General features: G+C 45.7%; 1 protein-coding gene across 1 annotated transcript; it reads right to left on the bottom strand.

Moving 5' to 3' along the window:
- Window positions 1-24,170: 24,170 nt before the first annotated feature.
- Tgm3 (transglutaminase 3) lies at window positions 24,171-67,159 on the bottom strand. Its single transcript, XM_047540700.1, has 13 exons — window positions 67,086-67,159; window positions 54,299-54,472; window positions 53,698-53,940; window positions 53,037-53,155; window positions 51,718-51,846; window positions 47,989-48,166; window positions 47,749-47,884; window positions 39,036-39,139; window positions 36,811-37,056; window positions 32,731-33,039; window positions 29,306-29,463; window positions 25,313-25,446; window positions 24,171-24,888 (listed from the first exon to the last, which is right to left on the bottom strand). Exons 1-13 carry the CDS (start codon window positions 67,090-67,092, stop codon window positions 24,741-24,743), a joined length of 2,085 nt encoding a protein of 694 aa, XP_047396656.1. The 5' UTR covers window positions 67,093-67,159; the 3' UTR covers window positions 24,171-24,740.
- Window positions 67,160-114,588: the final 47,429 nt, after the last annotated feature.

Raw genomic sequence — 114,588 nt, 5'->3', positions numbered from 1 at the left:
TATTCCAGTGTGTGTGTGTGTGTGTGTGTGTGTGTGTGTGTGTATCACAGTTTCTTTATCCATTCATCAACTAAAGGACATCTAGGTTGGTTCCACAGTCCAGCTATTGTGAATTGAGCAGCTATGAACATTGATGTGGCTGTATCTCTGTAGTATGCTAATTTTAAGCCCTTTGGGTATAGACTGAGGAGTGGGATAGCTGGATCAAATGGTGGGTCCATTCCAAGTTTTCTAAGGAATCTCCACACTGCTTTCCAGAGTGGCTGCACTAATTTGCAACCCCACCAGCAATGTATGAGTGTACCTTTCTCCCCACATCCTCGCCAACACCTATTGTTGCTTGTATTCTTGATAATCGCCATTCTAATTGGGGTGAGATAGAATCTTAGTGTAGTTTTGATGGTGAACATTTTTTCATATGTTTGATTGCTTGTAGATCTTCTTCTGTGAAGAGTCCATATCCGTAGCCCATTTGTTGATTGGGTTATTTGTATTCTTGGTGTAGAGTTTTTTGAGTTCTTTATATATTCTGGAAATTAGTGCTCTATCTGAAGTATGAGTGGCAAAGATATTCTCCCACTCTGTAGGCTCTCTCTTCGCATTGCTGATAGTTTCCTTTGCTGAGAGAAAGCTATTTAAGAGAATATTATTAATCATCAAGTAGCTTAAAAAGAAAAACCAGGGGGAATGAGAACTATAAGATAATTAGAAGGTCAATCCACGAGGTTCAATATTTGAGCAATTGGAGGAGAAATAGAAGGAAGGAGAGACAGAGATAAAATGAACTGCGAGAGAGTGAGATAGCAGAGAGGGGAAAAATTATCAATAAAATATTTTAAGAAAAAGTTCAGAACCAAAGGATTGGATTTTTCTGATTTTCCTTTTTTTCTTTTTTGAGCCAGTGTCTCTCTCCATGTTGTTCAGGCCAGCCTTGAACTCCTGGGCTGAAACCATCCTCCCACCTCAGCCTCCAGAGTAGCTGAGACTACAGGTGCATACCACCTCTAGTCCCAGCTACAGGTGGGACTGATTTGCCAAGTTAAAAGGACTCACTGAATGCCAAGGGGTAATGATGAAAATAGTAGTTTATAATTTCACCAAGTCTTGTGAAATTATAAACTATTAGAGACAAAGAGACGATCCTATAAACGTCCAGAGGAAAACGAACCACACATAAAAGACAGGGAATCCAAGGGACTTCAGTTTTCCCAACAATAATATAGAATGCAGAAAATTTGGAACAGAAAATAATTTCCATTTTAGGATTCCATACCCTGTCAAATTATAAGGCAAATGTAAAGATGAAGACATTTTTAAACATGAGAAGAGTGAGCCAGGTAAGAAGACACATGTGGTAGAGATCCAGCATAGAAGATCTGCAGATTTCAGGGTGATCCTAAAGGAAAACTCCAGAATATCATCTGGCAATTGAGCCCAAAGACCAACCAGTTCAGGGTAGAGTAGATGAGAAGACTTTAAGAGAAACTTCTTTAGGCTGTTAAATCTGATAGAACAGCTGGTGTTTCTAGACATCTTGATAGTCTATTTTTTTTTTTTTTTTTTTTTTTTGGGTGCTGGGGATCAAACCCAGGGCCTTGTGCTTACAAGGCAGGCACTCTACCGACTGAGCTATCTCCCCAGCCCCTGGATAGTGTATTTTAACAACTGGCCAGGGTTTAGTGTTGAAATAGTTTTAAGGATATAGAAAATTAAGCAAATAGAGTCTAGACTTTGAATCATTAACTCCAGGGAAACCAAAATGTTGTTCAGGAAAGGAAAAATAAACACAATTTAACTCCACAGATCAACTGTGTGTTTACAAAGTCATAAAGATGTAAGGACTACGGCCAGGTAGTGGTGCATGTCTGTAATCCCAGAGGCTTGGGAGGCTGAGGTAGGAGGATTGCAAGTTCAAGGACAGCCTTGGCAACTTAGTGAGACCTTGTCTCAAATTTAAAAATTAATTAATTAAAGTGAGGGAGGGAGGGAGGAGACTGGGGGATTGGGGATCCAGCTCAGGGGTAAAGTGCTCCTGGATTCAATCCCTAGTTCCCTCCCCACCATCAGAGTAAGAACCGATTAGTTATTTAACTGAAATTAGGACACAGGCACAGGCATCCTGGAGGATGGAAGATGACGAGGCGGGACTTGGGTATGATGGTGGTGGGAATGTGAGAGGGCTCACCTGCACTTACTGTCCTGGGAAGTCACTGGATAGTTGTCACCATATTTCAGATAAAGCACGAAGCAGCAATTACATTCTTCAGAGCATTCTATTTAGAGATATGTACGTCAATTTAAAAGCAATGAGGCAAAACACAGTGTATTTGTCTTGTCATTTCGTGTAACACATTCCCACAAATTTAGCAGCTGAAATATCAACCATGAAGAAAAATGATGGTTTCTCGAAAGTTAAAATTCAGAATCACCATGTCACTTTGAGAGTCCACTTCTAGGTTTATACTCAAGAGAATTTAAAAAAGGGACTCCCACAAACACACGCACAAACACGTTCATGGGTAACATTATTTACAACAGATAAGAGGTGGAAGCAACCCAAATGCCCTTCAGCAGATGAGTGAATAAGAAAATCGTGGGCTGTAAGACATTGGAATATTATTCAGCCATAAGAGGAATGAAATACTGACATATGTCACAACACAGATAAATCTTGAAAACATTATGCTAAGTTAAAGAAACCAGACAAAAAGTCATATGCTATGTGATTCCTTGTATATGAAATAGCCTCAATAGTTAGAACCGTAGAGAATGAAAGTTAATGGTTACCAAGGGCTGGGAGAGGAACTGGGGAGTAACTGCTTAATGGGCTTTGGGGTTTCCATCTGGGGTGATCAAAATGTTTTAAAACTACATAGAGGTAATGGTTGCAAAACACCGTGCTGTGGTAAATGCCATTGAATTGTTCACTTTAAAGTGGTTAATTTTATGTTACATGAATTTCGCCTCAATAAAAAAAACTGTATAATCTAATTGTACAGTATCGTTCTGGGTTAGTGAGTGTAGCCTTCCATTAACCTGACTAATGGCAGAGTTATAATCTGATTTTTTCTTCTTTCTCTTCATCTCTTTTTCCTCCTCTTTTTTTTTTTTTTTTTTTTGTTAATTTTGACTCTTCCACTCCTTTCAACTGAATTCCATTCCCCAAAATGGAGTAGTATACTTCCTGTTAAGAAGGTTTTAACACTGGAGGGAGGAATGTGACTATTATCTTTTGAAAATGTTCTGGTCCTGTTTAGCTTGAGACATCAACTCAATATGATAAGTCTGTATTCTCCAGCATGAGAGGGAATATCCAGAAATTACAAAGATCAGTGAGCTGGAGTTGGGGTGACTGATGTTTTTCATGCCAACCTGGTAGAAAGTTTGTATATGTGAAATGACATTCTGTTTCTGAAAACAAAACACCCTGTTCATTTACTATTTCATATTTTCTGAGGTTCAGGCTCAATTTAGTGGGATCCCCTGCTGAGGGCCTCAGAGTGCAGACCTGGATGTTGACTAGGGCTGCTCTCAGCTCAGGTATGGGATCCTATTCCCAAATCACTCAGATTGTTGGTAGAACCTGGAGTTGTAGGACCGAGGTCCTAGTTTTCTTGCTACCTGGCAGCTAGAGACTGTTCTCAGCTCCTAGAAACGATCCACAGTTGGCCCCAGGAGGCAGTTTATAGCATGGATGTTCTCTTTCTTCCAGGCCAAATGGAAATCTCTCTGGTTTCTTCTTCTATGATCATGCAAAGAAATCCTTTGCTTTCAAAGAGCTCATCTGATGATATCTGACCTGAAGAATCTCCTTTGGCCATATCACATAACACAATCTAGGGATGGATATCATGCAGTTTCTATCCACACTCAAAGAACAAGGGAATTTATAAAGGCTAGGATCACTGGTGGTTGGGTTGGTTAAGTTTCTCCAGAGAAACAGAAATGACTTGTTATTTACTTATTTATTTATTGGAAGGAATTGACTTTGGTGCTTATGGAGACAGAAAAGTCCTGGGATCTGCAGGCTGAGTCAGCAAGCTAGAGACCCAGGAGAGCCAAAAGTTTAGTTCCGCTCCAGGTTCAAAGGCTTCCTATCAGAAGAGCCAATGGTGTAGTTCCAGTCCCAAAGCTGGAAGGCTCCAGACACAGGAGGAGTTGATGCATCAGTTTAAACCCAAAGGCAGGAAAAAATCAATGTCCCAGCTCAAAGGTAGTCAGGCAGGAGGAATTCCCTTTTATTTGGAGGAGGGTTAGCCTTTTTGTCCTATGCAAGCCTTCAGCAGATTGCATGAGGCCTATCCACATTAGGAAGGCCAATCTGCTTTGCTCAGTCTACCAATTTACATGTTAAACACTTTCAAAACTACCCGCGGAGAAGCACTCATAGTAATTTGTTTAAGCAAATACCTGATTCACCCTGTTGCCCAGGTAAGTTGACACATAAAATTAACCATCATAGAGGTTGTATTAAAATTCTTCCTACAAAGGGTAAGAAGTTGGTACTGCAGAGAGGGCAACTGGAGAAAGGCAGAGGGTGACTGATGTTTTTCATGTAAACTTTGCAGATATTTAACTTGTCCTTAGACCTGGGCCAGGCACCATGACCCTTTCACCACAGGGTGAAAAGTCTGTGGGGCCAAGAGGCCATGAACATTTAGAGCCTATGGCTCCATTTTCTATCTAGATATGTCTGCTGACACTGAAGGCTCTGGTCAACAGCTCAGATCCTCTGTTTGAATCCTGAACAGGTCTCTTACCTGGGTCAGTCCTCTTGTTGGTGGATGGGTCACTGTAGTGCATACCTCCAGACATGAGGAATGTACCAGTGCTAGCTAGCTATTTGTGATGGGTAAAGACAGCACATGAACAGGTTGTCTGAGGTGTCTTTTTATTTATTTTTATTTCTTTTATGTTCAACACAAACAATTTTTTTCAAATGTTTTTGATTCATGGTTGGTTGAATCTGCAGATGCCAACCATTTTACATACACCGCTGGTAGAAATGTAAAATGGTACAGCCATTTTGGAAAACAGCATGGCAATTCATCAAAAGCTTAAACATGGAGTTACTGTTTTAGTTAACTTTTCCATCACTGTGACCAAAATATGTGACAGGAAGAATTTAGAGGAGGAAAAATTTATTTTACTCATGGTTTCAGAGTTTCAGTCCATAGTCAACTGACTCCATAGCTCTGGGGCCAAGGTGAACAGAACATTATGGTGGAAGGGCATGGCAGAGGAAATTAGCTCAGGGTAAGACAGCCAGATTGCAGAGCCTGAGGTGTCTTTATAAAGGTAAACTTTTAATTTTAAGACTATTACACATTCACATTCAGTTGTTAAGTCATTAATACAGAGAAATTTCAGGTAATTTTTATTCAGTTTTCTCCAATGGTAACATATTTAAAATTTTTTTTTTTAAATTGTGGATGGATCTTTATTTAATTTATTTATTTATATGTGGTACTGAGTATGGAACCCAGGGCATCATACATGCCAGGCAAGTGCTCTACTACGGAGCCACAACCCCAGCCCCACAATGGTAACGTCTTATAAAAAACTGTACAGTACAATATCAAAACAAGGATCTTAACATTGGCACAGCCTATCAAACTTAATCAAATTTCCCCAGTTTTAACTCATTAATGTGCGTATGTGCATATTTAATTCCATGCAAATTGTATCATATGTAGTTTTGCGAATCCACCACCCCAGTCAATACACAAAACAATTCCCTCACTAGAAGACTCTTTTGTGTTGTTCTTTTACAGCCATAACAATTTCCTTCCTCCATTTCTAGCCACTAGTAACCACTAAACTTCTCCATTTCTATAACTTTTCGCATTTCAAGAATGTTATATAAATAGTAATATTTAGGAGGTAATCTTTTGGGATGGGCTTTTTGTTTTCTATGGAGCAGACTTTTTCTATGAGATCCTTCTAAGTGTTGCCTGTATTGAGAGTGTCTTAGTCCATTCTGCCACTGTAACTAAGTATCTGAGATAACAAAAATTTATTTCTCAAGGTTTTGGAGGCTGGGGAGTCCAGGAACAAGGTATCAGTAGGACTGGTGTCTGGTGAGTTCTGTTTTCTATTTCCAAGATGGCACCTTGTTGCTGCATCCTCTAGAGGGGACAAATGGTTGTGCCTCCACCTGGAAGAAGGGATGGAAGGGCGAGACAGTGCTTCTTCAATCTCAAGCTCCTTTATAAGTGCCCTAACCTCATCCATGAGACCAAGGCTCTCGTGACTTAATCATCTCGATACTCCTGCAGTGGGGACTGAATTTCAACACGTGAATTCTGAGGGGCATTCATACTGTGGCAAATAGTTTGTTCAGTAGCAAATAGAAGCTATCTCTGAATCAAAGTCCTAATGACCTTTTAGGCAAATACTATAGAATATCTATCTTAAAGATGTTTAAGAACTGAGGGTAAATGTGGAGAAAGTCTAGAAAATATATGAACCAAAGGAAATATCAAAGAGATGAAAAACAAGGAGATGCTGACAAGAAACTCTGGAGAAGTATAAGAACTGAAATAAAAACATTTTTTTTAAGAGGGATTAAAAGGCAGATGTGAACACACAAAAGAAAGAATTAGCAAGCTTTAAGACAATGGAGATTACCAAATATGAGAAATAGAAAAAAAAAAGATTGATGAAAGTGAACACAGCCTAAGAGACCTGTGAAACACCATCTAACTGACCAATATACGCATCGTGGGAGTCTCAGAAAGAGAAGAAAGAGAAAAGGGGAAAGGGAATATTCACAAGACTAATAGTTGAAAACTTCTCAAATTGATGAAAGACATAAGTATCACATCCAAGAAACTTAATGAACTTCAGGTAGGAGTTCAAAGAGATCTATATCATGATACATTATCATCAAACTGTCAGAAGTCAAAGACAGAATCTTGAAAACAGCAAGAGACCACAACTCAGCTTCTATAGGGGTTCTTTATAACATTGCCAGCATATTTCTCATCAAAAACTTTGGAGGCTAGAGAGCAGCAGGTTGACATATTCTAAGTGCTAAAAGGAAAAGAAAACTGTAAACCAAGAATCCTCTATCCAGCAAAACTCTCTTTCAAAAGTAAGCAAGAAATTAGCACATTTCCAGATAAATGAAACCAAGGAGGTTCATTGTCACTAGAACCTACCTTAGGTGAAATGAAATCATACTAGGTAGTAATTCAAAGCTCTATTAAGTAATACAGATCTCAGTGGGGGGCGGGGGTGGAGCACACCTGTAATCCCAGTGGCTCAGGAGGCCGAAGCAGGAGGATGGTGAGTTCAAAGCTGGCCTCACCAACAGTGAGGCACTAAGCAACTCAGTGAGAACGTCTCTAAATAAAATACAAAACAGGGCTGGGGAGGTGACTCAGCAGTTGAGTGCCCCTAAGTTCAAACACCGGTACCAAAAAAAAAAAAAAAAAAAAAAATACAGATCTCTGTAAAGGTAAATACATAGACAATTATAAAAGCTAGTGTTATGATAAAAATGGTCTGTAGATTTTTAAATTTTCTACATAATTTAAATAAAAAACAACTTTTGGACAAAGTTAGCATAACTGTAGTTTGTAACCGTATATTTTGTTTTCTATATATTTTAAGAGACTAATGCACTGAAAAGCACTATTAGCTTTTGTTTCGAACACAATGCATAAAGATGCAATTTTGCGACATCAACAGCTGAAAAGGCAGAGCTAGAACTGTAATGGGGCATAGTTTTTGTATGTCATTGAAATTAAGGTGGCACAAATTTAAATTGGAGTGTTGTAGCTTTGGGATGTTAAATGTAATCTCCATGGTAACCACAAAGAAAGCAGCTACAGATTGATTTCATTTATATGAGGTACCTCGAGAAGTCAAATTCAGAGAGACAGAAAGTAGAATGGGGGTCACCAGGGACTGGGGGAGGGGTGATGGGGAGCTATTGTTGAATGAACGTAGCGTTTCAATTTTGCAAGATGAAAAGAGTCTGGAGACGGTTGGTGGTGATGGGTGCACAATAATAGGAAAGTATTTAATACCACTGAACTGTGCATTTAAAAATGGTTAAAACGGTAAATTTTATGCTGCATGGTATTTTATCACAATAAAAAAGCTGGAAAGAAATTTTTTTTTTAAATTTATATTTTGGAGAAGGCGAAAATGTTCTTCATCTTAATTCGGGTGATAATGACATGAGTATAAACAATGATCAAAACTCAACCAAATGAGTCCTTTTTTTTCTTTTTTATTAGGGTAATTGCATCTCAACAATAATATAGAAAACATTAGAATTTTAAGTAGAAATTCCATGCATGTATGATTTTGTCAAAATGAACCCAACTATTATGTATAACTACAATGCTCTAATGAAAACTTTTCAGTAGAGACAGAATCAGTAGTTTTCAGAAAAAGAGGAAAAATCATGAAGATGGTTCACAATGGACAGAAATTGGGGACTCACAGATGGACATCAGTTGCCTTCTCTCTGATATTTCATGTAACTTGGCTTGAGAAGAAGCCATTGCTGGCGACAAGTCAGCTCACAGTTACAACCCCTTGTCAGTGTGTTCAGCACATAACAACTTACAAAAAGTACTCAAATATGCCCTTCCATATGATTTTGCTCAAAGAGGCTGAAAAGTATGTACAATTATTTCCAATTGTTGATAGGGAAACTGAGGCTCAGAAATGGGGAATTTTGGCCAAGGACCTCATCTGGGACTTGTCTCTGCGCCATTCCCACTCTGCCCCAGTCTCCTCCATTACTGTGCCCCTTCTCCCCCCTGGGACCACACATGAGGTCTCTGCTCAGCCTTTGGAGTTCCTGGCGGAACTGGTGTCTCAGCCTGAGTTTTGCAGGCGGCACGCTTCAGTAGGAGAGCAAGCTCATGCCAATATTGGAGACCTGCCCTCAGGAACAGCCCAAATGGATATGGCAACTGTAGGTGGTGACTACATAAAAGCAAATAACCATCTTGTTGCCCTTAAACAAACCACATGGCATATGATGTCCCTGATGCTGGGTGGGTCTGGAACAAAACTTCCCATTGAGCTGGGCCATGTGCTGGGGGAGTGGCCCCCCTCCAATAGGTGCTGAGAGGATATCAGAAGTGCTCAGCAGGTACGACGTGGTGGGGGGTCTCCAGGACCCCATGATTTTCCTTCTCTCACTTTCATCTACACAGTTACATATACATAAAACAACAAACTGGATGTGTCTGAAGTTAAAAGTTCCTTCGATCAATTACCACTGAAATCCCAGTCTTCAGAAGCCACCATGTGAGAGTTTTAAAATAGTGATTCTTAAACCCTTTTTCTGCTCTAAAAATTGACCTTGGGTGATCTCATCTATGCCCATGACTTTGAATGTCACTTACAGTTTGATGTCTTTCCAATCTCTTATCTTCTGAGTTCCAGAAACCAATAACCAACATCTACTGGAAACTATACCAGGATAGCCTCAGGTTCCAAAACACATGTCTCCAATCTGCTCGATGGTATCAGAATCCCACCCCTGAACCCCCCTGGAAGCCTGGGATTCTCCTCTAAGCCCCTGCCCTCACCAGCATCCAGTTCCCAGCACCCGTTTGTCTTGTTAGAACATTACCTGAGGAATTCTAAATATTGTATGAACTCAACCATATTGAACTTTTCCTTTTGGCTATACTGAGTCCAGATGGCTTTTTGGATATGAAGCAAAAAGGCTAAGGCTATTGAGAGCTTGAGCTTGAGTGAAGAGAGCTTAGGGCAGGGGTTGTCACACACATTCCACGGAGAAGCCTATCAGGGGTCTTGGCAGACGTGTTAGGAGCAGAGATCTGGAGTGTCTTGGTTGAGTTTCCCTGGAAGCAAACCTTAAGAAAATAATGGTGCAAATAGATGATTTGGGAGGCGATCCAAGGAAGCGGAAATGAGGGAGCATCAAGGGTAACAGAAGGAAGGAAACACTTGTCAATACAGTGTATGTTAAAGAGTTGATTACTATGGGTAGCTGGGGCTTAGTCCCACCAGGGAGTCTCTGAAGAACTGTATGGAATACATCCCAGAACTATTCTTCCAAAAGACCAAAAGGCCTCCGGGCTGATACCAGTCTCCACAGCCTGTGGATCATCCCCAGGGGTGTTGACTTCTCAAATGCACCTTCACATGACCGAGCCACCTTCCGATGCTCTTCTGAAAGCCAAGCAGAGATGCCACGGCACGCACTGCATATGGGATCCTGCAGTGGTGCACGGGGCGAGTCATGATGTCTACTTGCAAAGGGGAGGTGGAGTGAGCCCAGCCCCTGGTCCCCACACTCACCAAATCATGCTACTTCCCTGATTACTTTATGCCCATTAAAGTCCCATTGGTTGTTTGATTTGAAGAAGGCATTTTGCAGCTGGAGTCACTTGAGAAACACTTCTCTGTACGGTCTGATTTCAGCACTAATGAATAGGTTCGCTGTGCGCCTATTACTCTGTAACGCATACGTGAGTATGTGCGTAGGGAGGTGCCTCTCTGTATGTATGTATGTATGTGTATGTATGTTTGCTGTCTGTGTGTGTACGCGCCAATTGGGGTATTAAAATCTCATTTAACTCACACTGGATCTCTGCTAAAATGCAAGCGTCCCTGCTGAGAGGACCCTCTTTGAGTTGCTATTTGCATTTAATGTAATTACTGACAAGATGGGATTTCCATCTGCCATTTTGCTTTTTTTTTTCCTTTAATCTTTTTTTCTCTATTTCTTCATCACTGACTTTTAGTGTACAATATTTTCTTGTATTTTATTTCCTTCGCTCTCATTTTAAAGTTATTTTCTTGGTGGTTGCTTAAAGAACATTGGAGTTTGGATGAACGCTAACTTACTCTCCATCGCATCCACAAACCGCTCTGACCCTCTTCTCTTGCCCCTCTTCTGCGTAATTGTCACCATACAGATTGCATCTTTATACATTGTCACACACATTCCACAGAGGAGCCTGTCAGGTGTCTTGGCAGACGTGTTAGGAGCAGAGATCTGGAGTGTCTTGGTTGAGTTTCCCTGGAAGCAAACCTTAAGAAAATAATGGTGCAAATAGATGATTTGGGAGGCGATTCAAGGAAGCAGAAATGAGGGAGCATTAAGAGTAACAGAAGGAAGGAAAAACATGTCATAAAAACAGTGAAAAACATAGTGAGTTGGTCAACCGGGTTTTGTAATTACTGCTTTATGCTCTTGTTTTACAAAATTATTTAAAAAGTTCCTGAGTGGGCCTGGGAGTGGAGCTCAATGGTAGAGTGCTTGCCCAGCCTGAGGGAGGCCCTGAATTCCATGCCCAGCACACCACACACACACATTTTTAAAACTTGTGGCAAACTCTAAATAAGATAAAACTTAGGATCTTAACCACTTTTAAACATGTAGTTCAGAGGCATGAAGTACATGCACATCCTTCACTGCCATCTAGAACTCTTTTCATTTTATAAACTGAAACTCCACTCATTTAACAATAACTCACCTCCCAACCCCTGGCAGGCACCGCTGTCCTTTCTGTCTCAATGAAGGAGTAACTCAGGTAAGTGGGATCCTCCCATATTTGACCTTTTGTGATTGGCATGTTTCACTTAGCATGGTGTCCTCAAATTTAATTCATGTTGTAGCATGGGTCGGAATTTCTTCTGTATTAAGACTGAATAATATTCCAGTGTGAGTGTGTGTTTGTGTGTATGCATGGTGTGTATCACATCTTGTTTTACCCATCACTTGGGTATATACCTAGAAGTAGAATTGTTGGATTATATGGTAGTCCTGCATCTAATTAAAAAAACCTGTTTAACAAAACATCATAGTGTTTTCCATAAAGGCTGCACTATCTTACATTCTCAGTAACACAAAGATTTTGCATTCCCACTAACACAAGGATTCCAGTTTCTCTTTATTCTTGTCAACACCAGTTATATTCTGCCTTAAAAAAATAAGTAGTATTTGCTTTACAAAGTGTACAGAAATGGCATTTACGTTTCTCTGATGCTTCCTTGGAGTCATAGAATTTAGGGACTTTTTTAAAAAATAAAAGAAAAATGAAACAACAACAACAAAAAATTAGTACTCAGCCCCGTGCGGTGGCGCAAGCCTGTAAACCCCTGGCTCGGGAGGCTGAGGCAGGAGGATCACGAGTTCAAAGCTAGCCTCAGCAAAAGTGAAGTGCTAAGCAACTCAGTGAGACCCTGTCTCTAAATCAAATGCAAAATAGGGCTGGGGATAGGGCTCAGTGGTCGAGCACCCCTGAGTTCAATCCCCGGTACAAACAAACAAAATTACTCATGCTAATGGGTGTGAGGTAGCATGTCACTGTGATTTTTATTTTGTATTTTCTTAATGATATCGAGCACCCTTTCATGGACTTGATGACCATCGCTTCTCTTTGTTGGAGAAAGATCTATGCAAGTTCTGTGTCCATTTCACATTTTGGGGCTGCTTTTGGTTTTTGAATTTTAAGGTTTCTCTCTATGTTCTGGGTATCTGTTCCTTATCAGATATGTGCTTTATAAATGTGTCCTCCCATTCTGCGGGTTGTCTTTTTACTCTGTTGATAGTGTCACAAAAGTTGTTAAGTCCAACTTGTCTATTTTTCTTTTGTTGCTTGTTGCTTGTGTCATATTTAAAGAAATCATTACCAATTCAAAAACATGAAACTTTCCTCCTGTTTTCTTCTAAGAATTTTATTGCTTTAGCTCTTACATTGAGGTCTTTGATCCATTTTCCATTTGTTTTTATATATAGCATTAGTTAAGGATTCAAGTTCAGTTTTTAGCATGTGGATGGTCAGCCATCCCAGCACCAATAGTTGAAAAGATTGTCCTTTTCCTCATTGAATGATTTAGGCACCTCTGTCAAAAATCGCTTGACTATAAATGTCTGCACATTCTTATTTATGGGCTTTCTACTTTATTCCATGGGTTCACCTGTCTGTCTTTATTGCTAGTACCACACTGTTTCGGTTCCTATAACTTTTTTGTAAGTTTCAAAAAAATCAAACAGGAGAATGTATGACACAGCCTTCTAAGTCCTCAGGAAGATGTCAGATCTTCAATGTGGACGTTTAACTCCCAAGATCTTATGTGTTTTGCCATGTTCTTGTTTGACCAAACTGGTATCACCAACCCAGGCAACCACTGATATTAAACGGTCACTACTGATTGTTTTGACAAACACCCTGGGGAAAGGGTTTTTCCTGCAGAGAAAGTTCCAGGTGAGATCAGATAAGGACAAACATTCCGTGAATGGAATTTTTCCAGAGAGATTCAAGATAGATCAAATAGTAACAATGCTTTGAGGTGGATTTTATTTTTTTCCTTTCTTTCTTTCTTTTCTTTTTAATTTTGGTATTGGGTAGCTTCAAACCTAGTCTTCCCTTCTGGTGGCTACCGACTGCTGCTTTTACAGATGCAGGGACCCTGAGGTGTCTGGTTTCTAAAGTTACCACAGAGAAAGGGAAGGGAGAGGGAAACTGGTTAAGTCATAAAGCCACAAATCCTAGTGCTTTTATTGAGATTCAGCAAGTTTCCATTAATAAGTGTTCATCAGATCATTGTTAATTTAGTTAATTTCAAGAGTTCAGTTTTTCTGTGTTGTCATTGCTTTTTGTCCTGAATTTCCACCTCTGCAACATTCATTTTTATGTGTGCGTATATATTTTATTATGGAAAATTTTGTACAAATATGTACGAAAATATGGATAATAAGATAAGTCAGTCCCAGGTACCCATGAAGCCAGGTTCAACAGGTATTAACCATGGCAGCCTTGGTTTCATTTTGATCTATCCTGTTTCATGAGAGAGGAGAGTCTGAGGCAAAGACATAGGGATACCTTACCAAGGAGGGCTTTCTGGAGGTGAGCCATGAAGTCAGAACCACGCATCTGGGTGAAGAAGGAGGAAGAATTTATCCATTGCGCTCCATCTTTGACGAGAAGATCACCAGCAGACCATTCAGTGATCTGGACTTCTAGTTGCATACATGTGGAAACTGAACTTGGGTCCTTAGCATCAGAAGGAAAGTCCTGGACAAGGACTGAGTCCAAAACACAGGGGAGAGGCTCTCAGGTGCCGGAGCCAGTTCCTGCAACTGTGACTGGGACAAATGACAGGTGAGGCCAGGAGAGTTTCGAGGGCCTGATACACATCACCTCCTACCCCAATACCCCGTACAATACCTTGTACCCTCTCATGCTGGACTAGTACGTGTATTTTTTTTTTTTTTTTTAATTATTGTGCTGTACTGGGCATTGAACCCAGGACCTCACAAATGCTAGGTAAGCACTCTACTACTGAGCTACACTCCAGATCAGGGCATGCATTTTTAACAAGCTTCCCAGGTGTTTTTTCCTATGCCCCTCAAGACAGGTTCTTGCTAAGTTACTGACAGTCTTTATAAGTTGCCAAGGCTGGCCTTGAACTTATGATTCTCCTGACTCAGGTTCTCAAAAGCCCTGATCCCTGCTTTTTTTTTTTTTTTTTTTTTTTTTTTTTTTTGTGCCGGGGATTGAACCCAGAGGCACTTAACCATGAGCCACATCCCCAGCCCTTTTTAAGTTTTATTTTGAGACAGGGTCTTGCTAAATTGCTCAGGACTTCACTAAGTTGCTGAGGCAGGTTTTGAACTCACGATCCCCTTGCCACGTCACTAGGGTTACAGGCATGCACCACCACACCCGACTTCCCAGCTGTTTTTAATGCATTCTTAGGGTGTTGGTTCTCCTTGATAGCAGACTGAAATCACAGGTTTCGTCTTGACATCAGCTAGTTGTTAAATTCTGTGGGCTGGTTCTAGTCTAGGTCTCCCTCTGCTGGTCGTGAATAAGATTGCAGCAGGCTGTCCCCAATCCTCAGCAGTCTTAACACTCAGGCCACAGCTATCTGCACCTGTCCTTGTGACGTCAAAGAAAAGGAGGCCTCTTCTCTGCTCTAGGCAAACCCTCAGAATCCTGATATGATTCCTAGCCGAGGCATCTCCCTGGTGCCACGGATCCAGGCCTGTTTAGACCACTTCTGACCAAAGGTGAACTCAAACCTTACTTTGTTCACATATCTTTCCAATTACGTCCAGACAAAATGAATTGCGTCCTTGCTGGTTCTCTCTCTTGCTGTGAGGCTTGGGTGGGAATCATGCTGACTAAAGTGCTGTTTTTTCTAATGCCTGGCTCTGGTTGTAATAATTAAATCTGAACTGGACTGAGCACTTCCTCTCTGTCAGGCTCAATATCATTGATTCAGTCATTGTCACAATTCCCTGAAGTGGGCACCATTATTATCTGCATTGTACAAGTGAGGAAACTGAGGTACAGTTTAAGTAATTGGCCTAAAGTTATTCAGCCAGTTGACAGGCAGAGTCCCTTGGTCCAGGTAGTCTGGTGCAATAAATATTATTATGTATATTGTTACTGTGCTCAGGCACTGTTAGCTACTTGATGTTGATGATCATATTAAGTTTTGCAGATGAGAAACAGGAACTCAGAGAGGGAAAATAAGAAAATGGAGCCAGGTTGAGTCTGTTGGTCCCATGCTCCCCTAAGCCAGGGGACCTCTGTTGGTAGAATTTACCAAGTATGCTCCATGGACTGCCTGCATCAGGTTCCTCTGGATGCTGTTAAAAGCACATCCTTATGATTCTGAGCCAGCAAATTCAGTGATGGGTTGTGAGAATCCCCATTTTACTAAGCTTCTCCTGTCAATCCTGATTCACACAAATGTTTGAGAAATCTCACTGACCTGCTCCCACTCATTAGAGCACATCCCATCAGTCACTTTAGATAAAAATGACTTGAGCACAGGGCTCCTTCACTCTATTAACAGTTAAAATGCTTTCCATGCACAGGCTCTCTGACAATGGTGGATTAACATCCTGAAGCTCTGTGTTATTTATTCAGTAAAATGTCCAGAATTAGCCAGCCTCAAGACTGTGAAGCAGCTCAGCAGGATCACAGAGGATTTTGTTCTTTCAATCCCTCTACTCCACTACCCTGGATTGCTGATGGCTCTTTGTACTGTGGCTGCATTGGCACAAGATGGCTGCTGTGGATCCGAGCATCTTGCCCAAATCACTGCTTCCCCAGATTTTGTTGCAGCAAGGGCATAGTTGCATGACATAGGCTCAGCCAAACTGATATTCTCACTGGGAAAAGAAAGAGAGGACATTGGGAACTCCATTGTAGGGGACAATGGTAATGGTTTCAGTGGCCACAATGGGTTCTTATGCCAGGTTATTCTTAGGTCAAGCAATGAGGTCCTCACCTGATAGGTTTGTGATATATTTTTGACTGTTATGCTGGCTGTGTGTCTACCAGGGCCTTGTACACACCAGGCCAATGCTCTCCCACTGAGCTACATCTGTAGTCCTCCTGTTTTCTAAGTTGGATTCTCTAATTTTTTCAGCTAGTCTGTGAAATATTTCAGAATCTTTACAATATTTTCTTCTCTCCTTGAATCGGCCAGAGTTAACTTCTATTGCTTACAGACAGTTCTGCCATGCTTGGTTCCAGGTCTTAGCTGCAACACAAGTCCATGGAGGGTCTTGCCTGGCCCGTGGGGAATGCTGCTTATCATTCCCAAGGACAAAACCTGTCTTTCCTTCATTATTTTTATCACAATCTGTCTGAATTTTTGCTCCTGGCTGGTTCCCCACCAGGATATGGGTTCCACAAGGCCACAGACCACTGACACACAGAAGCTGTGTTGATTGAAGAGGTAGAGGGATGCATGCTTATTTTGAGTCTAGTTGACCTGGGAGTCGCCAGATGGGCTGACGAGTCCCTTGTCACAGGTCACATTCCTCCCTGCGGAGTGACCTGGAGACCTCAGTTCTGCTCCTCCATGATGACCAGGCCTCTTGTTGGCTACGAGAGGGCATCGTGAAGAGAAAACCCTGTTTCTAAGCAGCGACACAAGGATTGTCTCTGCCCTGGGTGGGGAAAGTGCGTCCTCAGCCAACAGACACCAGCCAAGCACAACAGGGAACCATAATAAAATTATATTTAGAATAAAGGTTATAATTGGCTTTAATATCTCCTTAGACATTGACAACCCTGGAAATAATAGGGGAGACAGTCGTGACACTGGGGAATTATCCACCAGCCTAAAGCACGCTGGGGCTTATTCCAGTTGTTGTTGCTGCACACCAAACTCCCCCAAAACTTAGAGGTGAAAAATATTCGTGTATATTCCCAAGGGTGGGAGGTTTGAACGAGGCACTGTGGGGATGACTGGCCTCTGTTCCACAATGTCTGGGGCCTCAGCTTGAAGACTCAAGGGCTGGGGCTAACTCGACATCTAGACCCGCAGTTACCTGGAGGCTTATTTATTCCCACGGTTGGCGGCTGGAACCTCAGCTGGGCAGATGGCTGGCACACCTGAATAAGCCGCTTCGTGTGTCTGGGCTTCCTCAAGCGTGGTGGCTAGTTTCTAAGGATCAGTGGAGGGAGACGGAACCACTGAATGTTCAGGCTAAAAGATGGGGCTGTCAGCTGCGCACCTCTTCCTTGATCTCCCGCACCCAATCCCTTGGCATGACTCACGGGCTCTGCCTCCACTTCTGAGCCCACCCATGGCTTCCAGCCTGGTCCATGCCACCATCATGCCTCTGTTACCTGGACGGTTACGGTAGCCTTCTCCATGGATTCCCTGCAGCACCCAACAAGAGCCAGATCCTGTCACTTCTTTGCTCCACACCTTTCCAGGCTTCCCATCACGTTCACAGTAGAAGCCAAGGTCCTCACCATGGCGTACGAGGCCCTGCTGGAACTCTCTTTGCCTCCTGCCTTCTCTGTCCTCCCCTCTGGCTGCCCTCACCCTCGCTCCTGCACTCCGGGAGCGTGGCTTCCTTCACCTTCCACATACACGCCAGGCCTTCTCCCACCTCAGGGCTCTGCCATTCGCTCCTTTAGATCCACGTGTGAGTTCCCCTCAGTGTTCACGGTAGGCGTGGACTATACATGACCCGTCAGAGGGCCTCTCCTGTCCAGTCCCTCCTCACACATACTCCCATTCTGGCCTTTACTCCCCAGTGTACTAATCATTACTTGGATTTTTATTTTGTATTTATGTGATTATTCACTGCGTCTTCTAATTCCTCAGCTCTGCCCCTCGGACAGGCCTCCCAATCCTCCTGACTCAGACTTCCAGAAAGCACATCATTTCTGATGAGTCTCTATGACTTAGTCACAGGAGGGGCTCAATAATCATTTGTGCGTCAATGAAATCTCCGTCATAGAATTTAATGGCCTGGTGACCCTAGGAGTTCCTATCTCGCAGGATAAAAAGCATTAGATTGCCAATGTCACTTAAAAAAAAATACTCAAATCTTTCTGTAGAGTTATGCTCCCAAACCCCACAGGCATTTCATAATTAAATAGAACTGAAACATTGGCAGTCAGATAATTTTACATGTGTCTGAATTTTTTCCATGAACCAGCAGGGGGTGTTCCACTCTCATCCCTAAGGGCTCAAAAATATTGGAAAAGGCACATTCCACATTAGCAACAAGTGTGTCCTAAGTGGGGGAAGGAGGAAATGTCTGATATTTTTGAATTCCTTTGTGTGCTCATATATTTAAGGAATTTTTATGTTGTGAATGTATTTGTGTAAAACGTTTTAATGGGTCTGCTTATATTTAAAGATTTTTTTTTATTATAAAGAAAGCTAATTTACTAAGAAGTGGCTATAAATTTGAAGTATTCAGGCTTGAACTAATAAGAAGCAATGTAAGAAGTAAAATAGAAGTAATATTACTTTAAATAATAAATAGAAGTAAATATATGAATAAGTAATATTTAACTTTGTTCTAAATCAAACCCCCTTGATTCCCTGTCCTCTGAGGCATGGTAAACATGAAGGTTTAGTTGGTGAAAACCAGAGACACAGGTCATCTGAGGGGTGTCCGGGTTGATAGAACTGCTGCACTAACACTCCACTCTCATTGCAGTTCTGTAAGTACAGGTGAAGCCTCGTGTCATGTTGAACTTATCACATCATGTCACCAAACACACCATGCTGCTATAGTTTGGATCTTAAGTGTCCCCTAGAGGTCCATTTTTGGGTGGTGGTCAAACCTTAAAGAGGTGGGGCCTAGCGGGAGGCCTTTAGGTCATTGGGGGTGTGCCCTTGAAGGGAGTGGTGAGATCACAGCTCCTCCTCATTCTTTCTTTTGAGTTCTGGCCATGAATTGAGTGATTTTGCTCCACCATTTGATCCCACCATGATGTGCTGCCTCGCCAAAAACAATGGGGAATTAATCATGGACTGAAACCTCCAAAAGTGTGAGCCAGAACAAACTTTTCTCTTTATAAGCTAATCATCTCAGGTATTTTGTTACTGTAGCTGAAAACTGACCAACCATTATGAAATGCCTGTAGGATTTGGAGCATAACTCTACAAAAAGATTTGAGTATTTTATTTGTAATGTGATGTCACTACATTACTTTAAAAATTGCTGTAGTTGATCATAAAAGGAAAGGTTCATATAAGAGCAAAGAATGGAGAGAACTTGTTCTAAACCACTGTTTCCCCCTTGATACCTGGGCATAATAACGTTCACCTTTGGAGGTTGCTGGCAGGACAAATGATGTACTGTCAGGGGAACCCCTGGTACTGGGCATGCTCCAGATTGAATGTAGTTCTTTGAGGCTGACTTTCCAAGGAGATTGTGATCAAGGTTGGGAGGGAGGGTGGCCCAGAGCCAGAAGAGGAAGTCAAAGAGACTGCTTCTGGGAAGAGAAGCATAGGAATGAAAGAGCCAATAACTTAGCAGTTACAGGAAAGGAGACTTGGAGGAGTCATCCAAGAATGCTTCTGCAGGGTTGAGCACCACAACAGAGACACACTTCCTTGAGATTCTGCATCATTTACCTCCTTGCCTCTTTGTAACCTTGTCATGGCATTTATCATGGGAAGGTAGAACTGCATAACAAACAGATCAGGCCCTAGAATCAGACCACCCGGGAATGAATCCCAGTTCTGCCACTAACTAACCTCACTTACCTGTGACCTCAGTAACTTCCTAAGTCTCTGCTCCCTCATCTGTAAATGGGACTAATACTAGTACTATCCTTAAAGGATTGTCGGAAGGATTAAATAAATATCTATCAAAGCCTTAGAACAGAGACCAAAAAAGTGTACGCTCTCAATGAATGTTAGATATGACAATTCTTTCATTCTAAGCAGTCGCTTCATTCATTATTTAATTCATTCATTTATTCATCTACAATGTCACTCATTTAACTCCTGAACATAAATGGGCGCTTAATTTACACCAGATACTGTCTTGATGTGGAGGTCGTGGGGCTAAAAAAAGAGATGGTTCTTGTACAAGACAAGTACGTGGTCTAGGAGAGGGGAGAAAAGACACAGTCAGTTGACTTTATGTCAAAATGTTCTAGAAAGACATGCGCACAGGGAAGGAGAGATCAGAGAAAGGAGGGACCATGAGTGTTTGGGATGTGGGGTGCAGTCAGGTGGAGAGATATAGGAAAATGTTCCAGAAGAGGGACACTTTAGAGTTGGGTGCTGGAGAGTAAATAAATGTGGAGGTGGAAAATAATAATATTTAATGCTCTTTTTCTGCATAACAAACCACATGAAAATGTGATATGCCAAGCGGATCTGTGGTTGGCTACTTGGGTTGGCTCAGTTTTCTGCTGGTCTTCATTTCAAATTCAGTCATTTGGTAGATGCGGGGGGTATTCTGGGTATCTATTCCTTCTTGAAGCAGTTTTCTAGTTGTGTCTTTCAAGGAATTTATTTCATCTAATTTATGCAAATTTATTTGTATAAAATTGTTTGTAGTATCCCTTTATTATTCTTCAAATAACTTTTTTTTCTGATGTTGGTAATTTGTATCTTTATTTTCTCCCTGATCAGTCTGGCTAGAGATGGAAGGAGGAAGCTGCATTTGTTGATTGCATTCTTTGTTTCTAATATAGGTTACAGGTTCTCTTCGGCTTAGGATGGGGTTTGTCCTGGTAAGTCTCTCTCAACACAAGCCATCGCTTTCCCCAGATGTGTGGAGTCACTTAACTGCAAATTTGCACCAGCCTTGGGTGTCCTGGTCACAGTATTAAATCCTGTGTCACAAAAAGAATGGCCTAGTTGGGTGCATTGGCACCTGCCTGTAATCCCAGCAGCATAGGAGGATTGCAAGTTCAAGGCCAGCCTCGGGAAAGACACTAATTAAAAAAAAAATTTTTTTTTAGGAAAGGGGTTCAGGGGTGTGACTCAGTGGTAAAGTGCCTCTGGGTTCAATTCCAAATGGCCCAAGTCACTAAAAGTCTTCCTTGTTCTGCCCCCTGGTCAAGGCCCTCAAGTCCATTCCCACAGTACTGCCCTGGTCTTGCTGTCTTAGGTGGGCTAATTTCCACAGCTCCATAGTCCCTTCATTCCCTTATCAGGACTGATGCATCCCTAGCTGAGTTATGCTATAATTGAATATTTATTGGTCTGGAAACCCAGAGAAAGGGTAGGAACTGATCTCGAGTGGGGCTCCTATTTTCTTGCAGAGGAAAGCCTTCTCCAGTGTCTTCCTACACGGCAGGATACTAATAGGAGGGGCATCATCTGTCTCTATGGACTTCGAGGGTCCAGTGGCATCTGGAGAACCCAAATCTCTGAGGTCTCCACCCAGATTACCCATTCGACATCCCCTGGAATGATATGGAAAGATGTGCTCTCCTCTAAATCACTGTTTTCTTACGCCACTCCTGGTACCAACTATTAGCTGGTCCTCCAGAAAATAGAATGGAGCTGCAGTTATGAAGTTAAGAGATTTGTTGAGTGTGTGATAAAGACTTTGAAAGATAATAGTGGGAGAAATGAGGGATGTGCAAAGGAGAGCTTCCCTCTGCAACCGAGATCTGTCAGTCTCAGTCAACCCAATGGGGAGCCCTAGAGCAAAAATCACCCCCTAGAGGAATCCAGTGATGGGTAGGATCCAGCAGGTCCTGTTTCCCCTACTGGTTTAGTCATTGCCTGGAGCTACCCAGCAAGAGCATGGCCTATGTTCAAAAGCTGAGATGAAGCCTGAAGGTGCTAACAGCTGAAGCTGTCAGCTAATTGCCTTCCTTGCAGATGAACAAGGTATTTCTCAAAGGGACAAAGGAGTGACATGCATCCATGGTTGACACAGAATAGATCAGGTGTTTTCACATAGTGGTCTTGGGATAGTGTCCCAAGAGGGCGGGAACAGAAGTACACAAAACTTCTCAAGGCACTGACCTTGGGAATTCACACGATCTCTCTCCTGCCAGGTTAAAACTTGGCTGAAGCAGGTCAATCACCCAGGCTCAGTTCCAATTCAAGGGGTGGGAAAAATTATTATGGCTAGTAATTAGAGTAGCCTCAGGAAAGGCTGGCTGGTGAGGATGATGCTTGAGGGAAGGAATGGAAATTTCTGGGGTTTCTTTCTGTCAGCATCCAGAGCCAAGGTCTGTCCATTTTATGCAAATGCTCCTTGTTGGGGTCTGGGGGGGCAGAGCCTCTAAGAGGATCGGAGTGCCCCTACCCACAAGCCAAGGCAAAGGGCAGACCCCAAGAGTCCTCAGAGAGGGAGAGGAAGTTGGAAAGAGGAGACCCAGCACACCACGCTCTGCAGCTGGGGTCCTGCCGTGCGGCACAGACTTAGAGTGCGCAGTCACCTGAGTGGGGGACCTGGTGGGAGTTCCTGGGAGACATGGAGGCCAAATGTGGACACAGGTTCTGCTGCTGGCTTCCCGCAGCAGATTTCAGGAACTGCTTGAGGGGCAGGCAGAGGACAGAGCAGCAGAGGGCAGTCCACTGGCCTATTGCTTGGTGGGGCAAGAGGGGATGAGCTTCCCAGGGCCAAGGGACCTCATGAAGGGGAACTGGGCAGCCATCATGAAAGCACTACTGGGAACTTTCATGGGACGTAGTGGTGGCTGGGTGTACTTTCAGGGCCACTACTGAGAGGGCCATCACAGGACCCACATCAGGAAACATGTCACATAGAAAGACTGCATGGAACACCGCCTGACAGAGGGCTATGTAGCCTGTGACATCAGTGCCATGAAAGCAGACCTTTGCCACTTCTGAGTCCCTTTACCCCTGCTCTGACCCTGAAGGATCCGGTAACAGGAGGGAAGGAAGAGATCAGTTCAACCGTGCCTCCTTCACAAGCCTGGGGCAGACCTGAGCTGAGCAGGGGTGAGAAGCTTTGGGCTGATGTGGCGTCGGTGTTTCTGCTTAGCCTGGATTGATGCCTTCAGTTTGGAGAGTAAAGCAGAATTGCCAGAAAGAGATTAGTCAGTGCAAGGAACAGAAAAGCTATGGAATCTGCTAGGGGTTGTTTTAAGGGGCAAAGATGGAGGAATGTGTGCAGGCAGAGAAGGTTCTGGTCAGCAGCACGGAGTGGCCAGCTAAAGTGGCGCCTCTCTCCTGTTGCGAGAAGAGGGCGAGGCACCCAGAAGGTGCTGTGGTCTGAATATGACTTAGAGAATTCCTCCATGGCTCATATGCTGGAGGCTTGGTTCCCAGTGTGGCCATGTTAAGAGGTAGAAGGACTTTTAAGAGGGAGGGAGATACTGGGAGGTCACCAGGTCACTGAGAGGCACTGGAAGGGATTAGGTAGTTCTCCTGGAACCGCAAGTTAATTTTCACGAGAACAAGCTGTTTTAACGGAGCAAGACAGTCGCTCCCATTCTCCGACTTTTTATCTTTCCCTCTTACACATACTCCTGCCATCTGCCATGAAGGTCTCACCAGACCTGGTACCATGCAGTGTAGACTTTCAACCTCTAAAATGGTGAGTCAAATACTTCTCTTTTCTTTGGACAGTATCCGGCCTTGGGCGTTTTGTTACAGCAACAGAAAATGGGCTAATACATCAGGAAAGAACCCAGTGTGAGCACAGGCTGGGCCACCACCAGCAGCCCGTCCTGCCAAAGGGTTCCAGCAAAGACTTTGAAGTCCTTTCTCACTCTGACACATGTAGAAAGAGTTTGCCCAGCACACAGAGAGTGCTTGGAGCCTACTGTGACAAGGAGCTCTCTTCTAAGGCAACCTCATCTGTTTTCAGACTTCATGTTAGAAATCTTTCCATATATTGGCTTGAAATGTCTTTCTATTTTTGCACCTGGAGCCACACAGAACAACTCCGCTTCCTAGGGCATTGGAACACAGAGGACAAGTCCTCCCCAAGTTCCTCCCTTCTCCAGAAGGACTTGACCCCGGACAGCCCCGCTGTCTCCTCCACCACCTCAGGTGAAACAGCAGTCTGCTAGAGCTGGTGCCCGGTCATTGCACTTATTTAACATTTATTTTGCGTGTAAGGATGTGATGCCGCAGCAGATAACTAAGCATTCCCTGCCCTCCATGGTGACCCCAGGGAGAGCAGGTGTATCCCATGTGCAGGCTGGGGATCAGCAAACAGTCCAGACTGGCTTCTCCCCGTATCCGTTTGGAGAGTCCCTGGGTCAGTGCTCTGTCCTGTAGCACTGATGGGCATGAAGGATGAGCAGGATTATGGGGCTCACAGCAGGAAGCTGCAGGGGGCAGCGGTCAGGAATGTGCAAAAGTGATTAAGTCACAGACCAGGGTGGACCCTGCCCTGGCCTGGGGGTGAGGGGGATGGGAGTATGTGCTGGAAGTCCGTGTCCGGCAGCCTCAGAGGATGGAGTGGGCTTCCCAGGCTGGACAACACGGGCAGGGGTCTCACTCTGCAGGTGAGCTTCCCTGCTCCGTGGTACCCAAGTTTGTATAGGGGCCGCCAGGGCCCTTCACTCAGCCACATCGATGGACAGCATGGCCTTGATGGCGGGGAACTTGTTGCAGGAGAAGTCAGCCAGCAGCTGCTTGGTGCCACTTCGGGTGGGCAGGATCTCAAAACGGACCCGGGACCGCTCCTTGGGACGCAGAGCTGGCACGCTGGTGGGGAAGGGTACAGATCAGTGTTGATGTGGGACTCGCAGACCTTGGGCTGGATGGGCCTTTTGTGGCCCCAACCCTGACTCTAGTGGGGGCCAGCACTTCTTCAGCTCCCTCCAGCTGCTCCTCTGGGTCACCTGGTCCCTCTAGCCCTGTGATGCCTAACGGCAAAGGCAGGGGAGGATTCATGGCCCCGTAATCAGGTTGGGCTCTAAGGACGAGCTCTGGTGACGGGGACGTCCCAGGAATTCAGGACTGGTGAGCCCCCAACCTAATGCGAATTCAGACTCTCAAATTTCAAGAGCCTCCCCTCCAAAGAGTGAAGAACTCAAGGCAGAGGGAGCGCTGTCTGTCCTGCCCAGGGCAGGCCCTTCCGTCCCTCTCCTGCCATCCCCCACACTGGCCGCTCGGGCCTGGGACTCACTCGATCTTGAGGTTGCCCCGCAGCAGGCCGCTGCCCTCCACCATCAGCACACAGTCCTTGACCGGCTCATCCAGGGGGTTGGAGAAGAGCATCTGCACGTTCACAGGCTTGCGCACATGGGCCTGGTCCAGCACCTGCCGAGGAGAGGGGCTGCTGAGTCCAGATGCTGATTGCCCGGCCTCTACTGGCCACCTGGTGAGGGCAGGGCAGGATGAGGTGGTGACAGGTGGGGAAGATGTCCCTGAGGACATCCTGAAGAGGGGAGGGTCATTTATTCAGCTCTCCTACGTGCCCGATCAGCCATCGCCATCAACCCCATGCTATGGAGGGGAAACCTAGGCTCAGAGAGAGAGTGGGGGTCTCTTGCAGCAGCCGAGAGCAGGATGACTTCTCTGCTGGGTTCAGAAACCCTGGTTCCAGATCACCAGGGAAAAGCAGCCCCTGCTTCCCAGGGCAGCCCAGTCCCACTGACAGCTGTTGGGGTTAGGAAATTTTCGTGCTGAATTTAATAACATTAATTTTCTTGAGCTTCCCACTAACTGGGTTTGTTTTTTTCCCTTGAATCCTGAACCTCCCCTCCAAGGAGGCGCCACAGGCCCCTGAGGCTGCGCAGACTCAGGCCCACAGCCAGAGCCCTTCGTTCCTTGTCACAGGTGGTAGGTCCCCCACCTTCATCCAGGTCTCTTCACTGAGGACAACCCAGGCCGAGTTCCTTCCAAACTTCTGAAGTCCAGAAGGTTCCTTGTGTCACGTTGTGGTCTGAGTAGGGCTCCTACCCAGTCTTCACCAGTCAAGGTGAAGAAAGCGGAGCCAGGGCTTGGGGTCAGAAAAGTGACCTGGACTATTTATTCACTCCAAAAGACGAAGCTGTTGTCCTTCTGCAAGGAGCCAGCCGGCACTCTGGGCAGACATATCTGGTAGAGACAATTATCCCTCCCCTCCTAGAAGAGACCAAATGAGGTCACAGCCGGGAGGAAAGTGTTTTGGAACTAGGAATCAAAATCGTGTGGCTGGTGGATTTCTTTTCTTCTACTTTTAGGGATCACAGGAGGTTGCTGTGTTTGCTAGTTTGGTTTTCGTTTTATCATTAGTCCTCACGGCAACCAGTTCCATAGTGACAAAGCTTTCAGATGGATTCAATAGCTTGGGAAATCCACACACTAGGAACAGTAGGGCCCTGCTGGTTCCAAAGCCTTTGCTCTTTTTGACAGGCCCTGCAATACTGACCAATAATTTGTGCATAATTGAAGCGGTTTTGAGACCATGATAGGCACTGTAATTTCTCCTGTGGAACTCATTTAAGTGTATGATATAATTTGAAGAGTGAAGCACTATTTTAAGCTGCAAGGATATAACAAAGCCACATAAATAATGTCATGTATTTCTCAATGATCTTTGAGATTTCTGTGTATTTGTTTCTTTTTCTTTATTGCTACTTATCATCTTCTGCTACTAACCCTGATCTGCAAATGCACCGGGAGGAGAGCACGAGGGCCACAGGTCAGCGATTTGGAGGACATCAACCTCTGGAACAGTGTTTCCACTTTCTGATTCCACAACCTAAGGTCCTCAATGCTAATTGCCAATCAGTGCCAGATGAGATCATGGGAATTTATTCCCAAATTATTATCTTTTCATGCAAATCACCTTGGTGAGTTTAAAAACCTGTGCCCTGCTCTGAGTGAGAGGTATGCATTGATTTGTTCAATCAAGTCAAGAAAGTCTCCTTTCTCCAGAGGCTTAGAGGAGAGAACGTGCCTGCAAGAAGGAAACTGAGGTGCATTTCATAAAGATGGAATGTGAAGGTTGAGGATGGTACCCTTCTGGCCTGTGCGTGTTCTGATTTCCTTTCTAAAGATATTATGGTGTCTTTAAAGATAAAGTAGCCTTGATATGGAAATCCAAAAGATGTAGGGCTAAAGTGTTGAATAAAAGATAACGCTATAAGGAGGTCTGAGGATATTGGATAGAGGAAGATAATGGGAAAAAATAGCTTCATTTCAACACTGATCATTTTAAGGCAAAATGATTCCATAACTGAACTGGCTGCTAGCCAGCGTCAATTCCTAGCCTGGGGCATTGGAACGGACACTTGGCCATCCGTTGTGTCAACAGAGATGGGGAGAGTCTCTTGGCAAAGCCTTGTGAAGCAAGAGGGCTGTACTGCACAGGGGACAAGCAGGGACTTAGAGTGCCAGCTGTCCCCTGCCTCCCCCGGGGAGGGAAGAACGCCAGCCCAGACCAACAGCTCTGTCCGGTTGTGACCCCAGAAGGGCGCTCTTTGTGTTTTACAAATATTGATTATTTCCTAAGATACTGTGTCTGGGACACAGTGACCAGTCCAGAACGCAGGGAGCACCTGCCTTCTTGGGTTTACAGTCAGGGAGGGGACCAAATCATTGTACCAATAAACAGAGATTTCAGCTGGGACAAATGCAGTGAAGGGAGAAGACAGAGACTGAGCGTGTATAACTGGGGTCAGGCTTGATTTGTGGGGGTGCTCAGGAAAGGCTTCCCAGGGGAAATGGCATCCTGAAAGAGAAATATCTTATCATTCCTTTGAGAGAGTTGGGACAACTGAGACTGTTAAGGGACTTTCTCAGTTTTAGTGTTGATAGATCCTGGGACCCAGATATAAGCCCAGGTCCATTTGTTTGCTCAACCTGAGGTCAGAAATAACTGCTCCCTCTGATGTCCCCACACGGGTTATCCAGGCTCTGGTTCTCGAGCCCCTGACCACTTCCCATTCTGAAGCACAGTCTAGACTAATCAGCGCTGTGAAAGGGTGAATTGTAGCCGGTTGCACAGAACGGAACCTGCACCAGTCTGGGCACGCTGGGCTCTTTGCCCTCTGAGGTCAGGAAGCCTTGTTGTAGCTGGGGTGTGACTTGGGGGCGGGGCCAGGGAAGCCACAATTACTCTGTTCCTGTAGCAGCCAGAACTTGGGAAGCCAGCAGTGATTGGACAGAAAAGGCAATGGCTGTCTGGCCAGCGGGGCAGATGTAGCTGCTGCAGACAGGGAAGGTCTGACCCGTGGGCTCTTGAATGGACCCCATCGTCTCTGCCCAGCCATCTGCCTGTCCTTGCTAGCCAATTCCCCCTCAGACTGCGCTGCCTGGCTCCACACTGGACTGGGTAGGATAGGACCTGGGGGCTAGAGAGCGAGGGACAGGCTTAGAGTCCACACAGAGGCTCCTTGTTGGTGCTGAAGAAGGGACAGAGTGGCAGCTGGGGCCTCCTGCAGATCCACAAGTCCCTCGTGGCTGGGCTCCTAGGAGGGAGTCTGGGAGCAGAGTCTGCAGACAAAAGCAAGCTCTGAAAGCAGAGGAGAAGTCCTGGGTCTCAGCCACTTTGGAGATGCTGCTGCTGTGACCAATGCCTTGGGAAGCACACCGGCTCGGTATAGGGGCCTGAGGTCCAGCCCTGGCTCTGGCAGTCACCGGCTGTTTCCCTTTCTCTGGGCCTTGCTTTACCCAGGTGTGAAGGATAGGGTATAAGAACCTGAGATTAGGCTTTTAGGAGTCCATGATTCCACAACCCTGGGTTCCAGAGAATGGAGAGATACGGGTGAGTCAAGTCCACTAGTTACCTGATCCATGGGCAGTGACTGAGCTGCAGCCATGGAAGGTCACGTAGCTTACCCTGGACCCCTGCCTGTGCCCAGCATGTGCCTGTGCCTCTGTGATTCCTGAGCCCAGCATGGCCCAGAGTACAGCACCTGCTCAGTAGGGGGTGAACAGGTTGAAGAGAGTCCTACTCAACCCTGCCTTAGCTGATGTCCCCATTGGGTCTAGAGTGGGAACCAAAGAAACAGCCAGCAAATGTGCCTGTTCATCTCTCCAGACAGGAAGCAAACACTCTGGCCTGAGCGGGGACCTGGGCTGATGCAATGGGCAGAGACCAGGACCAAGCCCAGCCTGGTTCCCTGCTCCTTGTGTAGAGCTGCAGGTGACGGTGGGGATGGGGGCCGAGGCGCCACCCCCCTCTCCTTACCTCCAGGGTCAGGGTGGGGTTGTCCAGGATGACGTCCCGTTCCACCACCACTTCGGCCTCATCGGTCACCTTGCATATGGCTGTGGTCCGGATCATGTTGTCTGACTTGAGGTACTTATCATACTGAGCGTACGAAATCTTCACAGGATGCTGCACTTCTGGAAGGAGAAGCCGGGGGAATGGGCAGAGGGTGAGGACAGATCCTGGTGTCAAGCTGGGGCAAGCAGGTAGGAGAGCCCTCCCTGGGCCAGGCCCTGTGCAGTTGGGATGCAGGGCCCAGGGAGGGACCAGAACTAGTTAACTGGGCAGACCCTGGAAAGGATGGGCTTCCCCCTTCCTATCCTGCAAAATGTTGAAGGGCAAGTTTCCTACTAAGAGGCAGGAGAAGAATAGGAAGGTTAAGTGATTGCCTAATGGCAGTAACAATAACGATGACAACCCAATAATAACTGGGAAGGGAAGCCTGGGTATCAGCTAAATAAGGGCTTAGAGCCTTCCTAGTCATCTAATGACCCGGATTCTATTGCAACAGCATCCCAGCAACCTCCCCTCTTCTGGACTCTCCTCCTTTGAAATCATCCACATGTCAGTGGACAAAGCTTTGAAAGACTACATTTTTCCAAATCATGTTGCTCCTCTTCCATGTCACAATACAAATCTTCCGTGGCTTCTCACGGCCTTAGGGATGGAGCCCAGACCCTCAGCTGGCCCTGCATTGTCTCTGCCCAGCTCACCTCTCTCTCTTTTTTTTTTTTTATTTTTTGGAGGTGCTGGGGATTGAACCCAGGGCCTGGTGCTTGCAAGGCAAGCACTCTGCCAACTGAGCTATCTCCCCAGCCCTTACCTCTCTCTTAAAGAACCCTCCACGTTTCTCATCATTCCTTACACAGAACAGGCACATTTGCATGCTGCCTCTTACATATCCCCCAAATGGAACTGCATCCCCTGGCCTGTCTCCATGTGTCTAACTCCTCTCCAGGGTTCAGAGCATCTGTATGGTGACACTGCAGTCCACCTGCCCCTGCTCTGCTGGCCCTGGACAGTATTCTCCCTCATTCAGTTGTGCTGCTTTTGATGCTGAAAGTATTTGCCATCACTGTCCATCACTTTTCCATCACAGAATGGAAAAGACAGTCCCTTGCATCAGCTGCTCCAATCCTTGCAGTGGCTGAATCCTCTTGATCCAAACCTGAGGCTCAGAGAGGGCAAGAGACTTACCTAGGATCACACAGCAAGCACAGGACAGCATCAAGACTCCAGGACCACAGCACCTGCCTCCCCCACCCACCACTCTCTCATTTCAGTCCACTGTCTCTCGCAAAAGGATGGTTTTAAACCCAGTTCTCTTATGTGGATTATTATTGGTCTCCAGAAATAGCTCTTCCAGGTCCGGGGGTGTAGCTCAGTGGTAGAGTGCTTGCCTATCATGTGTGAGGCCCTGGGTTGGGTTCCTAGTACCACAGATACCACACACATACAAAAACAAAACAAAATGCTCTTCCTTTGAGTTTCAAAGGTAAATAATATCACCTGTATGTATATGTAGAAAGTACCAATTAAAAATAAACAAATTAGCAAAAGAAAGATAAATAGAGTAGAGGGAGGAGAATAGGGAGAAGAAGAAGAGGAGGGAAAGAGGGACAAACAGGATTGAAATAGAATCTGTGCATGTATGATTTTTGTCAAAATGAACCCAACTACTAAGTATAACTATAATGCTCTAATTTAAAAAAAAAGAAGTAAACATTGATGTAACTGCATCACTATAGTATGCTGATTTTAAGTCCTTTGGATATAAACCAAGGAGTGGGATAGCTGGGTCAAATGGTGGTTCCATTCTAAGTTTTCTGAGGAATCTCCACACTGCTTTCCAGAGTGGTTGCACCAATTTGCAGTCCCACCAACAATGTTTGAGTGTACCTTTTGTTTACAGCAGTTCAACTCACAATGGCTAAACTATGGAACCAACCTAGGTGCCCTTCAACAGGTGAATGGAGGAAGTAAACGTGGTACACATACACAATGCCTTAAGAAGCATGAAATTATGGCATTTGTCAGCAAATGCTAGAGCTGGAGACTATCATGCTAAGTGAAATAAGCCAATCCCAAAAAACCAAGGGCCAAATATTTTCTCTGCTATGCAGTTGCTAATTCACAGTGGGGGTGGGGTGCTAGAGAATAGAGGTACTCTGGATTAGGCAGAGGGGTGTGAAGGGAGGGGGTATGGGGGGCGGGAAGGACGGTAGGATGAATCAGACATTATTACCCTGTGTGCATATATGACTACCCGACTGGTATAATTCCACATCATGTACAACCAGAAGAATGAGAAGTTATACTCCATTTATGTATGATGTGTCCAAATGCATTCTACTGTCATGTCTAACGAATTGAAACAATTTTAAAAACATTTTTTAAAAAAGAAATAATAGCCATGCAGTTGTTTTTGATATTGAGAACATTTCTACCAAAATTCTGCCAGAAGAGGCTGCTGAGGGATGCTGCCTCCTGACAGGTGAAGCACATCTCAATTTCTCCACAGACATAATTCTTTCATGAAGGGCTATATAATTAATCAGTTTCCATTATGTGAAGCAAATAGCTACCCCACCCTTGCTAATCTGCTTTGTAAGTCCAAACTTTTCATCACAGCTGGAAGGATTTTGCCAGTGTGGGCACACCTGCATTCTGATCCCACAGAGCCGGGCTTCCTCCGTTCCACCTGTTCCCTTCCCACCTGCACTGCCCTGGGGCAAGGAGTCACTATTCCTCCCAAATGCTCAAAGCTCCAAGAAAACCTGTCACTTCGTCAGGAATCAAGAACTCCACTCACACCCTGGCAGCTCTGGGGGGGTCCCGGGGTGGGGGGGGTTGGAGACCCTGTGGTGTATTACAGTCCATTGGGGCGAACCTGAAAAGTGACCCGCTGGGAGGTGAAGTGAGGTGGGAGCAGGGTGGCATGTGGGAACCGTGACAGAGCAGACAGGCTTTGGATTTAGCATCAGGAAACCAAGGACTAAGACCCTGGCATTGCCCCTTACGGGCTCTGATGCATTCTAAGCCTCACTTCTATCTCTGTAACATGGATACTGAACTCTACCCTCTTTTAGAAGACTGAACAAAGTGGTATATAAGGACGCTCTGCAGATTGTGCAGGGCGTGTATGCCCGTGCGTGGCTGTGAGCTGCCAAAGTCTCCTTCCCTTCCTCTTCCAGGGTGTAAGAGGATTTTGGTTGGCACCGTCATGACCTAATGCTGTTCACAGAGATGGCAACTTCCAAAGCACCCAGACCCAAGGCTTGTCCACAGTCGTCGCTCTGTCCCTAGTCAGCTGGCTCACCTGGAGCCTATCAGGAGCCCTCCTGTCTCCACAGACTGCTAACTACTTTGCAGTCCTGGACCCCACCCATCAGGGGACAAGTTACCTTCTTCGGGGTCCAGGGATATTGTGGCTGAGTCCTTCCACACCTCGTGTACTAGCGTGCCATTGTAGACGATGGTCCAGGCGGTCATGTTCACCGTCACCGTCTTTCTATCACTGGTCAGGTTTTTGAGCAGCAGGGCTAGGCTGACTTCTTGGCCTACTGCCAGTACGCCAGTGACCTTGAACCTCCCAGAGATGCTGGGTGCCAGTTCCTCTCCTGCCACATCCCCTGCAGATGTGGCGCCAAACGTTGCATTGGGTTTAAGTTTGCTCAAAGCCTTTTCGTGCACTTGTCTTTCCTCTTTGGAACCTGTGTGTTGGGAAAAGGCAGAAGCATCTCAGAGATGTGGCAGCAACTGGGAGGAAGGTCAGGGCCCTACCTGGAGGGGGGTCCTGGGACTAACACTGGCTCTTCTGCTGTGCCACCAGGATGGTCAGAGCAAGATCTCCATGCACAACATGAGGCTCCCGGACTAGCTGGTCTCTGGTCCTTTCTCCAATCAGGTCAATGCTGCCATGAAGCCATAGGGACAGATGGTCTGCTCCTGCCCCCAATTACTCTATGGCTTGATCATTCACTTGTGTCAAGTTAGATTTCATTTTTTTCTTCTGGTACTGGAAATTGAACCCAGGGTGACTTTACCACATCTTCAGTCCTTTCTGTTTTTAATTTTGAGACAGGGTCTTGCTAAATTGCCCAGGCTGGCCTTGAACTTGTGAATCTCCTGCCTTAGCACAGGTGTATACCACCACGCCTAGCTTCATTTTGTTTTTCTTAAATGAAAGGTAGTTTTTAAGAGACTTAAAGAGCAAGAAGGTCATTTTAACCTAAATAACAAAAACTGAACTAAAAAAGGTTAGGATGAATTCATAAGCAAAGAAACAAGGGTATGAGTTAGAGCTGAATTTGTTAAAAAAAAAAAAAAAGTCTAAACACTTCCCTGCACCCTGCTGCCTGTGTCTAAAGGCACTTTGGAAGTCAGAGAGTGACACTTGTGTCCGTGCCAGTCAACTAGAGCTTCCCATGGTATGGTTCAAGGTTATGACTAGTTTGAATTGTTGAGAGATTTCAGGTTTCAAAAATGCGAGGGCTGAATAAAAACTGGCTCTGACTCAGTTGAGGCTGCTGCCGAACGTGATGGCATAAGGAGCCCTCCGAGAGTCACGATCGTGTACCTGAGAAGAGCTCTGGAGGCACTAAGAGCTGAGAAAGCAACTGCTGGCCTCTGACTGAGCAGTTCATGTGAGGCTCCCTGCCTGGGCCTGAGGCAGGACCTACCACCAAGGAGAAGGTGCTCCCAGGAACATGGAAGAATGACCATATTGACATCTGCCAGCCACCTGATGGACCCATGCTCCCCCGACTAACCTGTGCCATTGTTAAGGCACCAGACGACTTAGGATAAGCACTTTACAACTTGGTGCACTATTTCCCTTAAGTTATAGGCAGAGGCTTCAGAAGCTGAGCATCCAAGAACATTAGGTTAGAGAGGTGACTGGTCCAGGCCACCCTGGGGACTAGAAGCAGAGTGGGAAGGGACCAGCCCCAGGAGTCTGGAACCCTGGTCTGAGGTTCTTCCCACACACCCATTGAAAGGAGGCAGCCAGATTACCCGAGCCGAGAGCTCCTGGTGGGTTGGGTTCCTTTGGGTGCCCTTCCATTCTCTAGTTGAGCTGTAGGTCCACGCCCAGGGCTGCCGGCGGCACAGGGATCTGAGCCTTCTATGCCTGGGACCTCCAAGCAGGTGTGTTTGCACAACGAGGTTCAGCACTTAGGTGCCTATATAGGTCACCTGCTGGGCTTACTCAAGACTAAACTTCCTGCTGCTGTTTTCTCCCTGTGGTATTGCTGTTGCGTAAATGCTTAGCAACCCATTTTATGAGCTTTTCCTCCCTGGTTCCCTCAGAGACAAGCTGGTATCATTAGGTAAGAAGAGCTGGGAAACACCAGGCAGGGTGATCTGTCTTGCTGTCACGGGGACGCTGAGGACCCCCTACTTAGCCTCTCTCCATTGCTTAGGGGGTTTGGCTGGGACAGAGCCCCAGAGGAGCAGGATCAAGGTGCAAGAATAGGACACTCACAGGCTCACATATGCAGGTAAGCAGCACCTGCAAAATGGTCACCTTGGGAAGTCATTATGCCAGGGAGGTTATGCTACTTATTAAGTCCTCCATATATGACAGGCACGCCTGTGGCACGCTGCGCCCATTCGTATATTTAAATCCAAATGAAGACAGGTATTACTATTTCTATGTTTCTGGTGAGGAAACAAGGAATCAGAGATCATAAGAAATCTGCTTGAGGCTGCACAGTTCTAAGTGGTAGAACTGGAGTTTGCTTTCTGTCCTGGGTCATGTGTTCCCTGCTCGTATACTTGTTTCTGCATCGGGACATTGTTGAAAAATAATTTGTCTTACATCTGCCCCCTGTCTGCAGTGTTCGCTGTTGCTCCCCCAGGACCCAGCCTGGAGCAGGCACTCAGGAAGGGCTTGGGAAAGCTGTCAGAATAAAAATGGAGTTGCTGGTGTCAACCCTAACCAAAAAAAAAAAAAAAAAAATTAATGAAGCGGGAAGTTTCCAAGAAAGAGTTCTCGCACTTGATTGCCTGAGAGCTATGAACACAAAAGACGCTGCCCTGAATCACGAGCTTACACAGAGGCCACCGCAGCCATACACAAAAATTACCCTCTACAAGGACATCTTCCCGGCAACTGTTCAACCTTGAACTGATTCACTCTGGTTATTAATCATTCTGCTCAAAGATTATTGCCTCAAAATATCTGAGGTAATCTTCGTTTTTTGCCTTAAAAAACGTCTCCTCATCTCGCTCCCTTTGCATACACCCAGAGTTCATCATGGCACGTGTATTCCCATGGCAGTGGGAATAAATAAATAGAATCGATTTTTGGAGAACATTGGCTCTGATTATTTATTTATTTATTTATTTTTAGATTGACAGGCTCAATGCATACTGATAGAAGGTGCATCTGACCTCAACCCTGGGGAACAGTCTGCAGAGATACTTGGGGGCCAAATGGAGGCTGTCAATCTCATTCCCCTAGAGGTATGTCACAAAAGTGTCCACAAATATCAGCACTCAGAGGAGTCAGACCTGTGGCATTGGGTCAGGCCCTGCCTCCAGTACTCAGCTCTGCTCTTGGGTAAACTTTGTACAACACCAAGAACCAGAAGTTGCTTAAAGATTTAGGGCTTCTTTTACCATGGGCACCTTTGCAAGAGTTCTTCTCTTGACCCCTTGGGATCAGCCGCAAGGAGCAATGAATCAACTATTTCCAAACAGTTTAGAAAGAGCGAATTGTTTGAACCCATCACGGAGTGACCATGGCCTGCTGGAACAAGTGCTAAATGCCTCTGGGCTTTTTCTAAAAATGAACTTCACCTTCAAAGGCAGAGCTTTTGCCATCATCGAGAACCAACTACCTTGCTGCTGGTTCCAAAGCAAAATTTCCAAGCGACAGATGTAATTAGAGTCAGGCGGCTTCGTAACACCTGGCCTTCCAAGGCCACCCCAGTGACCAGTGCTGGCATGGATGTTGCAGGTTTCAGGGACTCAGAGCATTTGCATTGCCATGTGATCATGCCTCACTGGGCTTCTTGGGGAGCCTCTTAAAGATCATGGCCCTGGGTCTGTGTCTCTAGGTTTCTTTGTCCCTTTCTTTGTTCAGATGACTTTTTCTGCCTGTGTTTCTTGGAAGCTAGGGGAGCAGGACAGAAAAATCTTTCCCTCAATCTTGGGGATCTTCATGGGTGACATGTCCCCCCACTGTGATATTGTCATAGTGCTTCCCAGCTGTGCACCGAGACAGAGCCACAGCTGGAGCTGAGCTGGGTGGACAGCTCTGGGTGCCCTGAAGCAAACTTCCACCGGCACTGCAGCTACTCCTGACCTTCCTGTCCCCACTGTCAGGGCAGTTGGGCATTCGAGACCCGGGAGCCATCCTACCATTCAGGCGGAAGTAGCTGAGAGTGGTGGGGGATGAGGCCTTTCCTTCTCTCCGCCTGGAAACTTTCCACCCACCCTGGAGCCTCTCCTGGTACCCGCCGTCAGTCTCCTCTTACCTTCTGGGTACTTGTACTTGTCCGTGACGTCCATGCGAGAGTTGCTGCCTACCGCCTTGGTGCTGATGTACTTGCCGATGGAACGAGTGTCCAAGGAATTCTGCTTCTGGCTGCCGTTGGCAGTATCATAGATCCAGGTGATGCGGTCAGCATTAACCTCCGCGAAGATGAAGGTCATGTCGAAATTCAGGTCCACGTCCCCCTCTCGGATGGCGTTGACCGAAGCTGGGCCACACTGGAACACTCCTGGTGGCCAGGATGGGAGGCTGGGTGCATCGAGGCTAAGGCCAGGCCCATCTGCCACAGCCTTCCAGGGCCTGCTTCTCCGAGGGCCTTTGGCCCCCTCGCCAACCCCCTACCTCGGCCCGGCCAAGCTCCTTCAGCAGGGACTGTCTGCCCTACGCATCTGGAGGCAGCCGGCACCCTCCCGTTGCTATCTTTCGGCAACGGCACCCTTACCTAACACCGGCTTCATCCTGCCTCCCTTGGGTGCCTGATCTGAACTGGCCCCATGCTGTTGGTGTTTCCTGAAAAGGACAGTCGTCCTTGTCTTGTGCTCATGGCAACTGCCTCTTTTCTTCCTCTACAAATCATTCTGACCCACAAGGTCATGCCCTCCTATTCCTGGAAGACTCCCCCAATACCCAGCCCACAGGATCTCTTGCTTCTCTGAGCTCTCACCCCCTGACCTTCACCTCCTCCGGCACTTGGCCTAGGTCGCTTAGGTGGATGTCAGATAGATGGTAGGTAGAGATAGCGGTATATAGATCTACAGAGAGTTTCACTCAGGAAGTGCCCAGCTGGAAGAGAGCAAGGTATAGCAGCATAGACAGAAGAGTGATATTCCATTTGTGTTTATAAAACAAATAAACAAAAAGATACACAATTTTTATAAGCTTGAAACAGTGATGCAACTTTTTTTTTTTTTTTTTTTTTTTTTTTTTTTCCCCAACCGTGAGCCCTTGAAAGAAATAGACTTGCTCTCTTGGAACATGCGTGATATTGAAACAAAAATTTCATGGGACAATACTTAGTCTTATTAGGTCCAATGTACCCTGATATTTTCTTTTCCATTCCATTTTGTTTTCATTTCTTGAAATGGTGGTCACAACCCATTAACTTGTTTTTATAACCACTAATGGGTTACAATAAAAAGTTTAAAATAAACAGTGGGCTAGGAAATATCTAGAAGGTTACACCCCAACCCCAAACTCTAGCAACATACGTTGCTTCTTGTAGGGGGATAGGAGTAATGGGGTGGGGATAGGACTTAATTTTCAGTATCTGTCCTTTTAGAACTGTTTGAATTTTTTCAAACAATGTTCACGTATTACGTCATCAATCTTTTTAAGTTTTTATTTGCAATTTTTTAGGTATGGGGAATTGAACCCAGGGGTGCTTAACCACTGAGCCACATCCCCAGTCCTTCTTTATATTTTATTTAGAGATAGGGCCTTGCTGAGTTGCTTAGTGCCTCACTAATTTGCTGAGGCTGGCTTTGAACTCTTGATCCTCCTGCCTCAGCCTCCTGAGCTACTGGAATCAGACGTGTGCTACCATGCCTGGCTTAAATCTTGTTTTTGTTTTTTTTTTTAATATTTGAGATAAACAACTCTAAAAGAAGGTACTAGAGAAAACAAGCTCTAGAGAAAAGAAGAGGAAAAGGAAAGACCCCAGGAGAGTCTGGGACCCCAGCCCTGATGGGAGAGAAGAGGGAGAGAGGTCAGGAGTAGGAGGAGTTCAGGCCTGGAACAGAGATGAGGTCACCCGCCAGAGGAACGGCCCTGCTTGGTAGAGGACACCCAGGAAGGAGAGGGAACTGCTGCTGGTCATAATCCTGGAGGTCTGGTGTGCAGCACAGAATGTGGACTAAATCCCGAGGACCAGAGGGAGCCATGAGGTTTCTGTGCTGGGAAAGACAGGCTGCTGGAAAACCATTATTGGCAGGGAACAATTTCTTTTCTTTGTCACCTGGCATGTGCTGGGACCTCTCCAGTGGCAGAAGCAGCCAGAGTGGCTGCAGAGAAGGCACCACTGAAGTAGCAGCTTGAGTCATACCAGATTAGGTGGGAGAAACTATTTTTAAAATAGTTTTAAAAATCACGCTGGGCACTGCAGAGAGGGAGAGGGTTTTTGGGTTACTACTTGTGTCTCCGTCCTACTGTACATAATGGGAAGGCTCACGACTTGGAGCTAAAACCAAAGCAGGACCAGCAGAAGGTTACCTTGGCTCCTCTCCTGAGGGGTAGCGTCCAACACCTGCCATCCACTGTATGAGGGGCCCAGGTCATTCCGCACAAACCAGCCTTCGTTCCAGACATGGAAATTCCTGCAGACAGAACCAGAGACTGCACAGCCTGCCAAAGGCCACACAGCAGGCAAGTGGCACAACACCACATCCTGGTCTGATAGCACAGTGCCCTGTTCCTCATTGGGTGAGTTAACTCTGGGCCCCACTATTGCACTAAGCATTGGTGAGCACTGTCCCATGGAATTCTCATGGGTTGCGAAATGGGTACTATTTCTAGATTCATTTCATCAAGGGGGAAACTGAGGCTCGGAGACATTAAGCAGTTAGCAATGATGGACTCAAAGTCTGGACCCAGGTATGCCTAATTTTCAAAGCCAAAGCCTTGCCCACCATGGTCCACTGCCTTTCTGGGGAGCAGAATGAATAGAAGGCAACTGGCCAGAGTTCCAGCAGGCATGCCCCATGCCTTTCTGTCTGCCTGCATCCTGTTGGGGACATTTCTGCAGCTGGTGTGAACTGAAAGTACATGGAGTTTCAACAGGAGTGACAGATCCTGCCAAGTGCCACGCCACCTCTCTTGGCTGGGGCCTGAATGGAAGCTCGACATAGATCTGCCCTAGAGTGCTCTTCACCAGCAACGTCACTTTGTGTCTTGTTCTCCCCTTACCAGACACAATTAGACAGAGTTTATCTTGTCCTGTCCTTGGAGTCTGACCTCTTCTCCTATACCCACTTCCACCAAGCTACAGCCATATTGGCTGTACAAATAAACCTGTAGCTCTGCTTTGTGTTTGGAGGATAAACTTATAACACATGGGCCCTTTTGAATGCAGAAATAAATAAAAAGAAAAAAGAAAAAAAGAAAGAAAAAAACAATTACCTGAGAGTGAACAAAGTAGGAAGGGGAGTCAGAACTTGGAGGAAGCATTCAGCATGGAATGAGCTGTACTTGATGTGACTTTGCCCCAAGGAGGGGCTATGGTCAGGGAAAAGTGAAGGACAGTAAAAACTCAAATAAATAAGCCGTATCTTTCTGACCTGAGGAGCCAGGAAGTAGACCCTGAGTCAACCAGGGAAGTTGGAGAGTGAGGGGGAATGTTCTGAAAAGAGTCAGGGAAAAGGAACCCCAAATTTGTCTATAAACTCTACCCAAACTTCTGAGGGACCCCTGGACCACACATGTATGAGACACACAATCCAACTAAAGATAAAGGAAAGAATTGAGACTGGAGCTACTCCAACCATGGGTGAGAGGATTTGCAGTGCATCTACCCACAGTGGATTGCTCAAACAAAATAACAGAATACAGACACATTCTGTACAATCTAAAATTACTCAACATGCAAAGAATCAGAAAAATGTGACTTATTCTCAAAAGGAAACACAATCAACAGCAATGAACTGTAAAATTATGGAGATGTTGGAATTGTCATACAAAGACTTTAAAGCAGTTGCAATCACTATGTTCAATGAAATAAAGGTAAATATGCACATAATTAATGAAAAGACAGAAACTTGTTGGCAGAGAAATAGAAAATATTTAAAAAGAACCAAATGGAACTTTTTTAACTGGAAAAAGATCAACATCTGAAATTAAACCATTCAATGGTTTGACTTATTAGCACAATAGAGATGACAGAGGAAAGGATGAATACACTTGAAGATAGATCAGTAGAAATTACCCAGTCTGAAGACAAGGGAGAAAAAAGGTTGGAAAAAAAATTAATAAAGTAGAGAAGATGGTTGCAACCCACATGCTAGATTGAGATTTACTGCATTAATATTACAAAGTACTTACAAAGAGAGAAAAAAGACACAAAAGAAAAACATGTCCATCAAGGGCAATGAGCAGGCAAATTTCATAAGAGATACAAATGGTCAATGAACATGTGATAATGGTCTTAACCTCACTACTATTAAAAGAAAATTAAAATGCAGAGAGAAACCATTACAATGACACATAGGTTACATCTATTAGACTAGCAAAGATTAAAGCACAGGACGACACTCTCATTGTTGTCTCATTTCCAGGTGGGAAAACAAGCTCTGTCATGCACCACAGGTGGGAGTCTAAGTGGGTATGACCTTTGCGGAGGGCAATTTGGCAACCAGTATAAAAACCTTTAAAAATCTACATACCCACAGAGCCAGTATTTCCACCTCTAGGAATTTCTCCCACAGAAAAATTCACGTGAGTGCACAGAGATGTCCACAAAAAGATGTTCACAGTGGTATTGTTTGTAGTAGCAAAAATGTTGGAGGAAGAGTTCATGGACAAGGGAATGTCAGGTACATTGTCGCACAGTCGTAGGGCAGAATACCATGCAGCTATGGAGGACAGTGAGTACCCTATGGATAGATGCAATTGGTTTCTGCCAATTAAAAGCCAAAAATGAACGAGCAAAATCAATCTGGTACTGACTGATATTTAAAATACATCATGAGGTAAGAAAATCAAGTCACAAAATCATGTTTGTGTGTGTCTGTATGTGTGTGTGATGAATCCCTTTGAATTAAAAAAAATGCATAAAAAAATTGGAAAAAAGTCCACAAATTCTATTGTCTTGGTCAGGATTAAAAGTTTGGTATATACCTTGCATACATGGTAAAATATGAAATAAGTTTTATATTGTTTCTGCAATGCTTCCATTTTGTATGTTGAAAATTACTCATTACTTTTGTGACTAGAAAATAAATGAATATTTTAAAGTTTTATATATATTACCTAAATGATAATAGCTAACATAGTAGTAACATGGAAAGTTGTGTTCTTAGTTATAGTAGTTTCCTTCCTTCTTTCTTTCTCTCCTTCTCTGTCTCCCACCCCACTTCCCTCTCTTTCTTCCTATGCTGGGAATTGAACCCAGGGCCCTATGCATGCTAAGCTTGGACTCTGCCTTTGAGTTTCACTCCCTGACTATATTAACTCATTTAATCCTTATAGCATCCTAAAAGATTTGACAATTCTGCACACTGTGTTGCAGAGAAGTGAAGTAATGTTTGAGGTCTCATGGTAAATTTTGTATAAAAAATTATACACAAAAAGCAAACATATAATAGATTATGTTGCATTTGACATCATCTTATTTTAGAAGATTAGTTGATGACAGGGGGAAATGCTTATAATTAAATATTCAGCCAAGAACACATGATTAAAACTGTGAAGTGGTTGGTTTCCGGGTGTGGGGAAGGATGTAGCTATTCGATGTTCTATCTTGCTTTCACATCTTGCATAATGTATAATCCCAATTCTATAAATAGCAACAACACATAGAGAAAAGTTTGGATAGAAAACTATCGAATGTTAGAAATATGTGAACAACGGAATCATCATGATTTTTACTTTTATATACATTTTGAAATTTCCTACAATTGTGAAAAAAAAAAGTCATCATAACACCCACAAAATGTCTTTTTGAATGGATCTTTAAGATGGGTTAGAATTCACCAAAAGAAGACAGAGGGAGTGTGGGAAGATGATCTTAGGTGGGCACAGGGACAAGGGAGGGAAGAGAGGGTGGTAAGAACACCACGTTCCATACCACGTTCATGTTGTTCCTGGCAGAGAAACCCAGGGGAGGGGTGGGTTGGTTAAAAAAAAAAAAAGTTAAGTATAGTAGCTGCGTTTTAGTACTTCTTTGCAGAGCAGGTAACAAATACATCCTGGTTTCTCCCTCACGCAGAAACCACCACACTAATCCCACAAATAGGGGATGCATGCCATTCAGATGCCCCTAGGCACCATCTCGAAAATTCCAGTTTGAGCTTCTGGTTGTAACCATACTTTCTCCCACCACCCACTTACGCTCCTGTTTCTGTCTGTCTTCCAGGTTTCGGCATAGGAGCTCAGGAAAAGGGCAGACTGTTGGCACTAGAACTATCTGAGGTGTTTATTAAAAGATGTCAATTCCTGTCCTTCCTGTCTCTTCCCACACAAATTAACCTTTATTTATTTGTTTGTTTGTTTGTTTTTGGTACTGGGTATTGAACCCAGGGATGCTCTACCATTGAGCTATATCCCCAGCCCTTTTTAATTTTTTAATTTTGAAACAGGGTTCACTAAGTTGCCCAGGCTGGCCTCAAACTTTCAATCCTCCTGTCTCAGCCTCCTACAGATGATAGGCATGCAACACCACCCCTGGCTCCACCCAAATTAATTCTAATGTAATCTCGGACTTTTATAAACCACTACTACAGAGAAAGCACCTGAGATAAGCTTACTTGAGAATTCACAGGCTTAGGAGACTCTTCCTGAAAAGTGATCCCAGTGCCCAACCCCTTCTGTAGATAAACTCCAACCGCAGTTCAGATACTGCCTCTGCCAAGCCATCTTTCCCAACAAGCTGAGAGAATGCCCGTGGGACCTCTCTGCCGTCTCTGAATCTCGCACATAATTCAAGAATTTTATTTCTTCTGCTCCATAATAGCCAATCATTTTACGCGACTCTACTGCAGTCCCTGCTACAAGAAGAGCCCCTCTCGGTGCCCAGTGTCTGGTCAAGGATGTCCTGAGTCACGCTTGCTGAATTCAATTGTCCTGGGGACAAGGCTACTCTTGGTTCCCTCCCTGTGGGTCTCAGTGGCTCCGTGCTAATGGGCGTGGGTGTCCAGAGGCAGAGCTGTGTGCAGAGAGACTGCACAGGAGCCAGGGGCTCTGCTGCGTGCCTGCATACAGCTCCCCTTCAGAATTGCTGCCCAACCCCATTTGCCTCCATCCCCAGAGCTCCACACACAGGTCTACAATACATTCAGGTCTGTGCTGCAGAAATTGGGAGAGGGAGTCTAACAAATTAAGGAAACAAGCCAGAAACATCAAGCTAACCTTGGCCCAACTGTTCTGAATCATTTGGTGACTGCTCAGTGACTGAGAGGGCTCCAGAGACCTCCTTCACAGTGGCCCGGCAGGGAACTGGATCACAAAAGCATCCTTAATTAAGCTCTCCCTAAACTGCCCCGACTCTGAATAAATTGGCATGAGCAGAAGGGCTTAGAAAAATATGTTCCCCACTGGATGCTGTGAATGTGATTTTTAAAAAGACCTGGAAGAAATCACAGAGGATTACTGATCTAGCCTTTCCTTTTATGGGGTTGGGGAGGGGGACTGAGATGTGGAAAAGAACCCCCTGCAGATACCAAAATGTGCAACCTCAAATCCCATATGTAAAATGGTGTAGTGTCTGCATAAAACCTACACACATCCTCCGTATGCTTTAAATCATCCCTAGATGACTTATAATACCTAATACAATGTAAATGCTATGCAAATAGTTGTTATACTAGTTGTTTAGGGAGTAATGACAACAAATGTATGTATTCAGTCAGTACAGATGCAATTGTCACAGGTATAACTATATTCTCCACCCACAGTTGGTTGAATCTGTGGAAGTGACACCTGCAGGGACACAGGGCTGACCATACTTCTCTCTGTGCCTTTGTTTTTTCCTCTTTAAAATGAGACGGTCCTCTCTCAGGTCCCTTCCAGTCCTAATGTTCTTTGACTTGGTAGAGTCCTGTTTAAAGACACTTGGGTTCTACCCCTAGTTTGGTCACTAATTCACAAAGTGACTCTGGGCGAGTCATTTTTCTTCATGGAGACTCTGGGACATATTTAGTCTTGCAAAGAAGTAGCTTTTGCTGCTTGAAGTGAATCCAAAAAACCAGTTTCTCCTCTGGAATGGGTTGGGTAGCACCCAACCTAACCAGAGCTCTTACTGGTGTTCAGCCAAATTCTTTTGGAAAAATCTCAAGATAAGAGCTGTCAGAGTTCTCAAACGTCAGTCATGAATAGTAACAACACTCATCTCTGGTGGTTTTCTTTTCTTTTTTTTTTTTTTGTAGTAGAGATTGAACCCAGGGGCACTTAAACCGCTGAGCTACATGCCTAGCACTTTTCAAAAGCTTTTTTTTTTTTTTTCTAATTTTAAATTTTGAGACAGGGTTTTGCTAAGTTGCTTAGGGTCTGGCTAAGGTGTTGAGACTGGCCTCCAACTTGCAACCTTCCTGTCTTCATCTCCCAGGTTGCTGCAATTCTAATCACGTGTCACTATGCCTGATTCTCTGGTGCTCTATAGTTTACAAATCTGCCTGGGTTCAAATCATCTCCACCACCTTCGGATATCTGCCGTTGGGTAAATTCTTCAACCTTGGTGCCTCAGTTCCCTCCACTGTAAGATGGGGCTGGCAATAACAGGCGCTCCTCGTCATTTGTGAAGATGAATGTAAGCACTTAGAACCGTTCCTGCACACAGCCGCGGCTCAGCAAGCCATTAGCTGCTGCTGTTATCATTACTAAGCATTTTCTGATGCTTAGCCTCACTGACCCTCACGTTCTGTTTCTGGGCAAAATTCTAAAGCTTCCAACATTTACAGCTTACAAAGATTCAGACCAAAGGTTTTCTGTCCAAACCCTGGCTGGTCTTATAATAATAGGTTAGTAATTACACTCCAGGCAGAAAAGGACTCGTGCTCCAGCTCTCTCCTGGGTGGATTTAATGTACAAAGGGTAGCAAACTCCCTTGGGAGAGGTAGCCCTCCTAGCCAAAGTGGGGCAGTCTGGCTGCAGAGAGTAAAAACAGTCAAGTTTGCAAAAGACTTAAATGACAGTTGACTTCACTGGCGGGAGAAACTTGGGACCAGAAAGATGAAGTGGTTTGCACAAACCACCACAGCAAGCTGGTAGGAGGAGAGGAATAAGGGCTCAGGACTCCCTGTCTTCATACCGTCCAGGGTTACTGCCCCACCCATAGCTGGCAGGGGGTGGGGTGGGGCGTGACCATCAGCTCCACTGCTGAGAAGGGATCAGAAGTGGAGGTGGGAGAGGAAGGGGTGATGGGACCCTCCGGAATACTTGGGGCTCCTAGACCTGGAACCCTCCCAACAGAAATGACAGTGAGCCACCCAGGTATGTCTTCATCAACCTCTACTTGTCCCCAAAGGGATTATATTTGAATGAATTATTAAGCTGATGTGGGATAATCAAAAGTTCTAATTCCAAATTCAGCTTAAAAGCTCCACCTTCCCGCTTTCTGGAAGCCTCCCTCGAAGATTCCCTTTCCAGGTTCCCACAGTGCTTACTGTCTGAATCACTCACCTGGCTCGTCACACACCATGCCGATTGCTAAGTCACCTCTAGTAAGGGCTTCCCACCCCCTGTCTCCTAATAGTGCCATAAATGCTTTGCACAGAGAGACCCAGTCTTAAACATTCTGGTCTCCCTGCAGCTCCTAGTGTACAGGATCTCCGCGGAAAGGTTACAAACAGGGAACCTTCCCCCAGAAGATCAGGCACCTTGTTCCACCAACCATCTCTTATTATAGAGGAAGCTAAGGCTAGGAAGGCATTGTCTGGATGATCAGAACTGCCTACAGTGGGATTTCAGACACAGTGACAAAAGAAAAAGCCAGGGAGAAGGAATGATACTCATTTATGGGAGATCAGAAAAAAAAAAAAAAAAAAAAAAAAAAAAACAACCTTGCCACAGTAGTGATCCCATCAGAAAGAAAATCGTGTGCACTGATGGAGAAAGAAAATCCTAAAATAAGCTTTCTCTCCTGCACGAAACCTTGGAATCCACGTGACAACAGATGAATGACATAAACCTCACTTTCCCATCGAGGGGAGGGGATGCTAATGCTAGTCCAGTGGTTGGCACAAGGTTGATGTCTGTCTGTGTTAATGGCCTTTCCCACTAGTTTCTACTTGTCCTTTTGCTTTATTCCATCAGTTACATTTCAGAAAAGTTCGACCTTCGCATTCTGGGAATATATATATATATATAGACCACCTTAAAGTTTAACATCCGGGAATAGGCAGCATCTGCCATGAGGTTACCCAGACATGTATATGCTTGTGAGCAATTATGTGTGTGTTTCCTTTCAAATTCAGTAAAATGATAGATGATCGACATGTAAGTGTGAGTCTTTTTAAAGAGACACATAAATATCTGTGTATATATAGGTATAGACAACATTTTCAATGCCATCTGGTAATAACTTGGCATATAGTATAATCTTAAATAGTTGTAATAATACATATCTTTGTGTATATATACTGCTTTTTATATTTATAGATACATGCCTATACATTTTATGTGGGCATCTGTTATATAAATAGATGTATATACATATGTGTGTACATGGCAGAATTATGATTATGACTCTAAACACAAAATTTCGTATTTTCATCTGAAATTCAAAATGAACTTATAAACTTTTCAATCTGTCAACCAAGATATGTAACATGTATATATACGTTAAGAAATGTGTCAGTTTTCTTACTCTCTTTAAGAAAACCCTTCAGTCATATGGGTTACCTGAAATAAGATAGATTTATGTTTCCCCTTGGCAAATCAATAGCATCAACTTTACCTTCTAAAGTAGTATCGCGTCTAATGGAGCCTGTAAACTCAGGGCAGTTTCATAGGGTTCACGCTCACCTCCGTCCTTGGCATCGGGCCCTTCATCTGAGGGCAGCACAATGGAGCAGACCTCAGATTTTGCAGAGCCCGGAGAAGAGGGGCTTGAGGTCCTGTTGGGTATGCAGTCTGCATTGGAGCATTTCTGTCTTAGACCTGTACTGGCAGGTTGTTTCCCTCCAACTCCAGGGTGCAACTGGGTCCCAGGGGAAGGTGGGGGCAAGAAGCTACTAAAACTTGGTGCTTACGGTGCCGTGGCAGGTCAGATACTCACCATACACTATCACTACCTTTGTCCAGGGGGTTTCCCATGGGGTCGTAGTACACATCCACGCTGAGGTTTCGGTCTGTGTCATGAGCTGAGTTGAAGTTGGTGATCACCCGGGAGGGAATCCCCAAGGATCGCAGCACTGCAAGTCAGGGCTGGCATGAGGACTTGGCTTGTGTGGGGGGTACCCTGGCACACCCCATCGCTGCCCACTGACCCAGCAAAGGCACGTCACACTCAAGGTACCTGTGTTGAGGGCCCCTGCAAACACCCAGCACTGGCCAAATCGGACCGGCCTGAAGCCAGACTTTTTCCACTCCTTGAGGATCTCCACACTGCCGTTCCAGTTTCGTGGGTCCCGGCCACCTGTGTAACTGCCGCTCCAATTCCCAGCAATCACGCCGTTGTCATCGTTGCCATTGATCTGGGCAGAAAATTCCCACAAATGAATCAGCACCAGTCTTTTTCTACGAGAGTGACTTGCAGAATTCAGAGGACAAGGTGGGGGGATGAGGAAGAAAACCAGGGACCCTTGAGGCAACATTCCGTCTTTCATCTTGAAATGATGATAATTGTAACAATAATCCCTTAAGAGTAATGAGTGGTTTATGAGTTTGGAGGTGCTTTGCTTAATGGACCACGCTGGATTGCCCTTGATACCTACTTCAATCCTGTGCTGCAGCTGACATGGAAAATCAGAGACTCCACAGCCTGTCAGTGGCAAGACAGGGCCAGAAATGCAGCTTGCAGAGGACTCCTGGCAAAAAAGAACTCCCGAGCTACCACTGCTGCCTGTCAGGGGTCCATGACTTGAAATTCTTTTAGTTTAGTAGGGTTCTGCAACGATCATTCTAAGACTTAAACATCTAACTTCTTAGAAAGAATAAAAATGGAATGTTGCTTTTCATTCATTCATTTGTCCATTTTTTCATTCATTCATCTGACTGAAGGCGTGGTTCTGGTATAAGGAACCCAATCATATTGCAGAATAAGAGGAGCACAGGAGCTGGGGGTGTAGTTCAGTGACAGGTTGCTTGCCTCGCATGCGCAAGGCCCTGGATTCTAGTCCAGCACCCCAAAAACAAAACAAAACAAAACAAAACAAAAAAAAAAAAAAAAGAAAGAAAGAAAGGAAAAGAAGAGAGCACTGAATAAGGACCTCAGTTCTACTGTCTTCTAGAGACACTGTGGAAATACTTATGGGCGAAATGATGTCAACGATGTCCTGTCTGGGATTTATCAAATGATCTGTGGAGGAGGGGGCCAGACGTGATATGAGACCAGTCTTGAGTGGGTGGACAATTGCTGAACCTGGTGATGGGTACATAGGAACTTATTATGGTTCCTTTTGTGTAAATCTGAACTTTTCCATAACGAAAAGTTAAGAGAGGGCTGGGGATGTAGCTCAGAGGTAGAGGGCTTACTTAGCATGCATGAAGGCCGGGGTTGACCCACAGTGCACACACATGCATGTACACACACACACATACACACACACACACACAATTAAAACAGACAGAGAGGAGAAACCTAGGCTATGAGCACGGCTTTGCCACTGGTCAGCTTGGGGACCCTGGGCAAGTCACTCACCTCCCTGGGTCTTATGTCTTCACCTTCCAGTACAGAAAAGTGAGAAGCAAATGCTCTCTGAGCAAACTTCCAGTAGTGAAGTTTTGAGTCTAGAACTGTCATTAACCCCTACTCTACAATGAGAGGTGGGACCAGGACCCCCAAGGCTTGACTAGGCTTTGGGTTCCACTCCCTCTCTTTGGAACATCCCTAGTGGCAAGGCCTATGGGAGTGGATATTCTGGAAACAAGCAGATGCTGGCCCAGGACAGACTGGGCCCAACATTTCCTGGCCCTCAGACCAGGGGTGAGTTCTGCACCCCTTCCAGGAGGGCCTGGGCTATAATCAGAGGACCAGGCAAGGGAGGCCTCCTTGGAGAGGGAGGATGTGCAGCCTCTCTCCCTCTCCTCTGTCTGCAGCCACCAGTGTGGTAATCAGCAGGGTCATCTCTGGCTGAAAGCTGAGTGTTCAAAGCCCTTGCACAGACCATAATTAGCTCCTGGCCCAGCCCAACAGGGAGGTCTGGAGGGAGCATCAGGGAGGTGCAGCCGAGGAAATTGGCTCTGAGATAAAGAGGTTTGGCCCTTGGCTTAGTGAGTCAGCAGCTGCAGGGCCGGCTGGCCGCACCCTCTCTCTCCTGGTGCAGGAGCTCAGTTCCCCTGAATGGCCCTGAATTCCAGCTAGACTTGACCTCTGGCTCAGTTTAATGCCCCTCTTCCAGGCCACTTGATTTTCAAGATTCAGCCCCAATCTCACTTCCTCTCTGTACCATTTTCTGGCCGCTTAGGCCCTCACCAATCCCAGGGCCCCCAAGTTCTCCGGGCCTATTCCAGGCCTTTCCTGCAAGGCCTGGTTTCAGACTCAACTCTCAAAAATCTCACATATTTATCCTGCAGCTGGGAGGTCGTCAGAATTTCTATCCAAGTAACTAGTTTGTTAGTTTGGAGATGATCCATCTCAAAAGTAAAGAGACCAAGTCAGGCCTACCTCATGAACCAAAATAAAAAGCAGTTTGAGATACTTCTGGGTAATTGTTCAGCTGAATAAAGTTAAAATGAAAGAACTTGCTTTGACTTTTTAGCTTTTTAACTTGTAACTTTTAGGCTGGTTGATTCTCTGGTCACTCAAAATTTTTGTTGTTGTTGGTGGTGGTGCATTATGGTTATATATAATAATGGGATTCATCTTGACACTGGTCATTTTTTTTTTTTAACAGAGGCATGCTCTGAACACTGAGTGCAGAACCACAGATTCCTCCGGTATTTAGCTGTGCGTGCATGTATGTGTGCGCATGCATGTGTGCGGCAGGTCTCTCAGGCTGAGGTCGAAGTGACTGGAAAGAGGGCCGGGTGGGCAGCTGGAGGCCTTGTGGTTTGACTCACAGTTTATGCACTGCGAGCAAGACACATTAGCTCCTGGAGCTTCTTACCCCATCTAGATAATGAATGGGTGTCCCGACAGTCTAGTGCTTTCTGCTGTGGAGGAGCTGGATGACAGCAAAGGAGGTTAAAGCCTCAGGCTCACTAGCGGACGTGATGTGCCTCCCTACTCAGAGGCCCCACGATGGAGTAGATCCTGGCCTGGCATTCTGCCTCCCTCCTGTCCCATCCCTGGAAGATGCCCAAAGGAGAATTACCTTTGAAACAGACAGCACCCAAACTTCCTGATGCTGAGAATGCAAGGAAGCAGAACCTGCCTGTGCTCTAGCTAGCACAACCCAGCTAAATCTACACAGGTACATCACATGGCTTTGGTTTCTATGAATTGTAACCACTTTGGTAGGACCAGTGGAGGAACAGTATGGCTGCTTCTCCAGTTTGATCAAACTGCATAAAATTTATGTATTTATATATTTAAGATTTTTTTTCTACTAGGAATTGAAACCGGGGATGCTTAACCACTGAGCCACATCCCCAGCCCTTTTTAATATTTTTATTTAGAGACAGGATTTCATTAAGTTGCTTGGTGCCTTGCTAGGTTGCTGAGACTGGCTTTGAACTTGGGATCCTCCTGCCTTAGCCTCCTGAGCTCCTGGGATTACAGGTGTGTGCCACAGCACTGGGCTTATTATTATTATTTTAATCATTTGTCTATGATGTGGGCAGGTATCTGAATCTAGGCAGGTTCCTTGACTTAGCTGCAGGTAATGCCTCGTCTGAGAAAGGCCTCACTGTACAAGTGGGAAGGGCCTTGAAGCCAGCCAGATCTGTCTCTGCCTGCCCCTCACTCAACATGCCTCAAGTAGGACTTTGATTTCAGGATTTTCATTTTCTACCTTGGCAAAACGGGGGTGGTCATAGCTGCCAACTGTGTTTGGTGAACTATTAGACGGCATGTGTAGAGAGTATGTGCCTAACCCAGCGTTGGTGCTCAGTGTACAGTAATTATCTTTGTCCTTTTACTCACCATGGCACTCAGCACCCGGCCAACGTATTTAGGGTCGTTTCTGCGGGCCACATCAGTAGTAGGGTCACGGCGGAAGTTCAGACTCTTATCCAAGATGGAGAGGCCGATTCTCAGAATGTCTTCTTCAAACTATTCAGAATGGGACGATATATTACCATGCAAGAAATGACAAGTGGTACTGACTAATTATGGGAACAGGAACCTCAATGGTGAGACCACAGGATCTAGATGGGACCGTCCATTGAATTGAGAGCCCCTGGGGAACAGCTGCCGACTTCTCTATCTATATAACGAGCCATTGGGCCAAGCTCTTCTCCAAGTTTCCTTTTAGCTATGACTGTGATCTGGAGTATATTATTTAGACTCCTGGTAAACCAGTAATAAGGAGAAAAAATGTCACTCAAAATACATCTGAAGCCATTGTCACAAAATGAGGCTTATGTTAAGTAATTGCTTCACACTAGTTCTTCTGGCCTTAGATTTGTGCTTTTGCTTGTCCTTCTGCCTAGAAGGCTCTTCTCCAAGATATCTATCAGATTCCCTTGCCCACTTCAGGTTCCTGATGAAAAGCTCCTTCTCAAACCAGGCCACCTAAAAGAGCTTCCTTCCCATCCCTAGGTGCAACTCTGTGTCCTTACCCTTATTTTTCTTTTCTTCCTTCTAATGAAATTTGACACAGAAAACCAACATAGAAAAGATTTATTCCATTGACACCAATGGAGCCTGGGGTGGGCAGGGCAGGCACCTGTGTACCCCTCCGAGGTACCCAGGCACCCTGGCTCTGCCTCATTCTAATGCCTTTATTTATCTTCTGGGGGAGGGTGGGGAGGAAAAGTGGAAGGGCATTCCTAAACGTTTTCTAAAATGAGCAAACCTAGGAACTCTCTGAACTCAGAGGTAGATTAAGGTAACGCAGGACAAAGAGACCACAGCTGTAAAAGGGTAGGGCACCCAGTAAGGATGTTTCATCACATTTTAACACTGAATGAGTAATAACAGAAGCTATGTTACTGTCCCGATGGTCTCTCTGGGGCCTTATGCTTATCTGTGTATCAAGGCACCAGTGATACTTCTGTGCACTGAGTTACGTGTGTCTGTGGTGCCCACTAGCTTGTGACTCCTTTAAGCAGGAGACCTTCTCCATTTCCTGTGTCCTTAGTGAGCGGCTCAGGGTCTGGAGCATAGTAGATGGTCAATAAATATCTTCTGAATGAATGAATAAGGGCAGGCAAATGGACCGATGCAGGGCTGATCTGTGAGGCAAGCCACTGAGCTTGCTTAATTGGGACATTACCCTTAGTTTCCTGAGGACCATTTACCTGTCCAAAATTCCAGCCAACCATGCTAATTCGATTTGTGCTTCCTACATAGATGATGCCGGAATCTTCCTCAACATACTCTTGTCTCTCAGCTTGGTTACTCATAAAGACATCATCCCCTATTTGACAAAGAAAGCAGATACCAGAGACTAGAATTCCACAGAGGATCCAAGAGATCAGCCCTCCTCCCCCAACCTGCACCTAGGGAATGAAGTCTTGGGCTCTAAAGCCTCCCACTCTCTTTGTGGGAACTCGGGGCTAGAAAGAGAAGCTGGGCTGACCTGAGGGTCTGAAAATGAGACCCCAGGGATAACACGCTTCTTCCTTCAGGCAGAAAGCTATCGCCAAGCTTCAGAACTATACTGAGTCATTGCCCCTTATAATTAACCATGCTCTGCAGTGTATAAAAATTCATGTGATCCCCAGAGGAAATAGCAGGATGTTCACTTAATGGGGAAGGATTTAAGGATCAGAGAGATAGAGTTGACTGCTCAGACTCCCAAAGCTGGTTAAGTGGCAGAGCTTCTGACCTCTAGCTTCTCTGTTCTTTCCATAGCCCACAAACTTGCCCCAGTGAAACCTGAGCTTATGAAGGACATTCCCCCACCTCCTTTCCATATGCATGGCTTAGGTCAGGGCTGGTGGGTGGTTAGAGGCTTACCTTGCATCCAGGGGTTAAAGAGCAGTATGAACATTCCAAGCTTCTTGGAGGAGACACTGCCCTGGGAGGAGATCTGAATGTTCATGGTGTACCACCCTATGGGTGCATTGACGGGACTGGAGATGGCGATGGTCAGAGCATTGCCGTTGCTGGCCTTGAGCTGGGCATTCCAGCCCCCTCTACTGCTCCCACTGGAGACTGGAAAAGTAGCCTTCGTCCTGGCTGACTCTGACGGGGAGGGTCCTGTCAAAGAAGACAGAAGCTGAGAGAAACTAAAGACCGTAGCTCAGACCATGGAGACAGATCAGGTTCCAGTACAACTGCAAGGTCCCTTGGGGGGCATTCATCCCATGGAGTTCCATATGATAGTGCTGGAAGTAACTTGGGAGACTGTGCCAGTCACATCCCTCTCGATCTGAGGATGATAACTCTTAGACTCAGAGATGGGCAGTCACTTGCCCAAGGTCACACTGAACTGATGGCAGAGCTGGGTCACAGTCCAAAGCCCATTGATCCCAATATGGTGGCCATTCTCCTTGGGATGGGCAGACCCAAAATCTACTCGGTGTCTGTGGATATGGTGAGGGAAGTGAGTAGGTACCTGTGAAGACTGTGAAATCTAGACGTTCATCAGAGCCAAGACTTCGGTTGCAGGATATTGAGACCTCGAAGGGCTGGCCTCTCCGCAAGATGAGGTCTTGGCTGGAGAACTTTTCTGTATGATGCGCGCCCCGGTTGGCAGACATCTGCCAGTTGATGTTCTGGATTTCCAGAGCTGTGAGATAGAGAAGGAGAATCTGAGGTCTTGGGAGGCAGGGGCGGTGGAGTGGGGTAAGAGCAGACGATGCCACAGGGTGAGGCTAGTCAGAGCAGAGCCAAACTTCTAGAAGGAATCACATTAAAACTAAAAGACTTTGATCCTGCATAGCAAAAATCTCACAGTGTATTCCAGTTTGACCTTTCCAGACTCAGATATCCGAACTCACATGATCCCAGATCATAGAAAGGCCCTGATCTTGTAGACAATTGCAAGGAGAGGGTCTTTCACCTGCACCTAGTGACCTGTCACTCAGACCTCAAGGAATAGGCCAAACACTAAGGGACACTTTGCTAATCATCCAGAGGACCTGTGTCCCCAGAGCACCTCTGTTCTGTTTTAGTGTCTCTCAATGCTTTGTGGATGAGGCTCCAACAGAATTGGGGAGGAGGAAGCTTCTCTCTATTCTATGGGCGTGGCTTGTTGTCTTGTGTCCTTGCATCTCCCCCGACACCAACGACCTTTTCTTTAATGTCTGACAAACATTTACTGGGAGGCGGCCTGGGCTTCTAATGCTGCTAGCCATGACCCTGAGCAACATTTCTAGGCCTAGGGATTGGGAAGTTCCAGGCCCAGAGGAAACTTACAAATACTCACCCAGCTACATAGAGGACTGGATCAAAGACCAGTGAAATCCCTGGATGAGACCCTGAGGACACACATCTCAAAATATACCCCCCTCCAGTCCTTCTCATGTGACTGTGGAAGTGACAGAGCCAAACTGCATAGGGCTAATGAGAGACACTGTGATATATCAGGCATTTGGCTCCTGGAAACCTGTCGAGCAGTTCATTCCCTTGAGTGATGTGTGAGATGTTATGTCGCTCATTACTCTGCAACCCAAAGTGCTCTCTGTCTTCATGACGGGGCCACAACTCTGGTGGGAGTGTGACGCACACCCCAGGGTCGGATAGAATTCTTAATCTGTGTCTCTCTTGCCATCAGAGTGTGCCTTCTTGGTCTTTAAATCCTGATGCCCAGCACATTATTTAACTGCGGGAGGGTAACTGAATACATAAATGAAGGAAAAAATAAGTGAACTAACAAAGGAAAAAACTAACATCATAAAACACCCTTCATAACTAAAACTCAAAATTTGGCCCATCAAGAAAGGTGAATGTGGGGCATCCATTTATTAGACATATAAAATGCACCTGTTATTTGTAGGACACTGTTAGATCCTATGTTGGGAGTGGAAAAACGTGTGAGATGTAGTTTTAACTTTTAAAGAGCATCTGTAGTGGGTAAGACAAGCATAAGTGGTAAAAGATGATGGAGTGGGGAGAATCCAGTTCCCTTCCCATATGGAAGGTGCATAAGAGATGCAGGCAGGAGAGAATCACTTCCAGTTACAGGGATCAGAAAAAGTTTCATTGAAAATGCTGAAGTTTTTTTTTTTTTTTTTTCTTCGGGGCTGGGTGGTAGGGAATAGGAGTTGAATCCAGGGGCACTTGATCACAGGGTTACATTCCCAGCTCTTTTTTAATCTTCCATTTTGAGACAGGGTCTCACTAAACTGTTTAGGGCTAAGTAGCTGAGGCTGGCCTTGAACTTGTGAACCTCCTGCCCACTGTGCCTGGTGAAAATGCTGGATCTTAAAAGAAGACATATACATAGCCAATAAGTTATATGAAAAAAAAAGCCCAGCGTCATTAACCCTCAGGAAGATGCAAATCACAACCACAATGAAACCACACCTCACTCCAGAAAGAAGAGTATCATCAAAAAGACAAAAGGCAAGTGCTGGCCAGGAAATGGAGAAGAGGGAAGCCTTGCACATGGCTGGTGGGAATGTACACTACTTCAGCCAGCACAGAAGACAGAATGGAAGGTCCTCCAAAATTAAAATTAGAACTACACTGTGATCCAGCAATCCCACTTTGGGGTAAATATTCAAAGGAAACGAAATCAGCATGTTGAAGAGAATAAACACTGCATGGCGATGTTTATTGCCACACTCAGCACAAAGGCCGAGAGAGGGAATCAACCTAAGTGTCCATCAACTGATGAGTGGGTAAAAAAACTGTGGTACATCCACAAAATGGAATAGTATTCACCCACAGAAAAGGATGAAATCCTGCCCTTTGACCACATGGGTGGAACTAGACATCATTTGTGAGTCGATGGAAGCCAGGTACCAAAAGACAAGTACCACAGGGTCTCATTCATATGTGGAATATTAAAAAGTTAGTCTCATTGGGGAGAAAAAAGGGAAGGGAGTACTAAACTATAATTAGAGAACACTGAGAAGTTGTTGTTGTTTTTTTTTTTTTTTTGTGGTGCTGGGGATTGAACCCAGGGCCTTGTGCTTGCAAGGCAAGCACTCTACCAACTGAGCTATCTCCCCAGCCCACTGAGAAGTTCTTAACACAAAGAACCCTGAAATGGTAAACGTTTGGTGAGACAGACATATTTAACCTGATTTACACATTACCCAACGTCTGTTGCATTGAAACATCATCTGTATCCCATAAATATGTGTACTCCTTATTTATCCTTTAAAAATAAAAGGAGGAAGACAATGCTGAGTTGTGAAAGGAGATAATTTTGTCAGGTGTCGATAGAGCAGTCTGTATTCCAGAGGTTGGGGAGAGAGGCCCGCAGGCCTAGGGAGTGAGCTGGGTTACTAGGCTGGAACAGAGGTCCTGCACCGAGACGGGAGGAAGGGAGACGAGAGCAAGCAGGGGCCAGGCAGAAGATTCAGGGGGTCCTGCTGGAGGAGCTGTGGAATGGAGCAGGAGGTCTCTCTTCCTCTCTAGGATGATGAGTCAAGCAAACAGTGCTGCTGAGAGGGGCTCGAGGGATGATTTTATTTTACTTATTTTTTTGTGGTGCTGGGGATTGAACCTGGGGCCTTGTGCATGCTAGGTAAGTGATCCACCGCTGAGTCACATCCCCAGCCCTTAAAAAAGTGATCTTGTCACTAGCTCAGGCTATTTAAAATTCATTCATTCATACATCCCCTCATTCATTCATTAAACATTTTTGAATCAATGAATGGATGCCTTTTCGCACAAATTTAGGGAAACTAAAAGGTTCATGCAATCAGGTCCCCAACTTTTTAAACCTCTGTCTCCTACCAGCTTGCTCACTGCTCTCTGTTTATCCCAGATAAACAGTGGAGATCTAGTAGAGCTTTATTCTTTGTCTTATTTTAGAAAAAAGAAGGGCTCAATGGAATGCGTGGTTTCAGGCCACCTGAGTCCCCCTCCCGAATTCTTCGCCTACTTCCTAACCGTAGAGGAAACATACCTTCTCCAGGTGAAGCTTGTTTTGTTCTTCCAGACCACAAACTTTTTGGGCACAGAAAGTGTGTCCTCAGATGAAGCTTCGCCAAGCACAGGGTTAAGGTAAGAGCTGGAGGGACTCTACGTCTCCAGCTGGCACCTGCTTTCCCCCCCGACAGGCCCACACCCGCATTTACTCTGGTAAAGCTCATGCTTTCTTTGCTGGTCTACGTCAGTAGCAAAGGCCCCTCTTGTTCATCCCAGAGACCGTGACTTGTCCTATGGGGAGAATGACCCAGACAAGACTGAGCTCCAGGGTGCCTTGGCTTCAGAAAGCCATTCCGCCCACCAGGGACACTGGCAGAAAGGAGATGGGGTGCACTTTGCATGACCCACTAGGTCAGACCCAGGGTGATTGTGGTGGCGATGATCAGAGTGCTAGCTGAAGTTTACTGGGCATTATGTGCCTGTCATTATTCCAAGTCTCTACCTGCATCAGCCCATTAACCCTGTGAGTCGGGCATGCGTAATCCTTTGTTGTACAGATGTGGAAGCCAAGGTGTGGAGAAGGCTTCGTCATGGTCACCCCCCTCCAGCATGGAGACTCTCCTGTGCAGTCACAGGAGTCTGGCTCCAGAGCCCACGGTCACCATGGCCTCCTTTCCTCCACCAAGTAGAAAGCCTCAGCAACAAGAAGGAGCCCTGCTCTCCATGAGGGTGTGGTGGGATGTGCCAGTCTCTCTGAGCTGGAGAGGGTTGAAAAGGAAGGCCTCTGTTTGTCCACAGCCTGCAGTGTGTCCGTTGACATTGACAGTACACAGGACACTTTACAACATTGAGGACATCTCATAACTGGAAACCGAGACTCAGAGAGACAAAGCACCTTATTTGAGGTCCCGTACCTAGGAGTTGGCAGAACCAGGATTCTAAACCCAGGTGCCACACCATAAGAAATACATACTTGGTCTCCGCCTTTTTCTGCTACATAGCTCCTAACACTCTTGGGATCCTGGAAAGTACAAGTTTTCTTTTCATACCCATGAGATGACTGGTGGTGAGGGGCCTCTGGGTAGTCTCAGGATGAGGACTGGTGGCCAGGGGAACTGACCATAGGAATAGAGGGTTGGAACTTTCAGCCCCAGGCCTCTGACCTCCAGGGAGGGGGAGGACCTGGAGACTGACTTATTCACCAATGACAAATCACTTAATCGATCATACTTCTGTAACAATGACTTCATAAAACCCCCGAAGGATGGGGTTTGACAAGCTCCCACACTGGCGATCACCCAGAGGTACTGGAGGTGTTGTGGTGGGAGAGGACATAGCTTGTGCTGTGTGTCTCTTCCATCTGGCTGTTGTTGAGTTGCAGCCTTTTATAATAAACTGGTAATCTGTTTGTGCACTGTTTTCCTGAGCTGTGAGTTGTTCTAGCAAATCTTCGAATCTGAGGAGGGAGTGGTGGGGATCCTTCAAAGAGAGTTGGTCAGTCAGAATGACAGGCGGACAATCTGGTCTTGTGATTGGCATGTGGAGAGGGGGTCGTCTTGTGGGATTGAACCCCTCACCTGTAGGGTCTGTGCTAACTCCCGACATGTCAGAATTGAGTTACATCTTAGGACACCCAGTTGGTATCCCCTGAGAAATGGAGAATGGTTTGGGGTGGGAAGAAACCCCCACATTTGGTAGCTGGAAGTACTCAGAGTAGACTAGAAGTTCTTACTGACCCTGATGTCACTGAGTCTCCAACGCTCCTCCTGGGAGGGGTCCTGTGCAGGACTTTGAATCCAGAAGCTACCCTAGGTGGTGAGGGGCCCTCACTACACATCACATGCCCCTGGCATTTGTATCGCAGGGAACATTGAGCAACTGGAGGCAAAGAAACAGGTTCCCGAAGGGTAATATTCAAAGCAGGAGAATAAAAGGGAGAGGGAGCGGCCTGCCTGGGCCTCCCCGAGTGGGTGTGCAACTGGGGCTCACGCGTGGTTCCTGAAATCCTTCTCTTCCACCGGCTGCCTCTCTCAGTCCTTGTCCTACCCCTGAACCACAGGATCGTCTCTCCTAACCCCAGATCAAGGACCTGTTGACCCTGTGGGATACCTGGGCCCTTCTCCCACCGCCCTTCCCCAAGTTCACAGCGCATTTGAGCATCGGGCTGCTTTTTGCACCAGCCTAGGTGAGGGAGGGGGTGCAGGGAGAGGTGAACTCTCGCTGGGGGTGTAGCACAGTGGTGAGCGCTTGCCTTGCAGGCATGAGGCCCTGGGGTTGATCCCCAGCCCGCAAAATACATCCATCCATAATACATAAATAAATAAATGAAATAAGAGGAAAGAGGCAGGAGGCCTGGCAGGGGATCAGCCTATAAAGGAACACCTCTGGATTCCCATTCCAGGGCTCAGCCCACTACTCCGCGCCACCTCCCTGAGTTACTGCGATTACCTAGGGCGATTTCTCCGTCATTTTCCCCTGAGACTACCAGAGCCATCAGCAGTCCTACTGTGGAGGACACCACCAGATTCTATCCCAACACTCATTTGCTCCTTTCTTGGTCATAAAATAGCCCACATCAATAGGCACCATATTTTGCAGGCTCCATCGCACCTGGGTGGTCATGAGAATATGGCTTGAAAATATCTTGTAGGCAAAAGTTCTATGTTAAAACATAGATTCCAGAGAATCTTCTTTTTTCTCCTTTTTTAAAATGGTGGTACAATGTACACAACATTAAAAATGACCATTTTAATCATTTAAAAGTACAATCCAGTGGCTTTTAGTACATTCACAATGTTAGGCACTATCTGGTCCCCAAAGAGCCCCCTCGGCCGTTAGCAGTCTACCCCCACCCCCATTGCCTCCTTTCTTTCGACCCTGACAACTGCGAATCTGCTTTCTTCTGCTATGGATTTGCCTGTCTGGACGAGCCTATAAATCAGCCACACACTGTGTGGTCCTTGGGTCTGAATTCTTTCACTCAGCATAATGCTGTTCAGTCTCATCCAGGTTATAGGTTGTATCAGTGGTTCATTCTCTTCTGATGGCTGAATAATAATCCTCCATTCTGAGTATATCATATTTTGTTTATCCATTCATGGACATTTGTGTGGATTCTACTTTTTGGCTCTTATGAAGAGTGTTGATATGAACATTTATAGGGAAGACTCTTTTTTTTTTTTTTTTCTGGTCCCAGGGATTGAACCCAGGGGTGCTTAACCACTGAGCCACATCCCAGCCCTTTTAATATTTTTATTTAAAGACAGGGTCTCACTAAGTTGCTTAGGGCCTAAGTTGCTGATGCTGGCTTTCTCTCTCTCTCTCTCTCTCTCTCTCTCTCTCTCTCTCTCTCTCTCAGTACCAGGGATAGAATCCAGGGGTGCTCAACCACTGACCCACATCCTCAGCCCTTTTTACTTTTTATTTTGAGACACGGTCTCACTAGGTTGCTTACAGGCTCACTAAATTGCTGAGGCTGGCTTCAAATCTGCAATCCTCCTGCCTCAGCTTCCTGAGCCATAGGGATTAAAGATGTGTGCCAACATGCCCAACTTGAGGTTGGCTTTGAACTTCTGATCTCCTGCCTCAGCCTCCCAAACCACTGGGATTATAGGCGTGTGCCACCTGCCCTGAGGAGCAATACACTTTTGAAACGTTGTTGGCAAATGTCCTTTGCGGCTTTTCCTCCCTCTTCTTCCATCCTGATGTCTGGAGGGTGGATAGGGCTCGAGTGGCTCCCTCAGACCAGGCAGGGCCAGACTCTAGAGGTGGCAGAGTTGAGGTCAGTCTAGAGGCTGGTCCAGGGAAGATTTCACAGTGCCCTTAACTGCCCAGAACTGCCCACACCTCTTATGTAGGAAAGAAACTCTTGTCGTGTTTATTTTTCTGTAAGGCACTGTTATTTGGAGGCTCACTTTCATTCACAGAAAAGCCTAATCAATTGACCTGTTGGTGTATCCCCTGCCCCAACATTCTGGGGTCTGTCTTTGGCAGGGGTGATGAGAGAGCACTCCAGCCTGGGGAAGGGGTCACCATCAGCTGCAAGACACAGGTGAGGAGTCCTTGGTTGCTAGCCATGTGGCTGAGGTTTCACCTCTGCTCCTGGGAGGATCACACCACAGAGGAGCTGGCAGGTGACCCAATGTGGCATGACGGCCACTCCAGGGGGGTGGGACTTCCTGCTTGCCCAGACGGCACTCAAGACAAAGAAATATTTTTATCTGACATACTTCTAGAGTTAGATTTGATAGAAATTCTAAAAATCATCTAGCTGAGTGGCTTTTGAGCTTTTAAAAAAATATAGAAACCACATTAAGAAATGCCTTGGACATAATATTCCCATACATAGATCTGCAACTTGACACAAAGTTGCCCGAAACGGTGCCAGCGCTTATTACCTATAATGCACTCAGATACTTTCTCTATTACTTCATATTTTTAAAAAATTGCTGGTCACCATCCACCACACTGATTTCACAATCTGCTAATGGGTTTCAATTGGCGGCTTGGAGAAAAGAGTGATATAATCCAATATTTCCACATTGTAGTTCAGGAAACTGAGCCCCTCCGCCTGCCACCCCAAAGTAGAAGAGAGCTGCTGAGATCACAGAGAAGTGTAGAGGCAGAACTTGGCCCAGAAGCTGGGTCTCAGATCCAAGTCACGGAAGGGCTGTGAGTCATTCCGGCTGCCGCTCTCTCCGCCCCCGGGGCCACAGGCACATCTCCAGCTCCTGGTCAGCCCCACCTCTGGCTCTGATGACACCCGTGTGTCCCTGCTCGGCTCCAGCCTCCCTTCCCTTTCTCTTTCTAGCCTCTGCTGTTTCAGCTTTCAAGCCCTGTGTAGCTTCGTTGGCACAGTTTCTTGGCACCCAGGTAGTGGGAAGTCTGGGGCTCTGTTGGCGGACAGAGGAAGGAGCTGGTGTGAGGCTCCCTGGACAGAGAAAATGAGCCCTGGACTGGTGGCCTAGAGAGGCAGAGAAGCCTTGGGACATTTCTGAATTGTCCTTTCCTCATATGTACAAAGGGGTATTAAGACCTGAACATCCTCCCTTGTAGGGTTATTGTTGGGATCTAAGACATACCCATGGCTCTCCCAGGGTCCCAGAGATTGAAGGGAACAAATGCTCTGGTTTTGCACCTATAATGGCAACACGACACAAGAGTAGAAGAGGGTTTGAGCTTTTTATGGGCTGCCATTGCACTCTTCCTCTGAGCCAGACACTACGTCAAGCATTTTTTTTTTTTTTACCTGCATTACATCTTTTAATGTCACAAAACTCTCTGATGTTGTTATGCCCATTTTATAGACGAGGCATTTGAAAGTCGAGTCAGGTGAAGTCATTTTTCCAATATCACAAGCTCAGGCAGAGCCTGACCTCAGTTGGGGCTGGAAGTCAATTTTGCCTGAGCAAGGATGACTCCCAGCTGCCAACCTGCAGCCAACCCAGGTGGTTATGGTGGCTGCAACTAGGCACAGTCCCTGGACACTGCCAGAGAGAAAGGGCCATCCACAGCCTGCTTAGAGGGGAAGGAAGGGCCCCTCAGCCCCTTCCCCTCTGAATAGAGTTTAGACTCTCTTAGACTAGGAGAGGACCTCTCAACCATGCTGCCCAGATGAGTCCTCTGGAGAACGTCATGTTGGTGTGTGCCCCACCCCAGGCCAGTGCACTTGGGATCTTTGGGTTAGAAGCAGTGCTGATGTTTTTTAAAACTCTCTTGGTGGTTCTAAGGGTACAGCCAGGACTGAGCCCTGCTACCTTAGGCCTCTGTGTCATTCACACTATCAACACTTCTGTATATTCTGTCACCTGAGCTGCCGTGAGAGGGAGGGGAGTGACATTGTCCTCTTCTCCCAAAAGAAACTAAGAGAGAGGATGCAGGCTCCTTTGGAACTTATCTTCCAAAGGCCATGGGCCTTGCTTGCTCTCTGTACTCCCCAGTGGTAGAGAAAGAATCTCCTAACTTCACCGTCAGAATCTCCTAACTTCACCATCACGCAGGCTGGCATGCGGGCCCTGCGGCAGGAGAAGGAGGGTCCCACCTGCAGCACACAGCCCTGCAGGTGGAGGCAGCATGGAGAAATCATTTGAGGTGGACAAGAAGTGCACACCAGGACCGGGGGCTCCGGAATGCATTAAGGGGGCTGGAGAGGGGATGGGAAGACAGGTGCTAGGGAGGTTCCTAATGGAGGGGGTCCCCTGGGAATCACCCTTGATTAGAAAATGGACTTCATCTCATAAGATACCAAAGCAAGGAGAAAACAGACTCATGAAAGAAGGTTCCAGGTCCTAACAAGCTGTGTTGAGGGAGCACCTAGGAAGGGGATATCACCATAACCCTGTTGTACAGATGAGGAAACTGAGACACACGGGGTAAGCAATCTGTCCAAGACCACTCACTCCACCAATAGGGGATGGAGCAGAGTCAATCCAGAAAGCGCCTCTTGACTTGTCCTTTGATTTCCCTGCCCCTGCATACAATCCCGTGGTAACAAAAACTGAGGTGCGGGTGGCCCTCATGCCAGGTGGGACCTGTCTCTGATGAAAAGGGAGCAGCTGCTGTCCAGGTAAGCAAAGGCAATGAGGCTGGGGCAGAGAGGAGGTAACTGGTCCTCACTGCAAACTTTAGGTGGCTGGAGTCACAAGACACTGGAGCCCAGAGGGGTCATCTGCTTTTCAGAGACAGCAGAGTTCAGGTGACTGAAACAAGAATGTGAGGAAAGTCCAGGAAGATCCTAGATTTACAGAGAGAAATAGGCAGGATCCCAGGAGGAAGGCCTGACTGCTTTCATGGGAGAAAGCGCCACGGATGTGCCAGCTCCAAGGAAATGTTTGGTGGCAGACCCACAGGTCCAGAATGTGACACACCCTCGGGAGATGGGGAAGCAGGGCCAAGAGAAGGTTATCCCTGAAGCCAAGGCTAGTGTCTTGAAAGTGCATTTGCCTCAGGAAAACGGTTGGTGAGAAAGCTCATGGCCCCAGCAGGACAGAACCATTAGTCCCCCAGAGGTCCGGGTCTTTTGCAGCAGAGGTCTGGGGTTTAGGTTTGTACCCTAATGGCCCTGCCTGTGACAGGCTTTGGGGAGGGGAACAGTGCTCTCCGTCCACCCTGGGCCCAACACCGGGGTGCACAGTCTGCACTCCTGTGCACTCCAGGGCTGCTAGCGGGCCACTGTTTGTAGGATGGTGCTGGCCCTTCCTGGACCGCCATCGTCCCATCCGTGGCCCAGGTTACCTTCTTTACTGACAGGCAGAATAACTAGACACCCTCTGATTCCGGCAAGAGCCTTAAGTTAGGGGCTGGACAGAGTCCTCTCAAATCAGCACACACGCTGTCCTGATAGTCCCTGGGGTCACACCCACATACACACCCACCTTTATTTACTTGTTCTCTCTGCTCAGATGCTCCTAATCCCACCAACCACTCCAGGCCAAGTCCAGCTCACTGTCCACGATCAGGTGCCATTGACTTCCCAGAGCCTTCCTTATTCCACTTCCAGCCAAGATTAATAATCTCTGCTTATTTTGGTCCCCACGGCACTTGGTCTGCATTTATCATGAAGCCTAATGACAGTGCGCCTTGCATGTTACTTAACAAAGAACTGGTGTCACCAAGACCAAAGCCCATCAATGGCAGGTACTGCCTGTCGTTCAACTCCCGACCCTCTCTGCATGGTCCTTTTCCCTTTCCTATTAGTAAATCCATTCATCCATGAAGTATGGACCCCTTCCTGACTGAGTGACTAAGCACTCAGCTAGGGGACTACATGTGTGACAAATTTAAGGGACTGAATGAATTCACCTGTTCTTCCTTCCTCTTATTAAAATTGATTTTTTTCCAACCAGCCATTGCCCTCACTCTCTTGTGGCCTTAGAACAGCATCTCTGGTTAACCGGGATTGGGTTCTAAGAACTCAGTGTCCAGGAATCAGCACCTCAGCCATGTCAAGCAGCCTAGACCTCCATGGGCATATTATCCATGTGACTCCACCATAGGCCCTGCAGTACTCCCAGGGGCTGGGCACATACTGGGACCACTGGCTCTCTGTCCGTGGTTTCCTTTCATAAGGCTTGGAAGGTGCCTCAGAGTTCATCTATTTCAAGTTCTTCATCTTGCAGATGGAAGGCTCAGAAGTGACAGAGAACCCTGAGCAGTTGGTACCAGAGACCAAATAAGAAACCACATTCAGGATTGCTTTCCTGTGTCACTTGCACTTGTGTCTGAGCTCAGCTCTAGCAGCAGGACACAGCAAAAAGACCCCACGGTGGCTTGGACATAGTTGGACCCTGCTACCAACTGGCTATGTGACTTTGACAAGGGTCTGCCCATTCAGGGTGCTCAGTTTCCTCCCAGGGGGAGGGAGGTGGGCTTCATGACAGCTACCATCCCCTTTTGATAAAGTCCAAAAGACTCAGAGCTCCTCTTGTTAGCATCCTGGCCATACTGCATATTCACAGGAGAACATGGACGACAGGGGAGGGCACATTTTTGCAACAACCCTGACCTGGTCTTCGGGATTTCTAAAGGAGCCAGCGTTCACCTTTTGCATCTGGCTCAGTGATTTCTGCGGTAAATCTTCCTGTGGTCCTAACCATCATTCACAGTATTTTACAGGTTTGACTCATGCCTTGTTTGGGTTTGGCGTCGCTGCTGTCAACGTCCTAGGCTGAACACCCATGGCAGGCAATAATTAGCAGGTGCTTAGCAGGGGCTCTGATTAAAAAAGGGCCCAAATCTTCAATGGTAACCGGCAGTAAGTACCGAGCTAAAGGACCTGTGCTTCTTGTTCTCTTTTGCTCCCCTTCCCAGGTAGGGACTGCTAGGATCTTGGGGCACACCTGCTCCCTCTGCTACTGGGTTTCAGCACATCAAATCTCTGACAAGGAGCTGGTGCTTCCGGATGTGTAGTTTACTTAGGAGCATTCCAGCGATGCCAAGTACTCTTCTTACCACTCAGCTCGCATGCTGCTCTCTCTCACCCCCTGAGGGCTCTGAGACTTGCTTCGCTTTACCTCTGCTGCTGACGGCTGGCAAAACGACACTGTGAAACACAACAAGCAGGTGCTCTCTGGCTTGACCTCAGCCGTGGTGACAGTGTGTGGAAGAAACACCAACACGGGAAATCTCATCCTCTCTCTACGGGGATGTGACCTTCAGCTGCACTGAACACCCTGCCCATCACTCAGAGCTACTTCCCACCCCTGGAATGTGCTAGAGGCAACCACCTCTGAACAGAACCCTGAAATACTGAGATCCAGCCTTCAGAGTGCCCAGCGCAGGCAGCTGTCCTGGCCGGTCGCTCCAGCCTCACACGGGCATCCAGCAAGGGCTTGCTGGGGAAGATGCTGTGCACTCACCACTCATGTTTCGCCTTCCTCTGCCTCTGCTGGGGCTCCGCTGGGAATGACAGGGACGGTGTGGGGAGACAGGGCACTAGGGATTGCCTTACCATTTATAGAAGCCTCTCCTACACACCCCAATTAGAATTCTAATGAGGTGGGCGAGGCACCAGGTCATTCCTGTAGTGCCTGTAAACGTTCACTTACGACACGCTCCTCACCCAATGGCAGGTCATCACGCTTGTGCAAGACCAGCTTGGGAAGAAGGGATGAGATAAGAACAAAAGTCAAATCTTTGGCTTTTATGATTTTCTTTCTTTTTTTTTTTTTTTTATAAGAAATGGTGAACAACTTCCTGGAGCATGAGACTGAGAAGTGATGACAAGCTTTATTAGACGTATCTCATCCAGAGCCGATACTGGAAGTTCTCTCTGGGTCAGTGAGTCTCAGCTGAACCTAGGAGCAGAAACCTGTGAAGTCTTTTCTCAGCGTGCACATATTTCAGTGTTCTCCACTTGCACAAGGGGTGTGAGACACATCAGGGTCCATTCGTTCAGAGCACTGGACTCGGGATTGGAAGCCCTCCCGTGGGTCGATGGCCAGATTGCGGTCATCACTCAGTCTTGAGAGCTGAAAGTTGGAAGTCATGCCCACCCTCCTCAACTCACAAAGGCACAGGAACAGTCCACTGTGAAGAGGCGGTGGAAGCAAATGTTGGTGGCCACATGGACTAAACCAGAGATCTTTGGGAATCGAGGAGCAATTTGATTCTAGATTGGGGGGAATCAGTCTTTTTCATGAGAAGGAGTCACGGCCATTGGCCTTCTGGTTCTACCACGTGCTCTTTTTAAGACTGCAGAGGAAGCTGGGCCATCATCCCTGTAGCTTGGGAGGCTGAGGCAGGAGGATCACAAGTTCAAAGGCCAGCCTGGCAACTTAGTGAGGCCATGAGCAACTTAGTGAGACCCTGTCTCAATAAAAAAAATAGGGCTGGGATGTGGCTCAGTGGTAGAGTGTCTGCCTGGCATGCATGAGGCCTGGCTTTGATCCCCAGCACCATGTAAAAGTAAATAAATAACAAAATCAAAATAAAAAGGGCGGGGATTGTGGCCCAGTGGTTAAGTGACTCTGGGTTCAATACCTGCTACAAGGGAAAAAAAAAAGACAGCAGGGATAGTCACTGACCCTCTCTGGTTCCAGCTTCTATATTGGTTTAAAAAATGGGTGGGAAGAACCTCTGACTTTCTACATTTGTTTTTCGGCTTGTTTGCTTGCTTGTTTTTAAGGAGAATGTTTCTTCAAAGATCCTACAATGTGTAATGTTTTATCAAAGATCCCGTGATGGATATCTAGAAATATCAAGTTTCCTGTGAAAGACAAGGGAATTGATTTTTTTTAAAGTCATGTTTCAAGGATTCCTGACACAGAAGTTATTTCTTAAGGCTTTTCCTTGAGTGGGGGAGTGAGGACCGAAAACGTGATGAGAAGATTGAGTCTGTAGGGACAAGGTGGGAATCCTGGGTGAAGGTGGGAATCCTGGGTCTTGCAAAGACAAGAATGAATAGATGAGAGACTTGGAAAAACTGGAAAAGAGGAATCAATGTCCGTTCTCTGTCCTCTGGACTCCCACAGACTTTGTACCTTTAAGAACTTGTATGAAGATATGTATCAGGAGGCTGGAGGTACAGCTCCATGGTAGAGTGCTTGCCTAGCATGCGTGAGGCCCTGGGTTCAATCCCCAGAACCTAATGGAATAGAGAAAGAAAGATTTGGGTGTTTAAGATTTGAATCACAATGCACTGGGACATGTTTAGTGGATCCCATCCTTAGACTGAGCTCCTTGAAGGAACGGGCTATGTGTTATTCATTCTTTCCTCCAAACCTAGCAGAGCACTTGACCCATAGCAGGAACACACACACACACACACACACACACACACACACACACACGTTTGAATAAACAAATTGATCACATTAGGGCTGGGAACCGTAACTCCTGTTCACTCAGGGCTTCTTGTGGGCAAGCTCTGGCTAGCCACTTCACATATTACCTCCTTCATCTTCATATCGCCCCTCTCCTGGGTGCTACTATTACTGCTATTGTACAGCAGGGACAAATGGGTTAAACTCAGGCTCCGCAATCATGAGATTCATCCTGTGTAAGTGACTCTGGAGCCTGTTTGCTTAGGCTCCAAAAGGAGCCTAAGGAGAGAGCAGAGGGCACAGAGGTGTATGGCAAAGAGCCCTGGACCTCGATTCAGAGGTGCAAGGGTGGCCTTGGTCCCTGCCAGGCACCAGCTTGACTCTTGGCAAGGCCTGATTATGCCTGAGGACTGCGGGGCGGCATGCTTTGAATGGGATTAATGAATGTGAAAGCCCTCTGCCTGCTTTCAAGAGTGGATCAAGAAGAGGAGGGCTTGACTTTGTTATTGTTATTATGGTTGGCCTGGGAGACAAGAGGAACTGGACCCTGGGCATTCCTTTCAACAACCTGACAAGGAGCCTGAGAGAAGACAGATAGGTGGCACTACTCTCGGAGAGGAAACTGAGGTCACAGAGACCTGCCTGGGTCAAAATGCTGCCTCTGCCAAGTCACCTCACCTCTCAGAGTCTCTTACTTACCTGTAAAACTGAGGTTGACTTTCTGTGAGCAGAAAGGGCGTCGGTGAACATAAAGTGCTTAATTAGCCCAGCACCTGGCACAGCCTGGTGTAAGAAGTTAGTATTGATGTTATTAGGATTATTAGAATCCTCAAGGGATCCCATGTTTCCAGTGTCAAGAATTTGCAATGTGCACAGTGTGGACACTGGTGTCTGACCACTAGCCATTGATTTCCCCTTGAATGGTTCTGTAGCTGATCAGCCTTGTGGGTAAAAAAGTACCCTGAATTGGATTCAGAAGACCAGGACTCGAAGCCAGGCACTGTAGCTTGCCCACAATGTGACCTTGGCTAAATCCTTTTACTTCTTTGATGCTCAATGTCCTCATTAGCCTGATCCTCAAATCTCTGTAGTGAGGCTCAGAACTATGGTGTGATTGCAGCTCTGAGTTTCCTCTTAGAGACTCCTGTTACGCAGGACCAGGCCCTTTTCCCCTCCATTGCTGCCCCACTGGGCCGGCCTGCAGCCTGCTAACTGAGCAGCAGCAGGGCCCTGGCAGGGAGTCTGCCCTGAGTCGACTTACGTTACCTGCCGGAGGATTGCGCCATGGTGGCAGCCGCAGCCCCAACCTGCAGGCAGACTATAATTTGCTGGCTATGTCACAATTTCAGCTAAATGATTTTCAATTCATAGGTGGAGTCACCCAACTACACACAGGATGAAATTCCTGCTTGGCCACAGTCTCTGCTCCTCAGACTCCAGTGAAGATGGAACATGCCAATGTAGGCTTTTACAAAGAGAGCCTAATTGATCACTTGCCTTTTTTCTCCCTCTAATTAAGGGATTTAGAGTTGCTGGAGATTTCACAACACACGCAGAGACACAAACGCTCATGAGAAGTTGTCCTGCCCAGACCACCCCAGCACGAGTCCCCTGCTCTGACACATCTCTCCTGACCACTGTAAAGATCTTACGCCTCTCAAGGCAGCCCATGCGACACTGGAGAAGTTCTCTGGCTGTACCATTGGATTCTGGGGTGGTTCTGGTTGAGGCCTGACTTTCTTTATTAGCTGTGAGGTCAGGGACGTTGTCCAGACCCATTCCTGCCTAAGGACCTACCTAGAAAGGTACCTAGAACAAGCAGTGGGATCCCAATGAACTCTGGTTAAAGTGCATTGAAAGAACCAGAACGATTTTCTTCATTTGTCCTAAAAATGTCTCCCTAGAGCTCCTATCCACTGATTCCCCTGGCTCCCCACCAACCCCAACCACTTATGGAGATCACTTAAAATGAGCCTGCTTCTTCCTTCATCCAATGCTGATCATGTTCTCCACCAGTCTAACTAACACTTTCCTCCCCGGCTAAGTCTTCTCCTCACTAGGTTAAACATCTGTTTCCTTAAAGACCATTCCTCGTGAGTCATGATTGGGAGCTTCTCACCATCCTGTTGCCTCGGTGGATCTTGTTACTCCCTTCTGAAATCTCCAATATCTCCCCGTGACCTGGTAACAGCTGAATTCCTTAGTTGGGCAGCTGAAGCCTTCCAGCATCTGTTTCTCCTTAATTCCAAGGTTTTCTGCTTCTCTTACGTGGACTCTCTTCTTTAGCAAAATGTGGCTGATCATTTCTCATCTGCTTTGAAGCTGGGCCTCCCTGTAATACCTGCCTGATTCCTGATGTACTAGGTACCATCACTGCCAAGGCCCAAAGCAAGTCTTCTCCTGCTCATCCCTGTGCCCTGTGGAAAGAGGATTGGTAAGGAAATAGGCAAACTGAGGCTCAAGTCTCAGGGGCACATTCTAACTGCATGAGCCACCCTGGACAAATCCCTTAACCCCTCTCGGCCGATGGTGTCTCTGCAACCTAGGTCTGATGCCACCTGCCCGGCCATCTCTGGAGTTCAGGGTGAAACGATGAGATAATTTCTGCAAAACCCCTTTTTGGAAAAATGCACCGATCTGACCACTTCTGAGCTTTTTGAAGTCACCCGGTGACACTTGTCACATACTCAAGAATATGGGATCTAAATCCATTAGTGTCATTTCAGGGAATACCCTCAGAATGTGAGACCCTTCAAGAGGGGAGTATGTGTGTCCACGTGGCTGGCCACTGCTCCTGCTCCCAGGCTTTGTGCTACAAGTCGCACCTCAGTTAACTTCAAAGCCTCCCTCGGAGGTGGGTATCGCTATTCCATTTTATGAGCAGGAAGCCAGAGAAGCTAAACACTTTGACAAGGTGACATGGCTAAAAAGTGGCTGTACCAGGATCTGAACCCAGATCCGTCTGACCGCAGAGGCCTTGTTCCTAACCACTAAGCATCCCTGTCCCTGATGAATCCTCTGACTCACGGAGGACGGAGCCTCAGTTAGGCTGGCATCTGGGTCTTTAATTAGGAGACTGTTGACATTGATCCTGGGGATGTGATGTTAACAGTCCAGGGCTGACCAGGAAGGCAGGGTCCCTAGAGGACTGACACCTGAGTCTGAACATTGCTGTGTTTCTGTCCAAATTTCCCACTTCTGCCAAATGAATGAAGGAAAACAACCCCTTGGAGCAAGAGTGTGTATCTGAAGGTACCTCGCATAGGCGCTCATGTCACTGCCTGCCTGCTTGCACGAGGCCTGACCGACTCTAACAGATGCTCGGCTTTCCCTGGAGAAGAAGGACAAGCAGCAACAGAAATTTTTTAAGAAGATGAACGGATAACAGCTAAAAAGAAGTGCATACCACTTGTAGAAAGCATCCAGAAAGAGTGATGAGTAGTGATCACAGAGATAAGGAGGGGCTATTTATTAAGAAGTAGGATTTCACTCAAACCCTCAAGGAACAAGCTCATGAAGGAGGCGTTCCTGGCAGAAGGAAAAGCGAGGGAGCCTTCAGGCTGGCCCAGGAAAAGACTGCAGACGCATTGATTGAGAGCACACAGAGCCCGGGGACATGGGGGAGGTGGAAAGGCCTGGCTGTGCCCTTAAACACCAACGTGACACTTAATCCTCAGGCTTGAGGAAGGCCAACAGCCTGCAGCCTCAGATCACTTGTGTGTCTACAGCATCTTGTTGGAGGAATCGGTTCCCTCTACCAAGTTGTCTCTTGGCCATTTATTTGTGAGCACACAGCAGAAAAAACAAACAGGGAGGAGAAAGGAAACCACAGCCCACCATCTGTGGTCCCCGCGGTTGCAGCCTGGAGGGCCAAGCTGTGGTTTGCTTAAGAATACACCAGAGAACAGCCAAGACAAGGGGCGGGTCACCTGGACTGTGTCCATCCTCAGAAAGGAAGTGGACCAGAGAGGCCGGGCCAGCTTAATCCCTTCATTAAGAAGAAATGACTTGCCTAAGATCACAGAAATGCTGACATGAGTCCCAGAGGCAGAGCATAGGGGTCATTTCCTCCAACTTCCTTCTTAAAAGGCAGAACGCTTTGGCCCAAAGTATCCAGAACGAGAATGCAGGCTTTCCGGCTCTCGGAACTCTGCTCTTTCTGCCATGCTCTTCTAGTCACTTCCTTCCTTTCTGTTGAGAAACAATCTTAGAAAGGCCTATGGGGCTGGTCCTGCAAGTTAGGGAAATCATCTTCAATGTCATCCATAGCAGCACATGTTATTATTAACATCATCAGGCATTTGTAGGATAATCACAAAACTACCTCCCCTGATCCTTACTAGGCTCTTAGGAAGCAGATCACAACTCACTCGCTTGCTAAGTCACGGAGGAGAAAATTGGGGTTCCATAGTTTGCATATATTAGCAAAAACCAGACTCAGATCTGAAACTTTGCATTTTAAATTTCGTGTTTTATTTTTCTAAAATCCATCTCATAGGAGGTGCTGAGAGTAGATAAATATCAGGGGAAAAAAAGTTTCAAATCACATGTGTGCTGTGTGCTGCACACATCGTAACTTTATACGCATCGTAACTTTATATACAGGGCTTTGCTTCATTTTTGCCATCTGACACAGTATAAGCTGCTTGAGTTAAATGTGATTTACTAAGAATCCGAAAGGTCATGCTAGAGGAAAGTCTGCTTAGGGTAAGTGGGAAGGCAAGAGCTGGCCTGGGGTCTAATGGCCTCAGGGAGTGTTCTCTGCCCTCACCCTGTGTGGCTTACGCACAGGCAGATTTGGAACAAGCCACTTCCTCTCCATTTTGATTTCCTCAGTTTACCAAAGCAGTAGGACAATAGAGAAGATCAGTGTACACAGGACCTCCCTCTAATGACTCCCCGCCCCTGGGCACTGAAGAATAAGTAGATTTTTCCACTGATGTCTCAAAGAAAAAAGAGAAACCTTAGAGGGAAAGGAAAATAATTTCTTCTAGATTCTGTTCATCTATGCACCCAACAGTTACCATGTCATTATGGGCAAGGCTCTCTTTAGACATTCTGGAAAATTAAAAATTGAACACATTTTATGGAGGGCAGTTTGTTCAAAATCTGCAAAAGTGTATGCATGCCAGAGTGTATACTAGGGTGATCCATCATTTGTTAAAGGAGTGTTTTGGAAAAATGTAAATGCCTTATTAATTATGGCAGATCACACATTATTGATGCAGATATTAAAAGGGTGATGTCTGTGTCTTAATTATTTGACATTGAAAGATGATCATGACATACGATACTAAGAACTTAAACTGTATATATGAATGAACATATTAAATAACAAATATATGTGGAATGTGGTACATATACACATACTCTTGTGGAAAAAATATGAAAGGCTATATACTCCAATGAGAATAGTGGTCTATGTGTTGAAATTACAACATAATTTAATTTGATTATGAGATTCTACATTTCTTTTCAATTTTTTATGGCGAGCACTTTTTTTTTTGGTACTAGAGATTGAACTCAGGGGTGCTTTTGAGCCACATTCCCCAGCCCTTTTTATTTTTTATTTTGAGACAGGGTCTTGCTGAGTTGCTTAGGGCCTTGCTAAGTTGCTGAGGCTGGCTTTGAACTTGTCATCCTCCTACCTCAGCCTCCTGAGCTGCTGTGCCCAGCACATATTTTTATAAGAAAAAATGACCATATTATCTTAGAAAGATGATAATGACATATTATATAGTATAAGAACTAGACTTAAAAACTTCATATATAGCATAGTATAATCCAATTTTGATATCAAATTTTTGATCCAAATTTTGATCCAATTTTTACAGCAAACATAGGGATTTTAAAAGGCTAGAATATTGTACAACAAAATACAAATGGCTGTATCCCCTGATTTTGTTCTGCTGTCTTTATTCATAAATTATGTAACAAGAAAGAAAAGTAAGTTGGAAGTTCACTTTTTTTTTTTTTTTTTTTCACTAAAAAGGGAGGAGTGGAATAGGGTCCTGCCTTTAATTTCACCGGTGACATCTGGTGCAAGTGGAGCCCTACGTTAGGTACCTGGGGACTTGGTGTAGTGTCGTCAGAGCATGGCTCTAACTCACTTGGAGAGGAGAGGAGAGCAGAATGTACGGAACTAAAACAGGCAAGAGAGCTCAGTAAGTTTGCCGGCCGAATCTAGAAAAGATTCATGGAAGGGAGAACATTTTAGCCATGCCTTAAGGTATAAATGAACAAACAAAAAACTGGAGAAAAGCATTCTTATCAGAGAAAAGGCAGGGGGAGGTGTGTGTGGGCCCCTTCAGGGAATTTAGTGGTCCATGAACAACTCTCCCCATCACACCTCCCAGATGCCTGCTGCCATCATGTGACATCACCAGGTTCCTGGGGATCTTTCAAGTAAGGTAGCTGTGAACAGGTGCAAGGGGCGCATTTTCCACCCTCATTCGATTTCATTGCAAATGGAATGAGGTTTTTTTAAAAAAAAAATGGACTCAGCATGAGAGAACTTGAATTAGTGAATTATTTCACACTTTTGGGAATTCATCAGCGATTACCTGGATTTGACTGGGATTTTTCGTCTTCACCAAATTGATCCCATACAAAAGCTTCTTTAATTATCAGAGACAAAGGAGGAATTTCCCAGGCAGTAGATTCTGATCTCGGTTTCATGCATCCATAAAGAGAGCTATAAATTTCAGAGGGCTCAGGCTTGTCCTGGCAAAACATGGGCCTTCACAGCAGGGATGTTAATGACTTTCAACAGGAACAGTGACTTGCAAATGATGTTCCAACCCTGGCTCCTGGCAGACAGTCTGGACAGTAGGCATGGGGAGATGTTCTGGGAAAGGGCTCTGTTCACCTCTCTGGAGCATAAAAAGTCTGGAAGGTTCCAACAAGGCTTGCTCCTCACGATGTGGCAATACTTATAGGACTCATGCACAGGGAACGCTAAAGGACATGGAATTATTCAACTGAGTGAATTACAAGACAGGAACAAATCATTTCTTGTCTGCTTCCAACTGGCTCCAAACTCTTGGCATCTCTTGAGCTTCTTCCCAACAACAAAATGGCTGTGAGGACTTCCTCTGGCTATGAGTCTTGGTCCTCACTGATGCCATCTGGGTGAAATTGGAGCCTTATGTTGGATAACTGTGGACTTAATGTCTAGTTAAAGCTCTGTCTGCAACTCACTTGGAGACCTTGGGAAATGCAGGGTTTGGTCTAAATGGGGCAGTTTCAATTTTTACTTCATCTTCCGCACCACTTCCTGTCCACACACTGGTCAGGAGCATCTCCCGTTAGACTGATGGGCTGTGAGCATGACCATCTCACACATTTATGATCCTCACTGAGAATCTCTGAAGAAAATGATCTCAATGTGTTTCATATCTCCTGCTCACTCTTAAGTTTCCTAAAACTTCAAGATTTAAATGATCAAAAAAGTCTTAAAAATATGGACATGGCCACAAACGCCACCATCCTGAACTGTGGCCCTGTCTGACCCCAAGCTCACAGGCAGCTGCAGTATCTCTTGGCAAGACCCGTGTTGGAGGCAAGAAGGCAGAATGGCAAGGAGCAGCAGAGCAACACTGGCTTCTTAAAGATCTTTCCTGGTACCATCTTGGTAGCTTCTGTTGATATCTCAGTTCTGCTCAGAAATGCATGGCACTGTTCCTTCTAGCTGCAAGGGAGGCTGGAAGTAGAGGTTGGTTTTTTTTTTTTTTTCTTTTCTTTTTCTTTTTTGATTGGATATATTGCCATCTGTGCAAAGTTGGGTTTCTGTTAGTAAGGCTGGAGAGAGCCCATAGGGACTTGGTGATGTGCAGTATCTGTCAGACATGTATTGTCCTTTCAAAAAATAGCAACTGTGTGTGTGTGTGTGTGTGTGTGTGTGTGTGTGTACTCATATATGCATGTACGTAAAAGCCTTAGTATACCGACTTAAGTATACATAAAAGCTTTAGTGTATATAAAGTTATATATATGCATATATATGTATGTATGTGTGCATGCATATATATACACATATGTGTACACACACACACACACACACACACACACACACACATATACACCTTAAGGAAAAAGTCACAGGGCACGACGTGCCTGTGTAAATGAGGGAGTGATAAAATCAATAGATTTCTCCCAACCACAATCATTAAGTTGCTGAAAATTATAAACTTTTAAAATCTCTGGAACTTGTCCTAAAGCCATACGGCAAATGCAAAACCACTTATCTAAGGCAATCTGCTAAACCTTCTTGGGAGCTGGTGACATTTAGTTCTCCCCAGTTCAGCCTGGGGAAGACCCTACCATAGGCAGGTGGCTCTTCCCCCACTGCTCAATCCTCTGCGTCAGGTACGGGCTGGGTCCTGACCTGATGATGGATTTTAGAGCTGTTTTGTCTCATGGTTTTTGCTTTTGTTCTGGTTTTAAAAACAGAGACTACTTTCAAGGGCAACTCCTTTGATTCTCCTTGGGTTGTAAAGCCCAGCCTCCCCATTATGACAGAAAGCAAAGAATGGGACCAAGAATTGAGACTGCCAGGTTTGGTTTCTCATTGTGACTTGGATAAGTCAATTCCTCTCTCTAGATGTCTGCTTCCTTGAGAGAGAACAAAGAAAAGCCATCTTAGGAAGCAGGTCGACATCTCATGACTGTCACCAAACTTGAGGATCATGATCTAATGATCTGACCCTGCTGTTCCCACAACCTTCCCCTCCTCACTTCTTTTCTTCTTGCCTCTCATAAGTGCCTCTCATATTCTCTCTTCTCTCTCTCTCTCTCTCTCTCTCTCTCTCTCTCTCTCTCTCTCTCTCTCTCTCCCTTGCTTTCTCTCTAGCTTTTAAAGTGCTTAGCTATGTGCAGTGGCACACACCTGTGATCCCAGCGACTTGGGAGGCTGAGACAGGAGGACTGTGAGTTCAAAGCCAGCCTCAGCAACTTAGCAAGGCCCTAAGCAACTCAGCAAGACCCTGTCTCAAAATAAAAAATAAAAAGGGCTGGGACTGTGGCTCAGTGGTTAAGCACCCCTGGGTTCATTCCCCAGTACAAAAAATAAAATTGCTTACTGCCTGAAAAATCTCTGGCAGATGCATTAGAGTGTGGGGGATAAGGATTTGTTATAGTTGGTCAGTTTCTAATGCCTGCATCATACTAGATGGCTTAAGAAGAAAAAGCTCGAAAGGAGATCTAAGACCTGCAGTTGGGAGGAAATGGAGGCAATAAAACAATTCATACCAAAATAGAATCTGTGAACAAAAAGAGCAGGGTTGATATAAAGAAGAACAACATGTTATCATTTTCGGGAAAATGGATGGAACTGGAGGACATCGTGTTAAGTGAAATAAGCCCGACTCAGAAAGAAAGCATCGTGGGCTTCCCCTCATGTGTGGAAATTAGTTGGAAAAAAAGAAAGGAAGGAAGGAAGAAAGAGAAGAAAAGAAAAGGACATCATGAAAGTAGAAGAGGATGGGGGGAGTTGGACAGGATACCATGTGAGTATAGTATACCACAATGGAAGCCACCACTCCATGTGATCGATGAGCACCGATAAAAAAAAAAATAAAATTTAAAAAGAGTAGGGCTGAGGCAGAGTTCCAAGTTGAGGGGTGGATTAGTAGGTACTTTGTTTCCTCCCTGATCCTCTCTCTCCTCCCGTTCTTGGGCATGCGAGGGCAGGAAAGAGAAATGACCTTCAGCACCTGCCATGTCTCAGCCCCAGGACTGCTTCAGTATAAATTCAGTTTACCAGACTTCAGTCACTTGCCCAGGACATTCATGAGCTTTGCTACATCTGCATGCCAATTATTTTCTTTAAATCAGCCTCCCCCCTTTTTTTTTGCTTTAACTTGCAAACCTAACTTAGCCCTGTACAAACTGATGACATCCGTAAAGGACTTCAGCATGGTCTTGTTTTCTAAGACATATGGAAATAAACATGTGACTATTAGAATTAAAAAGTTTTTGTCCCCAGGTCACAGTGACATGTACCACACTCTGGGGTCCATCAGTGAGAGCTCATTCAGCCCTTGCAAGTGCCCTACCAGGTAGGGATTATTGTACTTAGCCTACAAATAAAGAAACTACGGTTCAGAGAGTTTAAGTAACTTGCCCAAGATCACAAAACCAGCAAAGGCGGAACAAGACTCAAAACCACCCTTGTCTCCAAGTCCTGTGCTCTTTCTTCTAGCCCTGCCCTTCGGTGAGGAGGGAGGAAGAAAAGAACAATACAGAAGCAAGATCTGTCCATAGAGATTCCATGGTTTGGGTCCAAATTGCTTGTTCAGTCCTTACAAAGAGCCAAGCCCTGGCGCCCATTTTTTCCTCCCCAGCAGACTCCTTGGTTCCTTCAGCACCATGAAGTCGTGTCTGGCACAATCCTGATGCTTTTCTGTGTTTGTCAAGTGGTGGCTTCTTCCAGGAGCAGCTCGTGCCAGGCTGTCCTGGTTGGAGGCTCCTGGAAGCCTTCCTAATCCCTGCCCTTTCAGATTCTAACCCAGCCTTTCCACTTGCCATTCTTCAGGCCCTGCCTTCCTGTTTGCTTCTTGCCTGGGCAAACGCAGGACTTTGCCTGCAAGTTGGGCCTTGGGGATGGGTTTGCTATTTTAAGTAGTAGATTTACGATCATGGGCATTCATTCTGGAACAACTTGGAAGCATTCTTTTATCTTCTCTTTTCACCAAGAGCAACCAGAGGACTCAGCAACTCAGTGCAGAGGACTCACATGCTTGGCAAAGAAGGGCAGGATTCTCTGCCGCCTCCCGCCTTGGTCTCCCTATCAAAGGGCCTGCTGGGGTGTGGTCCTTCCATGAAATGATGGTTAGGGCCATGTGAGGACTTGGATGCCGCTTGCCTCTGCTACACACGCTGCACTGCCAGCATCGGGCTCTGAGTTTGGGGGGTAGGGGTAGAGGGTAGAAGAGTGTAGGAGTAAGGGAGGAGAAGAACTAAAGTACATCAGGGCTTGCATGTGCCAAACACTGTCCCATACACTTCACATCTGTTACCTCGCTTAATGCTCTCAACAACCTACAACCATTACAAATAGGTATCATCAGGCTCATGCTAAAGGTGAGGAACTCCAAAAGGGGAAAATTAAGGAGCTCACTTAAGGCCACGTGGTTACCAAATGGCAGAGTCAAGATTTGAACCCAGGTCTGTCTGATTCCAAAGTCCACACTTTTTTTTCCACCACTGTACCAGGCCACCTCATTTCTAGATGAGATAAAGGAGTTTACAAGGAGACTTCAGTATTTCCCAGGTTGTAAGTCTGAGAACCCCAACTCTTCAGATCTGAGGAGGAGAAGACCAAACAAATTCAAAGGAAAATGGTTCAGATAAAATTAAATGATGCCTTCACTACAGCTGCTCAGAACCTTTCAAATTCTAATGTGCATGTGAACCTCCAAAGGGAGATGCAGAGGGTCTCAGCACCCAAATCACACAGGGACACTATTTGTTTCCATGCAAAACTGCCAAGAAATCAGTGTTTTATAAATCATTTGGAAAATGTTTATCAAATTGACTTTATTTTAGGTATAAAAAGGGAGGCAGGACACTTGCCTAAGTAATATGACAAGCTGAAGCCAGGCATTTCCAAACACACCAAGGCCTTACTCCTCCTGTCCTTCCTGCTGGTCACAATGGACTCTGCAGGATTCATCAGTCATGAAGAATGAGGTAAATGCCCACTGCCTGCCAGGCACTGGGGTAAACAAGGCATCAGAACAAGACACAGTGGAGAGGCCACCCAACGACCATGTGGTGGTGGTGTTGAGGCCATGACTTGGGTGATAGAAAATCCTCCATGAGAACTAAGCAGGCAAAAGCTCCCAGTTCCTACAAGGTGCCAGGATGCCTCAGGAGCACCTGTGACACCTTCCCCCCTTCCCCACATCCCTTATGAATAGCAGAGCCATTTTTGGATTCCATCTCCAGTCCAGTCCTTGTCCCTCTTTCTTTTGTCACAATAAAAGGAACAATGGGCATAGTTAGATATTCCTTTAGATTCTGTTAACATTGGAAGAAATCTCTCTGCCAGATCGGGTAAACAGATTCCTGGAGTGCCTGATTGCAGAGAGATCACAGAGTGTCAGGGCAGAAAGAGGTCTTTGTGACTAGCTAACCCAAACCACATTATAAACAGGGAAGTGACGCTGGAAGGTAAGGAGTTGCCATGGTCTCCTTGTCCTGGAGGTCCAGCGTGGTTTACCTGCTCTACTGGTCGACCCACAGTTTATGTTCATTCAACTTAAGTTATGCAAAACAGAAAGTCAAAATGTAGCGTGAGCCTGTTTCCCAGCTATGGGGAATGATGAAGGAGGGGAAGCCCCCATATCTTCCTGCTACAGAACCTTCACAGAAGATTCTAGAAAATGCAAGGCTGGCTGTCTGGATTTCAGGTGTGGTTACTGGGTCCTTCCCTAGTCTCTACCTCAGTGTCACTGTATGCCTTTGGGTGGGTCACTCCTTCTCTCTGAGCCTGTTTATTAATCTACAAGAAGGAGGAATTTGGGTTTGAGATGCTTCTTTTAACTCTAAAGGATGCTCCGTGGGAGAGAGCATGGCGTCAAAGGCCAGAACACTGCCAACCACTCCATGCCTCCCACTCCCCTGCTCTGCCCACTCACATTTTTAATCCCTGACCATTTATTGGGCACACTTTCTCTCTGGGGGCTGGAGAACTTGTGTTCAGGAGACTCCAGGCCCAGGATGGGTGGACCTTGCTGCTGGCAAAGCACAAATTACACTAACTTGCTGGGACAGGAGTGGGCCTGATGGGGCAGCTGCCTGACAGCAAGGAGTCACCTGCCCCTGAGGGGTTCTGGGAAGTGTACCCCTGACCCTCGTGCCCGCAGCCACAAGGTAGGCCAGGGGCCAGCCCAATAGGCTCTGGTGCTGAGGGATTGAAATGGTGCTGCCAGTTGACACCCTAGCACAGGCCCTGGTCAGGGGCCCTCGCAGGTCTCAAGCATCTGTCCCTGAGACCAGAGCACATCCCTCCATCTTGCGCTCCCTCCCCACTTGGTGGACATATTTCTGGAGGGCAGAATCAAGTGCTGAGTTGCTATCCTAGAAGAACTTCCCTCTGCAACCCAGCCTCTCTCTAGAGTCCTGAAACTCAGACAGAAAGATGGTCTTGATGATGATGGTTCTGGAAACCCAATCCTTTCTGGAATGTTGTCAGTGACTACCCTCTGACTGGAGAGAATTAGTTGACGAGGACAGAAGCGTCATGATTAGTAGCTGATGAACTGTCACACCGAAGAGGAATTAGCTTCGGAATGAGCTCCCAGGTAGAAGTGCCTGGGTAGCTGGTTTGGATTAAGGGCAAAAACTTTCTAGAACTTGGATGAAGGGAAATTGGACTTCAAGGGACCATGGCTTTGTCTACCACTGAAGAACAAATGGAAGTTCAATGACAGTGGCAGAAATGCCTTGGAGACAGTTGGCAGACTGGCTAGGGTCAGGGTGTTATACTGGAAGGTCAATTTAAGGTCCCTTCAATTTAGAGAACTGAGTTATGGACAATTCCTGATAAGAAGGTGCTTGACCTTCTTAGCAGATGTGATCCAGGGGTGCCTGAATCCTTCCTGAGAGAAAACAACTTATACGCTTCTCCAAACGCTGCTGGATTTATAGAAACTACCTCCTTTCTCTTGCCACTGACTTTCATGCTTTCCTCCTTGAGGTTTTAGTAATAAACACCTTTGAAGCCATTTCTAAAGATCCTGGTTTCCTTCTTCATTCTTGAATTTCCTGGAGCATAAATAAACTCTGTCCACTGAGACATCAGGTTTATGGATTGGGATTTCAGTACCAGGTGCTCTTTCGGGTATTATTTTCAGTATCTATGTTTTCTAATTCCTTTGCCAAGTTGGCATTGTTTTATATTTGCTCATAGATTAACTCTTCTGTATTGATTTCTTGATGAGATAATTAGAAATTTGGCTACTGTTCCCTACTGTCTTTCTCAGCCTTGGGCTACTTGAGAAACAGAATACTAATTTGGTATTTTTCTGACTCTTCCAGAGGAAGTGAATAATGATATGATTTATAGCACTGTGAGTGATAGAATGATTAGAGAGAACTGAGATGCTCCCAACTCCCAATTTGGTGGAAAACAATGCAGAGAAAGTACAACTCTTTCCCCTGGTAACATTCCATGGTGCTTGTCCAAAAACCAGATATCAAGGGAGAACTTATACAGGAACACGATCAGACTTGAACTCAGAAAATATGGGTTTCCATCATATTTCTCTCACTGGGACAAACCACTCAACAACCACTTTGGGTTTCAGGAGAGGGAGTTGTTTATTGACTCAACAAATATGTGATTCCCTGCAATGAATAGGGCGTTTGCCGTCCACCTGATGAACTGCTCTGTGCATGAATTGATTGAGGTGTGACTGTGAAAAAGTTTTGTAAACTACAAAATACACAGTGGAATCAGAGTTGATATATTAAAGATGCAATGTGGAGTTTTTTTGGTTTTTTTTTTTTTTTTTTTCATTTCTAGTAAAGATCCTATGCCCAGTTCTGGGGAAGTGTTTCTTTGCAACGATCTCACTTCTTCCGTGTCTGATAGCACCCAAAATACAGATGCTCCTCAACTTACGATAGAGTTGCATGCCAATAAACCCATTGTAAGTTGAATGGGTTGAAAGGAAATTGATGCCATGCTTGTGCAGAGAAAGTCTGTTTTAATCTAGTCACACATACTCTTCTAAGAAGCTCCACACTGCTTTTTGTTGTTGTTGTTGTTCTGGGGATGCTCAGGAAGGCAATGAGATGCAGGGAAGATATACAAAAGCAGAAAGCCAGGGCTCTTACCGACGTCAGTGTCACTCATTTGTCCCAGAGCCCTCATCTGCATCTCTTTTTCTGAACTGAGTAGCGTAACACAGAGCTTACCTACCACCCAGAGCTGGTGAGACTGCACTGTGAGAGGACTTTGTAAAGCTAATGACTCTGTCCTAATGTCAGGGCTCATGTTTTGGTGTACATCCCCTGAAGTCTCATTAGCAATTGTGAAGTCTTACCTGTCTCTGTGCAGGACAAATATTAATGCTGGCTCAGTCTGTAACCAAAAGTGATAGGATCTGATATTCTGATCATTATCTATTTAATAAGTTTCCAACTCTCTCTCTCCTTCTAAATACTTGGTGACGTCATTATCCTAGCATGGAAGTGAAAAACCGATTTCAACCCAGACCCCTGTGTGGAATGGTGAGGCTCAGCCAGGACTTTGGATGCGTACATCCTTCTCCTTTGTCTGTGGAAGCTGCTGTTGTTCCTAAGTCATGGCCACCTACGGATTCATGAATGTGGCTCTCTATTTCCAGGCCTAATGACGGTAAGAAGTCCCCGCACCCTCCTTGCCACACCTTCTAGACATCCTCCCACAGTTCAATCTACTGATAGATGGCGGCGATTACTTAGCACATATAAAGCTCTTGGAATTTATGACTTGTTTTATTAGTCCTTCCTTAGAACCTCCCTAAAAGGATGGCGAGCAAGACACTGGTGAAGAAATAGAGTTCCCGGTGACACCATGAGCATGACAAATCACTGTTTCCGTGGATAAGACAAGTGTAATTAATTCCTCTAGTAAAATCCTACAGGGTTGGTTGGTTTTGACATTAATAATAGATTGTGGGAGCGCCGACCACAGAATCAATGAAAGTGATTGGTGCCAATGGCCTCTGAAGACTCTACCAGTGAGCTAATGATTTCCAGAGGCACTTTCCTCTGACTGCTGCAAGTATTTCTTTCCTTCCTAGATGGGTATCTTAATTTTTTCCAAGGTGGGACAGGGAGACCGAGGCCCTGAGAAGGAACGTGACTTGCCGTAAGTTACTAAGTTGAGTTGGCTGCAGAGCTGAGATCACAGCACTTGGCACAAAGCAGGAACTCAATAAATATTTAATGAATAAAAGGCTGAATGAACTCAGGTCTACTGCTCACTTTTCTCTCCCGGGTACAATCTACAAGAAGGTACCTGGAATCCTGCCGTGCTTTCTGGGTCGAAGGAACTTCCCTCAAGTCTTATGACGTCCTTTCCCCAGGCCGCATGTGGCTAAAAAGCACTGGAAATGTGTTTGTTTCAAATTGGGATGAATTTTACGGCAACCTCAAATTTCGAAGGCTTATGGTGAGAAATGACAGGAGAATATCTCGTTAGTAGTTTTTGTATTGATTATATGTTGAAATGCTAATAGCTTATGTATGCTGAGTTAATGAAATTATTAAAATGAATTATACCTGTTTCTTTTTACTTTCTTGATGTGGTTAAAAGAATATTTAAATATGCATTTACAGCTTGCATTATAGATCTATCAGACAGCACTCTATAAGGTCGTCTGTGGACATTTTGGGAAAAGAATTACATATTGATTTGTTAAAGTTTCAATAAAAATAATTTCTTCTGACTAGCTAAGAACCCAGGAAACAAAGGTAAGGGTAACAACTAATTTTATTTTCAAAAACAACAAAGAACAACAATTTCTCTCTCTTTTCCCTACCATAATCCTTTCCTGTGAGTTTTAATGCAAGGTCCTCAATCTCATAAATGAAAATCTACACAGGTGACCCTACCTGGTGGGCTGGCTGGCCAGCCAACCCAGGAAGTCACACAGCTCATCAGAATTGCCACCATTCCAATCTACACAGGTACAGGAGTCATGTGTGAACCGAGGAAGTACTTCTGTAGCATACTTTTGATGAACAAGTTTTCATAAAAATAATTACCTCGATAACTAACATTTTATAGCTATTTTCAATTTATGAAATGCTTTCACATATTATCACCTTTCATTCCCAGAACAGCTTTGTGATATGGGCAGTATTATAATCCCATTTGACAGATAAAGACCCTAAAAGAGGATAGGAGGCTTACTCACAATCACACAGCTAGAATGTGGTAGATCTGGTTTTAAAGCTCGGTCTTCTACGACTAGGGCCTTAACCAGAATCCAGTGTGTGACCTTTGCTGGCCTGATCTGCCTCAGTGACCCCACGTCATCCTTCTTTGCAGTATCTCTAGCATAGATCAATAGTGGAGGAAGCAAGGAGAGGTTTAAGAAGTTGTAAGAAGAAACAAACTAGGGGAATACAGATGGCTCCCAATTTACAATCATTCAATTCACAATTTTTCAACTTTAAGATAGTATGAACCAGGCACAGTGGTGCATGCCTGTAATCCTGGTAGCTCGGGAGGCTGAGGCAGGAGGATCATAAGTTTGAAGCCAGCCTCAGCAACTTAGTGAGGCCCTAAGCAACTCAAGGAGATCCTGTCTCTAAATAAAATATTAAAAAGATGTGGGATGTGGTTCAGTGGTAAAGCACCCCTGAATTCAATCCCTCATACAAAAAAAAAAAAAAAAAACAAGTGTGAAACTGACATGTATTCCGTAGAAACCATATTTTGAATTTTGATCCTTTCCTGGGTTGGTCTAGTGCAGGATGTTCTGCTCTTGCAATGATGGGCGGCAGCAGCTGCCAACCCCAGCTCCAACCATCCCTGGGGTCACCAGTGGGAATAGCCAATGCTCTGTGATGCCCTGTATTGCTGAACTATGATGTGCAATAGGTCAGGTGCATTAAATGCATTTTCAACTTATATTTTCAGTTCACCATGGGTTTATCAGGTAATCCATCATAAATGGGGAAATAACTTGAAGATAAATTTTGCTATGGCTACGCCATAATGCCACTGTTAATTATCTTTTATGCCACTGCACACAGAGGAGGAAGAGCTACTGTGGGAAAGTCCTTATGGGTGTCAGTTCCACCTGCTGCTGGCCGGAGGGGAGATACTATTTCCATCTGGGAGAAGTGAAGAACCCGAGGCTCAGAGACGTTAAGCCCAGTGCCCAGTCTGCCACCCTCATTTGCTTCTGGGAATCAATATGCAAATCATATGCATGTTTATTCTTGCTATTTTTGTCATTATTCATTATTTCATAATTAGCTTGATATTTTATACACTTCTATTTTCCTTTGGTTTGTTCAATTTTCTTTCTTTAGCTTTTAAAAATAAAACATATTAGGCCCTTTTTAAAAATGTTGGTCATCTAACATGTCCTTAAGGTTATACATTTTCCTCCAAGCATCAAGTTCGCTGCATTCATGGGTTTTGATAGTCCCATTAGGTATGATGGTCTCAAAATTGATTTCATTAATCATAGTTCATTAATACTCTCTTTATAATTCCATTCTAAATATTTTATAATTTCCGCTGGGGTTTCTCTGAAACTCATAGATTATGTGCATGGAATAATTTTTTTTTTTACTTTCCAAAAATTGTATCTAGTTTTTAAATAGAGAAAATATGAGTCATGGGGTGTGACTGTGGGTGGTGGTGGGGGGGCTAAGGGACAAGAGAAAATGTGAGAGCTGAGATGACTGTTCTATACCCGCAATGTGGCAGTTGTTCCGTGGCTGCATACATTTGTTAAAACTTAGAGAAATGTGTACGAAAAAGAGCAAATTGTACTGTATGTAAATTATACCTGAATTTTTAAAAAATGAATTAAAAAACAAAGCCTTCTGCCCTCTCCTGCCACCCAGACATCTTGTTTCTCTCCCTGAAGGTAACTATTGTTACCATTTTCTAAAGTGCATTTCTAGGGTTTTTAAAAGGATTTTCAAACGTATACCTATTTTTTCGACACAAATGGTAACTATTATAAACCCTATTCTGCACTTCTTTTGCAAACGAATACCTTGAAGATATTGTTCCACGGATTATTGCACACTGTTTTTGTCATTTCTAATTTTATTGCATTTTAGTCAAAGATCACAGGGTAGTCAAACAGTAGTTATTTTGTACAAGAATAGGAAAGACATGGTGTGGCTCTCTGTACAGAGAGCTACGAATTCAGGGAACATCTCACTTTCTCTACTTCGTCTGCTTGATGAACTTCAGGCTCAAAGGCAGCATCCTCTGTATGGTTTCCATAGCAACTTTCACGGCTGCATCGTGGTCGCTGTCTTTTTATCACACATCTCTCTACTCTGTCCAGCAGTTTGCCTCAGCTTCCCCAGGGAGAAGGCCTGGACTTGATGTTCCCAGGGCCTACCCAGTCCCTGAAGTCCCCAGACCCTCCCCGTCCTGCTGACTATCAGCATGGGAAGAGGCCACAGAGGCCAAAATGTCCAGATATATTTGATCATGACTCAGGAAACTGTTGTCATTTGAAGATTCAAATTTACACGGTAGGCTTAGAAATTAAAAATAAGACTTGTAAAGAGGAAGAAAACAGCTTTAGCCCTTAGGATTTCCTGGTAAATCCAGAACTTGCAAATATATATCCATGATTTTATCCCTTACTAGAGTCAACTTTATTACAGGTATAAGGAAACTTAAAAATATCAAAAATTTTTTTCTTAAAAGCCAATCCACCAAACAATATTTTGACTTTGGATATATCTTTTGCAAATCTCTGCATTCTACTCCAATTCACTGGGGATAATGGCCTTGAATACATGTACCTCGCTTTCTGGGAGATACCTGATCTGCTAGACGCTACTGGAAAGCTTTAGGGAACTCGGGCAAAGCTTACTACTCACCTCTTTGAGTCCCTGCTTAAAATTCAAATAAAAAAAAATCAAGTTGACCTTCTGCTTAAGCTCTGGATATCATGAAGTCTGCTGTTACACCTTCTAAGTTAGAGAGGTCACAGGAGAAGCTTGCCAAAATGTCATGAGTACAGTCCACCATGACCAAACTAAAAATTCTGTCATTATATTTTTGGGTTATGACAGTCAAACTGGGGATAAACAGGGAGTGAATGAGGTAGTTAATAAAAATGCTCCTTCCTTGAAGTCTGTCTGTAACTGGCAGATGTGGTAAAGAAAAGCCCTAGTGGGAAAGATTATTTATTAATCTGTTTTCCACCTTCATCCAGAAAGTATTTAAAATGCTGAATCCTTGCATAGCCCCCACCATCAGCACCATGAGACCTGATGGGGAAGTCAGTCTAAGTCTTGGTTTCCTCTTCCATGAAATGGAGGAAATCCCATCTATTTCACAAGTTACTGGAGTGACTGAAGGAGATGGTGGATAGAGATGTCAGTGATAGAGAAGATTCCTTCAACGATCACTGTGTTTGCCAAACAAAGGCCTCTGGTTCTCCTATTCTAGTGATGAGGATAGTTTTTTATCTGTCTTAAAGGTCCTTAGGTCTGAAAGGAAGTATCCATCAATGAACTTCCTAGTGGGCACCATGGCCATACCAAGTGTAATCATGGATGGATAGGGGCTTTAGACCACATGGAACACAGTAAGAGCACCACCAGCTCCTTACACATCCATGCCCACCACTCCACCTGGGCGATTGGAACCTGCCCTTCACGCTCCACTCAGGCACCACCCCCCCAGGGAAGACTTCCTGGCTGGGCGAGCCTCAGCTTTGACGTCTGCCAGAGCCTCCCACACCACCCAGACTGCCCCTGCCTGTCTGCCGCCTCCTCCTCTCTGGTGGTTAAAGGGCAAAGTCTGCATCTTCACTCCTTGCATCTCATGGGAGGTGTGGCTTTTGGCACAGGATGGACGTGCAGTCAGTGTTGACAGACTCAGATGAACTTTAAGCCATCGTTAAGAGCAGAGGGGTTCTAGTTCACAGAATTGGCTTTCTCAAAGTCTTCCCCCATCTCTGGACCAGACATGATCTCGCTTTACTCCGAAAACCCCAGGGTCACTTCAGTTGTCCTCTCTCACAGGACTTTCAGCCAGGCAGGTCACCCCCTGGGTCTGTTGAACACAATGCCCAAACTCAGGCTCCGAGGAGCGCAACAATGGTTGGGTGCTTTGAAGGATTGGAAGGGGAGACGCTAGCTGGGGAACGGGCTAGAACCCTTTATTAGCTTTATTTTATTTTACTATTTTTAGTTCATTAGAGCTTGAGATCAAAATAATGGAAAAGAAATACAGAGTCAAAAGAGTCAAATAATTGATTACAAGCAAAACTTGAATTAGAACTCAGGTCATGAGATATAAAACCGGTATGGAAAAAGGGATATGGAAAACAGATTCTTGATGCTTGTGCTGCCTCATTTACTCTGGGTACAATGCTGTTAAAGTGAGATCCCACCATTTAACAGTATTGGTCTTTATTTTTTTAATGAAGTGCCTACCATATTAGCCAGCACAGTACTTGGCACTCGGGAGTTACATTGATTTCGCCTTCCTCCTTTTCCTGGGGTCTCAGGAACACATTTCAGAGACAAGTCTTGACTTCCTCCTTACTCTGAAATGCCTGGCTGGTCACCAAGCTGATTTTTCTTCTGTGGAAGCCGAAATCCTTCCCACTGGCTTCCTGTGGACAGTAACACATGCCTTGGTGATTTCCCAGCATCCTCTAGGACAGTGGTTCTCTCTCCCTGGGGTCACTGGAGAGCGTTCATAGATCCTTCTCTGTGCCCCCACTCCAGAAATCCTGATCTCTTCAGCGTGTCATGGGGCTTGTTCCCACTGACATAGGTCACAGCAGGGGTCACTTTAGAGGAGAATAATACACGGTTAAGGAAGTTGAATCAAATGGCCTCCAGAATGCCCGTAGCCTGTAATTCCACACATTGGCTCACAATCCCTACTGTTCCCCAGACATGCCGAGTCTTGGACGCTGGATCGGAAGTGGCTGTTGGAGGCCATCTGGCCCAGCCTCCTCGTCCTCAGATTGGGAAGCTGAGGGCCCAGAGAAGGTATGTAGCTCAACAAGACCGGGACTTGAACCCGGGTCTCCTAATCCAAATGAACTAATTGCTAAGGCTCCGTATAAACGTACACTATCACCTGGAAGCCCGCCACGCCAGAAAGCACAGTGTGTGCTTTGGCCAAAGCTGTTGGTGACTGCTGTCTGGGCAATTATGAGCAGGGAAATTCTGCAATCAGTGGAATGAGGAGGGTCCCGGGTGAGGAGGAGGCCCCTGGACAAGTTACTTCCGTGATCCCGTTCTGGACGGTGCCGTGATGACAGTGCTGCCCAAGACGAGCCGTCCTGAACTCCTCACCCTCATAGCCCGTCAGTCACCCAGTCCTGAGAGTCTGCATCCTAAACTGATTTCTTGGGTTCATCCGTTTACCCCATCCCCTTGGACACTGTCCCTGCTCGGGATGCTGTCCTCGCTGCCTGGACCACGGCCATAGTTTCCTCCCTCCCTCCCTGCGTCTCCCAGCCCATCCTCCACACCAAAGTCAAAGTCTTCTCTAGAATACAGACTTGTCACCCATCCCTCAAAACTGTCCAATGGCCTCCCTCTGGCCTCATTCCTCATCTGCTCCCCAGCTCTATCCTCACCCCTCAGGCTCTGGCCACTGAACATTCCTCAGGAAAGCCCTCCCTGACTCCCTCAGGGGAGGGTTTTCCTAGTGTCCCCACAGCATTCTGAACTCCCGTTGTCACCACGGAAGGTCTTACACTGACCCGTTGGTCTGAGTATCCTCCATCACAAGCCAGGGACCACTGCCTTCTTGGTCTTCTTGTGTCCCCTGGGCCAAGTACTGTGCTGGGTAATATGGGAGGCACTTTATTAAAAAATACTGAGGTCATAAAATGGCGTGACCTTGATTTCACAGCCTTGCTACCCAGAGTCGGTGAGGTGGCTTGAGCACAAACCCCGAACGGTGTCCCCGTCGCCAGGCTCATTAGCAGTCTGCTTCCGCATCCTTGTTTTGCTTTTTATATCTCGTGATCTGAGCTCAATCCAAGTTTTCTTGCAATCAGTTATTTAGTTCTGTATGTCCTTTCCATTCATTTGACTTTATGGCTCTCATGAACCAAAAAGGGGAAAATAATTAGAAATCCAAGAGCCCCTTTCCCCTTTCTCCTTCCCTGGTCAATGCCGCCCCTCTAAGAATCAGGAATCAGGAAGGACACGGTCTATGCTCCTCCTTAGACCTTCTCTGTCTGATGCAGGGATCATTTAACAAGCTATTAGAAAGATTTTATTGTACCCGCACCCTGAAGTCCAAACAAATTCCTTCTGAGGTCAAAATCACTCCTTTATGTGATAAATAACCCCGGGATCCTGGTGCATGATAGCCTGGGTACTCCAAGTACCTCCTTCTTACAAGACTGAATCCTACCTGAGTAATGACCAGGACAGGTTTCCCCCACACCCTGTGTCACCTTGTGTGCTGGGAGGGTGGGGGGTGGCGGAGAGGGCGGGGCAGGCCCTGGCAGCTGAGGAAAGATGCCCATCCACACCCTAGCAGCTTTGGTCATGGGCTGTGGCTGCCAGCTGGGGACCTGAGGCCCTCGGGCACAAAGCAGGCAGGAAGAAGGCGGTAGGAGAGAACCTCAGTCTCCCGACACCAACGCATACTCTGGTGGCTCCTCTTCATTTATCCATCTCAGCTTAATTTAAGAGTTCTAGGGCTCTCATTGCTCATGGCTGCCCCCACGGCAGCTCTGGAACCTACACTGGACCACAGAGCAGTATCAAAGCAGAAAAGAGGTTAGCCACCACCTTAGGACATGGCAGGGAACTACAGAGCAGCTGTCACACCCTCCCCAGGAAAGTCACTACTAGGGTCCCTTTCTGTCTACATGAGCTCATGATTCCCTTCTTAAAAGTGCAGGAAACATTAGTCCAAAATAAAGACATCTATCAACTTAATATAAATATGCCTGTCAATGGCTTCCTGGAACACACAGTTCCTCAGGTCCTTTTCTACTTAGAGGCAATACAATTTAATCTGGACTTGTATGAGCAACTAATTTATATAAGCCTCCCTCCCACGATCCTCATCCCAAAGAAATGAGCCAAGTCTGCCTTCCCCAGAGCTTACCACACAGCTCAGGAGAGAAGACATGTGTACAAACAGTCCAAGAGAGAGTTGGGTAAATTCTACAACCCAACCCAGAACAGAGATAACAGGAAAAGATTGATTCTAACTGAAAAGATCAGAAAGGTTTCTCAAAAGAGGCTACATCTGAGCTAGACCCTGAAGGAAGAATGGGATTTTGATGACCAATCTTCTCATTGGCTCTGTTGAGTAAGGCTAGGTTAGCTTGAGGCTTGGGTCCCAGAGAAGTATCTTCCTAATCTCTACCATTGCTTAGGATGCTTTTGTAAAAAGCTGTGCTATGGCTGAGGAACTTCTCTCTCTAGGGTTCAGTTTCCCCCTCTTGGCTTATTAGACTGAACTTGACTGAATGCCTGGCTCCTTCTTCTGCACTTTGTCCTTATTAAAACCCAACACAATGCTGGGGACACAGTATGTGCCCCACAAAGGTATGCTGAGTGGAATTTAGAATCAGGATGTTTCGATCTCCAAGTTTCCTTCTAGGATTAACTTGTCCTCATGTCCCAGGACTCTAATATATTTTTCTGAAAAAGAAAAAAATAAAGATGCTGTAGATTTATATTTGAAAAAGTTTATTATAAAAATCACTTCTGCCAGGCGTGGTTGTACACATCTGTCATCCCAGCAGAGGCTGAGGCAGGAGGTCAGCGAGTTCAAAGCCAGCCTCAGCAACTTAGTGAGGTCCTAAGCAATTTAGTGAGACCGTTTCTCTTAATAAAATACAAAATAGGGCTGAGGATGTGGCTCAGTGATTGAGTGCCCCTGAGTTCAATCTCTGATACCGAACCAACACCCCCACCAAAAAAAAAAAAAATCACTTCTATACTATCATGTTGGGGAAAACTACTATTTTATAGCAGATAAAAAAGGTAGGCAACCCAACAGAAAAATGGGAAAAGATTTGTTCAAGCCCTTCATAAAAGAGGGATATCCAAATTATCCAAGTGCAAGTGTACCAAAAGGTGCTCAACTTCATTAGTCACCAGGAAATGAAAATTAAAACCACAATGTAATTCCACACCCATCCACCAGTATGGCTAAAATGAAAAGGAAAATAACAAGTGTTAGCAAGGATGTGGGGCAACTAAAACTCCCATGTTGCTTGTAGGTGTAGAAAATGGAACAATGACCTTGGGAAAATGTTTGGCAGCAGCTCGTAAAATTAATATATTCATACCCATGACTCTGCCAATTCCATTCCCAGATGTACACACGACAGAATTACATGCATTCACCGGATGACAGGTGCTGGGATATCCATAGAAATATTCTTCCTAGTAGCCAAAGATGGCAAACAACCCACACTTCCGTCAACATCAGCATTGATAAGCTAATTGTTGTTTAGTCACACAACTAGAATACCACACAGCCAAGGGAATGAACAGTCTTGCACAACATCATGGACAAATCTCATGTGCATTATAATGAACAAAAAAGAACATTCTACGTGATTCGACAAATTACCTTATTTGAAGTCACGGTGGTGGTTATTCTTGAGGAGTGGGTTAATGAGAGGCCTTGGGGATTCTGGTGCCTCTTCTTGGCGTGGGTGGTATTTGCACAGATGTGTTCGCTTTGTGAAAATTCATTGAGCTGTATCCAAGTTATTATTATGCACTTTTCTGGATGTATGTTATACCTCAATAGTATTGACACTGAAAAAAAAAAAAAGCTTACCAGAACATGCTTTGGCTTCCTACATACGTTTCAAACAACAGGAAAATCATGTGGGGCAGCGGAGAGAGGAAGGGATGTTCCCTTTCTCTCATTGTCTCTTTTTAGAGATCAGTCATATTGTTTATTGAGCTATAATTTACATATGATAAAGTTCTTTGATTTCAAATGTAGAATTCAATGAACTTTGAAAAATATACACTACAGTAATGAGACAGAATAGTTCCATTACCCCTGAAAATGTGCCCTTGTTCCCTATAACCAATCCTCTTACTAACCCCTGGTCACCACAGATCCACTTTGGAAACATCTCCATAGTTTTGTCCTTTCTAGAATTTCATATAAATGGAGTCATGGACTACCATCTTTTTGTAGTTGTTGTTATTGTTCTGGGAATTGAACCCAGGGGCACTTGACCCTGTGTCACATCCCCAGTTCTTTTTATTTTTGATTTTGAGACAGGATCTCATTAACTGGCTCAGTCCCTCAATAAATTGCTGAGGCTGGCCTCAAACTTATAATCCTCCTGCCTCAGCCTCCTGAGTGATGGAGATTACAGGCATGCACTACCACACCCAGCCTAGGGTAGTATCATTTAAGAGTATTTTCTTTAATTGTAACAGCGTACAGTAGGTGACAATTAGGTTGAAGACTGCAGTTATATCCAAATACCACTCTACCCTGGCAAAACGCACAGGATCTTTCATGAGCGTTCTATGTTAAGGCAAGATTGACTGGTGAAAAGCAACATACCCCAAACTTAAAGGATTATGTGAAAGAGGAGTTGTGCCCCATGCAACCCTGGAAGGCAAAGCCAAGACTGGGGGCAGTGGTTGGGGCGGCCATTGGCAGGATAACGGGAAGGAGATTTCTCCTGTGGTGGGTGGGTGCTCAAGGACAGATAACTGGGGAAGAAAGGTACTCCCAAGATGAGGGATGGGGAGAGACCAGGGAGCAGGAGGGAGAGAGGAAGAGAAAGAAACGTGTCTGTTTTAAAAATGAGTTGCAGCGGCAGAGAGGCAAGGGCTATATTCAAAGCATAAAGCGGACACTGTTACACCCTATATGTGTAAAAAGTAATAAAACTCATTGGCTCTTCTCCGCTCTGTCTGTCTTATGTCCATTCAGTTCCCAGACTTGGTAAAAGATCCCGCTCAGACCTAAGATGGGCAGAGTGATCCGCAGACATGTCACACATGCTGTTACGACTCGTGCCTGGAGGACTTCAACTCGGCCCCCGCTGAATCCCCCAGGAGAAGCCTCCTGAAGTCTGCTGATTTTGCTCTGGATCCTCTCGCTGTGATAAACCAGAGCTATGAGTCAGAGGCTATGCTGAGTCTTGCGAGGCCTCCTGGTGACCACGGAACCTGGGGCTGTCTTGGCGTCAAGCAGTTGGTCAGCCACGAAAGGGTAGCTGAGCACCTTGGGGGCCTGACCTCAGGGCTGGGCACCTGGAAGGTAGGTCCTGGTGTGTCAAAACCTCCCCCACCCATGCTCACATCCCCTCCAGAAAAAAGGTTGTCTGAAGACCATGTCACAGTCTGCTAGGTGGCCTGGGCCCTCCCTTACACCAAAACCACGTCACCACCTCCAATCGCCCTGGTAACCAAAACATGGAGACCCTCACAAAGAAAGCTGGTCGAGGGCTCTTCAAAGGGGAATAAGCCCATGAAGGGGGCAGGAAACTGAGGCAAAACTCTGAGTACCACACTGTCTTCTCTGGGAGGCGGTCCTTGCAGTTCCCTTGCTGTCAATCACAGGTCAATGGGCTGGGGTTGTGGCTCAGTTGTAGACGCTTGCCTAGCACGTGTGAGGCCCTGGGTTCCATCCTCGGCACCCCATAAAATAAATAAATTAAATAAAATCATTGTGTCCATCTTCAACTAAAAATAATTTAAAAAAAAAGAAAAGAAAAAAGAAAAAGGTCAAGAGGTGAACCCAAGTGGGACTCTGGAAACTTCCCTGGGACCCCCAATAAAACAAGAGCAGGAGGGGCGCATCCTCCCGCTCCTCTCTGAGAGGACCCACTCTCTCCCTCAAGGGTGTCCCCTTTTCCCTTCTAACCAACTCACGCCTGCTACTCTGAGCCACGTGTCTGAAAGCTTTGGGGTGTGAGCGTAGGAATGAGTGAAGAGGGAGCCGCCAGGGCTGTCTCGGTTTTGTGGCAGGCCTGTGACATCGGGGAGCCCAACAAGGACCATGAGAAGGGGGTCTCACTAGAAGGACCCTGACTCTGAAATTTGGTGAAAGTGCTTCTAGAAAAAGGAAGGATGAAGAAGAAGAAGGAAGCCCCGTGTCAGGGTGGTGTACAAGGTGGGCGGAGTTGTGGCAGAAGTTCACTTACACATTTGGAAATGTTGGCAGAGGCGCTTCTGAGGCCCAGTGGCCCTGGAGCCTCCTTCTCCAGCATGTCTGTATCTCTCCAATAGGTAAAAATGTCATCTTATTAACTGAGGAGAAGTAAAGGCATTTCAGAAGGTTTTCTTTAGGACTTAGAACACCATACAGGAGGGCGTCAGAGATGGAGGACGAGGTTGGAAAAACCGTTGGGAGGGAGTCGCAGCCTCCCTGGCCTCCACTCTCAGCAAGCAGAGGCCATTCCCAGTCTGGATGGTGGTGGTGGGGCCCCAATTCAGTCTGTTCCCAACTCCAGAGAATCAACTCGCTGGAGGCCCTGGCTGCTTTTGGCAGTGCTGGCCCAAGTCCCGGAGAGGGGAAGTCCAGTCTGCTTGATGTTTTTTGGTTCTTTTTTTTTCCCTACAGATGGGAAGGCACAAGGGTGCAAATCATTCCAAAAGGTGTGCTTTGGGCAGGTTAAAGATGGTAACGTCCAATGGCTCTTTCCTCCAAGTCAGAGTGGGACACAATCCATCCCTGGGAGCAAAACTCAGACCCAGAGAGGAAAGAAGGGGAAGGGGACAATGTCACCACTTCTTCACACCCTCCCCTCCTTGAGCTAAGATGGCAGCTGCAATGTTAACCCAGTACACGCTAAGTTCACTGGTAGGGGTTTGAGTACATCTGCAATGTGAAGAAAAGGGATTTTTGTTGTTGTTTTTTAAATTCACTTTTTGGTACTGGGGATTGAACTCAGAGGCACTTTACCTCAAAATTACATCCTCAGGCCTTTTTATTTTTTTTTATTTTGAGACAGGGTCTCACTCAGTTGCTTAGGGCCTCAGGAAGTTGCTGAGGCTAGCCTCGAAATAGAGATCCTCCTGCCTCAGCCTCCTGAGTTAGTGCCTAGGGTGACAGGTATGCACACCATGCCCAGCATTGTTGCTGTTTTTAAATGGCTTCGTATTTTGCGGCTCTTGCATTTGTATGTTTGGTAAGAAACGATGTCAAGTGTTAGAGGCTTTTTAATTTCATCAATGCTAGAGTGCTCCTCTCAATCCAGGAAAGCAGAAAAAAAAAGTGTGAGACACGACTTCCTCACTTTTTGGCCACTGATGAGCAAACCAGAATTTAAACTCTTGAGTGTTAGAAGCAGGCTAAGTCTCCACACTGATGATATTTTACTATGAACTTTTTGGAGCCTCCAGACGAGGCAATGGACAGTGCTCACAGAGGAAGACCTTCTTTGGAGTTTTAAAAAGGGCGGTTTACGTTGCTAAGGACCCTTTGTACATCATATCAGATCTGGTTAAACCCTTTCAGCTGATGATTTTTTGACCCGCTGGCCATATTTTTGAGTGGGTCAACTCAGACTTTGAGAATGACAAGACATAAAGGGAAAAATAAAAGGCAGAGGGCGTGGGCCCCAGCCCCTCCTTCGGGCCCTGTGGTCTTGCCTTTCTGCTCTCAAAGCAAAGCCCCAGGCCTCTCTGCAGTCCCGCAGGACCTGACTCTGAGCTGAGCCCCAAGGCCATCTGCTCGGTCATTTCAGCTGGTGCCTGCTGGGTTGAAATGGAGATGGGCCCAGGCTCTGTGATCAGGACTTGGGCTCTGGGGCTGTGGAAGATGCAGGACGCTCCTTGGGGGTCACTAAACTGTGAGATCATCATGGATTCTGGGTGGACCACTCAGGTCACATTCAAACCTCCAGAGGAAGGTACTGTGGGCCAATGGGACCATCTCAAATGGAGTTCTTGGTAGGCCGGGGGTTTCTGCCACAGAGACCAGGTGCTTTCTGCCTTGAGATTGCCACTAGGGCGCCCACCCCACAGAGGCCAGTGACCCCTTCCACCGCTGCTGACAGGTGGACTCTCCACCACCTCTTGGAGATGCCCCCTGCTGTTGACGTCACCTTGCGTTGTGGGGATTAGCCTCAGGTTCCAGCAATGGACCCCGCGGCCTGACCCCCTCGCCTCGCTCTGGGATACATGGCTTCATGAGGGGGTTTGGTTACTGGTTGGGTGGCTTCTCACGCTCTCCATCTATCAGGTCACCCCCTCCTTAGGTGCCAACATGGCACTGGCAGAGCTTCTCTTCCTGATTTTACTCCTCATAACTTCTTCCCACCACTTGACACCCTGCCCAGACCCCTAGCAACAAGGCTCACCCAATCAACCATCACCCCGCCCCCCAGCAACAAGGCTCACCCAATCAACTATCGCCCCATCCCCCAGCAACAAGGCTCACCCAATCAACCATCACCCCGTCCCCCAGCAACAAGGCTCACCCAATCAACTCTCACCCCGTTTCATGCCCCAACCAATCAGCCTCTTTCCAGCCCTATATAAGTGTGTGCATTTTTAAAATAAAATGGAACTTCTCTAGTGATTAACTTTGGACTGTGGCTCTGTGCGCTTCTTTCACCATGTGAAGGGTCACATAAAGGCACACCTACAACAGGAACAAGACTCTTCTGGTTCAAGCTGAAGGGAGACGGTGATGACCAAGAGTGTGTCCGCTGACTCTCAGGACAAAGCAGAGAGCTAGTTTTATTCCAGGAAAGGGTGGTAGGGGTGGCTGGGGTTTAGGAATGTGATTGGCCTTAAGTCCATTTCTTCCTCCCTGGGTGAGCACTTTCGCCTGGAGGAGGGGTGGTTGGCCTGTTCTGGTGCCATGTATTACATCTCTCATGTACAAACCCCTCGCCTTGGGATGCAGATGAGTTGCTGTAGCGTTAAAATAACACATAGGGAGGAGTGGAGGAGAACTTGAATCATGGCAAGCAACAGGTTAAGGGCTCTGGAAATTTGCAGTTTCCGTGATTCCTCAACAGTTTTATCCTTTATTTCTATTGTTGAAGAAGCACAGGGAGGGGATCCTGACTTCAATCTTGCACCTGTTTTTTGAGGTTGATAAGACGGAGCTTCAGAGTGAGTGAGGGTAGGGAAAGGCACACAGCCTACTCTGGATAGTTAGTTAAGGCAAGAGAGCAGCGGAAACACAGATCATGCCATAACAGCTAACAGGCTCTGAGTTAAGACTCAGGAGAACATCTACCCACTGACGGTCCCTCACTGTGTCATTCCAGTCTCGAGAGTTTTGTTTTCTTATTTTGGTACCAGGGATGGAAACCAGGAGTGCTTAACCACTGAGCAATGTCCCCAGCCCTTTTAATTTTTATTTTGAGACAGGGTCTCACTAAATTGCTGAGTTGGCCTCAAACTTGCAATCCTCCTGCCTCAGCCTCCCAACCTCCCAGATTATAGGCATGTACCACCATGCCTGGCCCACTCTCAGAGTTTTTACTCCCTTAATCTTAAGGGGTGCTGCTTTTCACTGTCTCAATTTGGTTATTAAATGCACTGGGCCTAGGAAATGAGTGATGTTTTTTTCAGGTTTCTCAGAATAAAAGGAATGGAAGGTTTTGGAAGCCCATGTTCTTTTTTTTTTTTTTTTTTTGGTGGGAGTACTGGGGATTTAATCCAGAGGTATTTTACCACTGAGCCACATTCTCAGCCATTTTTGCACTTTTTAAATTTAGAGACAGGGTCTCACTGAGTTGCTTAGGACCTTGCTAAGCTGCTGAGGCTGGCTTTGAACTCGAAATCCTCCAGCCTCAGCCTCCCGAGTCGCTGGGAATTATAGGCGTGTGTCACCATAGCTGGTTCATGTTGAAATTTTTTGGAAATTCAAGATTTCATCCTTGATCAATTCCTGAACATGATGTATCTTTGTATAAAAATGTTAAGTTGCATCAAAATGCTTTTCAGTGAAAATGCTATTGTCTCTCTTCTATGCAGCTCTGTCCGGTGGAAGGTCTAGATGACAGGGGTGATCTTGACGATGTACAGTTCCGATTGCTAGGTTCTTGTTGCTGTGGTTATTTCTGGTGCCAGGGACTGAACCCAGCTCACTGATCTTAAGGCAACAGAGGGAAAAAAAACCCCCAACACCCGGGGAGGTGCAGGGGTGCAGAGGGCCCTGATGGTCTTTGTTACAGAGCTCCAGGCCTGCCGTGAAGCTGAGGTAGCATGAAGGCCCCCTTCACCCCCGGCGTGAGGTCCACACCTCCACCTCCAGAGTCCGAGTCTGGATTTGGCTCCCTAGGCAGTCCCTCGGGTTACAGGCAGAGGCCTTCTTCGAAGCTGAAGCAGCTGTGGAAGCCTGCCCTGCACCCTGATTTTTGTGATCATGCCAGAAAGATTTCAGACATGTCACTCAGAGTGACAGGCATGAGTTTATTAGAAGGGATAGGAAAAGAGAAAAGGGGACACCCTTGAGGGAGAGAGTGGGTCCTCTCAGAAGAGGAGCAGGGTGTGTCTCTTCTGCTCTCCAGTTTTATTGGGGGGCTCAGGGAAGTTTCCACAGAGTCCCACCCAGGTCCACCGCTTGACTTTTGATTGACAGCATGGGAACTGCATGGCCCGTCTCCCAGAGAGGACGGTGTGGTGCTCAGAGTGGGAGGTTTTAAGGAAATTGAGTCCCTTGTTTTTGCCTCAATTTCCTGCCGCCTTCATGGGCTTATTCCCCTTTGAAGAGCCCTCGGGCAGCTTTCTTTGTGAGGGTCTCCATGTTTTGGTCGCCAGGGTGATTGGCATGGTTTTGGTGTAAGGGAGGGTCCTTCTTCTTAAGGGGATGTGATCGTGGCTGGGGGAGGTTTTGACGCACCAGGTCCCACCTTCCAGTGCCTGGCTGTCAGCTCAGGCTCCCGTGGTTCTGGTTGCCCTTCGCTGTCTTTTCCCGCCCGCCCATCATGGCTGACTCGCTAGCTGCCTGACAGTCTTTGTCTTTAGAACTCTTCCTGGAAGCTTCTTTTCTTCCTGAAGGAAAATGTCCCCGGCTGCCTTTCCAAGCTGCTGGGAGAGCTTTGAACTCAACCGACGCCGGCAGGCCTGTGATCACACCTGACAGCTCAGGACGGCAGGGGGTGGTACAGCTGCAAAGGTCCCCACGCAGAGTCAGTCACACACACTGGAGGACTGGTGTCACCTACAAGCAACAGGTTTGTAAGGGACTGCCTGAGGCAGTGATGGCACTGAGGACTGAGCCGAGTTAATTAGACTGAACGGAGGCCTGTGGTGGGAGGCCCCGTGCTGGGCGCGCACGGGGAGTCCTGCCAACCTGCTCTGCCTACGGCCTGCCCTACTCGGAGCACCCCCTCTTCATCAGTCAGGATGCCCTGAAGACATGGGGCTGACCCGTAGCTCTATCACCACGCTCTCTCCACCCTGGACGGCCTTCAGGTAAGCTGCCCCTCACTGCTAAGACCATCTGAACCTCAGCGGATGCCTCAGCACAGTGGGGACAGTTCACACCAACACCTGAGAACAGAGCCACTTGGCTTCCCGAGATGCATCTTTATGGTTCGTGGAATTTGCTGTAACCGGCTGCGTCCAGGACCCCTGAAGGATGTAACAGTGTTGACCTCACACTGCTGCCTGGGATCCTAGTGAAAATAACATAGCCGTGAAGACACCTTGACTGAGGCTGAGGGACTGACTCCAGAGAAAAAGGTTAGCCTAGCAGACCAGAGTCTGACATTCTTAGAAAGACCCGCGTGGGGTTTGGCGTTGACTGAGGTTTGGGAACATGGTTTGGGAAGGGACCCCACTCCTTCCTGAGGATAAGAGTAGCTTGTTGTGCTAAAAGTTTTGTGTTAATGAGGAGGTTTGTGCTAAAGTCTTGCTTTCCTTTTGGGAATCTGGAATTTTGTATGTGCCAAGCCAATGTGCCTATGTGGCTAGATCTGAAGAACATTCTGGATGTCTAGGCTCAGGTGACGTTTCCTGCTAGATGAGCTGTTACATCTGATAACACATTTTTTTTGTTTTAACCTGGAAGAATTAGTATGTTTTGGATGACTCTACTGGGAAAAAATTTCTTTCTTTTTTTTTTTTTTTTTGATAACAGGGATGGAAACCAGGCGCACTTAACCACTGAACCACATCTCCAGTCCTTTTGATTTTTTATTTTGAGGCAGGGTCTCACTAAGTTGCTGAGGGTCTTGCTAAATTGATGAGGCTGGCCTCAAACCTGTGATCTTCCAGCCTCAGCCTCCCAAGTCCCTGACATTGCAGGTGTGCACTACCAGCCTGGGAGAGAATTCCTGAAAACTTGGGCTTGGTTTCTCGACTTTGTCCCATATACCTTTTCCCTTTGTTGATTTTGCTTTATGTCCTTTCCCTGAAAGGGAAATTGCCTAAGTCGGGGCAATTTAGCTGTTAGCCAAAGGCTCTGGCTATGACCAGACCCTCAAGGGGCCATCAGGAAGATTGAATGAGGTCATAGATACAAGCAAACCTGGTAAATGACAAAGTAATTTGTGGATCTAAATTAGCTATTGTAATTTTGCATCCTGAACTTTACATTTATTTAAGAAAATCATCGAGAAGATGACTGGGTTTCCCAGGTGAGCTGGTGATGCCCGGCTTGCAGTGGGTTCCGCAGATAGACCCGGATGCTCCCGTTTATAGACAAGGAAATGGCTTAGGGAGTTTTTAAAGACTTTCTCAAGGTCACATGAATCATGGCCAAGACTGTTCTGTAGTTTCCTCTCAGAAAAAAGATTTGACTTTACAATTTGTTCTCACTTCATTTCCAGGTAAAGTTGTGATCATTTAGAAGCCTTTTCTCTCTTCATTCTTTTCTCATCAAAATTGGCACAAACCCTCAACATCCCCAAAAGACAGGTCTCTTTTTGAGGAGGTGGAAGGAAAATGAGCTCTGGAACCGGACAGATGTGGGTCTGAATCTAGGTTCCACTTCTGATTAGCCAAAGATTTCATTTCTGTGAGACTTACTCATCTGCAGAATGGGACAATAATATCTACCTTCTAATGTTACGAAGGTAATATGTATGGAGCCTCCAGCTCTGGGTCTCACACCTTACAGAAATTCTACAAATGGTAGCTGGGTGCTACCATTACTGCTATTATTATCATCATTATTTTTATTTATTAATAGGTTGAAGCAGCAGGAGGAAGAATCACAAATTTTGTCTGTGTCTCCACTTGGAGAACCCTAGCGAAACTGGTCTGGCAGGTCACTTGGGAAATCAGGATCAAAAGATTTTTCTCCCAAGAGATGACAAAAAAAAAAAAAAAAAAAATTCTAAAGTCAGCAACTGCCACCTCTGAGCTGAGACTTTGAGTAGACTCAGGAGTCTCATCCAGGTGTGGGATTTCTTTTCAGCATCAGCTTCATGGCCTACCTGTGACTCACCAAACCTGGAGACAAGGGATAGGAATGGCTGCATTTGTCATAGCATCTCACAAAGGACTGCGTGTCACAAGGGCAGAGGAGAATCAGAACCAAGCCCTGTTTTGGGGTGGGGAAGGGGAAAAGCAGCTTCAATAAAAAGGATGAGGAAGGATGGGAAATGAGCCACGTACAAACTCAAGTGAAACCATCAACTTGGGACCAAGAGTCATGGTGATACATTCTTAACTTTATCATCTCTTAAAGAAACACCGAAACTTGAGACCAAGTTTCTGAAGTAGATTGAGAATATGAAGACAAAACTGTAGTCATAACCAGGAAAGACAGCCAGCGAGCAGGGAGGGAGCGCACAGGGCACCTGCCACCATCTCGCTCTTTCACAGGGTCTGCAGAGATGCCTCTGGAATTCCACGGACCAGGACGCATTTCTTGCCAAGGGGATGATTTGCTGCTCGAGGAACCTAGTTGAGCATTTAATCGCTTTTGTTCTAGTGCTAAAGATTGGAAAGACGGTGATATATGGCGGCACCTGTCTGCTGTCGATGGGGATCTAAAGCCCAGAGAGGATAATTGACTTGTTTTAAGTAATGTTAGTGCAGAGTTCCCAACCCATAGGTCCCTCTCCCTTGTGGTATGTGAGACAGACAATGGTTACTCCTTCCAGTTTACAGATGATGCCAGATGTGGGGCTCCATCTTCTCCAAGTCCAAAGAAATGTTAGCCAGAGAGCTTCTCTACATTAGGAGGTGAGGCTCAGAAGGGCTTTAAGATCTGAGTTGGAAGGATTCCCACTTCCTGAAACTTGACCTCTTAGGATTGATCTGGACTCCAAGACAGACCAACCTCCAGCTTCCATATAGGCTGGTCTGATCCAGTCTCCTTTTTACTTTTTGCCCTTCTGGACTTGGCGTGGGCCCATCAACTGTGAGATTGAGTGAGAGGGACCTGGGAGTCACCATTTCTTCTTTAGTTGACACTCATCGTTTCTACCTCCAGGGAATGCCCAGGGCAGCTAATCAAATCTCATAAAAGTCCTCAAGATCTGAAAGCTGGAAGAAAACTTTAAGACCATTTAGTTGAAGCCCCTAATTTTGCAGGTGAGGAGACTGAGGTCCAAGAAGGCCATGTGACTTACACAAAGTCACAGAGTAAAACCCAGGAATCAAATTTAGTCTTCCTAGTTCTAGATAAGCATGACATCATTCTCCCATTTAAATCAACTCAGTTTAAATCGACACAGGCTTATGGAATGTCTGCTGTGTGCATTTAAGAAAGAAAGAGCAAGAGGAAGAACTAGAGATCACAAATCAATCTAAAAGAAACTGCAAGGGAAAGAAGGGCGCAAAGAGTGCATCTATGATCCTTAAGAAGTTCATAATCCTGAAGAAAAGACGAAGATATAACACAAGGCAAAATATAAATGCTCCAAAAAAGGCTTGCACATGTCAGATCAAAGCAAAGAAAGTTTAAGATGCCTGAAAAAGGCTTCAGGGAGGAGGCGACATTTAAAACAGGTCAAATCACTCAACACCCCTTTTTCAGTTCCCTTTTGGTTGACCTTTAGAGGCTAGAAAGCTTAAAACCTTCCAGACTCCCTTGCAGCTGCGGGTGGCAAAGCAACTCCGTTCTGGCCAATGAGACATATGTAGGTTTCTTCTAGGGCAGCTTTTACCACTTCTACCTCTTTCTTTCCACCTAGAATTTGTATAATGCCTAGGGCCACAGCAGTGTCACTAAAGAAGTTGTAATGAGAAGATGAAAAGAACTTGGTTCTGGATGGCATCCCTGAGCTTCCAAACCAAACTTCGACTGCCTGTCCCAGAACTTCTTGTTGTACAAGATAAATTAATCCCTATTTAGTTCAGCCAATGTAGCAGAACTTTTCTTAAATGCAGTTAAATCTGAACACAACTGGTTCACATCATTGTAAAGAGTCATGGGATTTCAATAAGCAGAAGCAGCAGAAAGCTGTGAGCCAAAACTCTAAGATGGGGAAACATGGGGCATGTTTTCGGCACAGCTGAAGAGAGCATAGAGGGAGATCAGAAGAGGAGTTGAGAGAGGTGGGCTGGAGTTGGGGGTGGAAGACCAGGGGTGCTCAGAGTGTGGATGTGGGCTTTTTTCCAGATGCAGAGAGGAATTGTTGGGAGAAGTGATGAGTGCTGTTTGTGGGAGCTGCGGTTAGTTCCTTGGCGCTGAGCGTCAGGTGGCTGGGTGAGCAGGTGGGGCGGCTGCTGAGAGCCTGCAGCCAGAGTGGGTGGCCTGCTTCCTGCTCGTCTGTGGTGCTCGTATTACATTCCTGTTTGCTTAGGATTTGCATGGGACACCAGGAACCACAATACCGCAAACTCACTTGCATTCATTCCGAAGGCCCCATTGGCACTGTGTCACTTTCCTCCCACCAGCAATTACCAGGCTGGCAAACCACAGAGAGCTGAACCAGCCCTCTGGCCTCTAAAGCGTGCCCTGCTTTGACTACGGCTTCTGCAGGAATGGCCTGAGATGGAGATGATAAAAAGCCAGCATGTGGAAACAAACCATGGTCAGAAGTCACTAACAGGAAAGATAGCCCACCTGCCATGGCTCCCAACAAGCTCAGAAAGAAATTCTTTCCTGTTTTTGCCTTTCTGTAGATATATTCAGCCCTCTGTATCTGCTGGTTCTGCACCCCTAGATTCAACAACCTGTGATTGAAAATATCTGGAAAAAATTTTTCAGCTATACATAATATGCAAAGACTTTTCTCTTGTCATTATCCCCAGCAGTGTAGATAAGAACTATTTACATAGAATTTACATTATATTGCCAGGTGTACGCTTGTAATCCAGTGACTTGGAGGCTGAGGCAGGAGGATCACAAGTTTGAGGCCAGCCTCAGCAACAGAATGAGACCCTGTCTCAAAATAAAAAATAAAAAGGGCTGGGGGTGTAGCTCAGTGGTAGAGCACTCTTGAGTTCAATCCTCAGTACCCCCCACACACAGAATTTATATTATATTAGTTATTATAAATAATCCAGAGATGATTTAAAGTATACAGAAGGATTTACATAGGTTATTTCCAAATACTGTCATTTTATGTAAGGAACTTGAGTATATGATTTTGATATCTGCTGGGGTCCTAGAACCAGTCCCCGTGGACACCCAGGGATGTCTGTATATTTCTCTGATTCGGACACTGGAGTCAGGGTGATGCTGTAGAAAAAAATACTGCTTCCATTTGCTCCCGACTCATCTGTGAGAAGACAAAACAGAACAAAAAAATACCGTTCCCTAGACTTCAAACCCCCCACTCCACTTATTCAATGAGAGGTTTGGACCCAAAAATTGAAATTTCATCCTCCTTAATTTTTTTCCTTAAAAACAAAACTCACAAATTTTTAATTGACAGATAACTATTGGATATACTTATGGGGTAAAATTCAGTGTTTTGATAAATATTTACATTTGGGTATAATTAAAACCAGCAAATTAGCAAATCCATCATCTCACATAAGGACCAATTTTGTGTGTGTGTGTGTGTGTGTGTGTGTGTGTGTGTGTGCGCGCGTGCGCATGCACATGCGTGGTGAGAACATTGAAAATCTATTCTCTCAGCAAGTTAGAAATACACGATGGCCTATCATTAAGGGTCACCATGCTGTGCAACGGATCACTACAGCTTATTGTTATCCGGCTCAGACTCCAGGTTCCTCAAGAATGCTCGGCCCTGAGCTCCCTGCGCAGCCAGCAGAGAGCCTGTCCCTGCAAATCTTGCATTCCAGGCGCACGTTGGGCGTGCTTTGAATCTGTTCAGGGTCCCCACTTAGTTCCTCCAGGGACAGAATCCTGTTTTCTCCCCCGTCAGCAGACATCGCAGAAGCTCGATGAATCTTAACCAAGCACATGAGTGAGCCGCCACGGTTGTTTCTTGATGAGGGCCTTGGGAAAGAAGTGGGGATGCACTCAGAGCCTGGGACAGGGCAATAAGTGGCCCCCATGGATGACCACCATGGAAGTGTTCCCAAGCTCAGGGCATCAAAGGGGAGCATGGGGCTCAGCTGGTGCCATTTTTGTCAATGAATCCCTCGCTGATAATGTTCTGTGAGAAAAAGGTTAAGGAACTTGCTAACCTGACCCCTCGGCCACCAGCCTAGGAAGGACCCAGAGAGTGCTTCAGTAAAGATCTGTGTGCAGCTTCGGGGGATCTAGAATGTCTCCAATGTGTTTATGCATGTCAGCTGCTTTTGGAAAATACCTGAAAGCATCAAGATAGTTCAAGAAAGGCTGGTTTAGTGTGAAAGGTTTCTAGAGTGAAGTTTTCACGTACAAACCATGTGGGGATGTGAAAGCCCCTGTAGGACCCCAAGTTATCGGTTGCTGTATAAACAAGTGGATAATACTTGGAAATGAGGAAAGATGTTATTATTGTGATCATAATTATTATTATCTCATTCGTTTAGCATCTATTCAACATCAATTGATTATCCAGTATGTGTTGAACACAAGGGACATAAGGATACACAACACAGGGTCCCCTCTATCCAGAAGGGTACTGAATAGGGAAGAGAAGGTAAGTAGAATAATGTGCTAAATGTGAACAGATGTGATGGAAGGTAGAAATTGTAGTCTGGAAACTGGACCTTGAATAATGAAAATAATAGCATTATTAATAATAATACCTTTATGTGGTACTTACCATGTACCAATCATTCTAAGCACTTAACATCTATTACCTGCTTAAACCTCACAACGGTCTCACAACATACATTTAGTGTCCGCAAATGAGGTCAGTGAGCTCAGAGAAGCTACGTAACTTGCTGAGGGTCATACAGCTCTGATAATCTCCCTGAACTTTTTTTTTTTTTTTTCTCCCTGAACTTCTTTTGAAGTCTCCTACCACCATCTGAAATATACAGGAGAATTCTATATGTTATACTATAATAGAATTGTGTTGATTTAATATGAAAAGTTTCAACTACTTATCAGTTCTATTAGCATCTTTCCATGAACCTCTAGGAAGATGGGCCATTGTGTCTCTTGTGGCCTCAGGTGTCCCTGGCAACCTGCTGATTCTCAGCTGGAGACACAGGAGGTTAGTTTAGATGTCTGAACCAGAGATAAATATGAGCACATTCAGGTTTTCAAAAAATAACTCTTCAGAATAGCAAGACCTTGAAAGAACTCAATTATCCATCAAGAGAGAACTGGGTAAATAAATTGCATTCTGGGATAGATCAGCATGTGCAGATAAGGGGAGTTCTCAAAAGGTAACGTGAAATGAAAGAGCAAAACGTGGACCAGCCTGTATTTCCATTTTTGTGTTGGATGGTATCCCTACCGACACATGCTTGTACAGGCAGGGAAAAATTTTGGAAGGCTACTCAACAAATGAACAGTGAGAATCTCTGGTGGGAGGTACTAGGAATGGTTCCTGCTTATTTGACAGTAGCAGGGATTGAACCCAGGCCCTTGGGCATGTGAGGCAAGCCCTTTACCAATGAGCCCCAGTCACAGCCTCTTGTGGGAATGTGAAGTGAGAGAACTTGTCATTGCAGACCCTTTCATATTATTTGAGTTTCTACCCTGTGCCTACATTACTTTCTTAAAGTAAAAGGAATAATTTAGTGAGTCTTCAACATGCTTCAACAAAAAGTTCAAAAATCGTTTTTAAATGGATGGAATTAGAGAATATCATAGTAAGTGAAATAAACAAATCCCCAAAAACCAAACACCGAATGTTTTCCCTGATAAGTGGATGATGATACATAATGGGGGTGGGGATGAGAGAAGAATGGAGGAACTTTAGATTACATAGATGGAAATGAGAGGGAGGCGGGGTGGGGGTATGAAAGATGGTGGAAGGAGACAGACATCATTACCCTATGTACATGTATGAGTGCACGAATGGTGTGAATCTACATCGTGCACAACCACAGACACGAAATGATGTATCCCATTTGTGTACGATGAATCAAAATGCAGTCTGTAAAAATAAAAAATAATAATTAAAAAAAAAAAGAAAAAGAAAACTGGAGGAACCATCTGGGAGCCAAACTATGTGGATGGTATACAGGATAAAAGAGAGAGAGAGAGAGAGAGAGACAGAGAAAGAGAGAGAGACAGAGAGACCTCTTGGAAAGCCACTGTGGCAGAGCAAGGTGACAGAAATGAACCAGGGAAGCAGCAGGTGGGCTCAGGAAGATGACGGAGAGACATTTCAGCAGAAGGAACAGCAAGCCTGGACATCATGTGGTTGTGCAGGTGTAGGGACACAGATGTTAAGGGTGACTTCTGTGACAGGAGTGACACTAGAGCCCTTAACCAGAAGGTACAAAGAGCCAGAAACCAGGATAACAACGACTTCCACTAGGTTTGAGGGATCTTCAGACAATCCGACAGAGATGACCTGCTAGAAACGGAAGTCTAGAATTCACGATGATAAACTCTTTTTTACCTTACTGCAGGCAGTTTCCCAAGTTCTAACAGAACGAAGAACGAAAGTGTCCACCTGTCTACCTGTCTGTGTAGGGGCCTTAACACGGTGGGCCTGGGACGGCTCTGCCCAGAGAGGCTTGCTTTGCAAGGTTGGCCCTGGATTGACATCAGGGAGCTCAGACAGTGGACAGTTCCCTACACCGATAGGGAGTTTGCCCTGCATAAAGGCGGCTCTCTGTGCCTCCTGGGTCATTTGTGCAAACAACAGGTTTTATGCTGAATCCCTGTTTTCCTTCTCGAAAGGACCAGCCCCATAACACATCTTGGGCATGAATTTCCCAAGAATGTCTGGGGTTGACCACCTCTAACATGAGTTGTCTCAATTTGTCTCCAGAGGAATTAGGCACATCCTGTGTGACTCTACAGGGAGAGGACACTCAGGAGCTGGCTCCTGGTTCCCTCTGAACTTCTCCCCGCGTGCCTTTCCCCTTTCTTGATTTCACTTTGGATCCTTCCCCTGTAATAAATCTTAGCCATGAGTACAACTATGTACTGAGTCCTGTGAACCCTTCTAACAAATTCCAAATCCAGGGACCCGGGACACGCCTTCTGGGGGTGAGGGGTGTAGAAGATACATTCGAAATCTAAATGTGCGTGGCCTGTCTGTACTCCGTATCATCTGCCCATCTGTTTCTTTCTGACACGGTTCCACATGAAGATAGAATTTTTAAATGTTGAAGAAAGCCTGAAACTTTTCAGAAAAAAAAAAAAAAAAAAAAAGACTTTTGCAAGAGAGGCGTGCTCCACAGCTGCACTGTGACCGTGCCCTACCGGCTCCGCAGTGGGCCTCGCCCGCCAGGCTCATCTCCGGAGCGTGAACAGAATTCTTGGCAGTGACTGTCACGACCTGGAAGTTCCCATTAATTCTGACAGCCTGTGACTCTGCTCCATGTCGGAGCGGTTTGGGATTCTCCCGAGACGAATTCTAACCCAGGAAACAAAGACGGATGGTCACAAAAGCCTGTAAAAGGAGGCTTAGGGTGAATCTTCCACCCCTGGCCAGGATCCAGGGTGGCCTTAATTAACACGGGATGAGTGCAGAGGGAAGCACTTAGGACTTTTGATCATCATTATCCCCAAGCTGCCCGGTTCAGGAGCCTGCTCGTTCTCCCAGCCAGGCCCTGGCTCCAGGGGGCCTCAGTCATAAAGGTGTGTCAGGGAGGAGCTGCTCCAGAAACCGCCAAAGATGCTTCTCCAAAAATTGGTGGTGTGTGTGGGGAGGGGGGAGAATAGGCTTTTCAGGTCACAGGGTGTTTCTTATTTTTTGCACTTTGTTGTGGCTGCCACACCTTAGAAGACATTATTAAGAGCAAGGTCTGGCCAGTCTTTCATTGTCAATTCTCATCATCCAAGGGACAGATTGCCTTCCTAGAGTTTTAACATTGGCTGCATTGTTTTTTTTCTTTTTATTCTTTCTGGAATATTCCTCACCCCTTCCAGGAAAACCTAACATCACCTGTCTTAAAAGTAACTACCCTATTCATTACAATCAGGAGAGCTTATTGGATTAGGGAGGTACAGAGAACGGCCTGTTCACACACAGTTTCGTACTTGCAATGAAAGTAGGTCATTGTTTCCTACAAGTATAGAAACCATTGAAATCTTTATAAGTCTCGGTCTTTTTAAAGATAGTCCCCCATCTTTATTCTTTGATAGAGTTATTTGAGTTTAGCTTTGCCTAGAATCTAGGCCTTTCTCTGGGTAGTTTACTAAGAAATGTCTATTTTCTTCTTAGTTTCACCCAATTCTGTTTCTATTTAAGCTAGAACAGTTTCTCTCTACTCCATTACTTTGCAGAACAACCATAGTTCTGAGTGGTTAGGATCCTCAAAGGCTTGATTTCAAATGCTACCTATCAAATATAAAACCAAGAATTCATAAATGAGGTTCAAATAAAAACAAAGAAGCTTTTATGTGGGTACAGAAGAGATTTACACGGGTTGTTTAGAAACTGAAGAAGTGTTCTGTCAAGGGGGAGAAGGACTGTGTTTTCAAAGGAAAAAGGGGGCACAAGGGGTGAAATGAAGTGACTAGTCACATGAGCTGTTTTGAATGAGTTTGGATCGGTGCTGAGGGTCTGCTCATGTACAAAATACCCGTGATTGGCTGCTGGGGGCCATTGCAAGGGTCATCAGTAAGCAATAAGTCTTCCGAGACAGCCAGCAAGTCAGTAGAAGTCCCAGGATTGGAAACTGTCACCAACGGGGGTCTCACAGGTTCATTCTTCCCAACCATCATTCTTTATCTGGCAGTTAAAGACTTGGGGGTGGGAGGGAGGAGAGACTGTCTGTCTGTGATAAACTGCAGCCTGTCAGAGGCAACCTCCAAGGCTCACAAGACAAACTCTGTTCTCCCTCTTGACCAAACTGCAGCCATCTTAATTTGTATTTCCACACAACTTTGGACAGGTCATATGATCTCATTTCTCTCACCTGTAAAACAGGGAGGTGCTACGAGGAAGAAATATCTTTTCAGGTGTCCACGCTGGGCCTGTGCCTGTCCCTGTCCCAAGGTGAACCCAAGGGACTAAAAGGCAGTCATGACGATGACCCCACTTGCTGCAGCTGAGACTTTTTGTGTCTCGGTTCTCCTCCATCTCTGAAGCTCCAGTTTTGGAGGCTCCCACACTGACAAAAGTATCGACTTTTCTTCCATTTCTCTGTCTTATCCTTTATTCATACGCTACTTGTTCCTCTTTCCTTATCTCCATGTGGAGTTTCCTCTAAGATGTGAGGTCCAGGGGCCCTGTATCCCTGGGCTACTGTTCTTTATTCTCATCACATGCTCCATGCTTCCTCCTCCTCACCCACCACTAACATTTCACTGTCAGTCCAGCAGCGTGTATTCACAGAGGAGTTGACAGACCACAGGCAGCATTTTCATGTCAGATAAGACATGTCAGATTTTTCTTCATATGAGTCACTAGGAGTTAATGATTAATGAAGGATTCCAGGAAAAAGTTCCTTTCCTCATTTACTTCTGAGTTTTTAAATAACTGGACCAAAGGTCTATGGTTGACGGAGATATCTATTTGTTCAATTTTCTTTTTTGGGCCATAAGCCATATAGGCATTCTAATATTTTCTTCCTGAAGTTCTTACTGTTCGAGTTCCACCCTGTCTGTCAGAATAACAATGGTCATAGGGCATGTCATCTACCTGGGTGGCTTTCTGGAATCTGCAGGGAAACCCATATCACAAATCTAGCCAGGGGAGCCTCAAGGTAAGGCAAAGGGGGAACTCTTACATGTTAGAGTCAAAAACTATTAAGGTTTAGCTGTCAGGGAAATGGACATCAAAACCACGAGGAGATACCGCTTCATACTCACTAGAATGACTCTCATCAAAAAGACAGGTAAGAAGAGCTGGTGAGGTATTGGAGAAACTGGAAATCCTGCCTACAGTGCTGGTGAGAAGGTAAAATGGCGCAGCCAGTTTGGAAAAGAGTGTGACATTTTCCCAAAAGATTCAACATAGGGTTGCCATAGGATCCAGCAATTTCACTCCTAGGTGTATACCCAAGAGAAACGAAAACATACATCCACAGGAGAACTTGCACCCAGATATTTATATTAGCAAAACATAGAGTCCAAAAGTAGGAATAACCCAGAGGACCCTCAACTGGTAAGTAGACAGAGTCATGCAAGGGGATATTGAGCAGTAAAAAGGAATAAAGATCGGATACATGCTAAAACACAATGCCAAGTGAAGAAACTAATCACAAAGGACTTTGTATTGTATTGTTTCTTTTAAAAGTACAGAATAGGCTTATTGACTGATTGATTTTGAAACAGAGTCTCACTATGTTACCCATACTGATCCTGAACTCCTATACTCAAGGGATCCTCCTGCTTCAGCCTCCAGAGTACCAAGATAGTCAAATTTATAGGTATAGAAAGTAGATGAGTGGTTGCCTGGGGTGGAGGAAGATTGAGAGAAATGGGTGTGATTACTGATCAGAAGGGGTTTCTATTTAAGGTGATAAAAAATGTTCCGACATTGTTGTGATGGTTGCTAAACTCCGAAAATTCTAAAACAAAACAAAACAATGAATTGTGTACTTTGGGTAAGTT

Source organism: Sciurus carolinensis, chromosome 2 (genome assembly GCF_902686445.1).
Source record: "Sciurus carolinensis chromosome 2, mSciCar1.2, whole genome shotgun sequence".
NCBI lineage: Eukaryota > Metazoa > Chordata > Mammalia > Rodentia > Sciuridae > Sciurus > Sciurus carolinensis.
This window is presented reverse-complemented; position numbering and strand designations above follow the sequence as displayed.

Bases quoted from the DNA above. Each gene is read 5' to 3' on its own strand.
- Tgm3 (XM_047540700.1), bottom strand. The intron at 33,040-36,810 runs GTAAGAGGAGAC...CCCAACACACAG, and splicing joins CAAGTACAAGTACCCAGAAG to GTTCCAAAGAGGAAAGACAA. The intron at 24,889-25,312 runs GTGAGTCCCAGG...CTTCCCCACCAG, and splicing joins CGGGGCAACCTCAAGATCGA to CGTGCCAGCTCTGCGTCCCA.